General features: G+C 41.9%; 5 protein-coding genes across 12 annotated transcripts in view; 2 read left to right on the top strand and 3 right to left on the bottom strand.

The window, feature by feature from the left end:
• ipmkb (inositol polyphosphate multikinase b) overlaps positions 1-15,456 on the top strand; it is a 22,579-nt gene extending 7,123 nt beyond the window's left edge. The window contains exons 3-6 of the mRNA XM_079182320.1: positions 1,062-1,158; positions 2,095-2,267; positions 7,577-7,658; positions 8,142-15,456. Coding sequence (XP_079038446.1) covers positions 1,062-1,158; positions 2,095-2,267; positions 7,577-7,658; positions 8,142-8,965 — 1,176 coding nt within the window. The 3' untranslated portion in view covers positions 8,966-15,456. The remainder of the gene's footprint in view (positions 1-1,061; positions 1,159-2,094; positions 2,268-7,576; positions 7,659-8,141) is intronic.
• Positions 15,457-29,626: 14,170 nt separating this feature from the next.
• naglu (N-acetylglucosaminidase, alpha) lies at positions 29,627-40,497 on the bottom strand (the record flags this gene model as incomplete). Its single annotated transcript, XM_079182645.1, has 6 exons — positions 29,627-33,014; positions 33,222-33,478; positions 34,928-35,013; positions 35,760-35,906; positions 36,659-36,806; positions 40,085-40,497. 6 exons carry the CDS (start codon positions 40,495-40,497, stop codon positions 31,810-31,812), a joined length of 2,256 nt encoding a protein of 751 aa, XP_079038771.1. The 3' UTR covers positions 29,627-31,809.
• Positions 40,498-42,975: 2,478 nt separating this feature from the next.
• On the bottom strand, positions 42,976-67,892 carry LOC306712711 (signal transducer and activator of transcription 5B-like). The gene is made up of 19 exons (XM_079182107.1): positions 67,770-67,892; positions 64,120-64,254; positions 62,976-63,132; positions 61,634-61,723; positions 61,302-61,479; positions 60,164-60,294; positions 57,387-57,538; positions 56,994-57,149; positions 55,397-55,576; positions 55,048-55,135; positions 54,177-54,299; positions 53,898-53,990; positions 53,019-53,225; positions 52,049-52,143; positions 51,210-51,352; positions 50,954-51,109; positions 49,348-49,399; positions 48,148-48,255; positions 42,976-47,491 (listed from the first exon to the last, which is right to left on the bottom strand). Exons 2-19 carry the CDS (start codon positions 64,245-64,247, stop codon positions 47,368-47,370), a joined length of 2,361 nt encoding a protein of 786 aa, XP_079038233.1. The 5' UTR covers positions 64,248-64,254; positions 67,770-67,892; the 3' UTR covers positions 42,976-47,367.
• Positions 67,893-68,937: 1,045 nt separating this feature from the next.
• LOC306713604 (caveolae-associated protein 1-like) lies at positions 68,938-105,559 on the bottom strand. Its single transcript, XM_079183363.1, has 2 exons — positions 104,768-105,559; positions 68,938-73,392 (listed from the first exon to the last, which is right to left on the bottom strand). Exons 1-2 carry the CDS (start codon positions 105,299-105,301, stop codon positions 72,520-72,522), a joined length of 1,407 nt encoding a protein of 468 aa, XP_079039489.1. The 5' UTR covers positions 105,302-105,559; the 3' UTR covers positions 68,938-72,519.
• A 7,546-nt stretch (positions 105,560-113,105) lies between these two features.
• atp6v0a1b (ATPase H+ transporting V0 subunit a1b) lies at positions 113,106-140,511 on the top strand (the record flags this gene model as incomplete). Of its 8 annotated transcripts, none has more annotated exons than XM_079182111.1 (21): positions 113,106-113,222; positions 113,504-113,582; positions 113,987-114,084; positions 114,659-114,787; positions 114,947-115,029; positions 115,632-115,758; positions 115,933-116,015; positions 117,644-117,737; positions 118,588-118,800; positions 120,327-120,477; positions 121,114-121,253; positions 121,361-121,524; positions 122,339-122,429; positions 122,971-123,089; positions 125,081-125,297; positions 126,957-127,064; positions 128,555-128,662; positions 130,520-130,537; positions 133,080-133,197; positions 133,367-133,538; positions 140,418-140,511. In XM_079182111.1, the coding sequence occupies 21 exons, from the start codon at positions 113,106-113,108 to the stop codon at positions 140,509-140,511; spliced, it is 2,523 nt and encodes an 840-aa protein (XP_079038237.1). The 8 variants fall into 8 exon arrangements, with proteins under 8 accessions (XP_079038237.1, XP_079038235.1, XP_079038236.1 ...); XM_079182109.1 differs by having other exon boundaries at positions 128,462-128,662; XM_079182110.1 differs by lacking the exon at positions 130,520-130,537.
• Between the last annotated feature and the right edge of the window lie 3,668 nt (positions 140,512-144,179).

The raw sequence follows: 144,179 nt of genomic DNA, 5'->3' as shown, positions 1-144,179 counted from the left end.
GTGTGTGTGGGTGTGGGTGTGTGTGTGTGTGGGGTGGGTGTGGGTGTTGGTGTGGGGGGGGGGGGGCTTTGGAGCTTAGTAGCACTGTCAGTCTCAGCAACTCTCAAACAAACAGGAGTGAGTCATGGTTTCATGTCCGACTGTCTCTGAAATGATCCCCACAGGGCTGGGAGTCCACTAACTGTATAACAGGTCACATTTCACTGTGTGTTGTACTGAACTTTCATCATGTTCATGCTGATACATTCAGATGTTTCACTTTCCATCAGAATAGTTTTTATTAGGGTGGAAAAGAATAATTGCATTGGAGTTCTACTGAAGATACCCTGGGTTAGTGAAGATGACTCATTGATGAGTCGATCAGCAGATCTTTGATACCTGATTCATTATTATTATGTCATTATTCTAACTAAAACAGTTCTATAAAAGGTTCTTTCTTCTCCAATGTGAGAGGAACGAAGCCTGTTTCCTCCCTCCCCCTTCATTTGTTCAGTGATTCAACTAAAATATCATGAATGGAATATATTTTTAGTTTAGAACTGCTGGTCAGACAAAACATGCACTAAGGCTTATTGGTGTAAGAAAACGTTCTATTTTCTAAGTTTGTATGTTATGTTTTGTGGTAATGTATCGATTCTAAAAACTGTATTGATTTTAAACAAATAGTTCACACGCAAAGATGAACTCAGTCAAAACTTTCTTTCATTTGCAAAGAGCTGTGTCCTCTCAAAGTGCTGGGATGTTGGATGTTACAGGGACTGAGATAAAGGCAAATGCAGATTCCTCTGGCAGTGTGTTCTTCATACTATGACATTCTTTCTGAACATTTTTTTTTTTTTTAAATCGCAGTATTAAATCGCTTCCAGTGTCGCAATAGATTGTAACTCCTTGTGATGGATATTTTTCAGTAACTTCTGACATTTGAAACAACAATTCATTGAGTGAAGCATACAGTAATGAAAATAATCACTAGTTGTAGCCCTACACTAAATATACACATGTAGGTACTGTATAGTATGGTAATGTGTGTGTGTGTGTGTGTGTGTGTGTGTGTGTGTTAGGTGTATGCAGAGGACTGCTGTGATCCATGCCTTCTGCAGCTCCAGAACAATCTGCCCAAGTACTATGGCACCTGGTCCTCTCCTGACAGCCCCAACGGTAAGAGGTGTGTGTGTGTGTGTGTGTGTGTGTGTGTGTGTGTGTGTGTGTGTGTGTGTGTGTGTGTGTGTGTGTGTGTGTGTGTGTGTGTGTGTGTGTGTGTGTGTGTGCGTGTGCGTGTGTGTCCACCTCTTTCTAGAGTCCAAGTCCAGAATACATGCAGGTCAGCTGAACCGGTTTGTTCTATCGGATACTGGTATATAGTCTGACTGATATGGATTTTTAAAGTCAATACTGATAAATGGGGAAAAAAATCCCAATTTTGTCCAAAACAAACAATGTTGAATTTTGTTCTGTGGGAGCAAATCAGATAACTGTAGCACCAGATTTAATGGAAACACTAAAACGACTTCCTACCCAGTTTGGCGTTACGAAAAGTATTGCACTGTAATTCATATACGACCCACGTCATCGTGAGCCCAGACATGCTGGGCTGCCTCCTAGCAAGTCAGGTCACGTGGTATGAAGAGCGACATAGTCTGTGTTGGAAGAAGTCTGGGTGGATGGCGGGGTCAAACATACACAGGACTTTCACCCAGGAGACCGCTGTTTGTGTCGCTTGTGAACCAACAGTCAACTTATTTGAATAACAAACATACTTATTTGAACCTAAACCGCAATCTTTTCTGCACCACAAGGGCTTGCACAGGGGCTCTGATCGCTCACCTAGCTGGACATTTGTAGAACGCATGAAGAGTGAAAAATAACTTCAAACTCACTCTAAGGAAAGATGGTACTGGTACAATTCCAGCTATGAAAGTCGAATACCATGAGCTGTTAATTCTTCTAAATTCTTCCTCTTCTAATATAATGTCATGCAGTCAACAGTCAAAGAAGTCACATAATAAACATGTCATGAACAACATTCTTTTTTCAAAAGGCCAACATCAGTCTCCTATGAACAAGCTAGCATTGCCTCCATACATCTGTTTTCAGACCTGTACCTGAAGCTGGAGGACGTGACCCGGCGCTTCGTCAAGCCGTGCATCATGGACGTGAAGCTGGGCCAGCGGAGCTACGATCCGTTCGCCTCGCAGGAGAAGCGGGAGCAGCAGATCAGGAAATACCCACTGATGGAGGAGATAGGCTTCCTGGTCCTCGGCATGAGGGTGAGTTTGACCTGCTGGTGTGGGGGATCTCTAATCCATCAATGGAATGGTCTCTGAGTGGGGTTCAAATCGCATCTTTGTTTCCTTTTAGTTTGAAACTGGTGTACTGGCACTCCACTAGAACTGATCCGAACAACAACTAAGAGCTGCTATTGCAGTAATGCAAGTGCAAATGGGATGAAAGGCACACATATGCACTGTTCTTTCCATCTTTGAGAAGTTAAAATGTAATCAAATATTATTATTTTTCACTATTCATGGTAGTTCAATGGAGAACTACCTTGAATGGTGCTTTGGGGTCTCTGTATTAATTATTATTATTTTATATTAATTAATTATTACAACTGAATTTGAAGCTCTGTGTGCATTCTTTAGCAGCCAGAGAATGACAAGAATATATTAATCCAAAACTGGTGACAAAACCCTAGAACTACTGATCAGGGACATCTGTCACACTGCATCCGTGTACGTTGGCTTCTAAAAGGTCGTTTTAAAGTTTAGATGTGTATGTTGCAACCGCTGCCGTCAGGAGGCCTTTACACACTGAAGACGTGACGAATAAACAACATGATAATGCAAAAATTCTGTCCTGCAAATATTTTTCATCACACCGGCAGCGATGCAGATTTGAGACAGTGGCAACACTTTTCTATAAAGGTTTGAATGGACTCATACAGGCACAGGGTCCAGAGCAGCGTCTGGAAGGCTGTCTGAGGTAAACTGTTGCTTTGAGGGAATTTAATAGATAATAGATAATGTCTTTTTATTGTCATGTACATATACACATACACGAAATTTGAGCTCTGCATTTGACCCATCCCTAGGGAGCAGTGGGCTGCTGAGAAGTGCGCGGGTAGCAGTTAGGGGTTCAGTGTCTTGCTCAGGGACACTTGGACACATGAGTTCCCTCTGGTAAAGAGTTATGCAATGTGTATGTCCAAGGCTTTTATTTTGGAAGGTAAGAACAGAAGGAGTAGATCTGGTCTGTTCGCCTTGAAGGTTGAAAGGAGTAATAAAGGTTTCCGTCTTGGTTGGGAGTATGTGTCCGTTCCGCACAACGTGATTGGTCGAATGCCTTTATTTGTTAAGTACTCATGAAAAAAACAGTTTAAAAATAAATAAATAGAAGTATGTGAAAACTAATCACACTAAATAAATGTAAGCTTAATTGTATTAATTTGCTTGTACTCCGATCACTTTTAAGCTCCATACAGTAAATGTCAACACTTGTTGCACAGATGTGCAAAACAATGTACTACTCTACCAGACAGGAAGTAAACAAAATACATTTAACAAACACTGCAGCAGTGTAGATAAATATATATACTAATAACCCAAATCTTTAAATAAAAGCAAAGCTTTCATAGCTTTCTACATATCTAGTAACTGATAACACCTTTCATACGCGGCGTGATGAACAACATAAGGGGCTGTTGAACCTCCTGAAGCAGGTCAATGATTAACTATGTGAAATATGTTGACGTTGTTGACTGAGCGGTACAGCCCATAATACACACACACACACACACACACACACACACACACACACACACACACACACACACACACACACACACACACACACACACACACACACACACACAGTGGACCATGTAAATAGCTGCTATTCATCTGTTTGTTGAATCTCTGTAGACAGTGCAGCAGTAAACACGCCTCATGAAGAGTCGGATAGAGAAACCTTTATCGCTTCCATCAGTTTCCATTACAACTTACTGACAGCATCATCATCATCATCAGGAAGCAAACGAAGCCTCCCACTGAAGGGTTTCTGTCTATATTTAGAATTTCTACGACGTTAATGCTGTGTTCATATTGATGTGGAACACTGGGCGTTGTTTGACATCAGACTGATACTACAGTTTCCATAGATACTTTCTCTTTATGCTGACTATGAACACACGTTTGAACAAAACTATTTCTATCATTTCATAAAATATAGCAAGTCAAACTTCTCATAGGCACAACGTAGCATCCCATAGCCTGCCAGTATAATAAGAGGATCTTTAAAGAGACAGGTGTTAACATTGTAAAGCTCCTTGAGGCAAATGTGTGAGTTGTAATATTTTGCTATTAAGATCAAATTTACTGGACCTACGAATATAAGCTTTAAATAAGAATTTAAAGTTTGGCTGAAGTTGGGCAGAACCCTATTTATGAAAAGTATTGGTTGAACCTTTCACCTCTTTTAAACGTGTTATTATACTTGGCCAGTAAATCATTTCGTGTACTAGTCCTTCATTTGCATTCTGTTCTCCTGCACGTTGCTATTAAAGACTTTTAGACTGACGACATTCAGTTGAAATCACTCAGTCACACTCAGCTTTTATTTGGATGGCAATGCTTATTTCATGTCTGTAATTTCATAAAAATCCCAATATATATATATATATTCACTAATTATTCATTATTGCAAACGGTGTTCTTCCTCTACTTATGTTTGTTTGTTCGGCTTTAACACATTTGACATTTCACTATGTTCAGCTGAGCTGCTGTGCTCCGACCAAGAGACTCCTTTATCTAAACTAATCTGAAGTGCACACAATAAACTCTGTTTTATCTCTAATCAGTACAAAATGACACATATTTTAATATTCAGTGTACACCACAACTTTACCCTGACATATTTATACTGAACATGTTTTCCTTTCATTCTCAGATTGACAATGGGGTACTTGAAAAAGCAAACTGAACTTTTGAATTTCAAAGGCACGGCCGAAAAAAATACATAACAAATAAGTTGTCAAAGTTGTTAATGGAAGCCATTGGGTGGGTCCATAAATAGATATAATAAATATCCACATTTATCACCATGACCTTACATAAGATGGAGGGTAACGGATGAAGGTACGGGTGAGAGTGGCTGGTATTCAGCTAATGAAATGTGTAATTTATTACTAACTGCAACTCTTTGTGTACTTGAGTAAGAACCCGCCTATTGATGGTTTGACCTGATCCTCAGTGTAAACCACGTCAGCGTTATGGCTGTATGTCTCCACCCTTTGTACACCGCAGCGCGCTGACGTTTGCTCATATGATCTCTATGGATTCCTGTACAGGACGTCGACTTCATGTTTGATGAACAATAGATCAGATGATTATTTATGTTTCAAAAAGACGTCTGGTTGTATAGAAGTCTATGAGAAAATGACTCTACTTCTCTCTTGATTCATTACCTCAGTAAACATTGTAAACATGAGTTTATGGTCTCAATCTCTAGTTTCAAGTCTTCTTCAATACAGCAGGATGTTCATTTAGTAAATGATGGTCCATTTAGAGTCAAACAGACCATAAAGCAGGGGATGCTTTAGGGCGGGGCTACACAGTGATTGACAGGTCGCTACCAGAGCTGTATACGCGTCTCTACGTCACTCCTCCTCAGTCCAGAGATGGAATATAACTTCTGTTCACTGGTTTCAAAAAAGCCAAGATGGCGACGGCCAAACCGCCAAACTCAAGGCTTCAAAACGGCAGTCCACAAACCAATGGATGATGTCACCATGACGACGTCCTCTTCTGATAGTCTATGGTATAAACCCACTGTAGACTAGCTGCTCAGCACCAAACAGCAGACCGTTGGATACTTTCGTCATGTTATCATCATGATAACATGTCAGTTTGTTCAGCTTCCCCCCCGGTGCCCAAAAGACAAGCCAGCGCCACTTTAATGAAAACCAGTAACGCCACAAGGTACAAATAGTACAAAGGTACTACATTTAACTTGTTACTTGACTAAAAGTGCAGTAGCACTATGAGGCAAGTGTACTGTTGAAGAAAGATAGAAGTCTTCTTAGAAATGAAAAAGTTGGATTCATAAACCATATTAAATGTGTGCTTTTCAAATCTCTATGAAGTAATTTAAAGTAGAAGTATCTCAAGATTGTACTTTGTATACAAGATTGAACGTTGTATACATTCATCCTGACACACAGTATTAGGTGTCTTTGAAAGGTAGTTTTAATGGATTTAGAAATGTATTTTGTGGGTATGAATGAAGTTGTGTGTTAAAATGGGCTCAGAGGTCCAAGCTGTCATCAGATGGTCAAAGAACAGAGATAAATCAGTAAATTTGGGCTAAACTACGCCCTAGAACAAGGAGTGGTGCTTTGAGTACGTTCCCATACTGTGTGTTTAGAGAGGAGACTAATTGGTGGTAATGACCTCCCTGATGGAGTGATAGTTTGGGAGGAGGAGAGTCAGAGGAAGATTGAATGGAAAAGATAAAAAGAGGTGATTAAGTGTTTACTGCCGAGCGGAGAATCTTCCCGTGAAGCGTTTCCTTCTCTCTCAAGCACGCACCAGAGACGTGCCACCCTGTAATAAAGTTGTGGCTTTTATATTACCCAGCATGCTATTGTCCAACTAAAAGGATCTTGTTCATTCTCATCTAAAGCTAATTTGGCTCTGTGAAGACATTCTGATTTGTTAATCTTGGATGGAGTTATATTGAATGATAGTGCAGACTTGTTTTGAAATAAAGGCAGACTGGTAGTAGTTGAAACCGTGATGAGCATTCATATGACTGGTTGTCATGAACATGTGATTGAACGTACATGTGTGCTGGGAACCCTTCCTCCTGGGACTGGTGAGGTTCTCCTTTATCCACATTGGGATTGGTTCTTTTAGTATACACACTTTTATTTGGTTGTTTATTAGTTCATGGATTGGAATAGGAAAATTATGGTGCAGATCATTTTCAATAATCTGATTGGCGCATGATCCAGCTAACTGACAGGAAGCTGCACTTCTGCAGATTGGTCCTAAAGGACAAAACTAATTCACAGTCTATGGTTCACACGGTTTCTATGCTCCAGCTGTGTTTGGAAGGGTTAGTTCACCAAAGTCACACAATAACACAAACAAGCTCACCTATTGAGGCAGCGGTGGACCAGCAACTCCTGTGTCCTGCGAGGTCAAATTTCAGTTAATTTCAATGGAGTCTGGTGGCTTTGACCAGTGCATAGGTGGATACAAGGTGAACCATTCAAACAATACTCTAAATATAGCTACACTAAGGGTCTAAAACACATTGTCCTGTCAGCGGTGGAGGCAGGTGTGACTGCAGCTATGGACCATTAGATGGAGTCAGTGTTTCCTCAGTTAGAGAGAAGCAGCACTTCAGTGGTGGTCAGCATGCATCTCCACACATCTGTCACTGTGTGTTGTGAGTTGAGAGAATAAGACTGAGCTGTGAGCAATAGGAGCTGTTCCACACAATACGACACACATATGTAAATATAAAAAGCTTCATTAGCATTTTGTGCCATGTTGTTTGTCTTCTTCTATTTCAGGTGTATAAGATGTGCAGTGACACGTTTGACTCCTACGACCAGCACTACGGGAGGGGACTGGTTCAAGACTCCATTAAAGACGGTGTGTGTGTGTGTGTGTGTGTGTGTGTGTGTGTGTGTGTGTGTGTGTGTGTGTGTGTGTGTGTGTGTGTGTGTGTGTGTGTGTGTGTGTGTGTGTGTGTGTGTGTGTGTGTGTGTGTGTGTGTGTGATGAGATTTAATAAGTGATCTATCACCACTGGCAATAAAGTGTAGGAGGAACTTCTCCGAATAATTTAAGTATATGTAACTCTCCTCTCCTCTTACATTTTCTCCTACCACCTCTCCTCTTCCCTTTCATCTTTCCTCCTCTTGTTTCCTTCCCTCTTTTCTCTCCTCTTGTTTCCTTTCCTTTACTCTCCTTTCCTTACATCTCCTTTTTCCTCTCTTGGTCTCTTTCCTCTCCTTTCATCTACCGTTCCTCTCCTCTCCCTAAACTCTTCTCCTGTACTCTTACCTTTCCTCCTCTCCTCTACTCTTCCATTTTCTCTTGTCTCCTCTCCTGTCTCCTTTTTCCTCTCCTCCAGGCCTGGCTAATTTCTTCCATAATGGTGTTAGTCTGAGGAAGGATGCCGTGTCAGCCAGCATCCACAGAGTACAGTGTATCCTCCGCTGGTTTGAGTCGCAGCAGCAGCTGGTCTTCTACGCCAGCTCCCTTCTCTTCGTCTACGAGGGGCTCCCCTCCTCCTCCTCCTCATCCTCCCTTTCGTCCCTTCTCAGCACCCCGTCCATCAGCCCGACTGCAGGAAAAACTGCCACGTTGTCATCGGCGAGCGACATCGGTCGGGGCGGGGAGGGGAAAGCGAGACCAGAAGGGGCGAGGCAGGAAGAGGAAGTGGAAGTGGAGTATAACAACAACAACATTCAGGTGCCGGCGCCCTGGGACTGCAGCCTGGCCACCATTTACACCAACCACAGGAAAGGTGGCCACCACCAATGTGCCAGGGGTCATCTCCGTGGCAACGGTAGAGACGACGATGCTGTGGAGACGAAGGCGAGCCCGGTCCCTGGAGACAACATCTCAGCGCTGTGCGAAGAAGACAACTCTGCGTGGAAACGAACTGTAGAGTCCAGACAACCGCCAAACGGAAACGGAAACAAATCACAACTGGAAGGGAAGGACGAGGACGGAGGGAGGGAGGACAGAGGAGAGAGGAGGAGAGAGGAGGAGGAGGAGCTGAAAGGACGGGGAGGCGATGCAACAGATGGAAGCGGTGGAGACACGGAGGTGGAGGTCAGGATGATCGACTTTGCCCACGTTTTCCCGAGCGAGAGCCACGATCACGGCTACATCTACGGCCTCAAACACCTGCTGACAGTGCTAGAGCAGATCCTCTGTGACGCCGCCTAGAGCCCACCCCCCCTCCTCTAGACCTCGTGACCTGCTCAGTGAACCACTGTCTCCCTTCTGCCAACCTTCCTCTCTCCTCAAAAGACAGACGCCTTCAGAGGAGGGAGGGAAGAATCAAAAGAGTGAATTTTAAAAACAGAGCCATCGTCATCATCATCTCACCTGTTTGTGGCGATCCATCGGTCCTCTGTGTGTTTGTGTTTGTGTCTGTCAGTTGTTGACAGTTTTTCCCCGTGATCAGCAGCACTACATGCACTAATCAATCCATGAAGGCATTGCGACCCTGTACTTAAACACAACGTCTTTACTGATGCTCTAGCAAGCTCTACAATGTCATGTGACTTTGCCTTTAGTGGGCATTCGAAATGCATCCATAGAAAATAGGCTTTGACAAACATATTTTTTTTTATCATAGCTACTGGAAAAAGCTGGTTGTTTTCTGTAAAAAACGCATATCACTACACCTCAAATTAGGTCTGTGGCTGGGCGATATGAACATATCTATGGGGAGCCGGAGGGTGTGTAGCAGCTGTTCCTTAATGTCTCTGGTTGAACAAATCAACACTGCACTGTTATATGGCAATATCCACTGACATGAGTTCTGCATCAATGTGATAAAGTACAGTACTTAGATTTTTCTGTGATGTAATTCCAATAGTTTGTCACTTTCTGGGTAATTTACTATATATAGCAGTAAGATTACAGTAAGAATAAGATCACTTGTACTGTGATTTGATCTATATCACCTTTTTGGCAAAACAATCCCAACTGTAACATTTGACATCATTAGTGGAGTTTGCTTCAGTTGTCACGGTGATTAACTTGACATGCAAAGCTGAGTGTTTGGTGCGTTTGTCCCTGCAGCCACAGGAGCGCTTCGTCAGCATATTAATGAGAACTGGATCGGGCTTTATATGGCTCATACAATCCATCAAAAACACTTGGCTCCTGTGGATCGGCTGCCATTGTCCTGCTCAAAGGGGATTGGTCAGTGGATGGAGTTGTCATGGTGACCTGCTCTGTGTGTTAGGATTGGGTCCACGGGATTCCACAGGAATTCTTTAATGGTTGATCCTTGAATTTTTGTGACGGTGCCAAAGGGTACGAAGACATGACCTGCCCTACTCCGCCTCTGATTGGCTAGTTCTTGATTTGTTGTGTTGATTAGGTTTAATGTCGGGGTAGGGCAGGTCATTCTCTCGCCACACTAGGAAAAAATGATATCACTCACAGGACTACGGTTTTGGGTGATCTGCTGGTTTTGAAAGTGAAGGGCTGAGAACGGGTTTTCCAGCATTAAGATGAGGTGTACTGTTGGATCTGCCGAGAAAACGTTCCACTCTGCTGTAACTTTTAGAACACAGCACTCCAAACATGTTTCTAGCTGGATTTGGTCCATGCTGTAGCACACAGTCAGATTAGAAACACTGCCGGGCTTTCCATTGGTCTCCTCTGGAACCAACAGGCAACGAGGGTTCAGAGCCGGCCCCTCAGAGTCGCTGAGCATCGGGTCGAACAAGAAGTCTGGAGAGCGTTTCTGTTTAAGTCGGGTCCTCATTTAGTGTTTCTGTTTAAACGCTGTCTTCAGGTATCTAACTCAGGTGAATTTACTGTAAGAGAAAATGCGTAATACTACTACTACTACTACTACTACTACTACTACTATCCTCTCAGCGAGACGATCCTCATGCTGTCTGGTGGTTCACTTCTAAATGATTGTTTTATAAAGTCTTTAATCTCATGATTGTCCTTATCTCATCATCATGTTAACCTTACAATCACCTTCCATGGTTTTATTGTTGTACATGTGTTCATGTCCCCCCCCCCCCGTGCTCCTTGCTGTGTTTATTCCGGATATATTTTTTTCGGAATACCATTATACAATGCTGGTGTCAGACCTTGTATCTTTCTTTGTTTTTTATTTTTTGAAAAACTTTACTATCATCAAAAGGTAACATTGCTCGTGGGTTAGTACCCTTACTCTAGCATTAGCCATGAGCTCGTTTTAAGTTATTATAATGTAATGAAGTAGTTATAACTGGGCATGAATAGGAAAATCAACCATAGTACTTTATGATACATGATTTGCTGTGATTGGTCAACATGATCGTATGGCGTGACTTCCCTAAGGATTTTAAGATTGTAGAAAAGAAGAAACGTGCTGCTTTAACGCGAGTCGACCGACTCACCAGAGAGGCAGACAGACAGGGAGAGGGAGAGAGAGAGGGAGAGGGAGAGAGAGACAGCGACTGAATGGTTTCATGTTGAGTTGTTGTTGTTGGGTCTGAAGGGGTCTGAAGGTCAGAGATGTCAGAGTCCTGGTTGTCCCTTTTACACTAATCTCAGCTCGAGACAACAGCTTAACTGAGTTCTGTTGCTTTTTTTGTTTCAAATTCGGTAGAGTCGACTATTTCGGCTGATGCTGTAGATATTCTGCATGCATTTGACCGTTGTAATATTTTCATACCAGATATGTCAAAGGTTTATTGAGACTGTATTTAGACCAAAGCTTTCCATTGAAACCAGTGATCTTCATTTAGCTGAGGTGGACTCATGGTCGCTACAATATTTTTATATTTCCTCCAGTGTTTTCTTGCAATCATGCCTTCGTTGTCTCGTTTTCTCCAGGAAACAAATTGAGCTTATTTGACAAAAAAAACTAATATCAGAAGGTCTGCTCTCCTGGAGCTTTCAGACGCATCTCATGGCCTTCATTAGCTGATTGTTTCATCAGCAGTTGAAGGCCACAAGATACGGCTGAAAGCTCTGGAAAAAGACGAGTAAGCCAACCTGGGGATGAGATTTCTTTATTTTTATTTAATTTTTTTAGAATGGATGTTCAATCTCAAACTCTGTTTAGTTGTACAAATATTGATTGAAGTGCGTATCCTGGGTTCGACCAGAAATGACTCCATGATGAAAAACACCTGGTTCCAGTATGAAAGTTCAGTCTCACTGTCCTCTGTTGATTCATTCCAGGTCAAGTCACCAATGTATTTCTATCCAAAGAGTCCTAACATGGTGATGAGCACCACTAAAACTACTGGACTAATAGTGGAGTCCATGTCTTACATATGGACACCACTAAAGATCCTCAGCCGCAGTCTGTATATTAGTCCACCGCTACTTTCTTTACACACTAAGGTACATAAGACAGACTTTTCAATCATTTGATTACTCACCTTAAAGGGCCAGCACGTAGCATTTCAGTGGATATATTAGCACAGTTGCACTCGGCATTTAGTTCAATCTGCAACCACACTGTTAGACCCACCAAACCCTACAGCCCATCACCTTTCAGAGAGTCCACCATCATCTGCTGCGACTCGTAGTCTCCTGGTCCTCCAGACAGGCTCAGCCGTTGACTCTCTCTGCACTAACACCGGAGCTGCTTTACAATGTCACCGCTCCAGGACGCCACAACCCAGTGAGAGTTTTAACCAATGATATGCACCGGTCTCTTCAGTCCATGTAGCTTGTAATATATGAATCTAATGAACAATATGATAATCCTGATCTTTTATAAATTAACTCTATTAAATTGTATTATGATTTTAATCAGAATCAAAATAGAAATTTTAGTTTCTTTTCTTCATAAAACTGATCTTTTGTTTGGAATAATTAATGTGAAAGTTGAGGTGTTTTTAACAGGATGTTTACAGGAGTTTTTCTTTTTTCTTTTTTTTTTAATCACTGCCTTATTTTTGTCAACGTCTCCATGTCGTCTCCGTGTTTTGAATATTGATTATTGATCATTCCGGCAGCTTTGTGGATCTCTGTGTTACTAGCCTGTTGTGTCATGGCTAACCAACAAAAAAACCATATCATGCATTTATATACAGGGCATTGTTGATGGAATGGGTTTAATGAGTCATGGTGATGCGACCATTGACTTCCATCAGTGCAAAGACCCACGACTGTCACTGAGACAGGTGGGCAGAGCCTCACATTAGACACAATATTCTGTTTAAAGGACCACAGAAGGGTTTTTATTGCATCCTTTACGCTGCAGCTGAAGCAGAACATAGTGTGTTCTGTTGCTCATAATGTTTTTCCATTCCACATTATGTCTGCCTTTTACAGTTGTACAGGCTGTTTTAAATGCAGACTGATTAGAAAAAGCCCAAATCCCTGATTTACCACACAGCAGTAACACCACCAACATACAAGCAGCCCTGTGTTCACCGTGGAGCCTGGAGTGTACCATTAAAGGCTTTTACAGTGTGTAATAAATCTAATATCAACTGAAAATAATATAACAAAACAGATTAATTACATTTGCTTTGAAATGATTCTGAATTCTGCTCCCTTTATTCTGTCTTTAAATGTAATAAAATGACTTTGCAACATTCTTTTTAAAGGATTTTTACATTTGATATGTGTAAAGCCATTTATTTGTTTGTCTGCCCGTCATACTCACTCTCACATGAAGCTCGGAGCACAAGAGCTCTGATTGGTCTGTTTGTTCTGTGTCAGCAGGAATCTGACCAATCGGTGCTCCTGCTTCTGCTCAGTGTTCATCAGTCTGTAAAATACATTAATGACATGAAAACTGGAAATGTGTTATGGTCAGTCCGTCATTCATCTTTTAAAAACGATCATTCCTTTGTTTTCATTGTGATTTTTACAATTTTCAGTTTTATAATCCATCAGTTAAATACAAATCCTTTTTGTGAATGATACATTAGTGAATTGATTATGATGTAGCACTGCAAAGGTTTGTCATCATTTCAGTGGTACAGTCCAAGCTCACTGTGATGGATTGTCAGAGCACAGTGAACAGACACCGTCTGCTTAGAAGGTCAAAGAAAAGAACAAATCATCACGTAGAGTCAGTGGGTTCAAACGTGCATCAACACTTTTAAATGCAACACTTAAAACCAAACGGAAACAAAGTGAAGGGGAGCTCTGCCCACCTCGTCTGCCTCAGAATGTCCCAGCATGCACCTTTACTTTTCCTCAGCGTCACATAGATCAGTTACACTGTGCACTCATTCATTTTCATGTCCACTGTGTTTCAACATCATTTATGTTCTTTGACTAAAGGACTTTTATTTGTCATATTATTTTTCATGCAGACGTGTTTTACAAATGTCTCCCTCCATTAAAGGGCCATAAAGGTGTTTTGCTGTGTTTCACACCTTTAGTCACATGATGCGGTCATGAGGACTGTTCTTTCCTGCCAGACGTTTTCAAAGTACACCTCACGGTGCTCTAGGTTCTTTACAGCAAATGATTGTTCACAAACATTGTCTTTTCCTGCATTTATATTTGCTTTTAAATTCCTCACAAATCCTTTTTGTTGCATCGTTTGGAGAACTTCGGTTGAGTCTCTCCGTACATGTCTTGAGAGATCAAGCTTGGCATTGTGTTACTGATGACAAAATGTGTGTGTGGAAATCATGAGAAACTGCATATTCCAAGTAAGTTAGAGAAAATTAAATTAATTGAAAATTCAAAGTTGCGGCAATGTAAAACTAAATGCTACACAAACTCAAAGAAACCCTGAGACATTGTCTTCCAATTATCTTAAAACTTACTGAACTTTGTTGCCTTGAGAAATAGACTTTTCAATAACTAGATTGACATCCGTGCTTCATTTCAGTATATTTAGAAAATCATCTTGCAGAGACTTGAAACTTACTGTAAATATCTTGCTGCAGCAAATTGAAAGTGACTGTGAGTGCATTTTCATACATGACGCCAGCAGAGCTTTTGTAAGCAGTTAGTATCACTACTTACCGCTGACGGGATGCTTTGAAAACAAATGGACAGCGATATTAAAATCCAAAAGGAAATGCAGTGAAACATGCAAAACCAGCAGTATGCTTCTTTAATGGAGTCGAGGAAGACACAAAGTGAAGAAAAGAGAAGGGGGAGACCAATCAACCATCTGACTTTCCTTCACTTGTGTTCGAGCTCTCGGCTGTCAGTTGGGTTTATAACGCTGCACAGAACCATAAACTCACACAACTATCCATCTCCTCATTTATCAGAGATGTTTTAATGAGCTGCTTTAACCAGTGCAAAGCTGAGATGAACTGCATTTTTGTAAGTGTACATACGTACCGTCTTTCCCTTTTGACACAAACGCAGCATTCGGGGGAGAAAACGCTCTCGTATACATTTGACTTCAAAACATTTTCCAACGCTTTTCACTGAAGTGTCTTGGTGTGATGCCTGGTGGGGAAGGTGAGGTGTGGATGCACAGTTAGAATGCCGTTGATGGGGGCTTGTGGCGTGGTGTCGTTGTGCTGCCATCATTATGAGCTGAACCCAGTCGGCCCCGCGATGGAAAGTGAACTCCTCATTGTGTTTTCTTTGAAGAGTGTTTGAATTTTGATATGCTGGAGTGACCATGTCCTACAAATGAGCCTGAAGCAGAACAGGGAATATCATCAGTGTACATAAGGAGAGGAACTCCACAGTTAAAAGTCCCTCTACAACTACAAACCTGATACTCATTATTTTTTCAACAATAAAGAATATGAATCAAACTGTTTGACGATGAGCTGCCTTATTCCTGGAGTCCTTTGGTAATGTGGATATTTTTGTCTTGTCACTTGTTCAAAAGTCTCCTCTAATCTGCTTTCTTATAGAGCACTTTCTATGTAACATTATATACAGATATATCACTAGTCTTCAGAGTGTGTTGGATGTTAGCACACAAACACACACAACACAATAAGGGACCCTGTGAGGAAACTATGTGGGTATATTTCAGACAAAACATAAAAGCATACAAAGGACACTAAGTATCGTTCCAAGCGTGGCCTTTGAATTTTTGCATCTTGCTATATTGAAACAATTCACCTGAACGCTTCTCTATGATATTCAGAGCATTCACAAAGCAGCAAACCACTAGTATCTATATTAATATGTAGAGGAGTAAATTAAGTCACTCTCCTTCAGTGCGTCCTCGCTTTGTCGAGAGTTAATGATTCCACTTGCCATCACTGGTCATTATTTTGCTAATATTACTGATATATTACAGTTTAAGTTATTACTAATCCATATCATCTTCACGTTATTTCATAAAAATAATATAAAAGGATAAAAGCTCTACTTAAAACAAGCTGTGCTGGAAGCAGAGCAACTGAGGAAGACAGTAGCTGTGCAATGAGAAAATAAGATAATGGGAAAATATTTTTATAAATTATAATACATGTAGTGTATTTATGAAAAATTATTAAATTATAAAATAGCTATAAATGTGTGATTCTGTTTAGGCCAGCAGAGAAGGCTTTGCAGGCCCTGACGGCCCACCACTGGGTGAACACTGGTAACTCTGTCAGCACTGATACCGCTGTTTACAACTTTAGTGCTGTTACCCTGTTAGCACTGTTAGCTACAAGCTACCAGCTCCTGTTGAGAACCCTGTGGAGGACATCCCTCCGTTCTGAATTTCACATTGAGACCCTCTAATATTCTATCATAAGTATTCTACCTGGCTGACCTATGCTGCTTTCACACCAAATGCGATGAACGCGGTGCGAATTGCGCCAGTCGCGCCGGGGACTATTTGTGTTCATTCGCGTGAATCGCGCTGGACACGCCGGAGAGGGGGCGCGGTTTATTGCCCTGAAAGCCGTTCAACTGTCCGCCATCAACCGTGGAAAAAATAACCTGTATTGCTGCCTAGTACGTGTTGTGGAAGTCCCAGATATACCGGGAAACTAAACGCCGTCATGTCTGGTTCATAACATAGTCCGGAGGAGCTCCGTGGATTTCATCGAGCTGTATTCACTGTGTCTAGCGAGCCACACGTCGGCTGTTTACTACAGCTGTATGAACACAAAATAAACTGATTTGGCTGTGATTTAACGGCAATAAACTGACAAAAAGGGACTCCGAAATAACTACGTAATGATGCCGATTTGTACTTGTTTTCTCAATGGAGCTCGGATCGATCGGTGCTAGGCTATGCTAACATTATAGCAGCTCCATCAACACTCACAATAACGTCATCTAGACGTAAATGCGGCAGCGTGTATTTCATTGTTTGCACCATATGGTTTACACACACACATTTATACACATAGTTTGGTCCGTTGATTCAACAACGGCATTCGGCGTTTGGCGCGAATTCGCGTCAATCGCGCCGCGCCATCGCAAATTCGCGTTCATCGCGTCTGTGCATAGACTTTGTATGTAATCTCGCCGCGTTCATCGCGTTTGGTGTGAACACACCTTTATGAGTTTGTGTCCTCTGTCCTCTCCATTTGTGTATAATGATTGTTGTTTATTCATATATTGTGGACATTTATAAGATTCACTAACAAGTTTCTGGCAGATAAATACAGCAGTTGTTCATAAAATGGAATGCGATGAGCTGCAACACTAAATAATTCTGCTTTTCAGAAATACAGATCAGTGGTCTGTTCAGTGGATCGTCATTTAATAACAGTGTAATATCTTCAGCTTCATCGTTATGGATATAAAAAAAGTATAGGTGGGGTGAAGCTTCAGTGAAGTCTTTTGAGAAGATTTCAGTTCATCACCACATAATTACACAAAACATTCATATGATTTGATCAATTTATTAACACACAAAAGATCAACTGCTGTAGATGCTGGAGCAAATTGAAAGTGACTGCTTGTGAATTCCATCCATCCATCCATTTTCCTCCGCTTATCCGGGGTCGGGTCGCGGTGGCAGCAGGCCAAGCAGGCCGACCCAGACTTCCCTCTCGCCCGCAACATTTTCCAGCTCATACTGGGGATCACACTAAAATAACATGAAGTCAGCTGCTGCCTGGAACATTGGCCATCACTTCAAAACCTGATGGGAGGAAACCGAAAGACTGAAGTCCAACACATGGAGCTTAAACTACCCATTTAAAGTCAGAAAAATCTAATTTGTGTAGTAGAACTTTTTTCTTCTTCTTTCCTCTCCCATTAATCATCTCATAGCTCTTCAGATTTATCTGGGGACCTTTTAGGGGTTAAAAGTTGAAAACTAAATAAGGAGTGAATGCTTGTGAGCTCTGTGACAGACTTGTGAGCTGTCTACATTGTAATGAATAGTTGTAAATGTACGGTTGATTTAAAACAGTATCTTACAGTATTTCATAATAACTGTAACATACAGTTAAATGTTCATCTCTCGCATGTAAATTAACAGTAAATGCCGTCAATTAACAATAACAGCAGACTACTGTAATTTATCAGCATAATACAGTATTTTCTGTGAAGTGGTGGAAATACGCTTCTCTATAGAAGTTCAGTCACAAACCAACTACGTACATCGTACTGTCTATTGTAGTTAATGTGTCCGTTATGACGATAGAATATTCTTATTTTTCAAACTGCTCATTGCCTAAAAGTCATTTTTGAGGGACAAGACCTGACCTACTGCTCCTGAACGTGACTTTGGCCACAACAGCTTTAGTTCATCCTGAACACAGCCATGTGGAGATCAACCGCGGTAACGTTACGCTTATCATCTGAAATTCAAAGTCTCCAGTATTGTTTTGTCTTTATGATTATTGAACTGTTAATATCTCAGATAATGTTTCACCTGGTCTGTTTCATTACATCAGGTTGCTAATATTGGAGCTAGCTCTGTGACGTTAGCTAGCTCGAGCTAAAATAGCCTTAGAAAGGTTAGCTAGCTAACAGCATAGCAAGTTAACATAAATAAAGTTAATCACCAATTACAGTGTTAAGATGTAACGTTAGTATCATAACTTGTGTTTACTTGTGCCATTATAGAACCGACTGTAGGACTGCAAATGGGACGATTATCAAAATGGAGACAGGACCAAAAATCACTGATGTGTGTTCAACAGTTGAGGGAACGCTAACAGTAACGTTACGTGTGTGTTATCCCAGGAGCAACATTAAAACCAGACCAAACTCATTTTAGTGTTGAGCGTTAGTCCATTGTGGTCCATTGTCTTAGCTTCATTTCTTCCCCTAATGTAATCAGCTCATCACAAAGGCTAGTCCAGGAGTCGGCAACCTTTACTAGCCAAAGAGCCATTTTGCCCTATATTTTTCACCAAATAAAATGTGTCTGGAGCTGCAAAAGCTATTTGATGTCACAGCTTATAAAGTTTTGTATACAGTTATATTATATATACAAAAACTATAGTTTGTTGTATTTGTGAAATTATAGCGCAAGAATAAAGACAATTCTTGACATTGTATTGCTATTTTACCTGTTATAAGATATCAATATCAGATAACAATATCAAACTCTTATGAAGAGGAAAAATAATCTTGCTCTGTGTGCTGCAGCAGTTGAGAAATCGCTCTTTTTCGCTCATCTCCAGCTTGATACTTTTCAGCAAATGCTGTGTGCTTGTTCTGGAAGTGACATTTAACATTACATTTGGTTGCACATAGCCTATCAAGCATACAGGTAAGCCAGCATCGTTGGCAGTGAAAGTAAATTAATCGCCTGCACTACTCTAACTCCAAACTTTAAAAAATATACTCAAATGTTAAGGATAGCTGCAATAGATGTCACAATTCACCAGCAGATCTTACACACATGTTCTGGTTCTGCCCCCAACTGACAAATTACTGGGATACAATATTCAAAGTCCTATCAGAGTCCCTTAATCTAAATATTTTACAAATGCCTGGATGTGCATCTTTGGTGTTCAGGGGAATTAAGACCACACTTTAACTTTAATGAATAACCAAAAAAACATAATTGCCTTCTCAACCCTCTTGGCACGAAGGAGAATCCTATTGGACTGGAAGTCACCTCGTCCTCCTAACCCCTCCATGTGGTTAAAGGACTTGGTGTTCTTTCTAAAATTGGAGAAAATCAAGTTCTCGCTGCGGGGACACCCTGAGAAATTCAAATCTACTTGGGGTCCGATCATACAATACTTTGAGAAATTGAAGACTCTCTCATTAGTTTCATAACCCATCTCTTTGGCCTTGGACAGTTCTATTTATTTATCTTGTCGCTGTTGTTGCTTTCTCCCATCCCTGACCTTGGGGGGAAGGGGAATTAATAATAATAGCAATAATTTCCAATTCAAAACTCATTACTTGTTTCTGTTTGTCTGTACTATCCTCCTACACCATATGTACTTAATTTGTCTATACTTAAGTTATTAATACTGTAATTTGCTTTCTGACAATTGAGGCAGTGCAATTTGATTTGTTCTGTGTTGGGGGAAATTGGGTGGGGGGGGGGGGGGGAATGAAAAATGACATGTGCAATGTATGACTATGTACTCTGCTTTTGAGAATAAACATAATTTACAAAAAAAAGAGCACTGGTGTGCCTGTCTGACAGTGGACTACCACTTTCAAGCAGAACCTGCCTTCAGCAAACAGTGTGCCGTTGGAAAAGTACTGGCATACCACTCCAGGGATAGGTACCTCACTGAACAACAGTAGCATACCACTTCAGGGGTAGATACTGTCATGGAAATAAATATATGCAGCCAAGCACACAATCACACACGTATATAAGCATATAAACAGGCATTTATTCTATAATGTGGGAAACACTGAGTAGAAGGTTTGAAATTACATCAGGGCAAGTAAGAGCCTCTAAGTTTGAAAGATAGTTTATTAAGTGGCACATAAAGGAGGAAATGTCTGACATACACAAACACACACACACACACACACACATACATTTGCTGTCAGCATACAGCCCTTGTGATCAACGTGTGATCAGGGCAAAGGCCATCACATATCACACTAGAAACAGGAACACATTGTCTAGTAATCATAGCGGAACAGTGCCCTTGCCCTGATTGCATCTACGCACTCGACAACATGCACACACACTGACAGATGACAACAATCAATGGACGTGAGCCGGTGTGGGCGGGACAATGCTCAGTGCTCCAACCAGGCCGCTGCTCTAAACCCAGCTCCGCCTGCATCTATGATTTTGACCTATGAGGCTCCACTAAGGAGAACCTTAAATACGTCAGCGCACTCTGTTACAAGCGCCTTTTTACGAATATCTCAACTCTATGTTGGGTGTTGGTTGTTAGGTCCGTGCACGTATAACTGCCGGAATATAATACTCCGTTTAAGCTTGAAATAAAGCATTTGATTAACTAAACTACAAATTGACTTTCTCCGTTGTCTCTACGAGGGTTTTTTCACAACAAACTTGGCTGAGAATGTGGGCAAATTATAACTAAAAGATCCGAAACAAGGAAAGGTTTCTTAACTTTATTTCCTTGTTTTGCCGACGACGGAGGAATTACCTGAGAGTCCGGCGGACGAAGCAGAGTGATTCTACTCACCTCGGGAAACTGATCAAGCGCGCTGAAAACAAAAGGTAAGCAGAAACCTATTTCAATAAATTCTGCATATTGTCGATAGATAAAACTAAATTTTGATCAGGAGTACTGAGTGTGAGTATGAATAACTTAGTCTAAATTGTTACGAATTGATAAATGACTTGAATTGAAATAAGTTTGAATAATTAACGGAGTATTGTATTTCAATAAATAAATTGCCATAGTATGTACACATGAGTGAATGGGTCTAACAGAATTGACGAATTGTTGCAAACGAAGTTTTAAAGGGTTGTTATGATCGCCGAATCATATTTAAATACGTGAAGTGAGAGATTGTTACGAGGTATTAGAGGGTTGTTATGATCGCCGAATCATATTTAAATACGTGAAGTGAGAGATTGTTATTGTTGCAAGCAGTTGGGATCTCAAAGTGGTATTACGAGGTTTTGGAGGGTTGTTATGATCGCCGAATCATATTTCCGCCCAATAGTCCAAAACAAGCTCGAAATTAGACCACTAATAAATAATTTAGGAGTAACTCTTTCACAACAATTCCTCAGGGACCAAATTGATTGATTGACAATAACGTAAAAACGATCCATAGGTTGTTATTGTGGAATTTATAATTTAGGCAGTGTTTGTTGTAGAATAGAAAGATAAATTGACAATAACGTAAAAACAAGCCGCATAGGTAGTTATTGTAGAATTTATAATTTAGGAATAAATAATTTAGGAGTAACTCTTTCACAACAATTCCTCAGGGACCAAATTGATTGATTGACAATAACGTAAAAACGATCCATAGGTTGTTATTGTGGAATTTATAATTTAGGCAGTGTTTGTTGTAGAATAGAAAGATAAATTTACAATAACGTAAAAACGATCCGCATAGGTTGTAATTGTAGAATTTATAATTTAGGAATAAATAATTTAGGAGTAACTCTTTCACAACAATTCCTCAGGGACCAAATTGATTGATTGACAATAACGTAAAAACGATCCATAGGTTGTTATTGTGGAATATATAATTTAGGCAGTGTTTGTTGTAGAATAGAAAGATAAATTTACAATAACGTAAAAACGATCCGCATAGGTTGTAATTGTAGAATTTATAATTTAGGAATAAATAATTTAGGAGTAACTCTTTCACAACAATTCCTCAGGGACCAAATTGATTGATTGACAATAACGTAAAAACGATCCATAGGTTGTTATTGTGGAATTTATAATTTAGGCAGTGTTTGTTGTAGAATAGAAAGATAAATTTACAATAACGTAAAAACGATCCGCATAGGTTGTAATTGTAGAATTTATAATTTAAAAAGGTACGCAAGACAGACTTGGGAAAAAGACTTTGCCAAATTTGAGCTCCACCTCTTAGACATCGAACAAGCATCAGACACAAGCCTTGCACCCATCACTCCACATGTCATAACCACAAGAATAATAAAATTAGAAAATAGGTCAAAGTTTAGCTGATATACGATATTTATCGCAGTGCTAGGAATTTTGATTTTGTTCGCAGTAGGAATAGTGTGTACTAAAGCAAGTTGTTGGAAGAAAAATGAAAGATAAAGCGAGTTATACAGAAAAGCTGAGGGACAGAGTAAAGGATCAGGAAAAGAAAGAAAAGAGACATAAGAAGGGAGATGGGGAAGTAGTCAGAAGATTGTTAGAAAGATGGGGAGGAAAAGGCTGGATACACCGTGAACGTGCATCAACAAATGAGGAACTGAAACAGATAGTCCGCGATGTACGCCGGAAGCAACAGGAAGCTATAGAGGCTGAAGAAGAGGAAGCCAACACTGTGAAGGGCCCCTTCAAGAAACGTCCTGCGAAGGCAGCGAAAGAAGGAAGAGAGGAAGAAACGAGACTGGCTGACATCATTCTCACTGTTATGCGCTATGACACCGGAAAGCAGAAACAGGAAACAGAAAAAACAACAGGCATATACCCTGCACTGCCACAAGATGGAGACACAGTACCAACAGCACCACCACTATACTCCCCATTCAACCCGTTCACAGCACCTCCTGCACCTGCACCAGCAACGATGGCTCCTATAAGAGAAGTGAAAGGAGGATATCTGGACATCGACTACAGTGCACCGGAACAACCGGTGATACGGCATGCACAGCAACTGCACCAACTAAAACAGAGAATCACCGCATTGGAAGAGGAGCAAGAAGGGTTGGAAACTCGCAGTGAAGCCTTCAGCGAACTAAGTGACGTCCCAGCCCCACCCTCTGCGGACAGTCATACACCTCCAAGGGCCAAGGAAGGACCATACGAGCAACTGAGGCAGGAACTGAACAGGAAATGGGATAAAGAGGAGGGTTTGGCCCACAGCCACACCCACCAACACCTGGACCCGCCCAACAGTCATGGCCTGCTCCTAGCAACCAGGCTTATGCCCAAGACTGGTATGGGGACCAACAGGACCCATCCCAGTATTGACACTCCCCTCCATCGCAAACAGGAACTGCACATTTTGACATCACCAGTGAGCCCCTGCTAACCTTCACTATCAACAGTGTCGCACACGTCATGTTAGCAGACTCAGGTGCAACGTATTCCTGTATAACCACAAGTCAGATGCAATCAGGCAAGACCCTAGCGGTGGTGGGAGTCACGGGTCGCCCTGTCCTACAGAACATGTCTGTTCCACTCGAAGTGTCCTACCAAAACCAGAAGCTACAACATTCTTTCCTGCTTGCCCCCACCTGCCCTGTTAACCTCCTAGGCCGTGACCTGATGTGCAGGTTCGGCCTCACAATTTATATGGACAATGATGGAGTCCATGTGTCAACACGGACTCCCACACCCACTGCTGCTAATCCTGTCCGACTGCTGTCACTGCGACCAGCGCCCCTGATGCAAGATGAGGAGGTCTATTGGCTAAGACTCATACAGTCGGGCCCTCCGACACCAGCCATACAGTATGCTTTCAACATACTCAAGCCACGCATCTTTGCCATTCATCCCTACAAGATGCCACTCGACCATGTCCACTGCACCATGAATGTCGCCCCAGACCCTGATGACCCATACACGGACGATTGGGACGTGAACATGTCACACCTCCGCCCCTCAATCATCTGTAAAGGCATCTATTGTGGAAAAGAGGGGGTAGCAGCGAAGGTGCTGCTCGACCCCTGGCTTGCTCGTTGGTATAATCTGGCACCCAACTCCGTCCCACATGTCACTCTGGCGGTCGGATTTGGTCAAGAGGCTAGAGGACTGGGACCGATGGTCAAGAGAGCAGCCTCCCTCACATGGGAGCCAACGTCCCAGCCTGATCTACTTAAAGCAAAGGAAGAAGAAATGTGGTGCTTCACTGCACCTCACACAACAGAGACTACACTACCTGAACATCTTCCCTTGCCCAGGCACCACGGCCTGCCATGCACTGACCATCCTGGTGCTGCAGCCTGCCTCAGCAATGTCAATCCGGCCATCTGGACCTCATCTGCCTATGATGTTGGCCAGCTGGACACCAGTCCTATCTCTGTCAGCCTCCATGACCCCACAGCTCCTCCCCTGTACAGGCGACAATACCACCTGACTGAGGCACAGCTGGAAGGAATTGCTCCCACAGTAGCTGGTCTACTAGAAGCAGGGGTCATCTACAAGTGTAAATCGAACTGGAACACCCCCATACTACCAGTACCGAAAGCTGGAGGTAAAGGCTGGCGAATGGTCCAAGACTTTCGCCCACTGAACGATATCACAGTGCCGGATGTACATCCGGTGCCTGACCCCCACCTGGCACTCACGAGCCTTAGTCCGGCCATGACTTACTTCACTGTCCTTGACCTTGCAAATGCGTTCTTCAGTATCCCACTAAACGTAGCATCACAGCCACTGTTTGCCTTCACCTTCAATGGTCAACAGTACACCTACAGCAGGCTACCACAGGGATACAGGGACTCTCCAGGCATCTTCAACAGAGCCCTGAAAACTCATCTCCTGGAAATGACATGGCCACCTGGCGTCGTTCTCATCCAATATGTTGATGATTTGCTTCTCGCCGCTGAAACGGCTGCCCTCTGTTTGACTGCCACCGAGCGGCTCCTGGCCCTGCTACACCTGAAAGGTTACAAAATTAAGAAGGAGAAAGTACAGGCGTGCAGAAGAGAAGTTGTTTTCCTAGGCAGACTAGTCTCTGCCTCCGGTCTTGGGGTCTCACCGGCACACAGGGAATCCATCCTACACCATGCCAAACCCCTCACAGTCTCTGACATGCTGTCATTTCTGGGCCTGACTGGGTACAGCCGTTCTCACATCCCAGACTACTCCAACAGAACTCAACCTCTACGCGCAATCATAAGTGAGGTAGGCGCTCGCAACCTCACTGCCGCGTTGCCATGGACAACAGAGGCTGAACAGGCGTTCACAGACATGAAGCAAGTACTCTCCCAAGCAGCAGCACTAATGTCTCCTGACTACACGCTGCCGTTCCACCTGGATGTTTCTGAACAACACTCGCTTCTCAACGCAGTGTTGTATCAGAAAAAAGGGGGAGAGAGGAATGTGCTGCTATACCACTCATCAAAACTTGATTCTGTTGAAACAGGCCAAACAACATGCGCCAGATACATTGCAGCAGTGGCAAAAGCCATACAAAAGACAGCACATGTTGTAATGTGCCACCCGCTCGAGATTCATACAGAACACGGTGTCGCAGCATTCCTGACGAGCAAAGAATTCACCTTCAGCATGGCCAGAAAAACAAAAATGCAACGTGTCTGCACCCAACCACACATCACCTTTGTCACAACAGACAGAGATATGGCAGGAAATTTTGGCAAAGGAACACCACATTCATGTGAAGAACTGGCAGTCAAAGAAAGCAAGCTCCGACCAGATCTGGAAAACATGTCCAACAGGACTGCAGAAATGTGGCTCTACACCGATGGATGTTGCTACAAGGGAGATGATGGAAAAAATCAAGCGTCATTCGCAGTAGTACAGCAGTTCCCAGACGGGACACATCTCACCTTGACGTCAGCAGTAATCCCCCAGCCAGCATCAGCACAAATGGCTGAGGTAAAAGGACTCACAGAAGCACTCAAGCTATCAGCGGGAAAAAGGGTGAACATATTCACTGACTCTGCCTATGCGCACGGAGCACTACACGTAGACGCACCTATGTGGCAGAGAAGAGGTTTCACAACGTCAAACAACACGCCCATCAAACATCAGGCAGCAATCCAAGAACTCGTTGAAGCAGTGCAGCTACCACAGGCAGTAGCAGTAATGAAATGCAAAGGACATGAAAAAACAGCAACCAGAATAAGTGCAGGTAATGACGCTGCAGATCGAGCAGCAAAACAAGCAGGAGGCTACGCACCAAGACAAATGGTGCTCCAAATGGAACCACAATCTGAAACTCTCGACACCAAACACCTGAAAGAACTACAAAACGCAGCAGGATCATATGAATGGTCAGTCTGGACAAGAAAGGGGGCGACGAAAGATAAAGAAGGCATCTGGCGATCCCACGACGGAAGAGTGGTGGCAACAGCCAAACTATGCCAAACATTGCTCCCAGAAGCACATGGAATGACACACGAAGGACAGAAACAGACATTGATCAATATATCAACACTTTGGTGGCATCCACACCTGGACAGCATGGTAAGACTATACTGTGAAGAATGCACCATCTGCGGAAGCCACAACTCCCGAAAGCCATATAAAACTCCAATGGGATCCTACCCTGTTCCCTCAGCCTGTTTCCAAGACATTAGCATCGACTATACAGACATGGGAGCAGATAATGTAGTACAGGGAAAGAGATACTTATTGGTAATGGTAGACAGATTTTCGAAGTGGGTGGAAGCAATTCCCACCAGACAGGAGGATGGAAAGTCAGTGATAAAATGGCTAAGAACAGAACTCATACCTAGGTATGGAGTCCCTAGACACATCAGATCCGACAACGGAACACATTTCAACAATAAAATGTTGCAAGAGGTGGAGGCCAGCTTAGGCATAACTCACAAGTTCGGGTCAGTTTATCATCCACAGTCCCAGGGGCTGGTGGAAAGAGCAAATCAGACGATAAAGGCTAAGATAGCCAAGGTATGCGCCGGAACAAAGATGACATGGGTAGAAGCCCTCCCTCTGGTACTCATGGCAATGAGGACCACTAAAGGGGGTGGGACGCATCTATCCCCGCACGAACTCTTGACCGGTAGGAAAATAACAGGACCACCCAGGGATGGAGGTCATATGCCATCCCTGGATGTCACTCAGATAGAGAAGTCTGAGTATATGCGTGAATTAACATTGTTGGTCTCAGCCCTCTCTACGCAGGTGGCGAAAGCACACGAGCAGCAACCAGCGGAGGAGAAGGAGCAGACCCTAAAAGTAGGGGACTGGGTCAGGGTCAAGGTTCACAAACGCAAGTGGACTGACCCCAGGTGGACTGGACCGTACGAAGTGAGGGAGGTTACCTCACACTCGGTCCAGGTCAGAGGCAAATCAGGTGCGCCCTGGCACCACCTGACACACTGTGCCCCAGCATCCCCGCCGACACGCTCACTGAAAGAAGTGAGAACTGATTTGAAAGATTCTAATTCTAAGATTCTAATTTAACGATTCTGAAATTCAAAATTCAAAACGATTCTGAAATTTAAAAAATTCACACCTAGCAGGTGTGAAAAGGGGGATTTGTCATGGAAATAAATATATGCAGCCAAGCACACAATCACACACGTATATAAGCATATAAACAGGCATTTATTCTATAATGTGGGAAACACTGAGTAGAAGGTTTGAAATTACATCAGGGCAAGTAAGAGCCTCTAAGTTTGAAAGATAGTTTATTAAGTGGCACATAAAGGAGGAAATGTCTGACATACACAAACACACACACACACACACACACATACATTTGCTGTCAGCATACAGCCCTTGTGATCAACGTGTGATCAGGGCAAAGGCCATCACATATCACACTAGAAACAGGAACACATTGTCTAGTAATCATAGCGGAACAGTGCCCTTGCCCTGATTGCATCTACGCACTCGACAACATGCACACACACTGACAGATGACAACAATCAATGGACGTGAGCCAGTGTGGGCGGGACAATGCTCAGTGCTCCAACCAGGCCGCTGCTCTAAACCCAGCTCCGCCTGCATCTATGATTTTGACCTATGAGGCTCCACTAAGGAGAACCTTAAATACATCAGCGCACTCTGTTACAAGCGCCTTTTTACGAATATCTCAACTCTATGTTGGGTGTTGGTTGTTAGGTCCGTGCACGTATAACTGCCGGAATATAATACTCCGTTTAAGCTTGAAATAAAGCATTTGATTAACTAAACTACAAATTGACTTTCTCCGTTGTCTCTACGAGGGTTTTTTCACAACAATACCTACCTCTGAACAGTAGCATACCACTCCAGGGATAGGTACCTACTGCTGAACAACAGTAGCATACCACTCCAGGGATAGGTACTGTTGAAGAAATCATTCAAGTCCAGTTCAGAAGTTGCTGTGGTGTTGTGAGTTTAATAAAGCATACCTCATCGCTGAACAACAGTAGCATACCATCAGCCACTTTTCGATCTCGGCGTTACTAGTTTGAGGTTATCCCCATGAGTTCAGTTAAGTCAATAAAGATTTTATGATTTTATTTGTTTTCTTCTAAACATGCAGTACATTGTAAGTTTTGTGATGTAATACAAATGTCCCTTTATTATTTGTCTTGAGAATATGTAAACTTCAACAATTATTTTATTGAATGTCTATTGTTCTTTTATTTGTTGGGAATTAAATGCAAAAGTATTGGGTTGTATTACCCTTTGTAAATAAACGGTAAAATTCTGGCATATACCATAAAACCCAGTTATCCTACGATCACATCAAATAATCCAGTACACGGTAAAATACCGTAAAAGTAAATTCAGTAGCTTCACCTTAAAAAAAGTTAATTACTGGCATTCCTGCTGCCAGTAAGTTACCGTTTTTTTATGGTGAAATTATAGAGTTATGATTTGATCACTATTAACACACAAAAGAGCAACTGCTGTAGATGCTGGAGCAAATTGAAAGTGACTGCTTGTGAATTGTCACACTGAAATAACATGAAGTCAGCTTCTGCCTGGAACATTGGACATCAGTCCAAAACCTGATGGGAGGAAACCGAAAGACTGAAGTTCAACACATGGAGTTCTTCAGATTTATCTGGGGACCTTTTTTTTGTGTGGGGGGGGGGGGGTCTGACCAACCCCAAGTTTAAAACTCTAAATAAGGAGTGAATGCTTGTGAGCTGTGTGACAGACTCATGAGCTGTCCAGGTGTACCCTGCCCCTCACCCAAAGCATGAGTTAGTCTCCAGCATTATCCTGAACACATGGATGCATAGGTTAATGTGTGTGGAACTATTATCACTGAGCTCACACACAACACAGAGGTGGAGAATGACATCATTGTATTAAGTCACATAGCCTTCAGACTTTTATGAAATGTCTGAGTTAAAGAATCACAACAGTTTAATTCATCGAAATACAAAAATAGCATTTATACAATAAAGAATACTAATATTGTACAACGCAGACTTTGTTGGTACATTAGGAATGTAAGCTGTGCTCATATAGTGACTGTTAAAATACTAAAATAATCATTATTCTCCCAAAAGATTTAGATTGTCCTGAACTAAAAGTACAGCAATCAAAATGAAAAACCTCACCCAAAACAAAACTAATGACTCATAAAAATAGACGATATCTTTTGTGTTGTGCATGTGATATGTGTCAGTTTAACATAAATGCATTTTCATATAGAAATATATTTTTAAAAGAAACCATGAGCCACTTTGTCGTAGTTATTACTCAGCATTAACCAGATCCCTCTGGTCAGAGAACCTCTACAGAAGCTCATTGTGTAATGGGCCAATCTCACTGACCACAGAAGCATGAAATTGTAAATTAGGTAGAAAATTGTTATGCAAGCTCAAAGACACCCACATTATTTGGTAACTATACTATGAGCCCACTTGTTCAGTTTGCTCAGAATAAGGCACAATATTCAAACTGATAGACATGATAGTGTCTGAAAATGGAATCTTATTAATGGTTAAAGGTCCACTGGAGGACCAACATTTAGAGGCCATTAAAGGACTAGTACGACATGTTGGCACAGATCAATATCATGCCCGTGTGTGTTAAAGGAATACGTCACGCTTGTATATCAATAATCACACCAAGTCCCCTTAAATTGTTGAGGAAAACGTAGTGAATGAAGAATCCTGAAATGCAGAAAAGTCTTGAGGAATCGGAGTAAAACAACAACAGCAAAACCTGATCAAAAATCCGTTAAACTCTCACACAACTCGTGCAGTATGATCCAAGTCTTGTTTATCCGGTTGTATGCTCACCACTTCCCAGACACATTGATTTATGTATTTAAAACTACATCTCATGCTTGTAAAGGTCCAGATAAATCTGAAGTGTTTTAAACAGTAAGATTTGAGTGAATTTTGTGAAGTGGTGAGCATATCTCAATGAAACTTGGATTATACTACACGAGTTGTGTGAGAGTTTGTAAATGGATGTTTTTATTAAAAGTTGTTTAATATACTTCAGTTCACAAAGGATTTACTTTGTTATTCTGACACTTTTTTGATTCTTAGTTCACTTAGTTCTTTTCTTCGAGAATTCAAGGGAACACGCGGTGACTAACTGATAAACAAATGGTCATTTTAAGGGTCTAAGCACAGGGCTGGAGTCAGGATATGGTTAGCCTAGCTTAGCATAAAGACTGAAATTGGGGGTACAGCTCACTGTCCTAAGTAATAAAAAAAAAAAAAAACACCTACCAACACTCACCAAGCTCACACTAACTAATAATAGACCTGTACATGAACTGTGGTTTTTTTTGGGGGGGGGGGGGGGGGGGGGGGTAATGCTGAATCTATTTTCTGTGAACAACCGCCTAACACAGCGATTGTGAGCAGCTTCCTGAAGTCTTGTTTTGCCATGTTTGTCTGTGTTATCTGGCAGCCCGGCTATGGAAGAGACACATCACAGCAGTGCTGGGCGGGTGGATAAACTGTTATTTGTCAAGAAATAGTGCCACACAAAATGTCATTTTTACAATTCTCATAGTGAACAGATTAAACAAACAATATACACTGTGAAAAAACGCAGCTTTGGTCTTGTTTTTACTTTGGACAGAGCCAGGCTAACAGTCCCCCCCTTGCTGTCTTTATGCTAAGCTAGGCTAACCAAATCTAGACTCCAGCTCCATACTTCTCACACAGGCATGAGATTCAAATCCAGCTCTTCATCTAACTCTGGAAAAGGTAATATGCACATTTCCAAAAATGCTTTTGTTTTCAGAGCAGTGGAATCAAAAACAGTACCAAGACACTCACATATGAAATTCCATTAGATTGGAAATGTAATTAGTGTGAATGTTAAGTGAAAATTCCTTCACTATCCAAGACTGATTTTACGGCATGTGCAAAACAGTTTGTTCCTGCTTAGATTTTCTACATCAAAATGTTTTGGGACAGCCATGGTAAACTGGAGGTGGAGGAGGACATTCTTCTTTCAGCGACTTGAGTTTTTTTTCTCCAAAATGGTGTCTCTGCTCACTATAGTGTCTTCAAGGCCTGTGGGTAGTACTTGAGGAAGATCCTGCGGGCGATCTCGTACGTGTCTCCCAGAGGCTTGCTCGGGTACCTGCGGCCATTGTAAATGAATCCCTTTTCTACCTGGAAAACCTCCTGGTTGAAGGCGTCCTGCTTGAATGGTCGTCCGCTGTCCAGACACTCTACCAGGGTGTGAACGAAAAGGCCCCATCGCTGGGCGTAGTAGTCCTCCATAAGGCCTCCCCACTCTTTGCTGGCGTAGTCCAGAATCTCACCACTGGGACCCCATAGGGTCAGCTGGTTTCTGGCGTTCATGTCGTAGAGCTGCGCCTCCTTCTCATCTAGGGCTAAGGATTGGGCCCGCTCCAGCCATGTCCCCAACAGGAAGTTGCGGTCGCTGCTCAGCAAACGATTAAGTTCAGGCAAGAGATCATTGACCAGCACCCCGCCTGCAATCAGCAGCTCTGGCAGCTTTTGTTTCTGGAAGGCGTCTACGATATCCTGGTAAAAGGAAGTCGTCAGGACTTGTAGGACCTGCCGAGTCACATCCACGAGGTCGTACCGGAAAGTCTCCTTGGACATGAGAGATGGAGCTGCCTCCATAATCAGTTTCCAGGCTTTGTACAAATCAGATGGGTCATACCAGATGCCAGAATTCATGCGAAAAGAGGGCCGGTGCACCAGTGGGCTATGGTTGTGGTTTCGGTAATGTGGCACTGTGCAGTTGTAGACGCTGGCGAACAGGAGCCTCCATGCAGCGGTCAGGTTCTCCTGTGTGCTGCCATAGCGGCGTATTGCATACAGCGACACCCACTTGGACAAGTTGACGGGCTCCTTGCGCCACGCCAGCTCGCTCATCAACTCGAACATCACAGGATTCTGCTCGATGCCCTCCGGTGTCATGCCTATGCCCACCAGGGTGGAGTTTGGGAAGTGTAAGGCTTTGAAGGGCCCTGAATTGATGCTCTCCACTGTGCCAAATAATCCACTGTTGCCCCCAAAGTTTTGCAGCATGCACCAGATGAAGGGCTGTCCGTAGAAAGACTCGGTGTAAGAGAAAATTGGCTCGGTCTCTGCAAACAGGTCCAGCACGATCATCCTTCCGAGGGGCACTCCGTGTAGCAGGGCCTGAATCTGAGCTGGCTTCCAGAACGCTGAGTCACTGAAGAACAGCCAGCCTTGCATCAGCCAAATTGCCTGAGGATCGACTGGGAAGAAAAAAAATGGAGATTTGGATGAGGGACAATAAGGGCACAGTTCTCAAACATGGCTGGAAACCAGCAGTGAGGGGGGTCACACATGGGTCATAAAACTAGGGCAATTATTGTACTTGTTACCCAAAATACCAGCACTACGACCACTATCGGATTTAAAACTTGCAACGTGAACTGGATATTAGTCACTCGGACACTCACCTGCAGTCATTGAGGCAAAGACAGAGCGACTGACTGCAGACAGGTAGGTGGGGTCAGAGGAGGGTGGCCTCATCTCATTGAAGGTGTCAGTGTTGTAGATGTGATCTGTACCAAACTGCTTGACCACCTGAGACAGATAAAGGGAACCGATCTGGCGGAAAAGTGGGTCGCGAGGGTCTAAGATGTAGGAGCACGAGTAGCTGCAGTTGAAACGAGCCCAAGACCCCAATCTGGTTACATTGGCTCTTGGATACAGCCTGAAATACAAGAAACACTTCAGAGACCCAAAGCTTTTGACCAAACTATTCCCTAGCCATATCCTCACATACGGGCTCTCTTAAAAGAATCAGGAAGTGGGACACAGAAGTGGAGTAAACAGAATGTACAGACTCTGAAAGCAACCGAAGTTGAAGAGAAATGCCCAACTTAATCTTCCTAGATATGTTTCCTCAAGGCTAGATTATAGGGCTGCAACTAACGATTATTTTAATAATCGATTAATCTGTCGATTATTTCTTCGATTAATCGATGAATCGGATGAAAAAACAAAGCATTCATTCCCAACCGAAAAAAATCGTGTGACGGTGTGGCGCGATAGCCTATCAACGTTGAGATGTTTCTCCTGTCATCACTGACGTCCTGCCGTTGTTGAATCAGGAAATTAATACTGTATCCATCTGTGTTCACCCAGAGCTCTACGATCCCTCATATCAATAGAGACCGGACCAAACTATGTGTATAAATGTGTGTGTGTAAACCATATAGTGCAAATAATGAATAGACGCTGCCGTATTTACGTCTAGATGACGTCATTGTGAGTGTTGATGGAGCTGCTACAATGTTAGCATAGAATAGCACCGATCGATCCGAGCTCCATTGAGAAAACAAGTACAAATGGGCATCATTACGTAGTTATTTCGGAGTCCCTTTTTGTCGGTTTATTGCCGTTAAATCACAGCCAAATCAGTTTATTGTGTGTTCATACAGCTGTAGTAAACAGCCGAGTGTGGCTCGCTAGACACAGTGAGCTCAATGAAATCCACGGAGCTCCTCTGGACTATGTTATGAACCAGACATGACGGCGTTTAGTTTCCCGTGATATCTGGGACTTCCACAACACGTACTAAGCAGCAATAGAGGTGATTTTTTTCCACGGTTGATGGCGGACAGTTGAACGGCTTTCAGGCCGATAAGCCGCGCCCCCTGTCCGGCAAGTTGAGCGCGATTCACGCGACAGAACATAAATAGTCCCCGGCGAGACACCAAACGCGATGAACGAGGCGCGAATCGCGTCATTCGCGCCGCGTTCATCGCATTTGGTGTGAACACGGCATTATTGAGTGCCGTAATAATCGCGCGACACAACGAATCGATAATGAAATTCGTTGCCAACTCTTTTCATAATCGATTTTTATTGATTTCATCGATTCGTTGTTGCAGCCCTACTAGAGTATGCATGAAATGAACTAGTTCATACAAAGTGTCTGAAGGCAAAAATGTTTATACCAAATCTGTATGGCCAAACTCAAAGACACGGTGAGAAGCTGATTATAGAGAGGGGCCAATGAGAATAACAGCGCAAGTTCAATCAACATTTAGGTTGATAGGACTTGAACCAGGACTTTAAATATCACCATTAGTATCAGCCTGTATATAATTCTGATATATAATTCTGAAATGTTGGAACATAAACAAGCTTGAGTCACCTGAGGATTCCCTTGGGAATGTTCCCAGAGAAGGCAGGCAGCACAGGAACCATGCCAAAGGATCTCATGCGCTCTAAGATTTTAAACTGCAAAACAAAAAGTCGTGAGAGGATTCAGTCAAAGGCAGCTGGTACGCTGAAATTCATCAGAAAACATTTTGAACATGCACACGATTGTATTCACAAAAATGGATGGCCTTTAAAAGAGATACAAGGCCTTTAAAAGGATAACTGTGGTTAAACGACAACCTGGGCCTCATTTTGGCCATTACTCCTAGTCAGAAAGGGCAAGAAACATCAACAGGCTGGAAACAAAAGCCACAGAGTGTTCATAGTTACTCGGATGTTTACAACTAACAATTTGGATCATAAGTGTAGTTGTGTGTACGCCCTTTTTTCTGTTCAATGAGGGATTATCGGCAACATTTCAGTTGTGTTCACCTTTAATATTACCACCAAATAAAGAGGTTTAGATGATCTGGCCAATCTGGGGGTTTGTTTTCACTATGTCTGAAGATGTCACTATGTATCAAGAGCTCAACTGATGCTTTATACAAAGTAAGTTACCATAAACAATAGGAATGACAACGACAACCCAATTGTCCAAACTGAAGCCACTATATGCAGAAAAGCGATGCGATTACAATTCCTTTACATTTTTCTGAGTGTCTGTAAATTGAAAACTAAGACAATCCATGTAACAGCTGGTGCAGTCTACGTGCTGCTTCCAGTCTCAGGGTTTAATGCTACCACTCAGTGGTGCCAGTCAGAAATGTCCTGATTCTACACATAGTGGCTTCCCACTGCGTTGACAAGCAAGGAGGTTTCAGTACTTGGAGGTAGAGCTGGTTCACATGCCAGGACTGTGGCAGAGGCCCACCGAACCTGAAAAGGTTTCCCATACGGTTCCAGGCCAGAAACGCCGCGCCCGAGAAGAACTCTTCAATCTCCGAATGGTTCAACCCAAGAGATTGGTAAACCTGAAAGGTACACAACAAGTAGATGAGTTGATGTCCGTCCACATGCTGCTGCACACATCAATCAACATGTATCTGCTTCTAAGAGATTAGGTTGTACTGGTCAAATTGAGATATAAATTACCTGCTCGTCTTAAAGGGGATGATAAAGAATTCCAATATGGTTTTTCCATGGCCTAGTAAAATTTAATGTGAACATGAGCTAGTCTCTCTCAAGGCCAGAAACCAGAGAAGTAAGTCAGATCAAGTATAAAGTGTACAATGAACGGGAGACCCACAGAATGTCTGTTTTCTTTTTGTCTTCTATTGTAGTGCTGTCAGCTGTGAAACAGAAAATGTAACATGTAGTCAGAGCATTCCCCTGGTGCTCAAGAACATCTCTCCCAATTCATGGTCTATGGAGCAGCTCCACACTTTGTGGACTGTCTTAGACCATAGGAATAACACGGATGGATTTAGAAAATGGGAGTAGTTCCTCTTTAATGACTCTGTCCTCACATCTCTCAGAATCACTTCCTCTTCTACTGATTTTGCTTATTTCTCTGAGAATAACGCATCTCTGAACTTGCTGCAAAACTTAACTATGCAGCTGCTTAACCCCTGAATCAACATATAAAACGTGATCATTTTAGAAGGCTTAAAAGAAGATGATGGAACATACATAACACTGATACTAAGAGCTGTCTTTACCAGTGTCCTTGTGGTGTAATGTAGATTTTGTAAAGAGCATGATCACTCTCAGTCTCTGCTCTTACCTCTTGCCACAGGGCTTCCTGGCCAGTGAAAGCCAGCGGCAGATTGATTCCATTGAGTGCCATCCAGTCGATCTCTCTCTCCCATCTTGGCCAGTCCCACCACACAGAGGAATAGCTAAAAGTGCAGACGTTCTGGTAATACCGGAATCTAGATACAAACACACAAATATATAGTTTACTATAAAAATGATGTGTTCAAATGAGATAAAATACCCAACAGTATATGCAATAAAAGGAATAATAATCCTAAAGTCCAACCCATTACTAGACTACAAAGCTTAAGTACTTAATGGAACAATGCTGAGTCGCAGTGTTTGGACAGTGAAATGCTCCACATTAGCTAAAAATCAAACGATGACTACGAGGCTTACAGAAAGTCCTGACTTTAAACCGTGGATGTACAATAATAACTGGATACGGGCGCTCAGCCTTGCTTATAATGTTGCCCAGTGGCCACTGGTGGTATTGCAATGTACATTTTCCCCTAAACCAGGGGTGTCCAAACCTTTTTCAAAGAGGGCCAGATTTGATAATGTGAAGATGCCCAAGGGCCAACAGTCCCTGCTGACATTATTTTAAACAATACACGTTGCCTATACATACACACTATTATTTAAGAATTATATTTTCAATGACACAGCAGGGATAATTTTATTTTAAATATGATCTTTAAAATGTAGCATTCTGGTGTACTCTGAGAAGAAAATTAAGTGATAAGACATTTACTTTAAGCAAAAAACTAATTTATTATTCAGTTATTAATCAGTATTTCAGGAGTTCAGTTTTTTTCAATCTATTATTATTATTAACCTTTTATGTAGACAAAATCCATTGAGAACGAGGTCTCATTTTCAAAAGTTTGTCATATAAAAACAAAGATAGCAAGAGTAACGAGAACCATCGCCTGTACAAATAAAGTGATTAGTTTTCATTGAACCCCGTTACTGTATTAACTTCCACTGTTACTGTAAAGCTGTGAGAATTGTGGCCTATCTTCTATTTGCAAATAATATGCATTCAATCCAGTTCAATTATTTAAATTAGAATGAAGAGTAAAGTAATAGCTGTGATCTATACACACCTCTGCATTAGCAACCTGCTGAAATGAAGATACAGGCACCTTAACCCTCTCTATCATTACTTCAGGGCCCTGTTGGGACCGGAAGTACCCTGGCTGTGGTCATCACAGTGAACAGTGTCTGGGAGTGTGATGAGAGGGCACGTGAGCCCTTGTTACTGTAGTTCATCTCCTTGGAGCAGAGGCAGCATTTAGCATACCCTACCGTATCAATATTTCTAAAACACTGCGACAGCAGGAAGCTGTACTCACGTCTGTTTAGAGTAGACCTCCACCTTTATCCAGGCCCACCTCCACCTTTATCCAGGCCCAGCTCCTTCACATCTCAGCCCTGCATCAAGCTGTGCTACACAAACAGCGTCCTCTCCCTGAAGCTCTTTGACCTCATCATCTCATCAGTATCTGGGCCTCATCATCGTGGTCTTAAAAGTTATTGTCACCACAAAATCATCCTCATTCTACTTTGAGTTAAAAAAAACAACCTGCCAGCAGATCCGCCGGTGTTCCGGTTTAACGTTAACGAGTGACCGCGTGAACTGAACCGGGCATGTTTCATCGCGTTACGTTTTTTTTCCTCCTAAATCGCGATAATGACGAATGTTAACAAACAAAGTTCCGCATGCAGTGGACATTATCGTTAACCGAGCAAGTCTGAACTGTAACGGAGGGAAAGACGGTGTAGACATCTTAACGCTGATTGGCCAAGACTCGACACATCAAAGATGTTTTATTGCGGTCCATGGAGGTTTTGTATTTGTAAAACTTCCCTCTACCTGAGAAAAGACATTCAAAAAAAGAAATCAGTGACATCATCACTATGAGATGTCGATGTACAGAGAGACAGAACAATAGAAAATGAACTGAATGTTAAAACCAAGTTGACAGATCCAGTTTCACAGGAAAAGTCACTAGTTTACTCATTACACCTACTCCATAGATGTATGTGTATTTATGATGTGCTTTGCTTGAGATTCTAGTAACTGTCAATTGTTATTGACGTTGTGGTCACATAACATGGCGTATAATTCAAATAACATCAGCACTGTTGTAATCTAAACCTATAGTTTCCTGCAGATGGTAAATGGCTAAAAGTTATAGTCATGGGAAAACTAAAGTGTGCCATGCTTGCCATAGCTTTTCCAATCTAACGACTGTATGACATAACTGGGGTGAGCTGATGCAGCACTAATGCACAACAGATAATTGAAAGGAACGGGTCCTTTAAAGGGCCCGGCTGTGGCACAAGTGTCCATAGTGCCCACAATAAACAATGAAAAGTAATGCGTGACCCCGCTCCATTTGTCATGCAGCCGGGGGTTTTGTTGTGCCGCGCTGCAGAGGAGGGGGCTGGGGTCACTGTACAGAGAATTCAAACACATATGGAATGGCATCCTCTTTCACAAAGGTTGACATCACAAGTTTTCATGATGAATCTACTTTGTGGGTTTTCTTTTTTGCTGGGAAGTATGGAAAGTCAGGTGTTCTTAGCTGCTCTCATTTAAAAAAGGAGCGATCACAGCACTGACTCACATGACTCTCATGGCAGCTGGTTATTCAGTAAGTGGGATTTTAACAGGAACGGCTCCTCCATCAGGTGAGGTCCTGTCGCTGATACTGAGAGGAGGAAGTGTTGGTTGCTGGTGTTTTGCTGATGTCAGCAAATTTACAGTCGGAGCTTACACAGAGTAATTACTGAAATTAGAGGAAGCTAGAGTGTGGCACCTTATGCATTTATAGGACATGCAGCTTATATTTGTAAAGCTCAATAGCTCTCTCTCTCTCTGCCAAAATGGAACAATAATACTGTCATATGAGAACAATCGTGCAACAAGTTTTGCAATCATTAGAGTATCCATCTATCCACCAATCTATGGACAGTCTAAACTAAATACTACATTATTAGTTTACTAGAGACGCATTACTCTATAAGAAGCATTTTAATTTTCTTGATTCAATAATTCATTTTTGATATCTCGTCCAAGTTAAAGTCATCAGAAGTACCTAATAACAACTGGCACAACAGCATCTAATGAAAATAATGTAACGTCAAACGTGTACAGAAGTACAGGACTTGAGTAAGTGTTCACACCCAGTTAGTCTGAGCCATTCAAACAGTAATGAAGCGGAATGGTAAGGTCTTCTGTTAACTTCGACATGAACAAAGTAGTCATGTGGCTGCTAGTAACTGATGTGTAGTAGTTTGCATACTCACTCGTGAGCGGGTGTCCTATTGCTAAACTTTGCTAATGTGAAAAGTCGAACATTTCCACTGAATTTCAAAGAGATGAGCTCTGCTCGGTGTCCTGGAAACGTGCATTAACGTGCTAGCCAGTATACGGGTCACTGACCTATGCGGGGTGTTGATGCGCAGGACTCCGGTGAGCTTTGGCAGAGGACGAGGCATATCCAGCTGGTCACCAGACCAGGAAACATGACAGTTGCAGAAATATTTCAGATAGTTGTAAATGCCGGAAGCCACGGCCACTCCGGTGCTGCCCGTAGCGACTATCGTGTTGTCTTTAGTGGACCTGAGCTCACACACATCCAGGCTGTCGTTGGAAAGGCTCCTGTTGACCGACACGATGAACTCCGTGGACCTGGTCCCGAGCAGGCGCTTCAGCAGCTCCTCCACCGCTCTGCCCTGATCCTCGTCGCTGGCTTTCGGTTTGATGTGGTCCAAAGAAGGGAATTTACAAAAGGCAGTTACAAAAAGACAGAACGCGACGACCAGAACCGGACCACAGCTGCTTCTAGGTGACATGTTGAATCCCCGGTCAAGTGAAGCCGGAGTTTCCCACCGTAGCGCAGGTTTAAATACAACTCTATGTCTTAATTTGCATAGAACCAGGAAGCGCTGCTTCTGCTGGCCAATCAGAGAGAGAGAGTGCAGCCTCGATTCTAACTCGTGGCCGATCAGAGGAGGCAGTTCCCATAAAAAAAATTCTTTTGAGAAGCCACTGTTTGTCATGGGACCAGTCTGTCACGGGATATACAGGACTGTCTCAGAAAATTAGAATATTGTGATAAAGTTCTTTATTTTGTGTAATGCAATTAAAAAAACAAAAATGTCATGCATTCTGGATTCATTACAAATCAACTGAAATATTGCAAGCCTTTTATTCTTTTAATATTGCTGATTATGGCTTACAGCTTAAGAAAACTCAAATATCCTATCTCTAAATATTAGAATATCATGAAAAAGTATACTAGTAGGGTATTCAACTAATCACTTGAATCGTCTAATTAACTCGAAACACCTGCAAGGGTTTCCTGAGCCTTGAAAAACACTCAGCTTGGTTCAGTAAACTAAATCACACGTATGGGGATTATCACAATATTCTAATTTTCTGAGACAGTCCTGTACATATTACAGAAGTGGCCTGATTTGAGGTACAGGCTTGATGTCATGTGATCATGTAAAAGCACAAGGTGAAAACCTTTTGACTTGGTGGATCATTGAATGCTCACTCCTGAAACAAAGTTCAAAAACACCAACGAGGACAAATGGTTAACATGTTAGCTTGTACATTCTAATTTAAGGGCCACTCCTTCATTGTGTTCCAATTGCAAATCCAGGTGAAGGAACAGAGAGAGGACAGAAGCAGGAACAGAAACAGGGTCTTCTGATCACAGCTGACGTAGTTGTGAGGCTATCTACTGTTACTCCCCTATTAGTCCTCACTTCAAATGTGATAATAGCTCGATAGGGTACATGCATAAATGTTTTGCTCATGTAACAGAGTTAATGATTCCACTTGCCATCACTGGTCATTATTTGCTCATTTTACTGTGAATTTAAGTTATTACTAATCCATATCATCTTCACGTTATTTCCTCCTTTATTTCTGTAAATATCATTTACAATGTAGTGTCATTAGTTTCCCACGGAGACAAGTGTGTTGTGTGTCACATGAGTGCCTTCTGCTGGGCCCCTGCAGACTTGAGTGGTTCGCCCCTTTCGGTGACCACTGCTGCTTTACACTGCTAACTTTATTTAGCATTAATGACATGCTAACCAACAGCTAGCTAAAGCATTTGTTTCTTTGCTTTGGCAGTTCCCGGAGCTTGTTACCACGAGGTGGGCTGTGAGAAACCCTAATGTGCTTCTGTTTGTTACCAGATGTGTCTACTATATGCTGTCCAGTGAATAAACGGCTGGTTGGAGCCCAAAAAGATATCAAGTGTGCCTGAATCAAAACACAACGCAAGAGAGAGAGAGAATACACAACTGCTACACTCAGTAAGCAAAAAGCTCTTGCATCAAGTGACATCGCATGTGACAGCTGATAACACAAAAGGAAAACAGCACACAGTGTTATGATTTATTTATAATGTAATCTTAATTTGTAGATTTCATAAGATTGTACATAAAATTATCATATCTTATTTGTGTTACATCTTAGTGACTTCAGTTGAGTAAATGTAGAGAGAACGTTTGAGTACCTCAAAATTGTACTTTACTTCCTGTAAATGTACATCTTTGCTGAAGGTTGCAGACCTATCTTATTATATAATATTGTATTTACAGCATCCACATTATGGTTAATGTGGTAATGGACAATTTTGAAGTACTTGTTCTTTTTTTCCCTTTACATATACAGATTACATTAAATACATTATTATACATAGAAATCTGAGGGTGCCATTCTGCAGAACAAGTACTTTGTATAGTATATTTGGTGATACTACATAAAAATATGAATGCAGTAGTTTTACGTGTATGGGGTATCTTTACTGTTATTTCTAATGTACTTAAGTGAAGGCGCTTAATACTTTCTCCACTCATCGATATCAATCAATACTAACCTTCACCAGGGTTCAGTTATTAAAACCCATGATGTAGCTTAGCATGTGTTAAAGACACACGCAGCAAGTTTCCATCATACATGTATGTTCTCTTCAAACAAGAAAAAAGAAGGCTCTTTTTTTTTCTCAAGCAATGAATGCTAAGAAATCTGTGAATATGCTCATCATGTTTAGAAACTGTACTTATTGAGTTGAGTGAACTCTCAACTCTGCATTCATTCAACTCATCATTACAAGAACGCAGGTTGTTCACAAATTCTGAAATAGTCTAAAACAGAAATTATTCTAAATTAGAATGCAAATGGAGCAAAACCTACGTGCAAAGTGTGGCCAGCTGAAAAAGTATTAAATCAGACTCTGAAGCGACACTCTACAGTACAGTGCTTGGAACAGGGGGACAATACAAAACAATAACAAATAAACCACAGTGGGATACAATTCATTAAAAAATGTTTTATTTTCAAGTCCGAAATCCCAACATCAAACTTCCAGCAAAATGTTGCACATGTGGAAGTAAATACAAAGCTCCCATACAGACCACAGGCTGCACAGAAGCTAAACACACAGCAGCAGTGAGCTAGAAAAGTGAATTACACTGAAGACAAACATACATCATGCCGATTCAAAGACTGCATTAGCATAAACATCCAGCTTACTGCTGGTGTGAGCATCAAAGTGCTTGTTCGCTTTTGCTGAGCAAGTTTGTGTTTCAGCTTTTATTTAACAAAGATATAACAAAAAGCATAAGAGGCAAACGTGAGAGCTAGAAAGGCCTCCCATCTACACTCCAGTCATCAGGTATTATTTGGTTGATTTTGACCATTTATTTCACAGTGAGTTTTCTTGAGGTTTACTGTGTTAACGTTCATCCCGGGCGAGTTGTGTTTTCTGTAAGGGATAAGACATTCCTAGGTTGAGGCTGGTACAGTAGTAGTGCAGCGTGAATCTCGATGGTTTAAAATGTCCCTTAACACAAGGCACAGACAGATCTGCAGAACCTCTATCTCCAAACTAAGGCGTCACAGATACCAAACAATTACTGAAGATCATTACTAAGAATGTAGAAAAAAAGCTTTATACGCAGAGCAGGATTCAGCCTGGTGATGAAATTCATCCAGATCTGACACAACGATTACACTCAGGCACTTTCAGCAGTAATGAACACCTGATCAACACCACTTCTGACTGAAAGTAGTATTACAAAGTATGAGGTATGAGCATTCTCCCAAACGAATCCACTGACTGGGCACATACAAAGAACTTAAAAGTTACTACAAGGAACTTCCCTTTTGTGTTGACTTTGGCGGTCCCTGTGGACAAAAGTGGTAGTGTTTATGAGCACCAGACTCCCTTAAGAAAACCTCTCATTTTACTGAAGCAGGGGTCTGACAGTCTACCACGATCAGTCCTGGTTCGGGTTCTCCCTAGCATCCATTTCCTACAGTGGGCCCTTCAATACGGCCTGGGTCTCCAGCAGCGTGGTGTCGGTTCCCAGTGGGGACCGGTGGAGCAGAGAGGTGAATGACCGTGGCTAAGTGGAAGTGTCAGTGGAGAGCAGGGCTGTCCTTCAATCAGAGGATCGACGGTTCAATCCCCAGCTCCGGCTCCACTAGTCGCATGTCGATGTGTCCTTGAGCAAGATACTTAACCCCAAAAATTGCTGTGCCTACGGTGTGATAGAATCTGAATTGTAAGTCTTTGGATAAAAGCGTCTGCTAAATGACTGTAATGTAATGTGAGGAGGAGCAGACGCTGCTGCTCTCCTCCCCTCTCCGGAGCTGGGACTGCAGGTAAAAGGCTGCAGTGAAGCCCCGCTGGAGTCTGACCTGAAGGAGTTTTTGGTGAACCTGCATGATGAGCATTAAGAATAGCTGTAATCTTCTCTCTAATGGTCTCATGTAGGTCATTTAGAGCAGTGGTTCTCAACTGGTCTGGCTGCGGGACCCACCATCACCTCTTAATGACAATCGAGGAACATTTTCAACTTCTCAAATGTATTTAATGAAAAGATGGTGCAGTTTGAACCTGAGCTAAAAATGTCCTCTGCAGCAAGTAAAACTGCTTTGTTTGTTGCGTCTGTAGATTCGTCCAATTGTAATGCAAAATGACCACTTGCCTAAATTCGAGCTGTGGTCTGTTGTTTGATGTCATCCGACATGTCTTCAATTCCCCTACTTATAGTGTCATTTGACAGAGGGTTAGTTTTCAGTTTATCCTCTGTTGATATTAGCGTTACAAGAAAATGAATGCCAAATATTGTTAAGGAGTGTGAATAGAAGGCACTCCGCTGCATAAAAATCCCCATCAAATTATTATTTTTTTCTTTTTAGGCAAAGACCCACTGAAAACGGGTCTGCGACCCACCAGTTGAGAATCACTTTAGGAGGCATCAGTATCAAATTGAGGCCGTTTCATAACCAGTTGAAAGTTCCTCGCAGTAACTTTAAAGTTCCATTTCACAACATATATATTAGTACATGGCCCATGTTTAAGATCCTCCATGAACATGTCACGGCAACTGTCACAGTCTGACCTCCACAAAGCAATATCAGATATTGGATGTGATTCAATGAATCACTCATGCACATCAGTTTGTCACCCATTGGCTCTGGGTTCAGCTGCTCAGGACTGGATTCAAATATTCTATCAGCCTGTTGTTGAAAATGATTCAAAGTTTACCTTTCGGCTCTCAGGGGTTAAGACAGAAATGTGTCAGGCAGCTAATTCAGTGCATTAGTGGATTGAAACATGCGGCCACTTCAACTCATTCGGTTACATCATGATTAATAACTCCCGGAGAGAGTGCAGTCCTTTAAACACCACTACTGGGTTCAGAAACAAGATCCTCCAAGTAGAAACATGGCTCTAAAACGCACTTCAAAAAGGACAACTGCACTGACTCGAGGCCAACAACTCATCCTGATGAGGTGGAATAAGTAGACAACAGATTGTTACAATGAGTGAGCAGATTCTTGAACTGTCCTCACAAATGGATAAACTATTATGCATTTTAATGTTTATTAATATGTATGGGATAGTTCTGAAATTCTTTATTCGTCCTGAATGTAATGATTGGATGGGTTGCTGTCTGTCTGTCTACCTGCGTTCACTCATTGCTCTTAGCTTACCAGCTGTGAGTACCAACAACAGCCGTGTTCCTTGTTTATTTTCATAATGATCATGATGGCCTGAAGGGACGGCTGTCAGTGTTGATGACTTTACAGCCAGTGCTGCTAGCTGCTTTCATTGGAAAACAGTTGGCAACACTGGGCTGGCTTTTTCAGTTTAAATCTAGCGCCCTCTTGCTGGTTTGTCCATTGTTGCCACCCACAGATTTTATGTGACAATATTTACTTATTTTCAAACTGTAAAATGTTCTAAGTTATAATGGATATTAGGATATTTTGTAAGGTAAAAAACAATGACAGAATATCAGTTCAAATAATCATAATAAACCAACATTTGTATTAAAAATTATATCTGACAATAAAAAACAAAACAAAATCAGACTTGTGAAAGTGTGAAAATCAATAAGCACTCATTGACTTCATGAGACCAAATGATGGCATCTAGAACCATATCACGTCTATGACCATTTGAACATGTTGCTTTAAGGCACTGTAGTACCAGAACATCAGAGAATGGCAGCAATATAAAATATTATAAAATGTACAAAAAGAACCAAACAATAGCGGTAACAGATTTAGAATTCCATTTTTAGTACTTGAAACCAGACTATGTAACCTTTGAAAGAATAAAACAAATCATTCTCTTACGAGAAGTTGAGTTCATGCGGGATACATTCAGCCTTGTTCAGCTCAACACAACGGTTTGTCTGACTTGGTCTAGTATGACCTGTAGCTAATGTTGGCTAATATTGCTGTGAACCTCACATTACTCATGCTACACTGTGTATTAGCATGCTACAGAAAACATCCTGGTGGTTTTACTCAAAGCTGCTGCTGTGTCACCTAGCCTCTGACTAGCTTAGCTGTTAGCACGGGTTCAGCTGAACCAGAACTTGCAGAGTGTTTAAAACACAGCTTTGTGTTCAGCTGAACCAGACTGCTGTGTCGATACCAGGATGATTAAGATAAACTCAGCATAACACTGCTGGATGCTCATTATTATCAGAAAAGAGGAATTAAAGAAATTGGTGTGTGCATACTTGAGACCTAACTAATGTGTTGAATGAATTTCCTCATAAAAACGTGCAGATTTGCCGGCGCATTAGTGCGTTTCAAAGATCAGTTTGAAAGCGCTACAACATTAACAGATCTTTGCATTGTGTTGCCCTTAATGGGGACCCATTCATTAAAACATGAGTGCTACTGGTGGTCAAAAACTGCACAGGATATCTTTAAGGTACATTTCTGTTAAACCTGGTCTACAGCAGGTCAAAGTTAAGCCTCCATAGGACACAGCAGCTGGGTTTAGACCAAACAACAACACAAGTTTAGTCCTGTCTTAAGGTTGAAGTCACAGCTAAGCTAATGACAGAGCAGCAGCTCCACTGTACCACACACAGCTTCTCTAATGAGAACGTCTTTAAGGCGACTGACTCGAGAGAATCTTGTGAAATGAAGGCAAATTGAACTTGCCATCATCCTATAAATACCACTTGTGGTCACAGAGGCTAACAAAAGTTACATAGTCTTACTTTAAGACTTAAAGAATTTTCTGGATTTACTAGATACTAATAAAAATGACTTCCATTAATAGAGAAGAGATTACATTTTTCAGCATTTAAGTTGCAGTTTGTGGGTGTTTCTGTTCGATAAGATGGAGGAGACCTGAAGGTGTTGGGCAGGTTCAGGTTGCGGGTTCAGGACTGCTGACTGCTCCACTGGTTGGCCATAGGCCTGCGGAGCAGCTCCTCCACATGGCGGGCCACGTCCATCGTGTCTTCCAGGTCGAAGTCTCCATCTGGGTCCAGAATGGTGTCACCCCTGACGGGACAACAGCAGAGAAAGGGGCCACACTTTCAAGAAGGAAAATATATATCAGCTAGTACATACAGTATTGTATATAATCTGACACAGTACATTCAAAATAACAAAACAAAACGTATGAACCAGAAACTACTCTCCGTGAGTTCAGATAATGGATGGTGTACTTGTTAACAGATAGTTACGGAGCAACATTATCATTTATCAGGAGCAGTGTTTTTGTTCACATGATGAATGTAAGTTTTGGTCTCTACCAACTCCCCAGCTGGTCTCCATCTGTGTCTGCTTGCTGCTGAGCGGGTAGAGTACAGAGCTTTTACAGCTTTTTCTCTGAAAACCAAACAACGCTGTGAGAGCGGTGAGAGTGAACCGTTTCAGACCCGACAGTTGAACAATGAGCAGCTCATTGTGAAGCTCCGTAAGTCAAGAGGAGCTGCAGCTGATCTTCACGATGTCATTTGATACATGTATTATCATAAAATATACCTTATAGCCACTTTAAGTAGCAGCAGCAATACTATAACAACAAATAAGCAAAAGTACATCAATACTATAATCAAAATGTAAGTATCAAAAGTATTCTTAATGAAGTAAGAGAGACCCCTTTCAGTGTAGCGTCTCCTCTTGAGTAAACGGATGTAAAAGAGAGTGCTCACATAGAAGGGTAGACACCAAAGTTGTTGGGGAGGCTCACAGAGGGAGAAGCTGTTTGGTCCATGAACGTAGGAGTTCCTCCTCTGGGTTCAGGGTTGGGGGTGGTGAATCTACCAGAGACATGTCCACACGTTATTACAGCAACTAAAACGTCTGCACCAGCCGTACTGACTGACCACTTTGGCTGGCAGGCGTCGCTCAAAACTTTGTATTGGGCCGACTACATTTCTTTTAAAACTAAATTCAAAGCTACAGGAAAGTCAAAATCCCAAATGAGTAGCCAGTGTTAACTGTGTTGTTGGTCTCGTCTTGATCTCATAGCATCAATATCAGCTGCTGTTAATTGCCTCCATGCTTTTAACTTTTAACAACATAGGAACTCATTAAAACTGCACATTGTGCAGTTGCAACACAAATTAAAACGGCATGTGTACGGTGCATTCAGGAACTATTCAGACCCCTTCACTTTTTTCACATTTTGTCATTCAGCCTTGTGCTAAATGATTTAAATTCTTTTTTCCTCTCATCAACCTACACTTAATTCCTCATGATGACAAAGCCAGCAGACTACGTTTTTGCACATGTATTAAAAAGGAAAAGAAAAATTCACATTGACATTAGTATTCAGACCCTGAACTCAGTACTTAGTTGAAGCACCCTTGGCAGCAATTATAGCCTCGCACAGCTGGTTTTGGGGGGTTTCTGCCATACTTCTCTGCAGATCCTCTCAAGCTCTGTCAGTTGGACATCCATTTTAAGGTCTGTCCTCAAGGACATTCACAGATTTCTCCCGTGCCTTTCCTGTGTGCTTTGGGTCATTGTCCTGTAGTAAGGTGAACCTTCGGCCAGTTTGTTCAGGACCAGGTTTTCATGCAGGACATCTCAGTACTTTGCTCCGTGCAGCTTTGCCTCAACCTTGATAAGACCCTCGGCTCCTGCTTTTAATAGCATGGCAAACATTGCCAATAGATGAGGTAAAAGCTATTTGAGCATAAAGCTGCAACATGACAGAATGTGAAAAAGGGGAAGGGGTGTGACGACTTCTGAGTGCTCTGCCCTCATTGACTGAGATGGAGGTGTGCTGCGTCGACTTTCTGTGATTCAAATACCTAATCCTCATTAAACTTCAAGAACTTGCTACTTGTTCATTCCCGTCCGTTAGAAATGATGGACAAGAGAAAAAAGAAGAAAAAAAAACTTACTCTGGCACAACTTGTTTGATCTGCGGTTTTACATATCCGTCCACTGCTTTTGCTGCAAGAGAGAGACACCGTCTTAAAAACGACATTGTTGTTGCATAATTTCAACTTTACAGTGCCATCCATGTACTGAGCTTACTCCACCAGCTTACGCTTCTAAAGCCTGCTAAGACTAAATAAATTAAAAGGTGCAATGTGTAAGATCAGAACACAATGTGAAGGTTACAGTGTGCATGTTGTGTCAACACATCTCTATGTGTTGTGTTGCAGAGATATCTACTGTAATTAGCATGCTAGCCCCGGCCCGTCCTGTCTCGTAATACCACTTGAACCTGGAGAGACGATAGTGTCCAGTCTGTCCTCAGTCCAACATGAGAGGACCAAGAAGTAGAGCTGTCCCGAGGGCTTTTCAATAATACAGTTAGTTTGTTTATTGGATTAAAGCCAAAGTTGCAGAAACAAGAAAACGACGCCCGCTCTCGTTTAAACTGACAAATGCAGGAAGGACAGCTGTGTGAATGTGTACATTTATAGATATATAATATCACTGCTTCACCTAGCGTGCGATAGATCGGACTATAAATGTGTGTATTCTGGTAAATTCACGTGTTGCTTGGATGTATTCTTGTGGCGTGTGACAATATTTCAGCCTTGTTCTTTCAGCTGTAACCCCGACAGTGTGAAACGGGCTTGGGGGCAAATAAAAAATAAATATGAAAATATAATTTGCGGTAAGAAGTTTCATTCCATAACTTATAACCAGAGAAAAGTAACGCAAGGCACTACATCCAGTCTGTGACTGTGGGACACGACTGACATGTCGCACTGCAACACGCGGCTTAAGAAGCGGACACACTTAAGTGAATATATGATATGAATATGTGATGGGAGAATATATACTGATTTATTTTTATTTGCTCCCAGTTCTGTTTCACACCACCATGGCTGCAGCTGAAAGAAAAGGCTAAAATATTGTCAGATCTATCTTGCTTTAGATAAAGCAAGATATTAGAAGTCTGTTCATTTAAACACATTCACACATTCAGTGATTGATTGCCAGCTGTCCTCTCTGCATTGGTCAGTTTAAACCGTGTTATTCTTACTCTGGATTATGACTTTAAATTCTTTGTATTTGATCGATCCATAAACCGAGCTTTGATTGGTCAGTAGGCGCTGCTTTTATGAGAGTTAATCTCTTATCTCGAGCATAACCTTCACCACAGCAGATTAGGTGTTCAGCAACAGTTACCACGGCGATCTACCCCTGAAGTTACCTCGCTAACCCCAAATCCTGTTTCACAGTACAGGCATCTGGTTAGTGTCAATGGAAACACACAGATGGCTAATGTAAACTACAGGCCAAAGATGATAAGATAGCAGCATCTCCTTGCCCTGTTGTTAGTTAGTAGTTCTCTTTCTACACAACTGATGACTGTAAATTGATTGTTTGGACTGAGTAGTAGAGGTGAAACGCTGCCCCCTACTTCTCGCAGCAGATGGCTATATGTTATACATTCTACCTTTAATGTCAAAAAAAGCATTCTTCATTTCACTGATCTTATTTGCAGATGTATTTGGCTCAAAGCAGTGATGTGTTGCTGATACTTACAGAGCGGGGGGGTGTAGTACTTGGCAAAGACCTCGTCTTTGGGCCGGTCAGGGTAGAGAAACACAAGGTGGTTCAGGTCACTGATGCGGTCCGCCAGGGAACGAATGGAGAAGTCCTTGGTTGTATAAGGCAACAGATTCCAGACCAGCCGTTCACCTAGCCAAAGACCAAGGGTTACCATGATAATGAAGGATTCATTAATTAGAATGAATCACACTCCATGTCAGAGGGCCTTAAAGGCCCAACAGTTTGCTACCTGGTTTGTTGGGGTTCTCGGCCACCCAGGCGATGGTGATGCCTCCAATCTCAGAGTCGCTGAATCTCAGCAGGAAGGTGCCGTTGGGTTTGGACAGCAGCATGTCCTGTGCTTGCTGCTTGTTAACGAAGCCCAGGATGGCCCTAGAAACACACATATTCACACACAAAGTTGTGCTTTTTATGTTAAGAGCCCATTCTTCAAAGTTGAAGGAAGTATTAGTCGTACTGATATAACAAGAAGCTATTTGTGAACATAGAGAAGGTCTTCAATCTTTTATTTTTAACTCGTAAAATATGGGAGCACAAACAAAAGTATTTATGTTCAGTGTACATTGTGTCACCGGAGAGCCCAAATGCATAAATGCACATTACGATGGATATTTACAAACTAGAAGATAACAGCATATGATTATCATAAATTGGAATTATTTTTGTGTCATGCTGGGAAAACTGGGTTGACTATGTAACGCCCCATTGGACAAATTTTGCCTTTGCAAATCTATGATTATATGGTAAAGAAAAGATCACTCCCTCATTACACATTTTAGTCAGAAATCTTAAAATGGGGCATTTCAGACAAACATAAAGGGATGATGTATGCATACATCGACTCTGCCTGGTGATGTTACAGGTGCAACAAAGCATGCTGATCAAAGCCAAACACAGCCAGCAGCGATGAACCATGAACACTTGGGGAGGACTGCTTTACTCTTTTATTTTGAAGAACCCTCCTCTCTCTTCCTTCCCTTTGTCCTGGGGGGTCGACCACCAAGTACATTTTCTTAAAGTTAGACGTCAACTGTTTCTTGCAAAAAAAAGGTCAGCATGAGTCATTACCCATCATTCCAGTGAGGCTTGAGATGTTTCTTCATGAGCTCCACAACTCCATCAAACCACTGCCAGAAGGTGAAGTTTCGTCCCGGTAAGCTCTCCTGTAAAATAAACATTCTCCATCAGAATGTTTACATGCACATAAGAAGCCAGGCCACTCTGGTTGCTTTTACTGTGTGTGTGTGTGTGTGTGTGTGTGTGTGTGTGTGTGTGTGTGTGTGTGTGTGTGTGTGTGTGTGTGTGTGTGCGTGTGTGTGTGTGTTTGTGTGTGTGTTTGTGTGTGTGTGTGTCACTGAAGTGCTGCAGCTCCTACGCATTTCACACAACCTGCCTGCTACTGTCAGCCCTCATGAGATCATTTTCACTGTCTATTTTTTGCTGAAAAAACAGAGGTAACACACTCGCCCTGCAGATGGTCCATGTGTCTTTTGTACAGTACTAGTTCTTCAGCTTTCGCTTTCTGCAAAGATGTCATTTCTTTTAAGTGTAATGTAAATCACAGTTGGGCTGTAGTAAAAGGTATAGGAAAGGTAATATGAATAGTCTTTATTGCTGAGACTCAGGTTGCTCAGCCACACTGTTCACTCACAACTCTGCGACATTACATCTACCACTCCTCCAAAAGCACATGTAGATCTAAATCACATTTTTATTCTTATTTGGAGTAACACATTCTTTTTTAAGATATGCACATAAGATATGCATTGCCAATAAAGTGAACATTTGTAGAATCATGTTTTGAGTAGAGTATCCCTTTAATGTTGTAATACCGTAATATAATGACATCCCTGAAAAAAAGATTTAAAAAATACAGTGATATCATTTTAGGTCATATCTGCCACCCCTAGTGTGTGTGTCAGATTATTTTGAATGTGCAATGGGAGGACAGGCTCTGTAGTGAAAGCACAGTTCCTTACATTGCAAATTGCAAATTTGACATGCAGTTTGACAAGCTGTGGAAAAGAGCTGGCCTCACCCGGTTGAACTGGGCCCAGGATATGGTCATGTTGCGGGAGTCCTCGGGGTTGTTGCTGCTGCTTGTGAAAGCTTTCTGTGCCAGGAAGACCATGTTGTCCTCTGACAGGCCACGCCCGCTATGCATCTCTGCCTTGTACTTCATATCAAGGGTGTCGCACAGCTGGGGCCACAGCACCTTGTCTGGCACGGTGAACGGCACCCTGCCCTGAGGATAGTAAATGGTAAATGTAGATGGACTGTACTTGTATTGAGCTTTTCTATTCTTCCGACCACTCAAAGCTTTAACACTACATGTCATCATTCACCCACTCACACACTGATGACAGGGGCTACCATGCAAGGTGCCATCAGAACTCTAAATAAACATTCATACACTGGCAGCACAGCCTGCGGGACAAATATGGGGTTAAGTGTCTTGCCCAAGGGCACATCAACATGGACTAGTGGAGCCAGGGATTGAACCGCTGATCCTGTGATTGAAGGACGAAGCTGCTCTACCCCTGAGCCACAATGGAGGGAGAAAAGCAGGGCAGCTCAGATCCTGACTATAGATTTAGTATATTTGTTCAGCCGTCTCTCACCATATACACCACTGATGTTTTAAAAAATATGGGGAAATTACTCTGAATTGTAACAGACTACGATTTAACAAAAACACAAGAAGCAGTCCATTCAGTGTAACAATGTAGAATAATATATAATATGTTCAGTATAGAGTTAAGGAAAACAAAAAGTCAAAATCCAGATATGTGGCATTTCAAGACCTTCATCAGCACCTTTTCAAGATTAAGGGAACTATTACTTGCTGCGGTCACCACCTGACATGGGAAGGTATAAAAAGGTCTTCATGGGAAACATCCATGAGCAGCCAACTCACCGGCTCAGCAAAGGCGTTGTCCCACAGGACAGTGGCTGTGGCGTTGTTGTCCTGACTGCCATGGACGATCACTACCACAGGCAGCGATAAGGTCTGCGGGTTACAGACGAGGGACAGTGACAGATCATTTAATTTAAGTATCTTAAGTCTTCCAAAGGAGATCGAGACAGTGGAGCTGAAATCAGTAGCCGATGGCCAAGGAGTACAGCTGACCATTCAATAACCAAGCAAGATAGCCAGTTTAGATGTATAAAAAGGTCAAATGTCCTTTCTGATTACTTTGACATGGAAGACCAGCTCGTTGCCCCCGACGCTGAACTGGGATTCAAACAGAACTGTGAACTTCTCCTCCGTCACTGACTCTGCACCTCGACGGTCCGACCGCTTGATCCGCTTTAGTGACTGCATGAAGACATGAGAGGAGATTAGACACATTCCTTCATAACAATTAACACAGCCAATGTAGTGCATGCTGCATTTTCTCTGGACAATAGCTGGGCATCCGGCAGACGCCTCTGAAGAGGCTCCAATTTACTAGTCACACACACACGCACACACACACGCACGCGCGCACACGCTTTTTGGGGTTTTTAGTGCCTCCCCTATATTCCCACACCACCACTGTAGACTTATGAGCTTCACTGCTAAAATGTGACAGTATAACCATCACTAACACACACGCACACACAGTGCTGTTCTCATAACTAATCACCAAGTGCGGGGCAGCCAAAACACATTGGGCACGGCCGGAAAGAAATAGCCTTTTAATTGCTACATTGCCTGTCATCAACCGGTCAAAGGGTAACTACGGAGGCAGTTTGGCCTTGTGTGCTCTGATTAATTTGACATGCAGTTAAAACACCAGTCATAATTTAGTTTGAAAGAAAACTCAACTCCTGGCATTTTGCTCTTGGTGTTCTTCACCACTGTTTTTGGAAGAAGGAAATAACGGGCGAACCAACTTTAAAAGTGATGTGTTTTCGTTTAGATAAGTGTGCAGTGGATCGAATGCATGTTATAGTTCATGTGGATTTCGAAAAGTAAGTTATAAATATTTAAAGTAACTTGTGAAATTTCAGAACGGAATTCGGTGTGTTGGTAGATTGTAGAAGGATGTTTAATTCATGTTTATAATATGTATCACTCTTACCATGTTTCTGAAGTGTGCACTGAGGGTGCCAGTGGCCTGCTGATACTCCATGACACAGTTGTTGTTCAGGATTTCTCCACTGCTTTCACTACCAAGGAAAAGAAAGCAGTTAGAAACATTCCTACTGACATAGATGGACAAATCTTCAACAAAAGGATTACACATTTCAACTTTTAATCTCACATGATCACTAAACCATCATGGAACCATTTTTATTTCTTTGGTAACTGCTAATTAATGAATTGTCTTTTCATATCCAACAAAGTACCTGTTTTAAACCCCCATTATTTGAACCCATTATCAGCTAAGAGTCCATAATGTGTATTACCAGAGCATTCATTACTATCACCTGTGTGTGCTCTCATTCTTCAGCAGAGCTTTGGCCTGCTGCTCGCTAACAATGACAGCCTTGACCTGGGGTGGATTCATGTGGACGTTGAGCTTTCCACCCACCAGGAGGCGCACCGTGGCTGCAAACTTGGTCTGGGTCTTCAACACCTGGGGCGGCTGCTTTTCAATGATAAAGGTACTGAAGAGACAATGACAGGATGGGTTAGTCAACATTTTCTCTCATGAGAGGATTTGAGTTGTCAAAGAGCAGAGGTATTAATGCATGGATGGACGGTTTAGGAAAAGAGATTATGTCCATGAGCAGAAGCAGCAGTGATACACGGACAAAAGTTGCTTGTGCTATCGGCACCGGCCCTCTATACTCTTGCAGCAAACCCCACAAGATAGCAAGAATAAGCCGTCTCCATGTCCACAAAGCACATGCAAACCAGAAACTGACCTCTAAAGTGTCCATGCATGAGTAAAAATACGGCTCCACTGCTCAATGGGCAAGATAGAAATTACTCCTCTTTAATCTGAGGGTCAACAACTGGCCAGTTGCCAGCACCCTTGCAAATACGTTCTCCTGGACGATGAGCGGTTTGATACCTCCAGTGTGCGAGCATTGGAAGTGAAACAAAAACTGTATTCAATATTTGTGCAATGTAATTCTGTGGTTAAGTAGCCCTGTAAATATGGAACTACACTGCAAACTGAGTCTCTAATAAAGAGGGAGGTTGAACACAAACTCTTTAGTAGAACACATTCGGTGGATGCAGGGTGCATGAGAAGTAAGTGATCGGATCATAGGATCTGAATGAATAAGACATCAATCAACTACTCATGGTGTCAACTAAATGTAGTGTCACAGTTCTTCAATGAATAAGAAAAGAGTAATATCATAGACTGTATATAATAAGTGGACGTCACCCATTGGCTTGTGGACTACAGTTTTGATGGCTTGAGTTCGGCATTTTAGCCATCGCCATCTTGGTATTTTGCAACCAGTTAACAGAAGTGACCATATTTGGAATGTGGAGTAGCGACGCAGAGACGCTGTATACGGCTCTGGAAGCGACCTGTCAATCACAAGGTAGCCCCGCCCTAAAGCATGCTCCTCTTTATGGTCTGTTTGACTCTAAATGGACCATAATTTACTAAATGAACATCATGCTGTATTGAAGAAGACTTGAAACTAGAGATTGAGACCATAAACTCATGTTTACAATATTTACTGAGGTAATAAATCAAGAGAGAAGTAGAGTCATTTTCTCATAGACTTCTATACAACCAGACGAGTCGCCCCCTGCTGGTCAGTAGAGAGAATGCAGGATGCAGGATTTTCAAGACCAGAGGTTGCTGCCTGAGTAATATGAATGGCACACCTTAGATCATTCACTACAAGCCACTCCAGTGAGGTCACAATCTGACAGAACCAGGTGAAATACATCGTCAAGCAAAAAGTAAAAATGGAATCCTGGGGTCACCACATCAGACACTCAGTGTCAGTTAGATTCTCCTTTTCCAGAACCCTGGCTTTTCAGTGCCGCCTGCCAGTCCACAGACACTGCCCACGACCTCCACACTACATTAAAGAGGCGACGTCTAGCTCTCACCTAGTAACCAGGGCAGAGATGATGTCGGTGATGTCGCCGTTGAGTTTGCTCAGCAGCTCTTCCATGGGGCCCGGCAGAGGAAGCTGCTGGGTGAGATGTTCACAGCGTCGGATCTGCTGCCGGTTCTGCCAGATCAGGTCAGCCAGCTTCTCACACCTGGTGGACAGTAGACACACCGCCACAGAGAAGAAGTAAAAAGGAAGATGAGGAAATGAGGCAGGGTTCCTCTAGGTTAGTGGATATACAACCTGTCTATAGGTTTATGCTTTTCATAGACATTATATTTTATGTTAGAAAATTCAAACTTCCCTCTACATCAGAAAAGAGGAAGGTAAAGCTCTGTCCTAAAATATAATGTGCCAGTTAAAATGATTGTAACAGTTTAGTATATACCAGGACTGCAGGACATCCAGTCCCCCCTCATGAGGACCTCCGTTGCCAGCCAGCTGCTGCCTCCTCTTCCACTGGATGAGTTCCTCATCCAGGATCAGAGTCTGCTGCTTCCTCAGCAGGGCCAGGGTCTTCTGGTGTTGTTCTGACAGGTCCTGCAAATACACCACCATCCACATGCTGAGAAACCCTTGCATTTGTGACATGCTGGAGCAAATTCATAAAGACAGGATTGCAGCCGCTGACAGCACCATGAACTGCTCATCACTTGCAACCGCTATCTGCCCCGTCTCAAGGTCCGATTCACAAAAGATATTGCTCTAATGATAACACAGCGCAAACAGCCATAAAGCTTTGCAGCTAAGTGCATTTTCATATTTGTTGTTCCTGATCTCAATTATCCAAGTCCAAAGTGAAAGGTTTTACTTTGTAGCAGAATTACATCTTCAGACGGCGAGCTACAAGTCCCACGAGCAGCAGAGGCATTTCTCAAAACTTCAGGAAGGACTTTAAAAAGTGACAGAGAGAGAAACCCTATCTGGGATTTAATATCTGTTAGTTACCACCAACTCGCTAATAAATTCACTGTAACTGTGTGTGGCTATTAGCGCTGATCCTTGTGAATTGGACTGTTTTTGCAATGAGACTCATTTGCATAGAATGGGTCAGATTTTGCATATCACCTAATTTAAATATCTGCAAAAAGCACAGAGATGCTTGGCAGCACAGTTAAGGAAAGCAGCAAAAAGTAAAATCTCTCTCTCTCTCTAGTTTGTCTAGAAACGGTATTGCCAAAGCATCACAAAAAAATATTAAACATACGATAAAATTAATACACAATAACATTTATATAACATCTAGATTGATTATTAATATATATATATATATATATATATATATATATATATATATATAAAGTGTGTGTAAAGTTGTGGCATGTTAATACGTATTGGGCAGCAAGGTATGTCCTATCTCCTTCTACGAGGAGTATTTTTAAATTTCACTACATTTTTTAAAATCTGAAATTACAGAGTAAAATTTTTTAAAGTACATGTTTCTAATTGTATTGAATGTTTCGCATTTTAGAAGGATGTGCATCTCTGTCTCAGCCTCACCTGTCCCACAGTGACCGCACATTCTGTTGTCTTTTGGTTGCCATGACTTCTTGTGTCTTCCTTTTTCGATTTCCAGTGTGTGGTCACTGAGCCTGTACTTGGTGAGGATCTGTCTCTGCTTTCTATCTCTGACAGTAGGGAGATATTCTGCCAATTCATAATTTCTTTCTAGGGCCAGATAACATTCTAATCTACTTTGGCTTTTAGTTTCTTCTTTCCAGTGTTCCAGATAGGTTTCTTTACATCGTGTTATCATTTGTTTTACTCGGATTGGTGTTTGGAGAGCAGTGTTGTTGTGAGACTGGTCCCAGTGTGTCTGAGAGGAGGTAGTTAGTCTCAGCACCAGCTGACATAGGGGACTCTTCTCTGGGCTCAGCTCTTGGGTTTGGAGGGCTTTGGAGTGGAGGGTGTCTAGGGGGCTGGATTTAAGGTGATTGAAGAATGTGAGTGCTCTCTTTTGAATGTTAATGATCAGTGGGTATCTGCCTAGTTCTGCTCTACATGCATTTGTTGGTGTGTTTCTGTGTACGTGTAAAATGTATCTGCAAACTTCTGCGTGTAAAGATTCTGTTGGATGTTTGTCCCAGCGGGTATAACTATGATGACTGAGTGGACTCCATACTTCATTACCGTATAGCGCAATGGGCTGGATGACACTGTCAAAGATTTTAAGCCAGATTTTAATTGGGATTTGAAAATTATAAAATATTCTCTTAATTGCATTTAGAGCTCTTTAGAGCACTGCCATGTTGAAACTCCCTGATGCAGTTATGGTTATACCGAGGTAGGTATAACTCATACTATGTTCAATGATGTTATTATTTATGGTAACACTGGTACTCTGTCTCTTACTCAGATACCGAAATTTGGCACCAATTGATTTAACGTGAATAGGTGCTAGGTAGCAACAACGTAACTCGGCCGGTACCCTTACAAGTCCAGCGTTCGGTAACCCAACCCAAATGGATTTGCCTCAAACAGATGGTTTAATGTACGTTTGCTTGTATGCTTGGGCAGCCTGAATCCTCCTCCTGCAGCACAAACTGACAACATCTGCTCCAGCCTTGGACTACAAGGGCCATGGAGTCCGATTAGAGTAAATAATGTTTCACCTTATTCAGAAGTGCCAACGTCTGCTGAATTAACTGCAACATGACGAATTAGTATATTTACTACGATAAAAACATATTAGAAGAAGACTGAAAGGACTGAATGAAGTAGAAACCTTTGGCTTTGCAAATGTTTATGAGGAAGGAAATGAATCCAACACATTTGTGAGACATCAATGATACACACATTGCTTTACACTGAGTTTAAATGGTAAGTTGGTTTACAAGAACACTCCACAAGGGATAAAATGAATCAGAAAATGAGAAGTAGGGTCATTATATCTCCGGTCTGCTTAAATACCACGACGACATCTTTTATCTGGTTGCTACGCCATCGATCCCTGTAGTTTATTTGACATTAAGATTGTTCAAAGACTTCTTTTATTGTATTGACAGGAGTCTCGTTGATACCTTTCCCTCCCCTAGTCATTTGTGTGATTACAGTATGTGTCTATGTTGTATTCACTTGCCAGCCTGTGTTATGGCAGTGTGTGTGTGTGTGTGTGCGTGTGTGTGTGTGTGTGTGCGTGCGTGCGTGCGTGTGGTGTCTTCATACAAGCCTGTATTTCTGTAATGTGCTGGCCTCTCTGGTGAGCCAGGCCTCCACAGTGGTCCTCTTACTCTGTAGGGTTGTCTCCCGCTGGGTGCGCTCAGCTTGAGGCAGTGACGACAGGCTGCTCAGCTGGGCTAACGGAGCAGGAAGCAGGAGACAGGCACACATTACAAACACTACTACACGACTACAGAAAATGTTCACCTTTGGGTGAATAAGGTAACTTTGGTAACTCTTGACCAGTCCCTGGCTGCAGGTTGTAAAAACTGGTGATGTTTAAAATGCGTCCCCAAGGCATTGAAGCAAAACACCCAACTGGAGCTAAGACTTGACTTTGTTGCACTTTGTAATTGGTAAATTCACCCTTCATACATATGAGCCAATGAATGGCCAGTCGGTTCTGTGCTGATTAAAGGGACAGTGTATAACATTTAGGGGGGTTTATTGACAGCATGAACGATCGACCAAAAGCTGTTTTTAGTGAACTTCTCTGAGAGGACAGAAGGAATGACTGATACTGACGGATATTTTTCAATATTTATAAACTATTTATTTGTTTCCAGTGAGATATTAATGACTTTATATAGAGACTTTGTTGTTGGCAACATAACTGTTGCTGCTCTAGAAACAATATTTAGATATACCTAAATTATAAATAAAATCTACATCTGTTCTGAATTGATTTGTTTTTAAAATCTTATACACGTTTTTAAAACAATGATTCAGTCATGTAGAAGAACAGAGTATTGATAAGAGTAGCTCCTAGTCATACTAACATTCTAAAGAAACCTATCCCTACCTGAAGGCCACCGTAGTTCTCCGACACGCTTGGAAAGCGAGGGCTGAGCTGAGGGCTGTTTAGTTGGTGGCAACCCGCCACAAAGCACTAGATACCACTAACACGTACACACTGTCCCTTTAAGGTTACCGGTGTATCTTTAGTATTATGTTGAGCAGAAACTCGTCGTTTTAGATTGGGACCACTTATGTAAAGCACTGAAAGAAATCAAAACAATACAGATTGGGAGTGTAATGGTGTGTGTATTTGTCTGCATCAGTCAGACCAGTATGACTTTCTACATGTGTGTGTGTGTGTGTGTGTGTGTGTGTGTGTGTGTGTGTATGCATCTCTCATCCTCACCCTGGATGCGCAGGTTCTCCTGGTACTGGATAATGAAGTACTCCTGGCTGTGCTGCAGCTTTCTCAGTTCATTCTCTGTCTCCTGTGTGGCCAGGCGGAGCTCTTCAAAGGACTGGTTGATCTGCTGGTGGCGCTGTGACAGGCTGTCCATAGCCTGCACCCCACTCCCACAGCTGGCCTAAACACACATTTAACAAACTTGTCTTGTCAGTTTGCCTCTACCAACATCGGACTCTTAACACGTGTTATTTATTGTTCGTAGATAATGCCTGGGGAATGTTGTGCAAGGAGGTCGCGGGATTCCTGCAAATGACGACACCTTTAACACTTACATTCGTAGCTTCTTGAACCAGCCGTTGCTCTGAGTGCAGGATGTGTTTAATGCAGCGCACCAGCTCCAAAGGACAGCGGTCATAAGTGCTCTGCAGGTATATCACACACACACACACACACACACACACACACACACACACACACACACACACACACACACACACACACACACACACACACACACACACACACACACACACACACACACACACACACACACAAAGAAAGGGGACTATTTAAAATCACTTGGTTCAATCCAATACCATACCAACAATTTGGCCAATCTTCGGTCACGCTCTTAGAAAGTGACGGTGTGAAAATAAACTTCATAGTGGTAATTCCTTAGTGCCCATATATTACCTGAAGCAGAGACTCCTAAACTGTGGGCCAGCACAGAAGAACCAATATTTGACAGAAAGAGACGATTAAAGGCAAGGTTGTTAATCATCTTCAAAAACATTTTTGATATTTTTGCTGAAATTCTCATTATATCCTGACAGCAATCAATGAATTCAAGAGCTCTGACAAAGAAAAGAAAAAGAAAACCATATCTGAGGCTGTCTGTAATAAGCCGGTCCATTCATGACAGCTGTGAGAGCTAACAACAGCCATGTTTGTTGTTTACGTTCATAATGATCACTTTGGCTTTAAGGAGGTCAGAAAGGACGGACTGTCAGTGTTGATGACTTGACAACTTTCTTGCTAGATTCAGTGACTTCTGGAGCTGACGCTGTTAGCTACTTTCATTAGAATAGAGTTGTAACACTGGGCTGGGTTTTTGGGTTGGATAATTTAAAAATTCTAGCTTACTCTTGCTAGTTTCTTATTACCAACCCTGCCTTTAATAACTATATAACTTTATAGACTATTACAGGTTAATAAATACCTTAATATTGGCCCGGTGCATTAAAAGGAGTAAGCTACAAATGACAGCAGATCTGAAAAAATGATTTTACTGAGCATACCAACATAACTTTAATTAGATTGAAAGTTATTCAGAATGTTTCTTTCAGTAAAATGTTCTAGAAAACATGGCACCCAGTATATTCCAATGGAGGTTACCAGTACCTGCCGTTCATAATCTACTGACACAGCTCTTTGTGATATTTGTAATTGTGTGCACCCTTATGGATCCTTTCAAGATGTTTGTGATGCGCTGAGTGCCATATTCCGCGAGTAAGGTAACAGAGGAATCTTACAAGATACGTTTGTTTGAGTTGACAAGAGTATCACTACAGCTGAGAAATGAGACCTGCTTCGGTTACGTGCACTATCATTTCCTAGAGTTCTAGAGAGGTTTCAGGGCAGGCTTGTTCTCCATCATCTTAAGAGGAGCTGTACCTTGAGCTGGTTGGCGTAGTGGCCCAGCTTGATCTTGAGCAGAAAGCCATCCTCTCCTCCTTGGAGCTGGGCTTTCTTCTGCAGCTCAGCCACCAGGTTTTCCAGCAGACGCTTGGCTTTGGCTTCCTCCGCTGGGTTGTCCAACTCCACCGAATCCCTGTGAGAGCACATTTACCAATTTCTAACCAATGTATGTCGAGCTCAGTGCTGCTTCACTAAGACTAGCTGTTGGCAGGACTCACAGGACTAAATCATTAACATAAATATCTCATCAACTTTGACTATCTAATAAGAAATGAAACAAATCAGAAGTTATGATCATCATAAACTTTGCTTGTAAAAAGGTTACAAAAGTGCTTTACAAAAACACAAGGTAAAAAATAGTTGGGTAAAAGAAGTAAAAATAATAATAGAAATGCAAAACGTTACAACATAAAAATAATAAAATATAAGAGCATCATCAGGCAAAGTTGGATAAGTCAGTTAGTAAAGAAGTGAAACAATCAAAACGATATTTTTTCTTTCTTTTTCCTTTGTTCGGCATTTATACAGGCATGTCAGGGCTCCAAATACCAACGCCATGTGCACGGTAGCGTACCAGAAATTTGAGCTGTGCACGCAATTCTTGGCTCTACATGGACTGCTGCACGAAACGTAGACTGCATTAGAGCTGCAGCTACAGATCATTTGAGTAATCAAGTATTTCATCAATTATTCGAGTAATTGAATATGAAATACGTTAGCTTTATTATTAAAGAGCAACAGGAAATACCTATTTAGAAAAGAGAAAATAAGACGTGTCTTAAAATGAACAGCTAGTTTGTTTCCTTAACCCTAACCCTTAAAAAATAAATTAACATTTGTATTGCTTAATTTGCATACAATAACTGAACCCAATTAGTGCATTTAAGTGCCATATTATATTCTATACGTTTAAAATAAAACATTTTCTGAAATGCAAACAAATAATTTTAATTTTAAAAAAGGTACATATCCTGGTGCAATTATAACGGATTATATAATATTCTTTTATGAAGGAATGTATATTACAAAAAAATCCGGCCAAATGTAGCTTCTATCCAAAGGGATTTATATTGCTATTGAAATATCGGAACAAGACTACAGATCAAAGTATTTTGCATACCAGAGCTGGCATTCAATCCACTGGGCCAGGTAGTGTCGCACCTCGATGGGGAAGTGCTGGCCGTACAGCGCCTGCATCTGGTGCAAGGCCTCACCCTGCAGCTGCTGGGCCTGGATCCACATTGCCATGGTGCTCCTGTTGAAGCAGGAGGATGGGAGGAGAAAGGATGAAGGAAGAGAGGAAGGAACAGCAAGCAAGAGTAGTAATAAGGAGGATGACCAGTAAGTAGGGATGCCCCTCGATACCCGGTTCTACATGGGAACAGATGAGACGGTAGTAAATATTAGTATCGAGGTCCGGAGTTAACCGTTCTGCTATCGGTACTGTAGAAGTTTAGTGTCTCAAGTCATCACGCACGCACGCACGCACGCACGCACACACACACACACACACACACACACACACACACACACACACACACACACACACACACACACACACACACACACACACACACACACACACACACACACACACACACACACACACACACACACACACACACACACACACACACACACACACACACACACACTCTTGTTTAATGGACTAGTGCCTGGGAGATTATGGCGATGTTGTTCCTGGTTTGGTTAGACTTAGCTTTTGATGAGGGATGCAAATTGTTTACTTTGATTCCAACACTTTTATTAATCAAGGGTCACATGTACCGACTGTAAAGCCCTCTGAGGCCAATTTGTGATTTGGGTTATACTAAATAAATTGAATTGAATTGTTTCTCTCAATGCCAGGTGTTTAGGAGATTCTCATTCAATGGTAAATGATAGGAAAATGACATATGGTTCTAGTGTGGTTCTGAAAGATCTGCAGATGTTACTATCTTAAAGAATAACTTTATTAATGAAGTTATCTTACGCCCTAATGCTTGTTATATGTTATTCATTCTAAATGTTGTTGATATCATTATCCTTCTTGACAATCTGTATGGATACAACACTTAACCTGAAAAATGACTTTTTGTTGCTGTATTAAAATCCCATTTCTTACATTGGTTGTCTCCAAGTGTATTGTTATTTAGCAAAAAATGGTTCATTAGATAGGTGGCATCCAAGTGCAAAAAATTCTTCAATCTCTAGCCTGATGATTTTCATGCAAACATTTCCTTTGGTATATATATATAGAGGAAAAAACATCTAACTTTATGTATGGAGTAATAAAGCTTGCACCTTTATGTCACGCATAGACTACTGATTAGTTTCTGTTGATATAACAACAACTACACTAACAGACCACAGAGCTGTGTAGCTGTGTGTGCCAACCAAAAGAGAAGGCATATCCGCAAGTAGTTTACGCTAATAGTTTTTGATGCAATCCCTTCTGAATTGACTTTACTACCACTGGAACGGGACGGTACTGGTGTCTGTCAGATCGGTTTCTCCTCTAAAAAGAACAATAATAACTGATCACGTGCTTTGTTTAAAAAAGAAGTAGTCTCTGTTCCAAATGCTGTTTCCTACTGGAATAACCTTACTTTAGTCCTGGGCTGGATGACAATGTAGTGCTTACGTCATTGCTTTTATCCCACCAAGATATTTCTACAAAAGATATAAAAAGGACATTGATATGGAAGTGATTTGAGATTTCTGTCAGTGTAATGATTCCCTGTCATTTTCTGTTTTTGTATTTGTTAGATGTTTATCATACTACTTGTCAATAATAGATCTTAGCAAAAGAAGAACAACCATCTGAAAACAGCTGCTGGCCAGTCGTAACAACATGCCCGCTTCTCTCCCCATAGACTGAAGGTCTTCCCCATAGACTGAAGATTCTCCCCATAGACTGAAGTTCTTCTCCATAGACTGAAGGTCTTCTCCATAGACTGAAGGTCTTCCCCATAGACTGAAGATTCTCCCCATAGACTGAAGTTCTTCTCCATAGACTGAAGTTCTTCTCCATAGACTGAAGTTCTTCTCCATAGACTGAAGTTCTTCTCCATAGACTGAAGGTCTTCCCCATAGACTGAAGTTCTTCTCCATAGACTGAAGGTCTTGTCCATAGACTGAAGTTCTTCCCCATAGACTGAAGATTCTCCCCATAGACTGAAGTTCTTCTCCATAGACTGAAGGTCTTGTCCATAGACTGAAGTTCTTCTCCATAGACTGAAGTTCTTCTCCATAGACTGAAGTTCTTCTCCATAGACTGAAGGTCTTCCCCATAGACTGAAGTTCTTCTCCATAGACTGAAGGTCTTCCCCATAGACTGAAGATTCTCCCCATAGACTGAAGGTTTTCCCATAAACTGGGGGTTTTCCCATAGACTGAAGGTCTTCCCCATAGACTGAAGGTTCTCCCCATAGACTGAAGGTTCTCCCCATAGACTGAAGGTTTTCCCATAGACTGAAGGTTTTCCCCATAGACTGAAGATTCTCCCCATAGACTGAAGGTTTTCCCCATAAACTGGAGGTTTTCCCCATAGACTGAAGGTTTTCCCATAGACTGAAGGTTCTCCCCATAGACTGAAGGTTTTCCCATAAACTGGAGGTTTTCCCATAGACTGATGGTTTTCCCCATAGACTGAAGGTTTCCCCATAGACTGAAGGTTTTCCCCATAGACTGAAGGTTTTCCCATAGACTGAAGGTTTTCCCATAGACTGAAGGTTCTCCCCATAGACTGAAGGTTTTCCCATAAACTGGAGGTTTTCCCATAGACTGATGGTTTTCCCCATAGACTGAAGGTTTCCCCATAGACTGAAGGTTTTCCCATAGACTGAAGGTTTTCCCCATAGACTGAAGGTTTTCCCATAGACTGAAGGTTTTCCCATAGACTGAAGGTTCTCCCCATAGACTGGAGGTTTTCCCCATAGACTGAAGGTTTTCCCATAGACTGAAGGTTTTCTCCATAGACTGAAGGTTTTCTCATAAACTAAAGGTTTTCCCATATACTGGAGGTTTCCCCAGAAGATTTGGCCCCTCCTTAGTTGACAACGAGTCGAGTGGACAGCTTCTCTAATGGAGCCGAGCGAGTGTCGTCCGGACCGCCACGGTCCTGACGGGCTCGCCACTGTCAGTAATCGCGCTCGCTGTCTCTCACGTTTTGGCAGCTGTCACACTTCAAATTAGAAGTATTCTCTAAGATACAGTAAGAATAAATAAGGAATTGCTTGGTAATGTGTGAAATGATATGCTAAATTTGTGATTTAAAAAAACGTGTTTTATTTACAAACGCCTGTCATTTAGTCGAGAAAAATGGTAACGAAAGAAGCACATTTATTACACGGTCCTCTGTGTACGTTTGATATTAGCTGGGGCTACACAAGTGGGCAGAACGCATCGGTCCGCAGCAAAGCTTCCCCTCAAAAAGTTTAAATGATAGCTTAGCTTGCTAATATACCACATTGAGATTGGCTCGTTGGCAACCATTATACGCAGCAAACTTGCAAATGGCGACCTCCGAGTATTGCTAAACAGATGTTTACATGCTGTGTGGGAAGGTGTTGGATTCACGTCACGTTTGTGACTTCGGTGGACAAGACAGCGTTAGCTAGCTAGTGAAGGCAAGCTAGTCTTGGAGCTATCGTAGTGGGGAAAGCTTACCGATGAAGTAACGTAAACGTTAAACGTTGCAGCGCTCGAGCAAAACTTCACTTTCATGCGCCACGAGTAAGTTAGCAGTTAGTAACGTCTTTAACTCACCCTTTCAGACACGGCAGTACTCCTTACAGCAACACCATGGACGAGCAGTGGACACACTCCAACAACTTTCACACCTCACACAGGTTATTTGACGTACATGTCACATCGCCAACTAGCGTTACTTATAGCCTTTTGGTTTCTGGCAAAGCAGCTGTTGTTGACCAGCATGAAGTAAAGAACGAAAATGAAAGACAGCTTCCGATTTGAAATTTCAAAATAAAGAGCTTATTTAACTACTGTGTTATTATCAGTTTATTAGCCGTTCATTAATGTGCATTTTGTTCTTCTGTACCTTGTTTATAAAAGGATACATCAATTAAATATGCTGAATAGGATTTATTGGTGTTATTGCCAAATAATGATGATAATAATAGTTTTCACGTTTGTAATTTAGGTACAGAAAACCTACATTTCCGGTTATATTCATGCTAACTTCAGAAAGCTATTTCCGCCAACAGCCCCACCTCTGGGATGAGGAGTCAGAATGAAAGGAGGCAACAGGTTGAATGAGAAGAGTTAGGAGTGACATAATCATGTTTTTTGGGATTATTAATAGTTTTGATTTAAAAAAAATATATTTTACAGTGTAAATTGCTTTCTTTTAACTTTGGGTTTCATCTGACTCTACATATGATATGATGGATTGCTTTGCCTTCCATTTGTTGTGACCTGTGGCTGATGATTATTAATTTGTCCTTTAAATATGACTACATAATTGCTTTGGGTTATAGACAATTACTTCTAAGACTGGAAACCTGTTGCATACTGATATAATTATAAGATAGCCTCTGTATATAATGTGGTCCTTGCGGAAATAAATACTATTGTGGGAGCAAAAAAAACAACCAGTGAGTGGATTCTATAACGTTTTGCCTTTTCACTTTCTACCTCTGCAACATTGTGACAATGTTTCTATGTGCATCTGGTGACATTGAGCTTGTTGAGTTTAACATGAGCAATACATAAAATCTCCCATGATTGACAAATATGCTGAAATAGAAAACACAATAAAAGAAAGAAAAGAAACAATGACCAAATTAAATGTCACATAGCATAATGTCATATAGACTATCATATTAGATCTTACAGCTGTACTGTAAACTATCAGCAGAGTTATTTGTGTCCAGTCCCTCACTTTTTCTGCTAACATTCAATAAAAACACAGACATTGTGAACCAAATAGCATTTATTAATTAAATCATTAGTGGTTAAGCAATGAAACATACAGGAATCAGTTACCAACAAAACAAAAGCAAGGAAACAGTTAAGTGTGAACTACATTATGTTCCATTGACAAATAGGCCTCAGCACACCTGAATGTTGTCACTGCTCTGACAGACATGGCTTTGTTGATCTATAAAGGGTTTAGCATTCAACACATTCTCTACCACATTGTATAAAGGCGAGAATAGTTTATCTTTGCTTACATATCATTTGTTGCACTGTGAAATCTGTACAAACATCACAATGATTTGGCCCGAGAAGCTGTTTCTAAATGCAGAAGAAGCGCAGGCAGCAGAAGGCAAAAGGCTCTCTGGTAAATAAAATCAAAAACCATTATGATCTGCATTGGCAGTGATTCACATTATGTACAAAAAGAACAAATACACTTTGATGTGTCTGAGCTAGGAACTAAACTTTGACCGTACAAATACTGTGGCAGTGTGGTAAACTTTGGCAACAATTATGTAAAGCTCTATACTTTCTCTTACTTTGGATTCACAGATGCATCTTGTCTGTCTCTGTGTTAGCTCTTTGCCCACCTGTCCAGAGTGTACACTCCTTCAGCTCAAAGTGTGCCGGGTTACGTTCTAGTTCCCACTACCCTGACCAGGATTAGTACATAGGTGGGTGGAAATTTAATTTGAATATGTTTGAAAATGAATTAGTTAATCAATTAATTCTTGACTTAATTTTTGCAAGGCATTCATGAAAATACCACCAGTAGAGGAGTGGAGAATATATAAAACACATTTATAAAAGCCTTATTGCAAATAAGTAAGTGTGGGCCATTGATCAATATCTCAATGAAATGGTCTTTTGTCACGGCGATCTGGTGAAATGCACCTTTAATCTGGAGCAGAGGGAATCATAGTGGGATGACTGGACACTAGGGGTCAGTGTCAGACCGCATTACACTAGTCCTGAAACCTAGTGCCGTGAACGGCCAGGTCCTGAGTGTACACAGCCCTGGTCAGAATCTACACTGGTTCTACCAGAGGTGTGTGAGAACTAGCCCAAAGTATTTGTCCTCATCTCAGTTTATTTATGAAACACATTGTAGAATGACACATAGCAGGTTGGAAGAAGAGAATAATCAAAGTGAATACCATCGGTGAGTGAAATGCACTAGACCTATGGATGAGCTGTCTCTGCACTGTGTTTTGCAGACCTTCATTTTCATGGGCACTGGTTATTCTTTGGCAGTAAAATGTTGCGTAACAGCATTGCATGCAACAAGGTGTGCTAAAACTACAACTATTAGGCTACATTCGGCCAAGGGTAAAATGTGATCACATACAAGTCATATACAAATATGTAACTGTTAGCTCATCATGAACATAGAAATGACAACAGAATCACTAAATAATCAGTAAGTTAGGCAGAGTAAGATAACACTTCAGTATTTAAACAGGTGAACAACAAACAGGGTGGAAGGAATATGTATGCATATGTGGTAAGCAATACAAAAGAAATGTCAGCATTTTAAGCACGCATGTGTATTTAGTGTCTTTTTGAATAATTTGGCCATTGGGAATCTGCTACTCAACAGTCCATGAGCTATTTTTCTTTATGTTCAACAAATGCTACTGACGTTCAGTGGAAAGGAGATGATTCATTCCCATGTGCTCATCCCACTAGTTGTGAATGGTTGGGGCTTTTGATAGAAAGAAAATACTGACAATTTGCACTTTCTTACAATGGAAATGATGGTGTCCCTTCCTAATCATTTATTGATCTTGTCAGCTCTGCGATTGCTCCGCCTCCTTTCCTCAGCCAATAGCGACGTTATTTTTGGTTTCCTCTTCCTATTTTCTTCTTATTTTATTTCTTTTCAAATTTCATCATCATCTACTCCAAACACAAATGGGTTCTAAACAACCCTAAAAGTGCTTTTTCAAATATGGGAAGATTTCCATTAAGCCCTTTAAACTAAGCTCTTTCTGATTTATTTTAGATACACAACCTGTAGTCAAATAAAGGAAACTTAAGTTGTTAAATCGTAATTTTGTTACCACTTGGTCTTTTTTTTTATAGTTTTGGTCGTCATTGCTATTGGTAATAATAACATTGTCTTGACAAATTAACTGCTGAGATCTGGGAATGTCGTAACCCATGGTCAGGTTGACCTGCTGGGTCCAACTCTGTATGCATGTATGCTGGAACCCTACTTGGTCCTGGCTTTGCTCTATGGTAATGTTTTGGCCACTTAAAGGAGCAGTTTGTGAGATTTAGTGACACCTACTGGTCAGGGTGCAGATTGCATCCAATTTAAAACCCCTTCCGCTCCTCCCTGACCAAACGTGTCGGAGAACTGTTGGGGCCTTAAGGTAACGTGAAAATACTTCAAGAAGTATTTCACCGCTGGAAAGATAATCTTTTCATGAAACTAGAAAAGTGGTGCTACTACCCTTGCTAGAGTCAGTGTTTATTTTCTCCGTTCTGTGTAGAAACATGGTGGTAAAACATAGCGGACTCTGTGAAGAGGACCCGCCCCTATGTAGATATGAAGGGCTCATTCTAAGGTAACATTATACACTAATCAAAACATAGTTATGAAAATGATATTCCATTTCTGCCAATGTCTCCTTCTAAATCCTACACACTGTTCCTTTAAGGGAAACACGACAAGCTGACATATTAGCATGTTGGCCAACAGTTGGCTATTTAGTGGTGCTTGGGTCCACCTGGAAAATATATTAGTAAGGAAAATATTCGCTCTCCTTTTAGCTCTGGTTTTGATCTCCACCAACTCCTGAGAAAGAGGGCTGCTACTTTCTTTACCAGCTAGTCTCTAACTCTGTCTGTCTGCTGTCTCTGCTGAGCAGGGAGTGTACATCAGGTGTATCAGAGCCTTTGCACTTAAAACAGCTGGAAACGAAGTTGACGAGATGAGCCTGAACTAAAACAGTTCAGTCTCACCGCAGTCTTGTGGGATGAAACACCCTAAACAATGAGCTGAAAGATGCAAAAAAGGATGCGTAGATCCTCAGGGAACTGCAGAGCGGGGTGATAATTCTCTGTGCATTCATCACTTTCACACTACATGAGATATTTACACAGGGACCGTGTACAAACAGACAGACAATCAGACAGGATGGGAACAAACAAGGAGAAAACAACGGTGAACATTACCAACCTCCTGGTTAAACTTTGTCCTACAATACTGTGCTTGTATGCTGAAGGATTATTACTGACAGTCTGGGTACGCCCTTTAAATTTGACCTTCAAATAAAGTGGTTTAGATAATCTGGACAAAGTTTTGGCTTGTTACCATGTCTGGTCGTCTGACTGACCAGTCAAACTCATAGAAATGACGCCGTGTTCCCAAATCTCAGCAATAACTTGTTACAAAGTTATAGTAACTAATAGTAATAATGGCTAAAATTATTTAAAAAAAAGAGTTAGACCCAAGTTGTTATAAACCGCAATTATTCTTAAGCAATCTTCCCACAATGAATTCCTTTTTTTTCTTTTACAAAAGAACCTCAGGAATTATGTTAGGATCTTGGCTAATTCCTGACTCTATCTAGTCGCTGTCTCTATCCCTGTCTTCATTCTCCTGCAGAGCATCTTGGTTGTCCTCCTCTTCATCCTCATCAGCCTCTTCCTCATCCCCTCCTCCATTCATCATCTCCATCTCAACCTCCACCGCGCCCTCCTCCACCTCCCCATCTATTCCGCCAAAGGGATCCGCCTCCTGGGAGACCTCCACCATCTCGGTGCCTTGGACCACCTCAGTGATGCCCTCGCGGATCTTCTTGACGTGGAAGGTGAAGGGGGGCACCTTGTACACAGCGGTCTGGGACCGGGCGTAAACAACATGGTCTGGCGTGAAGGCCTTCTTCACCTTGTCACGGGATGTCTGCATCTTCTGCTTGCGCTCAGGGTTGACACTCATCTGTGTTCCAAGCTTGCCCATCTTCTTCTCAATGTTGTGACGCGTCTTCTCAAGGTTATCCTTGGTCTTCTGTCTGGTCTTCTCTAAGTTATCCTTGGTTTTTTGCCTGGTTTTTTCCAGGTTGTCCTTGGTCTTCTGCTTTGTCTTCTCCAGGTTGTCTTTGGTCTTTTGTTTGGTCTTTTCCAGTTTCTCTTTGGTCTTTGCTCTGGTCTTATCCATCTTCTCCTTTGAGAATACCGTCTTCAGGGTTTGCACACGCTGCAGACTGCTGCGCTTGATGCGCTCGGCACGGGTCTCCTCAATGGTCTCCTCAATTTCCACATCCTCCTCATCTGACGAGAGGTCTACGTGGGGCTTGTCTGCCTTCTCTCCTTCTCCTCCTTCCTCCTCTTCTACAGTTTCCTTGAGCTCTAGCATGCTGCCTCCTCTGCTTCCTGACACAGACTCAGAAACCTTCAAGGATTTAGAGATGCTGAGTTTTGAGGGAACCTTCACTTCATCCTGTGGAGAAGAGAACACAAGGAATGTTAATGCAGTAAGTGTTAATGAGATTTAGCAAAGCCACCTTGACAAAATTCAAATTTAAACATAACATTGTGGTCCAGAATGACCAGTGAAAATGTAGGCAAAGAAACATCTATTTTGTAAGCCACAAAAGATTAAATATGTTTAGTATAAAAGGTTAAAGTAGGCACAGACGAAATCTTGAGATATGAATATGCAGCAACTCCAACAGTTAGCACATACTATAACAGTTTACAACTAAAACTGAAACTCACTAAAGTCATTTATATCTTACTGGAAACCAATGGCAATAAAATAAATAACATTCCCAAGTGAAGTTTATAAAGAAGGAAGAAGACAGATATCGGTCAGTATCAGTTCCTCCTGTCCTCTGTCCTCTGTCCTCTATCCTCCTCCCTCTGTCCTCTGTCCTCCTCCCTCTGTCCTCCTCCCTCTGTCCTCCTCCCTCTGTCCTCCTCCCTCTGTCCTCTGTCTTCCTGGCTGTCAGCCAGCAGAGAAGTTCACAGGAACAAACTATAATAGGCAGTTAAACTACAGACTCACAACATTTGTTTTAACTTGTTTGTAAAAAATGCGTTTTGCCAATCGTGCGTGCTGTGCTTGTATAAATTTAGTGGCGGTGGATGAGAGACTGAGGACAGAGCATATTAAATTAGGTTCTGCTTTTGTTTACATGTTCATGCTTGTTGAACAGATGTATTGAGTAAGTATTAACTTTTTACTTGCAAATATTCTATTGCAGTAGCAAGCATAGTTGCCACTCGAGTAATCTGTGTGTGTGTGTGTGTAGTTGGAGGAGCTCTAGCTGAAGTGTGATAATAAATTACAACAAAACATTATAAAGTAAAATATACTTCTCATGTTGTGTTGATGAACTTGTATAGTTAATATATTTTAATGTATATATGCATGTATGTTTTTTCCATTCTGTCGATGTGCACAGGTACACACAGGATAACTGGTGAGAATGAGTCACCAGTCTACACAATAGAGGCATGTGTGGCCAAGACCAAGTGGAATCTGTAACAAAACTCCAGGGTTCACTCATTTATGTCAAACCAGAGTGAGACATGACAGAGACAAACGTAACAAAGGAATGGAAACATGGAAATGGAAAAGGTTAGGGGGGGTTTCTGGGAGCTGTTAGCGAAGTGTAGAAGAGTTGCACAAAAAAAGCAGTTTAAGTGCAAGTCTGCGCACACATTGATAAGATATGCATAGTACATACACACACACAAAAACACAAGATTAGGGATAATTGAAGTTTTGTGGTCCAATCGGGTTTCTCTCTGCAGACTGACACATGCTCTGATTCTCCCAAATCTGGTTTTCATCCATAAACACTGTTGTATTACCTGAATACAGAGACACGGACTACTACAACTGGGGGAGATGGGATGACAGTGCAACATTTTTCTAGTTTATGTCTCCTGTAGTTTGTGGTAGGTAACCCAATAACCCAAATATTGGCGGTATGTTAAGTGTGTGTGTGTGTGTGTGTGTTGTCATGCGAGCCTTGAGATGAAGTGTATAAATGTGATATGATCAGTGTACAATGATTTGTGACTCCTTGTTGTTTCCTGTCAACACATTCTCACTCAACTCGTCAAACACTGCAGCTTGGTCAGTGGGCTTACGCTTCAAACTATGACGCTCTACCTGCCGCTCTAGAGTCAGTTTTGGACTCAGGGAAGGCCTGTCACTTTCCACTTGTTAAATGCATAGTGTCTCTTTTGAAAAATAAACTTTAAATGTAGGTTTACTTAGTTTTTAGGTTTACTTACGCAACAAAACTACTTAATTGGGATTGGGAAAAGATCATGATTGGGGTTAAAATAGGTATGTTTGTTACGTTACTGGTGTTTGTGAAGAACACTAGAATCACAGCCTCGCAGTTGTACGCCTCTACCAACAAGTGAAGGTGCAGTTTACATCCATATCTGTCCAAAATGTCATCACTTCAGTCATCAGTCAAATGTTGCAAATTAATTCTTGGGTTATGGCCCAAAAAGTGTCCTGTGACCAAATTCTGATCAGTTTGTCCTCGAGTCCAAGTGGATGTTTGTGCCATATTTGAGCAATTCCCAAACCGCCCAGGAGATCCACTTTCCACACAATATTTCCAGTCAATATGCTCATAGCATGCACAATTTTGATTTCAGGACAAAGTATCCCCGCTACATGCAAGGCTCTGGGTATAGAGTTCCGGGTGTAATGAACCCTGCAGCCTCCAGGGCCCACTAGTTTGGCTTTGGTTGGTGTTTAGTCTTGTTACATAAAAGTCCTCCCACACAGAACACCATACTCAACACAAAAGCAAGCATGACCACCTGAGTCTGGCCCACCCTGATGAAGCATTCCTGCACAACACCACTTTATGCCCGTCTTCTCTTTCTCCCCTCATCTAACCCCTGCTCCCTGGCCCCTTCATCTCCCATTAACATTTGTTTTTCCATGTCCTGTTTACTCGCAGATGAGGGAGCCCTCCCCTTCTATCGGGTGCCTCATTCACCTCGTAAATACAATGCTTGTTAATGAAGGAATGGAAGGAGGGGTAGGGGGGTCTTCCTCTTTCCATCACAGCAAATCCTTGTGCAATTGGGCTCCTGAATGTCTGCACCAGGGCCCATACTTGTACGTATTTTCTTTTCCTCTCCCTCTACACCGCCTCTATGTTCAAAACAGGAACACAGCAGAGCCAGAACAAAGGACAACGCGTGTGTGTGTGTGTGTGTGTGTGTGTGGGGGGGGGGGGGGGGGGGGGGAAGGTGTGGAAAGGGAAGACACTTCTCTGCTGTTGTATAGATCGAGTAATAGCACAAGTGGGATGATGCTTCCGAGTCTTGGAAAACCATCTGCTCAGCAGGAAGATGATAGCATCAAAGTGTGGAGGTATGAGAGCTGGGGGGGAGGGCTGTCCATTGTGTTCTGTTACAGTGTGATGGTGGTTTTATGAAGGTATTGTGCTGCAGTATCTTGGGTAAACTTGACCTCGGATGAGGAATCTTGGCTTTCCTGAACAGCTGTGTTGACAGGCGGGGCTGCTGGAAAATACCTGCCTCGTCGAAATTCATTACATCTTGTTTCGATCTCAGGACAATGCCGTGGGTGTTGCAAATCACTTAAGCAACGTGTGGTCCAAGTCTCTGACATGGCCTCACAGTTTGTCACAATTGCTGTTATTGAAAGCAGATATTAGGGTGGAATGTTTGCGTGCAGCTTTTTCTTGTGGGAATATGTCACTGCTTTCTTGTCATACTTTAAAGGAATAGTTCAACAATATGAACGTCCTAAATGGAAACAGGAAAATTGCCAATTGAATAAGCATCAGCCCATCAGAGTATGAGATATTTTACTTAAAGGCCCAGTTTGTAAGATTTAGTGGCATCTAGTGGTGAGGTTGTAGATTGCAACCAACTATATACCCCTCCCTTTCCAAGGGTGTTGGAGAACTACGAATGCCTAAATACTGATTTTCTACATGACTAAATAATTGCTTTTAAAAACATATATAGAATTTTTTACAACAAATAAACCCAGAACCAAATTCAAATTTATATTTAAAATATACCTAAATATTGTTCATAGATCAGCAACAGTTATGAATATTATATTCCAATGCTGCAATTTAATCCTATTAAATATTACACACTGTTCCTTTAATATGCAAAGTTGACATTTTGTCACAGCCACAGCCGCCACAATCAATAAATAGAGATTGATTTTTATACAATGGAACTGATGCATGTTTCAATCCAAATGTTATGTACACTAAAACTGTATCAAATTCCACTATGGACAACATGTGTTTATTGTTTTTATTTCCTACTGCTAATACCGTTAAAAGTCCAGTCATGAATGACATGGATAAAAGATATGTGGCTGTGTTTTGGTTGTTAAAAATACTTTCATCTTCATAATTATCCATAATATTTTGGATGTATATTTCAAATACATTAAGTTATATTGCCCGGTTCTGCTCTGTGTAACAGACATCTGGTGGAATCACAAGCTGTCTAGGCCGGAACATGGTCAGCTGAGCCCGGTAGAATATCTTCCTCACGTTGTGCTGCTCATCAGCTAATTCATATAAAATATGAAGAACTAGTGTCAATAATTGGCTTCACGGCACTGGCGTATACTGCAGGCAGGCACTGCCAGAACCCGTGCATTGGTAAAATCGCAGATAGCCACAACAGAGCCAAAGCTCAACAGCCCTCTCTATCTAATCACACTTATAGTTAATTATTCTTAACCCTAATATTCATAACTCATTCCACTAGAACCAAAGGCCAACCAGAAACTGGCAACCCTCTGAAAACCAACGTACTTTTCCCTTAACATCCTACAAAAATGAACAAAAATGAACAAAAGTAACCAGTCCAGTCTTTTCAAAATAAACAAAAACACATAGTAATATTTAGGAAAACAGCACGGTTGACGTAAACTTGACTGAGTAACATGTACAAAGCAGTGGTGGGCCGTCAGGGCCTGTTAAGCCTTCTCTGCTGGCCTAAACAGAATCACAAAGTTATAGCTATTTTATAATTTAATAATTTATCCCTTTGCAGTTTAAGTGAATGGGGACAATATTGTTGATTGTCCTAGTCTTCAACCAATCAGATCTTTAGTTTGACATGTTGGGTGTATTCTTTGACGTGCCAGAGCCTTCTAGCTGGCCTACAACTATGTCAGCATTAACGTGCAGCTGGCTCAGCATTAACATGCACCGTGATTGGTCAATGGGCTGGCCTGACTTTTTTTTAAGCTGAAGCAGCTAGCAGAAGTTAGTATTAGTAGTAACAGTTCAAGTTGAAAGATATGTAAGAAGTTATGACATTGACATGACATTTTTAGCATTTTGCTTGGTGTAGATTCTTTTTTTTTTACCGAGCTTTGTTTTTTTAACACTCAATGGCTGAAGGAGGAGAAACGGATTTCTGGAGAAGGACATTTCAGGAAAAGCTGGACAGGGTCGGTCAACCCCACACTAGCAGCCCTGAACCAGCATGGAAAAGGATTTGTACGAACAGTATTTCAACGTCAGAGAAGCGTTGCATATTTTATGGATGGAATGCGTTTTATTTACAACTGAGCGTCTTGGTGTTTGGAGCTGTTTGGAGCTACGCTAACCAAGGCAGCAAAACGACACCATAGCACGACAGGACACTCACAAACTACGGTGCTTTTGAAAACTTTTGGAGAGACCCGAGTGGATCTACAACTCAACGAACACGTTCGCAGGAGGACCTCTGACTGGAACGGAACTGAACCGATCTTCTGTACAACCGCGGTATTAAACTCTTCATTAACAAAGAAAGGAGGATGGACTTTGTCTTTAAGTGAACAGCATCTGTGGTAAGTGAACTGCTTTTGTGTTTTTACATCTGCAGTAGCATTACTACTGTGTTCATTTGTCTATCGTGTCGATTTTATTATACGATTGATGTTGGTCCCTCTGATGTGAATAATATTTGAATGGCTCGTGCTCTTCAGTGTGCGGTGGAATACTGTTTTCCCGCTGCAGTGTTGCTGGATTGATGTGTCATGCTTTGTTGTCATATAAATATATGTGACTGGTTCATGTGCGTTTGTTCTTGTCATTGTGTTAATTACATTGATTCTGACTTGTCCGTTAATGACGAAGCATCTCGTCATCGCGGGGTTATTTCAGACATTTGATTCTCTGTTTGGGCTGCTGTTTTCTTTTACAAAGAAGAATGATGGTCTGGAGAAATGGGGATTGTGTAGCGACTGCTTTAGCCCTGTTTGAATCAGTAGAGAACAGCTAATCGCTGTGGGGAGAGTGTAGCGTGTTTGCTGCTATTCTTTTCCGCTAAGCTAGTTTAACGTCGCGTGTCGAATGTTTTTCTTCCGAGGTCGGAGTGTCAGACAGCTGTCTGTTACGTCATGTGGGTTGACAGTTTGAGCAAAGTCCACTGAAAACATTATATTTCCCACAATTTAAGCTTCTGCATTTTCCAAATGCACTAGAATTCAACATTATTAACATAACATACGTACATACGTTCATTAACGTATTGTTCGGTTTGTAAGCCTTGTACCAAATGGTTTAGTATGAATACGTGTATTATTACTAACCGTAGCTGCGGCGTCATAATGAGATTATTAGGAGATGGAACTGTAGTCGGACAGCACTGAAGGCCCAGGTATAAAATGCACGGCCGGCCACTGGTACAAAGTAACAAACGAGTCACGTGACTAGAGACACATGTGACTAACAGCTGACATGAGAAAATGACATGAGCTTCTCTTAGTGATGCAGGTGGGTTTTACATCGGTATCAGACACCGAGGGGCACTGACCAGGCCTCGGTATGTCGGAGTGAGAACAGGTTGTTATTGTAAGAGGTAGGGATGGGGCTTAGAACAAAAATGTCTTTTAAGATATTTTGGTTCAAGTGGGAAAATGCAATGTTGTGGTCCATGGCGCACACAAAAGCCATTTTGTGGATGGAACAGTGTGAGCTTGGGAAAGCCGAGTCTGTCAGTGTGGGAGTCACAGGCTAATGTGTTTCCATAAGAAGGATTCAACAGGGAATTCTGTGCTGCGTACGTGTGTGTGTGTGTGTGTGTGTGTGTGTGTGTGTGTGTGTCCAAGTGCATGGAAAGAGTGTATGGGGAACCTTAGTGTGTTGACTTCCTGACCCTCCTAATTTAATGGGACATTGTTCTCCATGAGGCTGCCGCACAAAAGACAGGAAGGTACACTCAGAGCCATGGAAAGTAGACGAATGAGGAATGTAGTGGTCCTGTGAGTTACTGTGTGTGTGTGTGACAGTGAGACTACATTTTGTCTTTCGCTCTTGCAAAACATGCAAAGGGAGATAATTTCCATATCTGGTTTGCAATTGAATTACAAAATGACAGTCATGAGGGAAGTTGCAAAACATATTGAACCACAGTGTGTGTGAGTGTGTGAGAGAGACAGAGAGTCCTCGAGCGATGGGAGTAGTCGTCTCATGATTTTTTCAGCACAATATGAGGCAGCGCTCTTTGCTCTTTAGCTCGTTATGCCTTCATGTTGATTTGTGTGTACATGTGTGTGTGCGTTTACAATGCACTGGATTTCTGTGACCTGCTTGTTTTCAGTGTGTGTGTGTGTGTGTGTCAATGTGCTTGTATTTCAATTTTTTTCACCCTAATCAGCCTCCCATAAACCCATGCTGCATTCTACTCTCCCACCACTAATAACACACACACACACATCCACAAGCCACATTATTCCATTGTAGATATTCACTGCAGACCGGGCGGCGGGTCAGGCCGGAGGCCTGGACGAGCCGATCGCCGGCAGCATAGACTAGCTCTAGGGACGTGGAACGTCACCTCGCTAGCGGGGAAAGAGCCGGAGCTGGTGCAGGAGGTGGAGCGATACCAGCTAGATATAGTTGGACTCACCTCCACACACAGTACTGGCTCTGGAACCAAGCTCCTGGAGAGGGGTTGGACTTTGTCCTTTTCTGGAGATGCACAAGGTGAGAGGCGCCGGGCGGGAGTGGGGATACTCACGAGCCCCCGGCTGAGCGCCGCTGTGTTGGAGTTCTCCCCGGAGAACGAGAGGGTCGCCTCCATGCGCCTACGGGTTGCAGGAGCAAGGCTCTGACTGTGGTTTGTGCTTATGCACCAAACAGCAGTTCGGAGTATCCGGCCTTCTTGGAGTCGGCGGGAGGGGTCCTGGAAAGGGCGCCGCCTGCCGACTCCATAGTTCTCCTGGGGGACTTCAATGCTCACTTGGGCAATGACGGAGAAACCTGGCGGGGGGTGATTGGGAGGAACGGCTTGCCCGATCTGAACCCGAGTGGTGTCTCGTTATTGGACTTCTGTGCTAGCCATGGTTTGGCCATAACGAACACCATGTTCGAACATAAGGTGGCTTATAAATGTACCTGGTACCAGAACACCTTAGGCCGGAGATCAATGATCGACTTTGTAATCGTATCATCTGATCTGCAGCCGTATGTCTTGGACACTCGGGTGAAGAGAGGAGCAGAGCTGTCAACTGATCACCACCTGGTGGTGAGTTGAATCAGATGGCGGGGAAACCGGTTGGAAAGACCTGGCAAGCCCAAATGTATAGTAAGGGTGAACTGGCAACGTCTGGCGGAGGACCTTGTCCGGGAGGTCTTCAACTCCCACCTCCGGAAGAACTTCTCACACATCCCGAGGGAGGTTGGGGACATGGAATCCGAATGGACCATGTTCAAAGCCTCTATTGTGGACGCGGCCGCTAGGAGCTGTGGCTGTCGTGGCGGCAACCCGAGAACCCGGTGGTGGACACCGGAGGTGAGGGAAGCCGTCAAGCTGAAGAAGGAGGCCTTCAGAGCCTGGCTGGCCCAGGGGTCTCCTGAAGCAGCTGAGAGGTACCGGCAGGCCAGAAGGGCTGCAGCTGCGGTGGTCGCGGATGTTAAAACTCGGGCAAGGGAGGAGTTCGGGGAGGCCATGGAGAAGGATTTTCGGTTGGCCTCAAGGAGGTTCTGGCAAACCATCCGATGGCTCAGGAAGGGAAAACAGGGCCTACCCCAGGCTGTTCTCAGTGGGGGGGGGGGGGACTGCTGACCCGGACGGGGGACATCGTCGGGCGATGGAAAGAGCACTTTGAGGAACTCCTAAACCCGACCAACATGTCCTCTGCAGAGGAGGCAGCGCCTGAAGACCTGGGGAAGGGCTCACCCATATCCCTGGCAGAGGTCGCTAGGGTAGTCAAAAAGCTCCTTGGTGGCAAGGCGCCGGGGGTGGATGAGATCCGGCGCTGGACACTGTTGGGCTGTCTTGGCTGACACGACTCTTCAGTGTCGCATGTTTGTCGACCGTTTGTCGAACCTCGGATTCAAGAGGAGCAGTGCGGATTCCGTCCCGGCCGTGGAACAGTGGACCAGCTCTTTATCCTCGCAAGACTACTGGAGGGCTTCTGGGAGTTTGCCCAACCAGTCTACATGTGCTTTGTGGACTTGGAGAAGGCTTTCGACCGGGTCCCTCGGGGGTTCTTGTGGGGGGTGCTGCGGGAGTATGGGGTGCCGGACCCGTTACAATGGGCGATCCGGTTTCTGTACGACTGAAGTAGGAGCTGTGTCCACATTCTCGGCAATTAGTCACGTTCCCAGTGGGTGTTGGCCTCCGCCAGGGCTGCCCTTTGTCACCGGTCCTGTTCGTGACTTTCATGGACCGGGGGGGGGAGAACGTCAGGTTCGAGGGTCTCGGGATCACCTCTCTACTGTTAGCAGATGATGTTGTCCTGTTGGCCTCCTCGGATCGTGAACTCCAGCATTCACTGGGGCGGTTTTCAGCCGAGTGTGAAACGGCGGGGATGAGAGTTAGCACCTCCAAATCTGAGGCCATGGTGCTCTGCCGGAAACCGGTGGATTGCTTCCTCCAGGTGGGGACAGAGTGCCTACCTCAAGCGAAGGAGTTCAAGTATCTCGGGGTCTTGTTCACAAGTGAGGGTAAGATGGAGCGGGAGATCGACAGGCAGATCGGTGTGGAGGGATTATATCTCCCAGCTGGCCTGGGATCGCCTCGGGATCCCCCAGTATGAGCTGGAAAATGTTGTGGGTAAGAGGGAAGACTGGGTCTGCCTGATTGGCCTGCTGCCACCGCGACCCAACCCCAGATAAGCAGAGGAAAATGGATGGATGGATGGATGATATTCCCTCTTCCTTCTTTATTTTTCTTTCTTTCTTCCTTGGATGTGATGTATATAGGGGTCTAGCTGAAGCTCATTTGCAGCCTCCATACCTGGTTTACATTTTTCCGGCAAAGCAATTTAAAACTGAAGTGAAGAGGTAACAGAGGTCAATTGCATCTTAAATCTAGGAAGCCAACAATATGAAGCCTATTTTTCTTACAAAAGACTCTCATTGTGTGTGTAGGTGTGTGTGTGTGTGTGAGTGACTTGCTGAGATCAGCTGGCTTATACTCTGTGTTGTCAGCACAACGCAGTGTTTCTCTTTCATGATGAGTGTGCATGGTCTGTCCACTCAGACAGTTGCAGTTTTACATCCATGAAGTTCACATCAGTTCATTCTTGATCCAAATGGATATTTGTGCGAAATTTAAAGAACATAACACACAAATCTGTGAAGAATGCATTTAAAAAGTATTGGTAAAAAGGTAAAGTACAGTGGTTAAGGAACTAATACTAATACCGGTGTGTAGGATTTAGCGGCATCTGCCAGTGAGGTTGCAGATTAGTTTGGTTTGTCCATTCTGGGCCACTGTAGAAACATGGCAGCATTTCTTGTGATAATAAGCCCATTGTGTGAGCAGGACTGCCACGGGGGTGTCCTGATACAGCAGTATTCTTCGATATAATTTCCTGAACATTGTTGCACATTAGCACTCTGAGCCTGTTTCCTGTCTGTGCCTGTTTGTTTCCTGAAACTCTCCTTTTTAAAGATGTTTCACGAGGGCATATTTGGATTTTCTGGGCGTGGCAAGTGGTGAGCCACTGGGTCTATCAACCAGCACATAGAAACCATGGCAGCAACAACAATGCCAGAGCCGTTACCTCAGCCAAATGTGTGCCAAGTGTGTTTCTACATTTTCCTGCCTCAGGCTGAAACATTTTTCAGCTAATTTTGAGCTTGTGTACTTCGTGTCATGGTATTACAGGATGGTATTATAGTCTGCAAATAAAAACCATGCCAGAACGAAACGTTTTTAATTATATTGCCTCCCTTGGCAGGCAAAAACATTGAGTTGTACTTGTGTCTCCATGGTAACTGTGGTGAGCCTGACTGGAACTATAATGTTTCCAGATGAAAGACATGTTTGACTGTGGCGTTTGTGTGTGTGTGTGTGAGTTGATATGCTTAAGTGGGTATGATCAGAATGAACATGTGTGTTTGTGTAACAAAGGGCTTTGTATGTGTGTGTGTGTGCAATCATGCACTTCTGTGACTGTGCCTATGTATGTATGTATGTATGTGTGTGTGTGTGTGTGTGTGTGTGTGTGTGTGTCTGGGGACACGCAGTACGCCATGGAAGCTTTCCACTCTCAGCCCACACTGCAACCACTCATCAGCCTCATGTAGAGCCAGAGAGAGGAATCCCGCTGCAACACACCCCTCTCTGTCTCTTTTTTTCAACAACCCCCCCATGCTGTGAACAGGCCAGATGCATGTGTGTGTGTGTGTGTGTGTGTGTGTGTGTGTGTGTGTGTGTGTGTGTCTGTGTGTATGTGTACAGAATGTGCGTGTTGCTCATACAGGTACAGTACACAGACACACACACACACTGAGGGGATTTTCCAGTCAATCCAGGAAAAATAGGAATCCTCATGACACAACTGCTGATGTAGCGAGGAACTGGGGCAGTCGAAGAAGCAAATGAGGACATTGGACTTCTTTTTCTGGTGCTTTGGAAATACAAATACCAATCTATTAAGAAAACCAATCTCACCACAAGGCCCATAAACCCATTCACATGATGTTCACCAGCCGACGGGGTTTTCCGTGAAAGCGTAGACGTCATTGATCATTTTGATCACACAGATCGTGTGGTGTGATGTTGAGTGAAAGCTCCACTAAATGGACCTTGTGGTGAGATTGGTTTCTCAACTGCTGCTTTCAAGGTCAAGAATAAACTTTGACCCTCTACTCACTTAGCTCATACCCTTTAGCTCATGCTTAACCTCCACCAAGCACACCAACTCCCCCAAAAAAGTAATCCTCCAAATGCTCTGGTACACTTCCAGATTTGAGATAAAAGTCATTTTCTATAAACAGCACATTGTGAAGCCATTTAAAAACAATGGACTACACACAACACAAGCTAACCACAACATCCCGGGAACAGTTCTGGCCTTTCTTAGTTCCTGTTGCATGTCACAGCCCTTTTTCTCTTTCTCCCTATTTCTACACTGTCGTCTGTCAAATCAAGGCAAAAATGACAAAAATCAATCTATAAAAAAATGGACTAGACACCCGGCCTATCCAGCACAAACTGGCACTGGGCCAGCCAGGTTTATGAGCACCCAAACCTCTGAAGTAACATTCAAGTTACAGTACACGGACCAACAGGGTTTGTAGGGAATGTGGTTTTAATTTGCACATGGGTTTAACATCAAAAACTCACTAATTGCATATGCAAGTTAGTTGCTGGAAAGACATTTTTATGACTCATCCACCTGACTGAGAGCAAATGGAATGGTAATAAGTGTTTGTTCGCTTTGTGATTTACTTCTTTTTTTTAAACAACTGACATGTTTATTATGCTAAAACATGGTGTTAAAACAGCACAAATTCAAAAAGTCAGCCAACTCTGTATGTTAGACGTCGGTGCCACGGGTAAAGACCTTGCTGAGATACGTCTGTTATCATGACGACGACCACGGACGTTGACCTAGCTAGATGTGGTTTGACCTGCCAACATATCCTAACAGTTCTAAAGATGCTAGAGTAAACTTTCATGAGGGATTACTTCAAATCAGCTTCAATCATCATTTTTTAATCCAATCACATGTTTACAATATACTCTCGACTGTGACTCAGTGAAGAGCTGGAGGGTCGTCCTTCAGAGGATCGCATCTGCTAGTCCATGTCGATGTGTCCTTGGGCAAGACACTTAACCCCAGAATTGCTGTGTGAATGTTAGATAGTCCCTGATGGGCAGATGGCACCTTGCATGGTAGCTCCTGTCATCAGTGTATGAATGGGTGTGAATGGGTGAATGATGGCATGCAGTGTGAAAACGCTTTGAGTGGTCGGAAAGACTAGAAAAGCTCTAAACAATTACTGTCCATTTACCATTTAAACAGGTCATTTCTTGCTGAAAGAATATTTCAAACCTCATAGGTGTGACTGTCATATGTCACAGCAAGTTCTCCCCCAAAAGGATCATGGGATATCCATAAAATGGGTGAAGCAGCAACACTGAGACCAATGTTGGCTAAATGTGGACTTTGAATTGGGACAGTACTTGGGTAATGACTGACAATTTTATTTTTGTATTTTCTTGGATGGATGTTTTTATTGGCTCTTATATTTTTGTTCTTATATTTATTGCATTATAATATGTCTCTGTATATGTACTATTTATTTTCTTTCTTTTATAGAGCATCCAGGAAAAATCTATTTCACGGGATTGTGCAATCATGACAGTAAATCTTGAATGATGGTTCACAACTCATAAAATGCAGTTTGAAAAAAGTACAACATCTACCAAAGGTAAAGTAGTCAACGGCATAAATTCCTGGTCATACCAGACCAAGTAAGGCTGTAGCTGTAGGCTGTAAAATAAGTTGCGTTTAAGTTAATCATTTAATTAAGTTAAATGACATCCTAAACTCTGTCACAGTGAAACAGATGGTTGACATAGCCATTGTTTTCTAACTAAAGCCAATATCAGCCAGCTGACATACAGAGCAAACCTCTTATAGTGATCACGGTTACAGTGAACAACTGCTCCAATCGATCAAAAAGCTTTGAGACAGAATCATTACAATACAAATGCTGTTTAAATAATTTGCTTATAGTAATCAGAGTGTTCATTTTGGGTCTTTTCATACTTGACAACATATGGAAAAAAGATTGAATTCTATTTTTTTGTATCTACTCAAACAGTTAACTTTAGCCTACTTTGCCTCGTGGTAACGTGCCTGATTCTGGCCGGCTACACTGTAAAAAAACCAACTAGCAATTGTTGACCTCATACATGTTTTCAAATCAACCTGACTCAGAAACAAAGCTTTGCCATATGAAATTAACAAAAACGTGCCAGGCCAGCAAACTCCTGCCTATCGTTGTCCTAATAAGTAATTTCAAAACGGTTTAACAGGCATTTCTGAGTGGAGCCGCAAACTCCTCCCTATCGTTTCCCTAATATGTAATTTCAAAACGGTTTAACAAGCATTTCTGAGTGAAGCCTTATTTTTCGAGTTGGAAACCCCGTAACGACGACGCGCATGCGTGTTGCTGTCATGTACGGGGTTTTCGCGTCTGAGTCGGGGCTGACAGCGATGCGGAGCGTGGTGGTCGGACATCTTGTGGATGGAAAGTTTAACTACCTGGACCGATGTTGGACATTGGACAACTATTTGAAGCTAACCTGAAGTTACCTAGTTAGATAAGTGTGTTTTTTACTAGACAACCAATGTTATCAGTAATGTGCACTGACCTATTTCAACCAACAGATGAATTAAATGAGTTCAACTAGTTAGCTAGCTACCACATGTAGCTTTGTTAGCTACGTTATTAACTGTGTGTAGAATACTATGTAAGCCCCGTTATATAACGGTGATGTTTACGGCTACATGCAGCATTTATTGCTTCGGCAATGCGCCCGCGCTATGCTATAGTGGACACTTGAATTGTATTTGTTGAACACAGGCCAGTCTTTCCCGGTGCCCGGCTAAAACACCGGTCCAGTATGGCGGTTACGTTCACGTTCAAGCCAGTTAGAACGTTTTACACAGCCTCTTTACTGCTGTAATGTATATAAAGTAGTGTATGTTTTGTGTATAACGTGGGGACTTGAGATATGGGGTGATATCATTCCGTTTGGGCGGCAGCTGAGGTAACGTTAGTAACATGTTGAATCAAGGTCTGTTCAAATGGGGGAGCCGCCCACTGTTGGCGCCAACACTGTTGTGTTATAAGTTACTTTGTTCAGAGTAAAAAAGCCGGCATGTGAAGCATTCTTTAACGTCAGTATTGCGGCGGTTTGTGACTGTTGGCGCGTGTGAGCTGGTAAAGCGTTGTTTACACTCGCGCTTGCCGCCGTAGTGCGAGCCTCCGCAGATCGCGTGTGAGCTCCGAACGAGAACGGAGGCATCATTACTGTATGGGCTGTGCTGTGCGTTATTTTCTGAAACACCAGAGTGAGTACAAATATAATGAACTGTGAGGAATCAAAAAGACAGCGAGTGTAACTCATAGATACGCCCATAGACTGTAGGTGTAACCGGCTAAAACCCATAAACCAACCTCCACTATAGAGGAGGGATTGTAATTATCTGTAATATCATATCTCTTATTCATGGACTATATTACCATTGTACAAGCTCTGTATACATACAAATTAAGTATTGCATGCATTATAAAGAAACAAAGGTTTAATATCCCAAACAAATTGATTTGGCTGGCAAAATATATACTCAAATTAAGATTTTTAAGACCTTGTTACTAAAGCATCTATAAAGGAATTGGCCTTCTTTGTATAATCCTTAAACATGTAAATAAAACAAGTTGCGGCAGGTTTTCTCTATCAACACAATGTGCTTACCTTTTCTTTACCTCTTAAAATGATTTGATATAAAATGTCATTAAGAAAATTCACTCACTCGATACTGCAGTGCCATCCTTTCTAGCAGGCATATGTTTTCAGTTGGCTATTTTGCACGTCCTCTTCCCCCTGTATGACAGACCTGGCTATTATTTATTCAGTCACATGGATGGGGTTGTTATGGTTTCCATGGGATACATGTATGTCTCATATTGATAAGATAAAGCTGTATCATAGTAGTTATTATATATTTGCAAATTACAAGGTCTGCAGCTTAAATGCTTTTTGAAAAACTGAATATGTCCTATATGTGTCTTTTGTTTCAGGGGGGGTTTGGATGCAGTGCAAATTCTGCAAATTCGCAAGCTCCAGTCAAGAGATTCTTCTGAAACATTATCGTCTTCGTCACGGAAAAGGTGCACACTGGCCTTGTATTCACAGCAGTACACTGACTATGGAGAAGAACCTCATACAAACACACTTCAAACAGTCCGAAATATCCTTTTAAATATCCCTTTAAAATGGTGCATACTTTGAACAGGAATTTTATGTACACATCGTATTTCATTGTTTTGTTATGTTAAGATATCTGAAGAATTCAACCGGATCACCAGCAAAGACCTCCTGGGGACTTTAAGTGCATCCCTTGAAAAATATGTGCCTCGTCTGCTGAGACTTTACCGGACGAGGAAGGGAGCTTTTGGTGAGAAGATGGAAGATCTCCTGGAAAAGCTTGATGAACAGGTGAGTGAAGTGCCTGAAGCTAAGGTCATGCATAAGTTAACCTGTTGGCCGGTCTTCACTTTGGCCTCAACATTTTTAGCACTTGCTATTTTAAGCAGTCTAAGAAGCCTTGTCCACCAAAGCCTTTCTCCTCAGTTGAAAATAGTATTTCTATTTCGTAAAAGTAGAAAGTAAAACTGCCCGCAGGATTGGATTTTTCATTCTTAAGCATGATACTTGGGTCTGACCTGAGCTTTATCCTCCTCATTACTATAAATAATGTCAGATTTTGTGTAACTTCACTAAGGCACTATACTAATTGTTATGCTTTTGTGTTTTCCACTGAATACTCCTTAGACATCGGACATTGTGTCTCACCGAAAGACAGCAGCACTGAGGGGCCTGCCCTTTTTTGTCCGGGATGACCCAACAAAGTTCTTCCTGGAGTGTTTGGTAAGTAAAATGATGATAATTCATCAAAAACATTTTATTCTACATGTCTCATTTAAAATCTCGCCACAAAAAATCCTTTTGCTTTAACCAGATCCTGTAAAATGCATTAAATTATGCGTTCTTCAGCACAACTCGGAAGCCATGATTGATTTGGCTAAGACCAACAGTCATGTGACAAAAATACCGTGAAATGTCGACTGAATTGCAGGCTGCTGAACACAGTGCATTTGAGGAGAGGACAAGGTTGTAAAAATGTAAATAGTTTCAATACAGCACGTGGAGCCTCCATTTTTCCCAATTTTAGCCATTGTTGGCTGTTCTTTGGCAGAAATACTTCTTAAGAATACTCGTCCAATACAAGGTTGGTGAGCAGGCATGGGACAATATAAAAATGTCATGTCATCATTATTCTGGCCAAAATATTCACGATAATAACTCATACAACGGCACTAAAATATACTGGAATTACATAATCTTACTTTTTGTTACTTTACTGCATAAATAAGAAAAATTACTGAGTCTGTTATTTCTGATGCGATAATTCGTGTATTTCTTTTAAAATCAGGATCTATTTTTCACTCATCCACCGTGATACCAAAAGCTAGACAGCTTTTTCAAATCGCTCATGAGGATATTCATGATCAACTTATTGTGAGTGTTTTAATCGCGATCCACAATAAAATCCTATACTGTCCCACTGGTGGGTGATAGCAACTGTGCTGTTGAGTCACAATTTTAACATTTCTTTTTAAAACTTCCACAAGCCAAATGGCAAGAGCCAGTAGAATGGTACTAAAGTTAGAAAGAGTAGAAATGTATTTTGTCTTTAAACTTTCCTTAGCACTCAATCATGCATGTGTTGCTCTTCCTCAGGACACTGACCATGAGAAGACAGTCCTCAGAGGTGTGTCTGTTGCCATCCTCACCATCATTGAAGATGATGATGCTGCCATATCACCAACTGTGCGCGATGTAGCGGTTTTGTTGGAAGGGACCATCGTACTTCATGACCTACCAGACCTCTCTACTGCCTTTGGATACCTCTTTGGCCTACTGTATGCCATGAACATTGACTATCCAAAGGAGATGAGGTATACCTTCGAATCGATTCAGACGATCTTTTTTGAGCTTGGCTCTCGATGCTCACAGCGCATACGGTCTCTGAAAACAAAGCTTTTGCTTTAAATCTGATGGAGAAGCCAGACAGGACCTAAAGCTATGTTTTGTTCCGTTCTGTTCCTGTTTGAATGCATTGTTTGTTCTCGTTTAACCATTTATGTCATATAATAGAGATATACACATATATCTATATATATATATATATACACACACACGCACACGCATATATTTACATATACATGTGTATATATACAGGGACATGTATGTTGTTTTAAATATTCAAGTTCATTGCATTGACTTTTTGCATAATTGTCTTGCTGAATCCAGTGCCAATCCATTGTTATGTACAAGCTTGCACATAGGACATACATATGTGTGTATGTATATATAAATATGTGTGTATACGTATGTGTGTGTGTGTATATATATATATATATATATATATATATACACACACACACACACACACACACACATATATATACATATATATATACACATATATACATACACACACATATATTTACATATACACACACGCATATATTTAGATATACATGTGTATATATACAGGGACATGTATGTTGTGTTTTAAATATTCAAGTTCATTGCATTGACTGTTTGCATAATTGCCTTGTTGAATCCAGTGCCAATCCATTTACTGAAGGCCAGACTGACCTCATTGAGTACATTTAACTCGTGTTCAAAACCTTTTTACCAAGGTGAAATAAACAAGGTTTTAGCTAACTTTGAGCTGTGTGCCTTTTTATTATATTTATAATGTATTTATTGAGAATTCCTTTCATACAATTACAGCATCATACATTTTCATTGAGTTATCTAGGAACATTTCTATCTCACTGAAGCAAGATTTATATGTTTATTCAACTAGTATATCTGTGTTTGTTGAAGGCAGAAATACACGGCATTGAAACAATGATTTTATTATTAGCCTCACAGAAATATCATAATTCTGTGAACAAGAAAATTGAAGTTGGCAGAACTCGAAATACAATTATATAGCAACATAAATTTGTATTGATTTTTAACGTATATTTTTTGTCTCACTGAAACAAGAATAGTATATTTATTCAACACAAATATCTGTGTTTGTCAAAGGTAGAAATACATGGCACTGAAACAAGAATTTTATTGTTACCCTCACAGGAATTTCATAATTCTGTGAACAAGAAAATTTAAGTTGGCAGAACTTTTGTCCAAACTTAGTTAAGTCAACTACCGTAGTCAAAAGTTGAGAAAACTTGAAAATCGATTGCATCAAGTTGCCTTGATATTTTAAGTTTTGGCAAGGTTTTTTTTTTTACAGTGTACCTGAGGCTGGTGCTGCACATTGAAATCATGATGGGAATACAAAGTAATTTCCTCACAATGAAAAGCTTCTGACTAATTATCAAAAACGAGCCAACGTGGTGCAGCAGTGAAACAGTCATGTCTGATAGTGATGGAGACAGCAAGCAAATGTGCACAGTGAAAGAACCTGTGATCAAAACAGTTGTGTTGTGTCTTGAAACAGTCAATGAAATTGAGTAAATGGTGAAGCTGTCTGTTTCATTACTTTATCTATGAAATAAATGTATATCATGTCAGATTAGGTGGAAAGCTGCTTGAGAAATAAAGAAAAAGAAAACTGAAATTGGTCATAGTATTCTTTTGATGAATTTGAGTGGGACTGAGGGTTCCACTGTATCAGTCTAATCCTAATGGTCAACCTGTCAGACCGGCTCCTTTGGGTGATGGATGTGTAGGAATACATTGCTCTGCAAGTGTGTTTTTCAGTAAATTTCTCATGTGAGTGCCATGAGAAAGACTGTGATGGTCCCACACAGCATAAAACTCTGGGGAGAGAACTCCCTATACTATAGAGAAGTCTCCTCCTGGTTTCCACTCGTCCCCTTTAACCAGAGAGAGAGAGAAAGATTGCTATATAAAGTGATGGCATGCCGCAAGTCCCTGAAGGGGGAGAGAGAGAGGGATGAGTCACAAGGCATGTTGTTGCGCTGGAGCACAGCAGCAACCTTTCTTTTCACTTCCCCTCCGTTCACTCCTTCCGACCTCCTTCTTCGTTTCTCTCTACCTTCCTTGCGGTCGGTGGGTAGGAGAGTAAGCTGAGATTCTCGGATCACTGAGGAATGAGACAGATCAGCGTCACAGCTCCATGGCAACCAAACATAGAGAAACCAAAATATATCCTGTGCCAGACAATCTCGCTTGTTTTTTGATTCAGTTCAGTTCACTTGTTCCAGAAGGTTTTTAGAGTCTGTGACCGATGGCAGAAAACGAGTGGGGTGAGCGGATTGCTCCAGTGGGGTCAGCCACAGCTGCTCTCGCTGGGACCTCCAGAGGGGTTAGATTCCTCTCAGGTGTGAATGTGAGCGTGAACGGTTGTCTGTCTCTATTACTCGGCCCTGTGATAGTCTAGCAACCTGTACAGAGTGCACCCTGCCTTCGCCCATCACTTTCTTTGCTTTAAAGTTATGGGTTTTCTTTTTCTTCAGCAATGTATTCATCATCAATGAGCGAAAGAATCAGCAAAAAACCTTGTTAGCATTTGTCCATGATCACTACCATATAGCTTATTAACAACAAGCAATATCCAGTCTAGCCACCTTTTTATTTACAGAGTATGTGGCTAAACTGTTTCAGGCTAATAAAGAGGAGGCGGTTCATTTTGCTTTCAAGGTCATAAGTATGGGAAATGTGAAAGGTGAATGTTTTTATCATGCAATACATCCTATATTGTTTCATATTATAACCACAAAATATCACAATATTTGTTAGCTACTGTAATTATTTTATTTAAAATGTAAAAGTAAAAAAAGTAACTTTTAAAGCAACAAAATCAGTTGATTTAAATATTTCAACGTTAAGGGAAACACACTAGCTCAGATTAAAACCTCTAAACCTCTAAAGCTCTCCAATTAGAACGCTGTTTGTTTAACCTGTTCAGAGTTTCATGCATGAACGATTTCTTGGTGAACAGCTTCTTTTCGTCACAGTGAGGTTGCCAGGTTTGGTACCATGGTGTCTGTACAGAGACCAAAACGTGCATAAACTGTTGTCCATCAAGATGTAGCTTCTAGGGTTAAGATATCAACCATGAATCACAACATCTCTGATTCATCATCTCTCTATCTACTGAAGGCATAAAATGCTATAACAATAAGCATTTCTGATCTTTATGCTAAGCTAGGCTAACCATGTCATGTCTGTACAGTACTTAACACGCAGAGATGAGATTAATATGTATTCACTCTCAAAAAGAAAGCCAATAAGCATGTCCTGAAATGCTGAACTATTCCTTTAAATCACTTCCATCACCTCCATCCTCTCTTCTGCTGGCCAGATGTGTCTTCTTGTTTTATTTTGTGGCCAACATGTGATGACAACATTTCCTACAGTGCTTAAAGGCATCACATTTTGTTAACCAGCCACAACAGCATGTGTCCATTCCATTTGCTCTCCTGATGATGAATGAAGATGATGAAGATGATGTCTTTATAGCAACTAACTGGCATTTGTTTTTGTGTATTTTAACCACCCACGACAGTGACGCTGGTATTGTTTTCAACTTGTGAGGTGGTGTGTGTGTGTCATCATTGCAAAATGGTCAGGTGTTTATATATCTGATTGTGGACAGATTTTGTCACCACAATAGCATTACAACCGTGCAAGATACAATCACGAAACTTTACTGGTTTGTAGTAGAGATCAAAATGAAGGCATAGTTTGAAGATGAGCATGGTCCGAGTAGAGCTCCTCACAGGTCCAAAAATGTTTGTCCAAACACAAAAAGACTCAGAAGCCGTCTAATATTTGGAACCTGGAACCCGGACCCACGCAGGACAGAGGAATGTCAAGCCTGAGTCCGTCTGGGAGACACAACTTTGTGTCTCACTAAAAGTAACGTTAGTAGCCTGTATAATCCACCGTCCTTGCCCAGGAAGTAGGTCAAATACATCCAGGTATTCTGTTTCAACAATTCAACTTAAAAGTCCACTTGCTATCTCGGTGATAGATCACAAACACAATGTGTGCAGTATTAGCTTTTTACAGTTTTGTTGTACCATGTATAATGAAGATAACATTGACTGCCCTTTTGAACTATAACAATGATTGCTTGTTGCCAGAGTTAGCATTGCTAATTGCTATCATTTGGGCTCGCCGAGTCTGACCTCTGCTCTCTGACCCTTCACCTCTTGGGCAGGTCATGTGGTACCACCTTGTGACCACAGATGCATTCACACACAGGCGCTATATGATCACAGGCAGGTCTCCTCCAATACACTCGGCTATTACAGATACTGTTAAACAGATCCGGGGCCTGTCCCCAGTCTGATTGACCACAAAAAACATGGATCCGAACTTGAACAAGTCTCACAGGGGTCTCGGGCCCAAGGGTTCGGGTGGAACCTTGAAGACCTCTAGGTCTGAGCAAGGGCGCCAGAAGTAAAGGGGTGGGAAGTAAAGCGTTGCCCCCCGCGCTTTACGCCCCTGGTCCAATTGGTGTCGCAGCTGGTGTGATCCTGTTGCAAGATGGTCTCTAGCTCTTTGTGTATTCAGGGGCCACAACAGTTTGCATGAAGCTCTTTTCTACTTCAACAGAGGAGCTTTGTAAGGATGCACACACAAATAAGGATTTCTTGAAGTGTTTCCAAGGCTGCAGACGCGTGTGTGCGAGGCAGCTCACTCTCACCCTTTTCAGCTCTCACTGCAAGACACAGCTTGCCATTGTCTACTATCACTGGAAGATGCTTTTACGACATACTTTGGTTCGTGGGTATTCTGATCATGTACTTTCATGTAGGAGCACAGACACACACAATTCTTTGAGGAGGGTAAACACAGAACCCCATCATTAATAATTCCTTTTGTGAGTGATACCATCCATATGGATACTATGTACCATTCCAACGCCATATCCGAAGACAACTTTACACAAGATGTGCTTATTATTTAGAAATTTGACTGAACACCCTGAGGTTTCATTACAACCTTCCGATGAATTCTACAAAGATCTGATGAAGATGGAACGAGCAGCTGAAGCTTGGTGGCCCTGCCTCCCTCCTCTCTGGCCCTCTCTGGATCTATGTACAGATCAATGCTTGACTTACGGGGACTTGGACAGCGAGGGATGACAGTGGTTGTTCCCATGGCCACCCCTTGTTACTCTTTCCAACAACAATGGAGGAGGTCGGTGTTTATGGAGAGATTTATGGAGCTGCAGAAGAAGTGGTTTCTTCCTCTGCTATTTGCTCCTGTCCTTCTCTGGGATGTAAGGCTAAGGGTCATAGTGATTTTTGTATTGTACTTCCATTCATCAAAACCTGCAATAACACGTTTTTGGCCACTTGGGGGAAAAAGTTGTGAATACAACATTGAGGTATCATCACCTTTAAAGTTAATATGGTGAACTTTTTAGCAGACAGTTTCTTACTTACGTATCCAGCACTTACGGAGGAACATTATCATTCATCACCATAAACTTTAGAAATAATGTAGACACTAAAGTTTGAGGAGGTCATCCTAACATTCAAATCATTATAAAACTAGATGATTTGGTGACTTATCACAAACGTACCTCTGTTCAGGGCCAATAATGTAACTAGCCATGAGAGGATTCAGAGCTTGAATCATATGACAGGGTGAATCACATGAGGAAACAAACTAATGTTTTCAAATACCACAGTTTTGGACTATGAGTCATTAACGTCTGACTCATGTGGAAAAGCTCCTACTTAGAAATAAAAAAGACCAGGATCTGAAAGATAATTTCTCTATTGAAAGTCAAGCGAGCAGCGTTAGAACAGATTTGTCATGCATTTCACCACGGCAGAACAACGATGATGGTGTTTTTGAAAGGAAGAAGAGTTTTAAACGAGCTCTTGAATGTGTGAAGACGTGAAAGTAGTGCAGTGGGACTGAAACCTTGAAGTGTCTGGTAGTGGTGAGACTGGATGAATTATTACAGTGCAGAGGGAATCAGCCTGATGTGTAAACAGACTCAAGAGATGGCCGCACTTAGCTAAAAAGATTCAAACATTTGCTATCCATGTGATCCATCCAAACAAGACTTGAAGGACACACTTTAACCAGAATGGCCTGCTACATTCTGTGGTCTGTCACTCTGTGGATGTCTCTTACAGAGATACTAAGCTCAACCTGCAGTACTGTACTGTATGTGAAATGTTCCTTATATTAAAATATTTTCACCTCTCCAGTTCTAATTGAAATATTTTTCTTTATTTAATTACATTTGGAATTTTATTGGGACACTCATTTTCACACATATACACACATTCGCTGCCCTAGCCTCGTTTCAAAGTTTTTCAAGCTTTCCTAAGCGCTCGGGAAAGTGACTGCCCGACCCATCAGCTTCCTGTGAGGAGCTGCTGACGGCTAGGGGCGTGGTTTAGGTGTGTGTGACACGATGCGGAGAGCCGTCGTTCAACTCAACAATGGCGGCTCCTGAAGAGGTTAGCGTAGATGCTGCAATAGCATCAGTTCTATCAGAACTGGAGAGTATTTCTACATTGTATGAAGAGCAAGTGGGGTCCAGGGAGATGGAGTAAGAAACACCCTTGTAGCAAAATAACAATAAGATGCGTTTTTAAAGGTGACATAAAAATTCAAGTTTGATTAAAGACCACCAAAGCTAAACATGTTAGGCTAGGATACCCGTTAGGCTAGGATACCTGCCTGTCAAGCAAACGTTCCTTTGAGCCAGCAGGATTAAGAGGAACTGCAGCTTAAGACACATGCACTTAAAGAGGAACCTCTCAGATTGTAGGCCATCAAAGTGTGTTAACAGATGATAGGGAGTACTAGCAAATGTGAAACAAGTAGTATAATATCTTTACTCTCTCCAGAGGCAGCTGTGTGAAGTCTGATAAATGTCCACAAGTGATGTCACTCGAGTCAGCACAGTTGAGTCTGAAGACTACAATTTTGAAAAGTAAAAGAACCTGGAGGCGTGCAGTTAGTCCTCTGTAGCCCACTGATCCTCTCTGCTGCAGGCTCTATGTTAACTTCTACTAGCATAACCAACCCAAGTCTCCATGACCGGATGACAAATGTCTGAACGTTATGAATTAACAAACAAGCTAATGTTGGGAACTGAGTGTCACACCACTTGTTCAGGTCCAGTCCCAAGGATCTTCAAGACCAAACAGGAACACACTCTCCTAAAGGCCCTTTCCTTCTCACAATCAAACAAGTATGTGATAGTTGCTATTTTTAGAATGCTCTCTCCCCTTCTCTTTCTCTGTCTCCATAAGCCCTCTGCAACCTCCCTCTCTGTCTCCTTTATCCTCCCTCCCTCTTTCCCTTCCTCCCCATTCTGTCAACAAGCTCCCGTCAGATGGTCAGGACATCTTGCCTGACTTTCACACCAGCCCTACCTACAGTACTGAACTGAAGCCAAACACACCCCACCAAAAAGCACAGCTCCCAGCTGAAACAATGTTACACACAATCTGGCCTGTAAACTGAGAAGGGAACATGTTTGCCTCTTATGTCCATATATGGACCTGGAACGACTGGTGTGAGAAGAATGAGTTCACTCTTGATTCATTTACATGCGATTCATGACTGGGACTCTTATTGCTCCCAGGCTGTTTGATGAAATGTATACTTTATAGTGTTGCAGATCTGGTTCTTTTGAACGATCAGAATACCTCATTTGTAAATCATTTGGATGAAGCTATGATCACTGTTGCATATGAGGGCAGTTTGACACGGTGCTATTGATTGAAATGTAGTGAGTGTGGAGGCAACAGGTGTTTTGGGTGGTGCTGATTGAAAGAACGGCATAAAAGAGAAAGAAAGATGAGCATATTCTGACAGAATGTTTGTGAGATGTTCATTGACGCACTTCAAGATTCCAATTCCTTTGAATATCAGGCGAAGTAAATGAAAGAATGAAGCTGTGGTAAAAAGGTAAAAAAAACAAGATATATATTTGTATTTTAGGCACTTAGCTGATAGAAAATAGGGTTAAAGCTCCGGTCAAACCAGACAGCAGCACTGAAAGTTGCATTCTTTGTGAAATAGGTGGCAGTGGCTTAGTGACTGCTACTTGTGGGGCGTTGTTGGCCTGGGAGATACTTGGTAATTTGCCACATTTGTAAATTATTATCAGTACTTCATGCGTTACTCTGTGATTCAGTCACAAAGCGTCCCCTACACAATGGTTAGGTGGACATCAAAACCTGTTACATAAAAGTAGGTTCTAGTTTCAAAAGGCATTTTTGTGGTTGTGAATTTTGGTCTAAGTTGACCTAAGTTATACCCAACACAGAAAAGTGCAGATTTACTTGGCCTCTGGGACTGGATCTGCTGATTGCAGTGAATTAAAGCACTGTAAGATTTTAACCAGTGAGCACAAAATGTTCATGCCCTCAGCAAGAGGAGCAGTGCTGCTGAGCTATCCTAGCTCTGACCCATGCCCCTTCACAAAGTTGTACTCAACACTTGGGCTCTTTGAGTGGATCTGTTGATTTTGCATTTAATTGTGGCTGTTATAAATGCTGGTATGGCTCTTAATGTGTAGCTGCACAAAAAGTGCAGTGCTGGAATGAGGGCGATTTACCTAGATCAACAAGCGAATAAGAGCTCCTGTAGAAACACAACTTCCTCAGGCCATTGCTTTCTCAAACCGGGGAATTATCAAAATGACTGATACACTCCTTCAAAGAACACAGTGATACTTCCTTGCTATGGTTTTGCTGATTGGACCCATCATATTTCAGATTTTAAACGCATCACATTGAATATATTTTATTCCAGCTCTCATGTATTTTGATCTCAGTTCGATGACCTGTTTAATCAAGAGGATGGAGTTAAACAACTCGGATGACAAAGAATCCAGTGAGAGGAGAAAGAGGAAAATGAAGGAGTAGAAGTGGTGAGGGAGTAGGGATGGTGTGTAGGGCGGGGTGGGGTGAGGAGGACACGATGTGGACTGAATTATCCTGGTGGGTGGAGGAGCGAGGGAGAGGGAGGAACAGGGCGGTTCCCGGGGAGGAGGAGGCACGAGGATAGGGTAGCATGGAGAGCCGGGGATGCCTGTGCTATGAATCAGCTGTCTAAATATGGTCCCTGCTCTTCATCGCAGCACACCCATCCACTCCCTGTGCATCTCTTCTTCGAGTTTATCTTTTGCACTCACTCGCCCACATATATTATTCCGCCCTCCTCAAAGTGATGGAGGAAGGTCCTCGGGTCAATCGGTCATACATTCTCAGCACACAGAAGGTATTGCTCTCAGCCAACAGTCTCTACTAGTAGTGTGCACGCACACATTGAACAGCATTGAAGTATGCTTTAAACCAACCAAGTCACCCAACGGATCGTCAGACCAGGTCTAATGCTGTGCTCACACCAAGCGCGTTCACCTCCATGTAAATACCCACGATGTTTCATCAACCCAACTATTGTTGCTTTGTACATGCTTTGGAAGTCCCAGATCTTAGTTCCAAACATCATCCGGAAGCGCTTTGTGAATTTCACGGAGCCGTATTAACTGTATCTAGCCAGCCACACATCTATGGCATGAACCCAATATAAACAGATTCTGGGTTCATGCAATAACCGGATAAAAGGATATTGAAGTATCTACATAATGATGATGATTTATAAAAGGTCTGAATTCATGCTTTGTCTGGTCTGTCCGCAAGAGGACGAGCTAACTACTTTTAAAATTGTTTTCTGAATGGAGTTTAAATCAATCAGTGCTAGGCTATGCTAACATTGTAGCTGCTCCAGCAACAGTCAAAATAACATAATTTAGGCATTAATACGGCCGCAGCGTTAGTGTTCATACCATAGACGGTCTATGGTTTACACACATACAAGGTTTAAAAAGCCTGCATCATAGAGAGCATGCAATGAACTGTACAATGTCTCTCTTTAAAGACATTCATAGCGCTGCACTCTGTTTGATGATTTAATCCATTGTTCATGTAAAAAAAAAGCATTGATCGACTCATATTTTCATCGCTCTGCTTTGCTGTCTCACATAAGCACACTGTGGGGTAGAGTCGTCACATTCCAGGTTGGATCCTCAGTAAGTGCAGTGAGCTCTGTTCTCTGGCAGCAGGGATGTACATAATGAAGCAACTATGAGGCTTACTGGACATTCAGTAAACCAAAGACACACACACACTCTCACACACACACACACACACTCCCAGGAGGAGGACAGCTGCTCATGCTAACAGGGAGACAGTCACTTCCAACAGCTGTGCTGACAGAGCTGGCACTGACACATCATACAGTAGCCTGAGCTAGTCCAGCATACCAGTGGCATTATGGGATATTGTTTGCATTGTTGGCATTAACCACAGGTGGTTTTGATTTGCGTTAGATATAGTTTTTGACCGATGGCGATGAGTTGTGCCACAATGAAATATGTCATCCGACTCATCTCATGCCAAACATTCCTACAATGGAAAAAGTGATTTAAAACCAGGGAGAAACAGATCCATGCATGCTACAGACTACCAGGAAGCTTTTATAAAATATCTTTTAAATGCATATATACACATTTATTGTGTCTGAGGTTGGTGACATTTGTTTTTCATAATAAAACAAGATGAACAAAGTCATAAATACTGTCAGTCCAAGCCTCGATGAGACCACACTTGTGAAGGGGGCCCCGGAGGGAAGACCGGTGGTTCAAAAGCCGCTAATAAAGCAAAGAATAAACACCCTATGCAAGACTACAAAGCGTTCGCTCTGCGTCCTCCCTGTGTGAGCTGACCCTATGTAACGGTAAACACAGCTCAGTAACAGTATGCTTTTGGAGCACCAGAGCAGGACTTTCCTCAAGGCACGAGAATAAATCAGGGGTGTCTGGATCTAAACTCTTTTTCCACATGAAACAAACTGGAAAGGGAGAAACCATTTTGAATAAATGTCTGGAAAAGATCAGAAAACAGTATGTGTTGCCAAGTGGCATGTGTCACAAACCTGCAAATAGACTCATACTAGCTCATGAACCCCCAGTAAATAGGATTATTACCTATATGGGAATGTTGATGTTGACTTTGTATTGAAATGTCAGCACTGTAAATGAGTAGAGCATAGCAGTAGGAGTGAAAATATATTCAATATCATTCTTAAATAATACCAGTTAAATTAAAACCATGTAACCTTAGACTAACCCTTGTTCTGCTGGTGCCCCCCAAAGCAACATCAAGATCCCCAACGAGCATTATTCTATTGCAGTGTTGGCAGCTGTGAAACAGAAAATGTAGCATATACTCAGAACTGGTTCTCTCAGTGTCATCTAGAACATCTCCCCCAATTCATGGTCTCCACACTTTAAACTTGATGACATCACATATTTTAGCTTTAGCTCTCTAGTTTTTGGTTTTGGGAGAGTTGTTCACATATACTTGTGTTTTTGCACTCAGACCATAGGAATAACATGGATGGATTTAGAAAATGGGAGTAGTTCCCATTTCAGTACACAGCATAGTACTTGTGTTTTTCCATTTGCTTCTAATTGAACTTCTCTATACCTTGCTCATTGTCATGTTTGCCATTTGCCTGATGAAGACCCGGTCGGTATAAAAACGTTTCTCTTTTCAGTACAATAAAACGTTTTATGAAGCAAGAATCACGTGTGCAGACCCGCTGTACTATTACTGCACTATTACTATTACATTTCAATCCACTCTGGTCTTTCACTGATGTTCTTACTATTACTACTACTGTTGATGTATTTGCACTTCCACAGTGTTCTTGTTGTAAGTGGCACTGATGTGATTGTTCATGGTACAAGTCAACAGTACTGATGAGTCCTTACAAAGGCCAAATATTTCTATGTTGACACACTGTGCGAGTAGCCAAATAAACAGTGTTGCAGTTCAGGGGGGTGTTGGTGGAGTCTTTCTCCATCTACTGCTGATCCTGAAAGAATCTGCCCTCATAGAGCAACAGATGAGCACAGAAAATTGAAAACAGAACAACACATTGTGGTTTACTTTTTTTTTAATGAAGATGGATCTGATATTATGTCATAGCTAGCAACCATAAACCGAGCCAGTGTTTTGTGTTCGAGAGGGAGCCAGAGATAGGCATTTCAGGGGGAGTTTCTCTTGCCACAGGGCCCAAGCAGTTGGCTAACGCTAGCATAAATCCCACCGTGTGGTGTTTCAAGTAGATTGCACTGGAAACTTGCAATCCTCGGCTTCAAGTCTTTATTAGATAGTATCTAATAAATTCTTTAAAATTATGATTTATTATCAGATTGAGAAACAGTTCAGTCATCAGATTCCTTCAGATGTGATGATGGAGATTAGGATTTTCTTGCTGAGAGCTGTGACCTGCTCATCTGCACATCATTATGTATAAAATCCTGTGCTGGTATGCCAGGACAAGGAAGCCAAAGTAAGCATGTTAGAATAGCGTTAACTCATGAGCGTTCACAGTCAGACAGCGTGGCCTGCTTAAGATGGAGCTCTCATTTGACATCTGTCCAGCTGCTGGAAAGAGACTGAGAGAAAGAGAGAGAGAGAGTGAGGTCGGTCCAAGCCACGATGTCTGAGTCAAGGGTGGAAACTCTGAATGTTCTCGCGCCACTGTGCAAAAATCTGCAAGCTATTACACATCACACAGCAGCCTCACAGGCTAAAAAAAGAACCAGCTCCCTCTCAAATAATAAAACTTTGTCTCTTCAAATGAAACATCGTCCCTTTAAGCGTGCTTGTGGTATTCCATATTTGTTTTCTTTAAAAAGGGAAAGACTATAATTATTTTACAAATAGATTATGTTGGATTTGGGCAGCCTGCATGCTTGGCTTGTATTCTTTAGTCCTACATTTGGTGTGCTAAGGAAAATATCTGGAAGCCACCTTTAGTGGATACTGAGCACTGAACCAATGTACAGTAGGAGCTTTGGGGTGGGGCAGGGCTGGTGTAGAGCAACATCTGGGGGGTTTTCAGTAAAGACCAACCGTTGCTCGGAGCTTGATGTTATTTGCATTTAGTTACTACTTTCTACTCGGAAAATGTAGCACATGCCAAACTGGAAAATGACTGGAAGCTGTTTTCTGATAAATAAGTGTGAGTAATGCTTCCAGTGATGTTTCCATAGGAGTGGATATGTGTCAATGCATGCACATCTATTGTATGACACATTTGTGTTGCCGCATACGTTTTGAAGGCATGTCATTTCTGCCTGGATTCTGATCCCAGGCAGGAGATCAGGTCAAGTTAGGTTTATACGATACAAACACGTCAGGTTAGGGTTGGCTTTTATGTTAACTACATTAAATATATTGAATATTCTTGTTTACCGAAGTGAGAGGTAAAGAGTACCTTTCTATTGGTTAAATATTAATTGTCCTGGGAAACGCAGTATTTTCTGCGAGTGCCATGTTTTTTTGGTATTGCGGATTCAGTGACGAGATTTAGTACAGCCTGCCACTTGAGCTCTTGCCAGCAATACTTTAAAGGTGACCTTTAACCACTCCCTGAAATCCTCTGCCCCCTCAGTAAATTGAGAAACATGTTCGGCAAACACTTCTTCCCGTTCACTCGTATTAAACCTTGTTTTAAGCCACCACCACCACTTTCAGCAGGGTGGTTTTGCAAAGTGACGAGGCAGTGACATGACTTTCACCCACAGTTATGAGCTCCAACATTTGTTTGGTTCACTGTTGGGCCACACCCATCCCTAAACCACCAATAAGGTGCCATATCATTCACATACAGAGCCTCACACCTCGAACAGACAAGCCAGAACCACACATAGATACGTGTATTCATACACACATGCACTCTCCTACCTGGTAGATCATGACTTTAAAGTTGCGTCTCTTGAGAAGCTCCGCCTCGTTGCTCTCCAGCTTCTTTATCTGGCCTCCTTGCTTCTCCAGGGTTGCCCGCACTGTCTTGACGTTGACGCTCACCTTGCGCACCTTCTCCATCATCTTGTTGACGCTGTTGGATGTGGTGCTGTGGCTCTTGGCCAGTTTGGTGAGCTCGCCCTGAATGCCGTTCACTGAACGCTCCATCTCCTGCTGCCTGGCCTCCAGCCCGCTCTGGGTCTGCTGGATCTGGTCCACTGCCCCGATGATCTTGTCAAGCAAAGTCAGCACCATGACCCCGTTCACCTGTAGGTCTTGCTTTCCCGCCTCGTCCTTGTCTTCGGCGGCGTCGCCCTCTGTGCCCATGGTGGACAGCTCTTTCTTGGCTGCGGCGAGGGCATCGTCTTCGTCGTCTGAGGGTGGGAGGTTGATCTCATCGTCTGAGATCTCAGTGAATGTTTGAGGCTCCAGCTGGGCGCTTGTGGATTCCAGTGCTTCCATGATGGCTGCCATAACAGTGGATTTGTAGAGTACAGTCAGCTAATCAAACTTTCTTTGACACTTTGCTTTCTCACCTGCTTCTCCCTTTTTATTTCTTCTGAGGACCTCTTTTCTTTTCCCCTCCTACTTCAAAACTAACTTATCTCTCTCCAGCATATATGCTCTCTCACTCTCTCTGTCTGTCTTCCCTGTCTACTTGAAATCCCTGGAGTCAGGCCAGTGTGCACGGGAAGCCAAGCGATGCTGGATGTTACCACATGAGCGTTGGGATGTGAATGCTACACCAAGCAGAGAAACCCTCCAGTCAAGCTACAGCTGGCAGGGTTTTTCCTCTCCACCCCCTTATTTTCCATCGGACTCTCCCCCTCTCAAACTCCTCCCCATCTCCTCCCTAAACACACAAACACACACACACACACACACATCAGTGAGACCCCACCTCCAGCTGGTAGGTCCAGCCCCGTGATGATTCAGGAACACACCCCTTTGGTTTAGCCTTGCCCCATCAGCATGGTTTGAATAGTCAGAGCAGAGCTGCACTGATCTGCTTGTATACAAGCTCAGGCACAGCAAAAGGAGGAATGTCAGACAGGATCCGTTTCTGTTTCCACTCCTTTCCCCCGTCTACGCATGCAGCATGCTCAGTTTATGGATTTATAATGGATGAAAGACACCAGGAAGCAGAAAGGACCTAAAGAAGCAACAAGATGATCTTGTGATGGAGTCTAGAAGTGTTGCTGAATAAGATTCACTGTAGCAAACACAAAGATGTATGTGACTACTTTACTGCTAGAAGTGAACTTCTATTTCTTTTCCAGAGTTTTTAAGTGTCACTGCTTTCATCAGCGCATGGTGTAGTGAACCCCAGCCGGACAATGGTGAAGCGTACTGATGTTTCCAGAAGTCTTTACTCATGTTCAACCATCATCCTTATTTTGATGAACACAAATTTACTTTTCTCCTTATGGCCAATCTCAAAACTCCGTAAGAGCTACGGAACAGATAAGATATATATGAGCTCTTACAAGTATCAATATTCATTAAATTACATTTAAATATACATGTGAGCATTAATCAAACATTTTCGCTAATACTTCTCAACAGCATATGTAAAACCGAAATCTAGCATTAGCTTAAAATGACAGTTTAGTCATTAACTATATCTGTTAAGCTAACATTAGCATCCAGTTGAAACAGTAATACATCAAACACACAATAAACACAATAAACACACAACACCTTGTTCCCGTTCCAGCTAGGTGCTTAACCGTTAATTAAGAAACTCTTATTGCAGAGGAATTATATCTTATTACACTTTTCTTTTCGTCTGCACCGTCAATTATGGTACTTTTCTGTATGTGAAGTCAAGTTACAATACTCTGACGAGTTTGGATCTGGTTCCGGTTTTGCAGAAGTACTTCAGAATAAAGGACCCAAACCGTAAAAATGCACCAACAAAATAAAAGCGGGCAGGAAGTGATTAACTTAGGTAACTTGCAAAGAAAAAGCTTTGTAGGAAATATTCACCTTACTAACAGAACCTCTTAAGAGTCATTTACACATGGTGTTGGGCCAGTAGTCCTGGAGAAATCTCCATGACAACGCATTTCACTGATGAAGAAAGCTAGTACCTCAAATTAAAATAATGATGTCTAACTATTATTTCCAATGTCAGCAAAGAACTTACCCTTAGCTCTGGCTTTGTCATCAAGAAAAAGATGCATCTAGGCTTTATAAGATGATATAACATCACAACTATTTTCACAAATTCCTGCTCAGCCAAGATCAGTTCCAGGCAGGTTACTTTCCTGAAGATTTAAATAACCCCAAAACACAATCAAAATATATATTTATATATATATATAAAAGCAGTAAGAATATAACCTTTTGCCTAATCGCCCACCCTGATCCTCTTGGAGTTGAGTCAAGACTAAGACCGTGTTTAGGTTCTAGCTCAAGTCCAGACCAGTTCTAAAGGGGCTGAGATGAAGGCAAGACCAATACAAAGGTAGATTTCAAGAATATTCAAGTGATTTCAAACTGCAAGGCAAGATAATTTAATATGAATAGGACATGTAATACAAGTAACCTAATAAACTAGTAAGTGGGTGGGCAAATACCAATAAAGATGGTAAGGACCCTGCATCCATTACTCTGATATAAAGTTGAGAAAGGACAGGGGTCTTTGAGAGTCCGCTTCCTGTACTTGTGTCTTGTTTCACCACTGCAGTACTGTTGTCCTTTAGGAGACTAGAGGCAGGTCCTGACTCTATCAACTCTGATGGGAGAAGTGAACTTGAACACAGATTATGACCGATTCATTCTCTCCATTCACACAAAAGCAAATATTGGCACCCATTATTTTACACGCCACATATCACAAACATTCTGACACTGTATTGGTATTTTTAAAACACACAAATAGAGAATGTACTTAGTTCGAGACTGTTCGCTGTCTCAGAGCAAGATCACTCTCGCAAGATCTGGCCGCTAACGTTGGCGAGCACCCTTGCTTACAAATTTTCGTAATGCTAAATATGGGCTGTTAGCTTTTGTAAATGTTAGCAACAGATTAGATTAGCCTGTTCTTTTTTTTGTAAATCCTGATCCTGTTTTTTTGGACCCAACCTGTTTATCTTGGATCTAGCCTCAGGTAGCCTGTTTAGGTACCTTTGTTAGCCTGCCTGGATTTTGTATCCTTGTATTTTTTTCAGTTAAGACTGAACTTCTAACTTTGCCTCCTTAGTCGTACATTTGGGTTCTTTTGTGCTTTTTGTGAACTGTGACACAACACTTCCAAACAAGGTGGATGGGGGAGAGGCCAACACGCCATGACCAGGCAACACCTCACTCAAGTCAGGAAATTTGTCAGAATACTCAGATTTGATTGGCTGAGCTGCATCACGTGATGTGTTAATTACGTTAAAAACGCATTGGTCGGTGTGTTTCCTGCACCGCTGAACAAGTAGCAATAAATGCTGGAATAGATCCGCCGGTTAAAATAGAAGTGGTCTGTCAAAATTGAATAATTCTCAATTATCTATCGGTTTTAGGTCCTGGGTCCGGATACAACGGAGTCTGGGTCCGGATCTGGACGCGGTCCGCCAATTGGTGACCCTTGTTCTAGAGTATCCCGCCAGGCTTTACTTTACGCCTCACCACATAAAGAACAAACTGCCTCCTGCATCACCACTGAATTATATCTTTATACATTTCAAGCGTGGATGGTAAAAACTGATTGTCTTCCTAAAAGAAGCTATCAGCATGCACAGCGTTTTTAGAAGCCAAGGGTCAAGGTTCAACAGCTGCAGGAGAGAAATGTCTTCTGAATAAGATTTGAAAGAGTCAAACACTGATTTGGAATCCATGGAAAGCCATTTTTCAAAGAGCACCTTCCATTCATTACCTTGATATTTTACTCCATGCATCTCAGTGGCATGCTCTGCACTCTTACAGCAATCACACACTTCTAGTGCATATATGAAAACCACATGGCATCCCGGAATGGGGCAGTAAGCTATAAAAGCTGTTTCTCAAACAAGTCTGCCGCAGTAATTTATGTACATTATGGGAGTTCCATGCCTCTAAAATTGCTCGCTGGCAGCCAGCCAGTGTCCTGGTTTAAACCCTGCACCATGTGGAACTGAGAGGGGGTGAGACTCTGCTGTGGCTTTTTGCAAGAGGAAAACTTCTACAGGATCTTGTTAGTACTGACTCAACACTTGGCCACTTGTGGACTATTCCACCACATCTGGTAGACCTTATTCTCAGGACGCTGAGAGGAGTGGTTTTGGTAGAACTTATTTGAGGTGGTAGTAATAAGTAATGAGGTGTATTTAGGCACAAATTATTATATAATAATCAGAGTTCAATGTACATGACTTCTTAATAGCTTAAAATAAAGGGTGCTACAGTCGATATTTCTATCACAATGGATCAAAATGATGATGTGAGATGTGAAAGGAGTCACTATTAGTGATGAACTCACAGAGAGACCCTCAAGGGGAGTTTCTCAGCACCCTCATAGCTTTGTGTTTAACAGGTTGTGTTCAGACGGACATGGCCCTTGATGAAACAATGCAGCAATACTACGTCATCAAGCAAGGGCAATCAAATGCATGAGAACACACATTCCTGGTAATGTGAACACCATATTTCTATCCAGCATGACAAAGGCCTCACCGAGGATGTACTTCCTGCGCCAGCTCAAGAAGTTCAACTTGCCTCTGGAGTTGCTGATCCAATTTTACACCGCAATTAAGGAACGGACTGCAACGGACAGTCAGGACTGCAGAGAGAATGATCGATGCCAGTCTGCCCTCCATTCGGGACTTATACATCTCCAGAGTCAGGAAACACACAGGAAACGTCATTGCAGACCCATCACACCCTGTGACCCAACCTCTTGTTGGCGCTACATAGCACTATTGGGCAAAACAACCAGACACAAAAACAGCGTCTCTCCACTCTGTCATGCTGGTGAACAGTTAACATCAGTCATATTGTGTCAGGAACAATCCCTATGGAATAACCCTGTAACACTAAACATCCACTGTACCTGTAAATTATATATTACACCGTTTTTCAAATATCATCACTGTCAAATATATATCCAAGCACACTCTATACTGTCTTACCCAGCTGTCACATGTGACATTAATCATTCCTGCACTATTGTCTAACCATTTGCAAATGTTGTTGTTGCCGTTTACGTTTTACCTTTGACGGGCTGCATGGTTCAGTATGTGAAGTGGTCGACTAGTAATCAAAAGGTCCATGGTTCAATCCCAGGCTCCTCAGTGTCAAAGTGTCCTTGAGCAAGACACCGTTACTAACAGTTACTAACTGTTACTGATGAGCATGTGTGTGTGTGTGTGTGTGTGTGTATGTGAATGGGTAAATGTATTGAAAAGGGCTTTGAGTGGTTAGTAGACTAGAAACGCACTTTTTAAATGAGTGTAATTCCTTGTATTCAATTCAATTTATTTTTGTATAGCCCAAAATCACAAATTACAAATTTGCCTCAGAGGGCTTCTTGTCTGTGTGCATATACTTAGCCAATGACATACTTTGCTGATCCTGATGCTGATATTTCTGCTGTTTACCTGGATGTTGTTCCAATGAAACTTGATAACTTCCAAGAGTTGTAAAATCCTTCTCTAGAATATTACAGACTTCTGTCAGTGTTTTGGTGTGTGATAAACCTTCAGACTCCTTGATCTAGCTGCAGTCGGGGGAAGTTACAAAAGATGCAGCTAACAGCAGCCTTACAGGACTTACGTTGTTGTATGAATACAATCTAATAGTCAAACAGAAAATGAAGATTATGTGAAAAGAAAATCCCATAATAAGGTCCATTTAGTAGCTGTTCAGGAGCTTTCCATCATACCACATGATCTTCATGAGCACATGGAGTGTAAAATGTCAAGAAAATAAAAAAAAGATAAGAGGAAGACTATAAAAATAGATGTTACCTCTGTGTTCTCCTAGTATATATTTCTTATTCGGAGGGCCTCTAATACAGTCTTATGTGTGGTGAGTGGAGCGTGCATCACAAATTCTAATATTTCCTCAATGGCTTTATAAACTTCACAGCATATCACACCCTCTGTCCTTTAAACTAAAAACCTTTAAATGGAGGAAACCCCGAAGAGCAAATGTGAAGGGATCCTCTCCCAGACAGAGACAAATAATAGATGTTGTGTGTGCAACATCCTTTTAATAATAAAATAAAATTAATCATTTTGTATGTTTGTATGTATAAATATGTACAGTTTGGATTGCATGCTCCAGTTAAATCACCATGTCGTTGCTACTGTGATCATCTTTAATTCTGGATCACCTATGTCAAATTCACGGATAAAAAACAAACTTCCGGTTGGGATTTTCGACGTCAAACGACAATAATTCTTCTATCTTGATTTTGAGCAACCAAAGGTACCACCGTGGATGATTAATGGTCTAATGTATTTGAAATACATTGCTTTCGTTGTCATTTTTGGAGGCCAGTAAAAAAAATCCACGTCTGTCGAATAAATACACCATGCCTTTATTTTGAAATTGTCTATTTAGGGGTATGTTTCCGGGCGAGCGCATCTACCTCTGATGCACCGCCCAGGACTTCAGCATCCAACATAGATACAGGCCAGATAGAGAGCGAGCAGCTGCATCCTACACAGGTGAGTAAATATAAATTGTAAAAGTCTTTCATGCAAAATGTAGTCAACGCAGTGTTTCACACTCAGTGAGGGAATTGCTAACCATATTTCTACGAATCATAATATTTCGACGTGTGGGCTGTGAAGACGTTAATTTGTCACCAGCAACTGCTTCTTCAGTAACGTTCGGCGCGTCTCCTGCTCGCAAATGGGATATTTTGACGTAATTAAATGCATGTTTGTCACATGAACCGAGTCGACCCCGTTCAGAAATGTTACTGCAGTGTCCTAATTGTACACTGCAGCCTGTAAATGATTTTACCTAAATCATATTCTAGTTATGGGCCTATAACGGGTGGCCCCATGTTGGTCTCTATTACGGGGGGGGGGGGGGGGGGAATGCATAAATGTAATAGTACATAGTGATATGTCATGAATAGGGTCTTATTTTCAAAAGCGGACGCACCGAGTGTATGAGAGGAGGTGACAGATGCTCACACAGAGCCGCAGGCCGGACTCCAGCAGAGCATCATGGCGTCCTTGAGCAGTGAAGGGCAGAGCTGCAGCAGAGAGGATGCTGCGACATCAGCGCTGCTCCGCTCTCAATGCTAGCTCAGGCTCACAATATGCAGTCATGTTTCATACAATGATGCTATTGACTTGTTTTGCAGCCCTATCTTTAGGCTACGTTACTGCGTTGTGTATGAGCTATTATTATAAAGGGTCGTCCATCCTTGGCAAATAAGCGCAATTCCTTTCCGTATTTAACTTTAGCATCTTCGTGTATACTGTACATTAGCCTACATATGAGTAATGTTTGTATATTATAATGGAACTGATGTGTAATGACAACGGTCTCAATTACTAGTATATAGATTGGTTTATAAATATTTAATATATTATTTTATATTATCTGACCAATGTAAAATGCTCCACATTGAATGTCTACATTGCTTGTGGCAAATATGTTGACATTTTTACTAAAATATTCCAATAATATGTTTACTGATTACATACTCGATCTATCTATCTGTCTGTCTGTCTGTTAGCTGCCTTACTATTTTGTAGGTCTACCCCATCCATGCTGGAATATTTCCCTCCTGAAGCCACAGTAATTGAAGGGCTATTATTTTCATTATTGATTGATCGAGACAATTATTTCCTGATCAATCCTAACATTTGATGAGCTGGAACCAGAGAATGTTTGACTTGTTTCTGATGATAGAAGCAAACAAACACACACTTAGATGGTAAGGTCAGTACAGACTACATGGCTTGAAATAAAATGTCAAGAGCGAGACGATTCATACGCCATTTGGTTAGACCAAACACAATGTAGTGCAGTATAGCGTAGTATGGTAGTGCTGTACACAGTATGTTATTCTGCTCACCCTCACTGCTCTGTTGCGTCTCACTGTACTGTACTATAGTATATAGTAATAGTGTAGTTGTTGTGACACTACAGTATATTATTCTAACTTGTATTAAATAATTACCACAGTTCTTTTCGGAAAAAAACAGGTTGACCTTTTCACTGTGTAAAAAACAAATCGCAAAATCTATTTAAAAAATCTCTTGATCTAACACTTGTACGTCTCTCTCTGTCCTATAGGTGCGGTGTTTCTTCATTCTAGCTGTGGTGGAGTGTGGTTCTCGTCATGGGGGAACTGTTCAGGAGCGAGGAGATGACCCTTGCCCAGCTCTTTCTCCAGTCTGAGGCAGCCTACTGCTGCGTCAGTGAGCTGGGAGAACTGGGCATGGTCCAGTTTAGAGATGTGAGTATGAATGTTCTCGTGCTGCGTCGTTCGTTTGTTTGTGGTAGAGCTCCTCCGATAGGCAGAAATAATCCCATGCATTGGATTGAAACATGAGAGGCCACAGAGGACATGTGGTGCTACCTGTTTGCTGTCTTTCACATGACATCACACATGTATTGGTGACGAATAGTGAATTCATACATTTGAATGTTTCCACCTCATTATTTCAGTCATTATTTCTCCCTTTGAGTCTTAGCCATATATACATAATCCTTGTCTTTTTTTTTCTCCACCCACAGCTGAATCCAGACGTAAACGTGTTCCAGCGCAAGTTTGTGAATGAAGTGAGGAGATGTGAGGAGATGGACAGGAAACTGAGTAAGTAGTGACACAACTTAACAATCAGGCCGAGCCAAAGGCACAATATAGTTCCTACAGTGGTTGGGTTCACATTATTGCACATATGAAGTAGGAAATATGAAGTGTTGATATATTTGTATTGAAGAGTGGTATACGTTGATATTGGTATTGCACATGAATGAATGAGTAATTTGCCAGTTTTTTGGGTATGTGCTGTCTATTGGGAGTAGTGATGATTCACATGATTCAGTCCTGCTTCACTTTCTGAGGAAAGCTGAAGTAAACCTGTAACACATTTCAAAATAACAGAGTTGTCAGTGAGAACATGATGACGTTTTTATTTATTTCATCTGGATAAATATAAAGAACTTGTTGTTTTTCACTGCTAAGCTGTTGAACCGTGGATCCTCTCTGCTGAACAGGGTTTGTGGAGAAGGAGATCAAGAAAGCGAATATCCCAACTGTTGACACTGGAGAGAATCCAGAGGTGCCTTTTCCCAGGGACATGATCGATCTAGAGGTAATCAGCCTGCCATCTGTAATCATGATCACTCATCATCTAATCATTATTATTTTTGATAGATGAGTTGATACACGTCGCATATTCCACAAACACCCCACTCAGCATCACCTGAGGTATGAGTGGTCAGTGGCCCTACGCTTCAAACTATGATGCCATAGGTTCCCCTCTAGCATCAGGGCGGCCTTGTCAGCTTCCACTCGATACGTGCACAGTGTCTCTTTTCAAAATAAGCTTGTGACGTAGGTTTACTTTGTTTTTAGGTTGACTTTAGCAGAACAACTGAAAGTTTGTTACACAAAATAATGACGCTTCTTACATAACGCACTAGTAAAGTAGGGAAGTTATGTAACAAAACTAAGGTAAAATAAATCAACGTTGACACATCCAACCCACTCAGCCTTTAATTCAAAGCTTGGTTCTGATGAATTGTGAGTTTTATGTACTTCAGCTTCATGTGTGCATGTATACATGTCTATACACAATGTGCAGGATTTATATTTGACAGTGATGATGCACACATGATAGAGCAAAGTGTGTATTTTGTATTTATATTGTTGCTTGTGACTGAAAGGCCACCTTTGAGAAGCTGGAGAACGAACTGAAGGAAATCAACACCAACCAGGAGGCCCTGAAGAAGAACTTCCTGGAGCTGACGGAGCTCAAACACATCCTCCGACGCACGCAGCAGTTCTTTGATGAGGTTTGCTGGTTTCACCCTCTCAGATGTACACACCACACACACACACACACACACACACACACACACACACACACACACACACACACACACACACACACACAGGAGCACAATAGATAATTGATGGAAACAAAATATCTGGTCTTCCTAATATCTTTGTAGATGGAGGATCCCAACCTGCTGGAGGAGTCATCGGCCCTGATGGAGGGCAGTGAGGGGGGCCGCGGGGCCCCGCTCAGACTGGGGTAAAGCACAACTGCATCATATTCTCCAACTCACATTATCTATGAATTGCACAAGACACGTTGCACATGAATACATATTTTGGTGGACAGTAGAATGTCCTCAACTAAAGAAATTTGTCGTCCAAAGTTTTCTTTTTTTTAAAAATCTGTTACATTTTTAATTTGTCATGTGCTCACACTAGGGCTGTCTACATATCACATTTTCACTGCATAATTATCTCGGCCAAAAAGATTCACGATAACAGTATAATTAGGATATCTACAGAAAAAGTTTAATCTTTCACTTGTTTATTGTGCGTTTTGTCTCTTTTTTGGCAAATGAATAACACTTAAAATATGAGTGTGGCGAGACGGAGAGAATCTGTAACCATAACTGTATATATAAAATGACATATATATATGTATTATATATACATAATCTAAGTTAGCTAGTTCGCAGGCCTGCTGACCAAAGATCAAATAATGTCAGGTAATGAACATATTACTATTTATACATCAGCCAACTAAAGAACTATTAGTTGTCTTTGCCACTCAAAAGGCTGACTATGTCCATACTGTGGTCCTTTTTCCACTCTGAGCACTTGTCTGTGTGGTCTGTGCAGCTTTGTGGCCGGAGTGATCAGCAGGGAGAGGATCCCGACCTTTGAGAGGATGCTGTGGAGAGTGTGTCGCGGTAACGTCTTCCTAAGGAAGGCAGAGATCGAGGACCCTCTGGAGGACCCCGCCACGGTCAGCACACACAACATACATTGATAGAGACGAGTGAAGAGACAAGAAAAGAACAGAGAAGCATACAAAATACCAGTCATACAGTGTCATAGTGTACATTCTTTTACTTAAATTAGAAACAGACTCATCTGTGAGTTGTGTACATTTTCTAAAAACTTCTTCTCTTTACAACAGGGAGACCAAGTCCACAAATCAGTGTTCATTATCTTCTTCCAAGGTGACCAGCTGAAGAACAGGGTGAAGAAGATCTGTGAGGGGTGAGTGTTACAGAGGAAGATATCTGTTTTTATCTTATCTTATCCAGATGCCACAGTTTATGGACAGAAGTCAATTTGGAAGGTTGGGTTAAGGCTTGTGTGGTTATGGTTAAGTTTAGCTATAATCTTGAATTACATGATACATGTAGGCATAACCGTAGAAATGGAAATGCAAGTTAATGTTAAAGGGGAACACCACCTAGATAAAGAATTCCAATACGTTATTTCCATGGTCTAGGAATATTTAATCAATAATGTGAACATGAGCTAGTCTCTCTCAAGGCCGAAACCAGAGAAGTCAGATCAAGTATAAAGTGTACAATGAACGGGAGACCCACAGAATGTCTGTTTTCTTTTTGTCTTCTATTGTAGTGCTGTCAGCTGTGAAACAGAAAATGTAACATGTAGTCAGAGCATTCCCCTGGTGCTCAAGAACATCTCTCACAATTCATGGTCTATGGAGCAGCTCCACACTTTGTACTTGATGACATCACATATTTCAGTTTTAGCTCTCTAGTTTTTGGATTTGGGAGAGTTGTTAACTAATAACTGTGGACTGTCTTAGACCATAGGAATAACATGGATGGGAGTAGTTCCTCTTTAGAGTGAAATGTTGTTAACACAAGGGGAAGATGGGCAGCACTGTGTCTGTCCACAGCTACAGTTGGGTCCATAAGAGCACTGTTTATCCCGACTAGCAAACAAGGGGACACGGTGCCATCATAGACCATAGAGAGTAATGGACAGGCCTGGTCAACATTGTTACCATTGGTAAATGCCATTGTTTTCTTGGTGCTAACATTTAGTGGCCATTAGAATACTTGCAGCTCATAGTTGCTGCTGTGGTGGTTTTGTCTTAATGACACAACACCATCCAGGATTGTCACATTGGCCTGGGCGTAGAGACTACACATTTATATCAGAAGGTCTGTGTGTTTACCAGGCTGAGAGGGTCTAGGAAAAGTTATATTCTATTTGTTGCATTATGGGAAGTGTAGAATTCAGTGGTTTTGGAACTTGAGTCATATTAGGGAGTAAAACTCAATATTTTACCACCTCGGTTTCGACCTTTCTTTTTATGCTTTCGGGTTGTCCGTTCATCCGCCATCTTTTTGGTGGTCAGAGGTCAAGGTCACTGACCTCTCGTCCGTCTATTTTCGGGAACACAAAATCTGGGGAACACTATGAGGTATCTTTCTCGAGATTTGGCACACAGACTTGGACTCAACTGATTAGAATTTGGTGGTCATTGTGACCTCACAAAACACATTGTTTGGCCATAACTTACAAATTCATATGCTAATTATGACAATTTCCCACAAACCAGTAGCAGGATAAAATGGTGAAGTGAGGACATTTTGGGCAGACGTGGATGTAAACTGCTACCTGACTGGTTGGCGGAGGCACACAACCGTGAGGTGCTAATTCTAGTTTTAAGTGCAAGTCCCCAACTTAACTAAAGTTAAAGCACTAAATCACTGGAGTACCTTTAAAAAATATCCTCTACCTGATATGTGTCAACTCCAGCATGTGCATCATAAACTCGAGTAAGAAAGAAGGAACCACGATGGAGAACGTACAGTATGTGTGACATGCTGTGAGCTGACTCTGCTGGAGTTGTTCCCCAGGTTCCGTGCCTCACTCTACCCCTGTCCAGAGACCCCACAGGAGAGGAAGGAGATGCTGGCTGGAGTCAACAGCCGCATCGACGACCTCCAGATGGTACGTTTGTCACTTGATCTTTACCTCCCATCACACACATAACTACCCCAAAAGGTTAACAAAAATGAAAAATGAGTAAAGTGAGAGTAGAGGTGGTTAACCTTAGAGTAAAGCCTGCTTATTGTTTCGGCCACATTACCATTAGCAGTGCAGTTCTTTTTTGAATTTAATAATTCTTTCAAAGGGTCTTTGTACTCTTTGTTGTACTGCTGCTCACTAAACAAGAAGAAATCAATCAGAAACTTCACACAACAGGATGTCTGTGTTCCGTTTTCCTTTCAAATGTATTTCCAATCAAATCACAAAAGCCCTCGTGGTTTTTTCTTGTGCATTAGTTCTTATCTGTGAAAGACCTTTGTCCTGTCCCATAGTGTTGTGGTTCCCTAAAGTTTGCCCTTATTAAGCCTGGAAAAAAAGGCCTGGTTCTGCTCGAGCGGGCTGCTCTGGTCTCAGCCTGGCAACCAAATACAATGCATGACACGCCGCTACAAAAGAGCGTCTTACTCAGGTTTACACGGAAGATCTGATTCTGTGCATAAACAGGACCTGAGTCTTGGAGCCAGCACAGTAAAATCAATCTCTACCATTTGTCAACATGTTTACTTCACAAATCCTGCACATTCCAAATGTTTAGCTCACATTATGTTCATATCACAAAAACATGACAATACGCAACACACACAGATGGACCATAAACGGAAAGTGAAGAAATAGCTTTCAGTTCAATAAAAAAATTAAATGTATTCAAATAGAAATACTGACCAGACCAGCGGTCTTTGGGCCACATTTCCAGTGTTGCCTGGACCAGGATCTACAGTCTAAAACAAATCTCCCCACACTGCTACTGCAGGTGCTGAACCAAACAGAGGACCACCGTCAGCGAGTGCTGCAGGCCGCCTCCAAGACCATGCGGGTGTGGTTCATCAAGGTGAGGAAGATGAAGGCCATCTACCACACGCTCAACCTGTGCAACATCGACGTCACCCAGAAGTGTCTGATTGCTGAGGTGTGGTGTCCCGTCTCAGACCTGGACTCCATCCAGTTTGCTCTGCGCAGAGGGACGGTGAGTTCGGTTTTCGGTCTGGTTGTGTGTATTAGGAAACTCTGATGATAATACAGCCCGTACTGTGAAGACAATATGCAACCACCGGCTGAAACACTAACAAAATGCCTTTGCTAGCTAAAATCATCAGATTTCATCATTTGTTTTGGCAGCTTATAAAAACGTAGTTGTGGGTACTTTACCCTGTTGGTAGTGTATCCCACTACACAGCAGCTTTCAGGCATTTTCCCATTGTTCGCCAGCAGACAGAAGTGACAAGGAGGCACCTTCAAACAATAGAAGCTCAGTCAAAGGAGACGAATAGTTTTTCCCATCTGGTGAAGGCAGTTCTTAGATGCGCTCTGTCTCAAAATTTTGCTCACATTTCAAAAGAGAAAAAAACTGTTTTCCACTTGAAGAAACATAATTTAAGCCTCAATCCTCAGAGTGTTCATTTCTGGCATCGATAATAGAGACAAACCTTACACAATTAGTGATTGTCCTTCAACATCTTTGAGGACCCATTGTGTTAGGTTCAGAGCATATCTGTTGCCTCCACACGGCTCTAAACATAGAGACTTCTGAGCCGGCAGTTAGCAGCTAACAGTACTAACAGTGCAAACAACAACAACAGTGCTGACAGAGCCAACAGTGTTAGCCTGGGGGGTAACCAGGGACCGGGCGCTACACCTACGCGATGACCCTTGGAAGGGTCACCATGTTTTTTTCCCGACTCTGCCTCTGATTGGCTTACCCTGATATTCTTAACCTAACCAATCTCACTCCTCATACCTAAACCTAACCAACCCAACCAACGAAGGCAACGGGTACTAGCCAATCAGAGGCAGAGTACGACAGGTCGTGCCTTCTCCATAGCAGGATTTGTGATTTAGCATGCACTAACATGCACATGCTATGTAAACAAAGCACAGAGAATCTGGGATTACAACACACACAGAAGGAAAGTAACTTCTTCTCTGAATTATATATATAGAACCTTTACGTTTGTATTAAACTCAGAAAGTGGAAGCCTTGTTCAGCAAGATAATCTGCACATATGAACCACTTTTATGATTTTTGAAGCATAAATGTAATGGCCAGACTGTATTCAAACTACACCCTGGCATGACTTCACCACCACTAAGCTGTGGACTGGTGTTCTAGGGATGATGTTTGTTAGTCTTATAAAACTTATAAATCTGTTTGTGTGAACCACAGACCTTATTTCAGACACTTAACCAAAAACCCATTCAAAAACCATACTGAATCAGAATCGGAGGTGCTGACTCATTTCTGGGTTTTAGGACTTATTCCTGCAGCACTCTTTTGAAGTGCACACTACCAACATTGCCATTCAATACAAATGCGTCTCCATTGGAGAACAATGTTGGGCGGTATCGTTGCAGAAAGATTTGTAAAATCAAATCACAAGTGGCAAAGCCAAAACAAACACCAAGCATACATACATACATGTATAGAGTATTCATTTCAGTTGGACTTTAATACTCTGCAGTATGTGACTGATAAATTGGGGCTTTATTTGACAGGAGAGGAGCGGCTCCACGGTGCCGTCCATTCTCAACAGGATGCAGACAAAGCAAACTCCACCTACCTTCAATAAGACCAACAAATTCACGTCAGGCTTCCAGAACATCGTCGACGCCTACGGCATCGGGAACTACCGGGAGATCAATCCAGGTTACACAGGAATTCCTTTATCTACATTTCAATTCATTGCTCATCTTACTAGTTTAAATTTGATTATTGATCACTGAAACTTGTGGAAGTGCAGCAGCTGCAGCGCAGTGTTAACAGAGTGGGTTAAGCTGCCACAGATATTTCAACTTCAAAGCCTTGCAGAAGCTTTCAAATCCCTCCATTTCCTCCATTTTACACTGAAAATTGCGTATTAAGTTTCATTGACAGTAGTTTAACTGCTATTTATTAAGATAGGACAAACTAGAATTAACGAAACAATGTTACCAACCAGCCTTTTTTTTTTTTGTCCAACATCATAAATTGTGGCCTCATTCCGGAAAAATAAATGTGTTGCATTTTTGCCAAATATTTGCATTCTGTGTGAAAGTATTATCACAAGACAACAGTTTGAAAAAATATATTGAAGATCAAATTAATCGAACGAAGAGGAAAAAAACCACCTCCAGTGTGTAAAGGCCTTTACACACATCATCTAATTGTCTCACTTTCCTTACATAGATTGTGCAGACACAAACAACTGTTTACAATAAACCATAAGTGGTAAATGTATTGTAAATGCATTTCATATTTCAGTCATTTTCTGTGATTAAGATAGTATGATTTTTCCTGTTACAGCTCCGTACACCATCATCACTTTCCCCTTCCTGTTTGCGGTGATGTTTGGCGACATGGGTCACGGCGCACTGATGACCTGTGCTGCTCTCTACCTGGTCATCCGAGAGAGTCGCCTCGTCGCCCAGAAGAGTGACAACGAGGTACAGTGAGACATAAACCAGTAACAGAGTAATGAGAAGCTTTACAGTTCACCCTCGCACTATAGACACATACGATATTTCTGAGTTGTGTGTGTGTGTGTCTGTAGATGTTCAACATGGTGTTTGCTGGTCGCTACATCATCCTGCTGATGGGGCTCTTCTCCATGTACACTGGAATCATTTACAACGACTGCTTCTCCAAGTCACTCAACATGTTCGGCTCTGGGTGGAGCGTCAGGCCCATGTTTGGCCCCAAAGGAGCCAACTGGACGTAAGTCACTAACTCTGCTTGGACTGGTAGTTTCTACTTCCTCTACCACAATTAAAATAGATGTTTTATATTTTTGTAAATATTTTCCAATGAAATTTGTCAAAACATATCAAAGGAATAGTTAAACATTTTGGGAAGTATGCATATTTGATGAGAAGATGAATATCAATTTCATATCTGTGTGTTAAGTACAGGGCTGGAGTCAGGACTTGGTTAGCCTAGCTTAGCATAAAGACCAACACCTCTCAAGCTCACTAATTAATACATTGAATGCCTGTTTCATTTCAAAGCAAACAGAAATGTAAAAATGACAATTTGTGGTTTTGGGGAAGTTGGAGCCATTTGTTGGCGAGCAGCCAGGTGCAGTGACTTTCCTAAGTCTTGCTGTCACAGTGAGGTTGACCTGTTAAGTACTATCGTGCCTCTACACAAACATTACTAAAACCTGTGCTCGCTGATCTGCCCACTAACCTGCGCTATAGCCAGAGAAACAGAAAACTGGGTTAATGGATAAACTGTTGTTCGTCATTAAATAATTCACTGGTTGTTTTTTTTTGCATTTGAAGTTGTTGTACTGTGCTCCGTCTAAAAGACTGTTAAGGCTACGCTAGCAACTAGTTGCTGGTGTAAAACACTAGTTTCCAGGAACCTTATGTATGTTCTGTCATCATATATAACATACCATCGACATTCATGCGTTATCTTACTACTATACTCTATGTGGTTGTTTCATGTTCTAAAATGTATTGCTGGTCGTTGTATATAATCTGCTTCCTGTCAATACATTGATTCATTTCCTGCTGCTCTGTCCTAGGTTTGAGACACTTGATGCAAACGGAGTTCTACAGTTAGACCCAGCTGTACCCGGTGTGTTCAATGGGCCGTATCCACTCGGAATTGACCCGGTAAAATCTGTACACTCACTAGAAAAACAGAAATAGCTAGATCGTAGTTCTTTTCTGTGGTAAGAATCACAGTGCAAACAAAGTGTGTGTATGAAAGCCTGATATATCTTCTTCCTCTGTGTCATAGAGCTCCATTGTTGTCCAAAGTGATTAAAAACACATCAGTGAGCCACACTGTTGCACTGGGTGACATGTTTCTACATGTACACAGTAGCATATTTTGACTAGAGCACCAAATGTGGATTAATCCGCCACTGAAAATAGTCCCCAACGTATGCACTATTTCACTGCTGTCTGAGTAACGTGTTTAAAAAGCTACAGTGCCCAGCTGTTTTAGAAAATGATTGAGCCTTTTTTTAAAACTATAATCAAACTGTATAACTAAGAGGTGTTTTTAAAGATCAGCATCATCTGTAGGCACCAGCAGGCTGAATCACCAAAATAACACAAAGGAGCAAAAAATATAGACTTCCCAATGTATTTGTTTTACGTTAGTACGCCCTAATGCCCTCAAACATTTCACTTTGTGTAATCTCTGCAGATCTGGAATGTTGCCACCAACAAGCTGACCTTCCTCAACTCATTCAAGATGAAGATGTCTGTGATCCTGGGTGTCATTCACATGCTGTTTGGAGTGTCTCTCAGTCTCTTCAACCACCTGTACGTAGGACACTCTGCAACAATGCTGGAATTGAACACCTGAACCATTTGGTGTCCTCAGTTTTCACTCCCGTTCTCTACAGGCTTAAAGCATAGTCACTACAGGCCAAAGGGTTCGTACCGGGTTTGACTGGCCACACTCGAAGATGTGGCATAAGGCCTACGAAAGGGGCCAGATGTAATGAAAAGAGTGGTTTACACTTCTGGAAATTGTTTTGCTCAGTTGTTTGCACAGAAAGTGATGAAAGTAGTTGTGCGAATAATGAAAAAAAGAGCTTGAGAAAGAAGTTTGAACCAAAGGAGGTTGGTTACAAAAAATTGGCCATTTGAGGAAGATCTGACTACCGAGGCCCTAAAACTCCTCAGAACTGACATCAATTGGCAAGCGGCACTATACATGTTCTCCGTTTGAGGCTTTAGCCTGTATGGCCACAGGTTTTTAACATATTGCTAATATCTATGTTGTGTAACGGGTGTGGTAAGGACCCAGAAGCAGTACGACAGACACACTGAATAGTTGGAATCGAAGCTTTATTCTCAACTGAACTCACAACAGGAAACAGTCTAGGATATGCACAGGTATAGGATCCCACTCGGTGGAACGCCAAGCCGTCAGGGGAGAAGGCAGACAGAACCCAGAGGAAGCAGAGGCAGAATCTCGTGGTCGAGGACAGAAGGCTGAGTGGTTCACCGGGGCAGAGGCAAGGCGGAGAAGTCCAAACAGGCAGAGTCGGTAACGGGAAACCAGTCAGAGGGTAAACGCTGGAAGGTCTGGCATAATGCGGAGAACGATCTGGCAGTGAGTGTGTGTGAGACTGGGGTCTAAATAGTAGGTGCAGCAGAGTGAGCAGGTGAGAGTGATGAGCTGATGAGGTGAGTGTGAGTAACAGGTGCACTGAATGAGCTGATGAGGTGAGTGAGAGATGGAGTCACAGGAGAGAAGGGGCAGAGCTGTGACAGGTTGTCAAAGAATGTACCAGTGGTGTAAAACAAGCAGATCAATTATTTTGGAAATATCTGTTAACATTTTGGTGAATCTATACCATCATCCTCCAGTTCCTTATTGCTCTGTGACTGCAGATATTCAGACTGCAATCACCTGGATTACTGCTGATACTGAAGGAACAGTTCAATGTGAGGAGTGGATTCCACTGATCCTCGTAGTATACTTGTACTTAGGATTGCTGTGTGATCAGGTTTGAGTTATGACTCTGGTTTAATAGGTTTACTCACTGGTTTCTGGTGGCCGCCACGGCAAAATCTTTGCCACCACGGCAAAAAAAGAAAAACAAAAGAAAAAAACATTCTGTGATCAATCATCTGATCCACCTCCCTCAATACGTACTCGGTTATTATTGCTGCACAACACGTCTGTTATTCTACCCGCGAAGCCCGACCAGTTCATCCTAGTTAACGGCACCATTTTTAAGAAGATGAGGTCACTCTGATATTTTCCAAGGAGGAGAAAGTCGGGCAGGCATAATATGCATGTGTATTAAATCTAGACGGATGAAATGATGTAACCTGAAATACTTTCTTTGCACAGGCTCATAAAAAACTGTTGTTGTTACTGTCACTGAAAACTTTTGGTAATTCTTAAGATTATTACGTGTTTGTTTCCATTGATAGACAAAGAGGGGACATTAATCAAACTTAGGAACAGAAGAGGACAGGAGGCCTCAGGGAGGGACATGAGAGGAGGCAAGGAGAGAGGAGGCAAGGAGAGGAACGTCTAAGGGCAGGGGAGCAGGAGAGGAGAGGGAAAGAGAAGCTTTAAAACATGGTTTTCACTTTTCTTATGTCCACACAGCCCCCATAGATAACTCAGTTACTACATCCATCTGAATGGATACACTACACTGATGGAGTATGATGAAACAATTATTTTCACTGCAGGCCAACATCAGCAAAGTGATTCTCCATCACCGACATACAGTCGCAGCGCTACTATACAATCTGCTTTGTCTGTGTTGTTGACTGAATTTCTCCAGGTACTTCAAGAAGCCACTGAACATCTTCCTGGGCTTCATCCCCGAGATCGTCTTCATGGCGAGCCTGTTTGGCTACCTCGCCCTGCTGGTCTTCTACAAGTGGACGGCCTATGACGCCTTCACCTCCAAGGACGCGCCCAGCCTGCTCATCCACTTCATCAACATGTGTCTCTTCAACTACAGCGACCCCACCAGCAAGCCCCTCTACAGGGGACAGGTGCTCCCTCTGCCTCTCCCAGCTTCCTGCCCCCCGCTCATGCACTAGTATGGTTGAACCCTGGTAGTGAGGTGTACAGCAGCTCAAAGCAAACTAAAATAATAGTATATTTAATTAATAGTAATTAACAATGCTATATATATCATAAATAGTTGTGCTGATACCAGTACCAGAAATGCCGCTGATACAGCCTGAAGTGCTGGATCAGGTAATAACATGTGTCTCTCGCTAACTGATCCGTGCATCCTGCCCCATCGGTACTGAGCATGTGCAACTTTTAACAGAGATGAGAAAGAAGCGAGATGGCTCATTCTGGGAAAAGAAACGGTTGCTGCATCTGGAATCGATGATGGAATGAGGCGTCTCGCTTCTTTCGCATCTCTGTTTAGAGGAATTTGACAACATTTTAACACTGGAAAATCCCACCAGTAAAACACCGTTGGTATTTTGACGCATTATTATTGGATCGATACTCTGTTGGCCAATACGCAAGTTCAGGTATGGAGAAGTAAAAGTTTAACTTGTCTTATGGTCAGAGGTCAGTTTCTACAGAACAGCAGCCCTGGTGCTGGCAGGGACTTTGTGCCTCGCTCTGGGATACTTCTGGAGGGGTTGTTCTTGCCGTCATGAACTCAGATCATCACTTTCTCAAACTACTTTACTCTGCTAGCCAGACCACCAGTGTAGCCACAAAGTATCAGGACAGTAATATGTTATGTTTCTTTTGGGATTTGAAATGAAGCTAAAAATGGGAGTTTAAACATGTTGCTACATATAGTGCCTGATGGAGATGCTATCAGAGAACTCTTTTGCCCAGAGTTACCAGTCTACCTAGTTTTGTCTAAGTTTTTGGACTACTAAAAACTACTAGACTACTAGGTCTACCAGGTCAAGAGTGGGCTGTTCAGCTAGCTCAACCAGCCCTGCTATGCCTGTTCTGTTATGGGCTGTCTGCTCTTGATATGATTAGTTAGAAATAGTTTTGTTCCTGTAATGGGATTTGCTGTCAACCAATCAACAGTACACCAAAGCTTCTCTGTATCATGCACATTTACAGTTATGGTTTACTTAGTTGTTAAGGTATTGCCCAACCTGTGTCATGAGAAAAGAGAGTAGTCAGCGCCAGTGAGGTTTATTCCAGAGGACCACATCTATTCAGTCCGACTAACACTTTACCAGCAGAGTGTTTATGTCCTGCTCTCGTTGAGGAATCAGAATCAGCTTTATTTACCAAGTATGTGTAGACATACAAGGAATGTGACTCCAAATGGCAAAAAAACACTAAATTGTAAGTGGGTGAAAAAATGGATGCATACATAAACATATATAAAAAGCAACAATTGACAACAACATGCAATGTCTATGTACATATTCCAAGGGTCCAATGTGAAACATTCTGCAGAAAAGTGTACTCACCTTTTAACAGATCAGCATATTACTAGTGTTAGATTAAAACAACAAATAACTGTAACAAGTAGCTGTGTTGCAGGAAAGCAAAGGACAGCTTGTATTTGGTGGAACAGGAGAGGAATAAAGTGCCATCGTTGAGAGGGAGGATGGAGTGAGGCCTCAGCAGGATGTGTTCAGGGAATTAGCATCTTCTGATCATTGCTACACATCACCAACACCCTGTTAACCTCTCTCTGTTTGAATCTGTAGATGGGGATCCAGATTTTGTTGGTGCTGATTGCCCTTGCATGTGTTCCCTGTATGCTGATTGTGAAAACTATGGTGCTTCGGCGTCAGCACCTGTGGAAGATTCACCTGGTATGTGGATCTGATCCCACCTATAACCTTACTGCCACCTTTGATGATTAACATTTATAACCTGTGATATAACCTTTTTTTTCACTCCTATTCTGCCATTCATTTCAATGCACATTGTATTGTGTAATGTGGTTGGTTGTGTTGTCATGAAACATGCTTAAAGCCTGCCTTGGAAACGCTCAAATTTTGGTGTGAAATTTGGTTGAAATACTTGACAGAATGGGGCACCCTAACAGCTGACGATCTACCACTTGTATCCTCTACTCTAGCTGTACATTTGACAACTTCTTACCAAAATTCTTTCTATCTAACGAATGTGAATTACCTGATATATGAGCCTGGTGCTCTCTTTGCTCTCACTGGTTGGCTTAAAGCTCAAAGAAATGCAGTCCCATCAGACCAGAGATCAGTACCAACTTTAAAGAATTACGGTTGTGTTTACCGCGTTCACAGGAAGAGTCCCACATATAAACTTTGTACGTTTTGGCACCAGGTCATTTTTTTTATTGTTTTTTGGAGAATTTCTGCGATTATTTGACAGACATTGTAGGTCCGAAGGTTGGTATTGAGGAGATTTTGTGGTGCAGGATATGATGTGATTCTGCAGATGCATGCAGGTCGTTGAGTAAGATCTTGTTTTAAAACATTTCGAACATCCCATCTTTAACATTACAGTGGCTAAATGTTGTTTTTTGCAAAGGTTGCCTTTCGTTTTGTTTATGTCTCATTCTTATTGTTGAAAAAAGGTTGTCAATTGATATTATTGTGATTTTATAAAATAGTTAGCTCACTCTCTAGGATGACATCGCCCATAGTTACTGTATGAGGGTGAAGTAGCAGTTTGTGTCTTCAGTTGTCTTAATCCTGTGACAGCTATGGATACCAGATATTCTTCTCTTTTTTTGATTGAAGATGATACAAAGAGAATTTCAATAGAATGTCATCAAGAAGGATTTTTGAACAAGGTTACCAACCCTGCCTTTAAGTTATCAAAGAGCATGCAGTTATTAGCTAGCTGACATTCCTTATACAAATTAGCCACCAGAGATAACTAGCCTGCTGTCAAGCACATTAAAGCCATTTTGGACAAGTGACAAAAGCACTGGACTGGATCAGGGTGTTGCTGGTCGCTCGATGAGCCAACAGGAAATGTTGATTTTAGTCATATTTAGAGGTTTTCCAGTTACAAGCTGTACTTTACAAAAATCTTCATTTGTGTTTGTTGAGATTTAACTCGACCAATGAGCAGCGTTGTGTTTCACAAGTGGTTTGGAATGAAAGTCTTAACTCACTGTATGGGGTGCCCTGTTACTTTCAAAAAATGAAGTAAATGAAGAAAGCGTTCAACCTAAGGCTTGCTTTAAGCTAGACACAGCTCTTGTGGCTTTTGTATCTAGTCCCAGAAGAGGGAAGAAACCCCTGCAGAGAATCTAGAGCAGTCTTTAGAACAAACAGGCGTGTCCTCATCATGCACCGGACTCACCCAACAGGGTACGCAGAAGTTTGGAGGGGTGCGGGTGGGCAACGGGCCAACGGAGGACGAGACTGGCATCATGGACCATGACCACCTCTCCCAGCACTCAGAGGAAGGAGATGAGGTGAGCACATGAAATATATCCGCTAACGTCACTGATTACAATTCCATCCTCTCCCAGACCTGCGTTATGATTGGATTTTGATAGAAGCTCTAGTGTCACTTTAAAATTGAAGTGAGAAGGCTTGATATCCGTCTATAATTGAATGGGTTATTTCCATTTTCCATATGCCAATACATATGAAATACAAAGCAAATTTACATCTTTCTCCGCATTGACCTTTTACCTGCTGTGCCTTTTTAGCTGATGTTTTGTGTTTTGTGATTCTGATGGTTCCTGTATTTAATATTGCACCTTTATGTATTTAAAATGCTTGCCATTACAAAATGTTTCCATGCTATCTTTGTTTCTGGTGGGATGGCCATGCGATTCCAAAACCTATATGGTGTTTGTCGTTGCATCACAGTCACTTGTATTTGGCTCACTAACAAATGTGTAGTCTGCTTTATGATCAATCATATTGATCATATACTGAAATGATGACAATAGTTAAATGTGCTCAATAAACAATTCAGAATATTCCCATTGCCTCAACATGCTCTCAACATGGAGACGACTAACAGTGTTAACGTGAGGGTGGGGCTGATACCGTGCATGCGCGGCAGACCGGCTCAGTAAACAAAGCAGAGAAAAGCCTAGATAACAACACACAGAGGGAGAGTGACTTCATTCTCTGCTCAGGTAGACATCTCCACTATCTCTTTACATAGACAATAGTTGTTTGATGATAAATGAATGTTCTGAATATCAAATGTAAGTTCAGCGCTGTGTAGTTCCAGCAGTTCCAGCTTCAGGCTGTCTCAAGCTTACAACCAAAACAATAGTAAATGTAAATCTTCTGTCTCAGCTCCTTCACCAGCGCCATGCTTCACTCCCTGCTCTACCTTCATATCAGAGATATCTCTCCTGAGTAGTCACAAGAGATGAGGTCAATGTGGGCACAGCGTGCAGCGAGAGAGGCAGGGCAGTGATGGACCGCAGCAGATAAGAGATGGACTTTCCATTCCAGAAACATAAACAGAGAGGTGGTGTTCATGAGAACCAGCGGGTGGAATTTCTCAAAATACCAGCCAGATTTGTTTCTATCTGTGAATCAGAGGCTCTCCCAGGTCTCCTGCATAATAAATCTCTGAGTTGTTTATGTAGCGATAACATATTACATAACTCTACTGTTATAAGACTGCAGTCTGTCATCATTATTGCAAGCGTATGATATTCCATGTTGCCATGACTTAACAACAGGCTTATGGAAATTACTATTGCAGAATGTTGAGTTAACTGTTAGAGTGTCAGGTTGGACATCTTACTGAGTACTTGAGAAAATGTTAACATCCAGATAAATTGATTGATGCAGGGCTCCTTCTCTCCTTCAAACACATTCTGAAGGCTTCAACAGTCTGAATTAGTCTCATAAATCATACATATGATGTGAGATTATAGTATGAACAAGAAAATCGGAAGTTATCCTTTAAGATCCAACCCGCCCCGAACCCAAGAGGTGCCAAATTTGAGATATGAGATCCGAAAAAAGTTCTATTTTGCTTTATTTCATCCATTATTGACTGTTAGCTTACCAGGCTAATGCAATGCAATTCATCGGCTGCACGCTGTCTCCGTCCCTCTTCCCCATGAGATGTGCATGTCTAATATAATACATGACACAAATGGATGCTTGTAACAGTCAGAGAGAGAAAGAGATAAAGGTCTCATTGAATTACATTTACATTACAAATAATCAAAAGGAAACCCAACCTTAGCAGTCAGTCTAATGAAATAACCTGCAAAAGTAGGATGGGACCTGATGGATGGATGCGGTTTTTGAATTCTGACACTAACCTTTGACCTTTGCTTACTTTCAAGCACGCAGAGGAAGAGCCGGTAAGAAACTGAGTTTTGGTATCTTCTTAACATGTCTGGATACCGTCTTGCCTGATCTGTTTGTGCCTGTAGCACCAAGTGGTGGTCTTCCTGTGTGAACCTCCTGTACTCCTATAATGCCCATCTACATATGTGTGTGTATGTCTGTCTGTGACAAGCCCCGCTAGAGATCATTTAGTTTCTCATAGGTAGCAAGTTTCCACTTGTGGCAAATGTCATATATTGAAACGAGGCAGAATAAGTTCAATCACTTTCGTAAATAGCTTTGAAATTCTTGAGATTTATTTATTGTACATTAAGATTTTTGGCAGACGCTCTCACAAAAAAACAATATGTTTGCCTTTTAGGAAGGATTATAAAGTGTGATCGAAGACCAATACCCACAAGACAGAGACAAGCCGGAGTTCAAACCTGTAGGACGAGTCAAAGCCACAGACTGTATTATAAGATGTAGATGTAGTCTCCGAGACGTCACTCATTGGACTGTGGACTGTGGTTTTGCGGCCTTGAGTTCGGTGTTTTAGCAATTGCCATCTTGTTTTGTTTTTTTACAAACAGAAGTGGGTGGAGCTAAATACAGCTGAACGATGATGATTTTTTGGGCGACCAAAGAAAGAATGCAAGTCATTTCCACATTGACTGGAGGTTGCCGCCTCACACATCTCTGCTCTTCAAATGTACCCTCATTTTTTGTCTTGGTTTTGAAACATGTTTAACTTTGTCCTGGCAAATCAGTCTGAAAGGAATTTGTGGATGCTAAAAACAATGTTGTTTATACTGAGCCATTCCATCACAAGTCTAAAGTCCTGTACGTTGTGAATGTACATTTTGCAATCACACTCTCATCTGAAATGTTGGTTCACAACAATTGTGATCAGAGCCACTGGCCTCGGTGCATTTTGCCAGTACGGCGTGTTAGCCAGGGTTGTTTTCATTAGCCACTTATGTTGGAGACCCTTTGAATGGAAACAATGAGTGCTGCTTGCATGAACTCTATTTCACGGCTCCAAGGACAAAAGAGAAGCATGGAAAGAGGAAACCGGGCCAGTGCAAAGCCAAACCCAACAAGAGCAAGTCAGAGCAATAGACTTCCATGTCTCCCCCCTCCCTGCCCACTCCATACAGGAAAGGCTAGTCTTGTTCCAGGAAGGAGAGAACGGAGGAACTCTGTTGGCTTTACAACACACAAACAAGTCCCTGCTCTGTGATCACGCTAGGATCAAAAAAAGGAAAGAAACTCAAACGAGCCAGACGTCTTTGCTCCTCGTTTTCGGCCTGATCAGAGCTGAAGGCTCGGGCGGGGGTCAAAGGTCAAAGCAGCCCCTCATTAAGATGATAGCGGAATTTCCATTCCAAATCATTTCCATGGTTCATGCCATGCTGACTGTACAGTTGTTATTACTGGCCACTGTTAGAGCAGCAAAGCTGGGGGATAGTCGTCTGTGAGTGTGAAGTAGAAAGTAAAGTGTTGTGATGACATATGTGTCAGGAATGACTTTCTGGAAAGTCTTTTGTTTAAGTCTCAAAAGAATGTTTACTATTGTAGCAAGCATATTGAAAATTCAACAACTGTTTCATTTGTTCTCACTTTTATGTAAAAGATAATGTGAGGAACTTTTAACTGGTTATGAAACCGTTACTTCAGTTTAATGCTGAAGTCTCTATATGACCATCAGAGAGAAGATATTTCTTTACAGTTATTCTTAATGTTTGTCATTCTGGTGAAATCAGATAAAATCTTGCATGTTCACCAGAACCTCCTTTGGCTCAGATTCCTTCGGGGCCTCCAGCAGAGACCAGCAGCCGTAGTTAATATTCCTTCACAGGGAGATAGTTTAGTCATGTGATCAAAGCTGCAGACAAAAGAATCAATATCCTGGAAGGTGCTCTCCACTGACTTCACATGTCATAGTTGGTGCTACGCTGCCTGTGAAAACGGTTGCATGAGGTTTGCTGTGGCTCTGGAGGGGCTTTGTTAACTCTGAGAAGTGACATGAACCAGATGTTTTGGTTTGAGTTTGGAGACTAGAAACACATTTAATACACACTACCAACTGGGGGTGTAGTTTTTGAAAGATGCGAGTTTGCCAGGCAGGAAGAAGAGAACGGAGGAACTCTGTTGGCTTTACAACACACAAACAAGTCCCTGCTCTGGGTGAGTTGCATTATGGGAAGTGTAGGATCCAGGTTTTTTTTGTGTTCAGCCTCTGCTACACTAATTTTGACCATTCTTTATGTATGTTCTGAGACTTTAGGCCAGTGCAATACTTAATCACTGCACTGCCTCATTACAAATCATGTTTTGGCCTTGAATAATACAGATATACCTACTACTAAACTAGGCTGCAGTGATTAAAGGGCCCTGAGCCCTGCAAGGTGCTGGATTCCCTGCATGTACACGTGGAGTCATAATAACTACTATCAGCTGAATGCCTCTACATGTAAAAGCATATACATATAACATAACATATGTATGTATACACACAAAGATATGTTACTATAACCATTCGGTGTGTGCTAACCATCTTGTCTTTCCCCACAGTTTGACTTTGGTGACGTAGCTGTCCACCAGGCCATCCACACCATAGAGTACTGTCTGGGATGCATCTCCAACACAGCCTCCTACCTGCGTCTCTGGGCCCTCAGCCTGGCTCATGCACGTGAGTAAAAGCCCGCATACACAAACACACACAAGCATGCGCCCTTTTATGATGCACATTCTGTCAAATATTATGTAAAGAGGTTGCAATGTATATTTCAGAATAATATCAGCATATATATTTCGGTGAGAACCTTGCTGTTGCCATAACTGTGTGTGTGTGTGTGCAGAGCTGTCAGAGGTGCTCTGGACCATGGTGATGCATCTGGGTCTGTCCTCCCGGAGCGGCGGCGGGTTCTTCGCCCTGTCTATCATCTTCTCGGCCTTTGCCACCCTCACTGTTGCCATCCTGCTCGTCATGGAGGGGCTGTCCGCCTTCCTGCACGCCCTGCGTCTGCACTGGTTAGACCAACACACACACACACACACACACACATAATATATATATATATATATATATATATATACTGTGTATATATATATAGGAAATACCTACACACACGCCCACTCACATACAGTTCACATGCATGCTATTAAATGCATAATATATGTGTGTATTTGTAAGGTGTGCACATGCAAACACTCACGTGCCTCTCACATGCCTACTAAATGAATTCCATATTAATAGAAAACATACACACAGCAGATTGTCTGTCTGTCATTGCTCACCTCTTGAACCAAGCATCTCTGCCAAAGCTGCACTTCTTCAGCTTTACATGCACACATGAGGAATGCTATCAAAATGAAACATTCCAGACCCAAAGTGGTTTACCAAAGTGAGCGCTCAGGCCTCCAGATAACCTCACACCCTGCAGCTCCATCTCCTCCTGGCACCACCTCCACCCTGCTGATCCAGTGTAAACTACACTGACACGCAGGCAAAGCCAAGTCATGGGATTACCATTATTAGAGCCATGCAGTAATAATATTACATATATATATATATATGAATCCTTTTAATGAACTGGTGAATCCTATTCATATTAATGAGCCCATCTTTTTCTCAGTACCAACATTGTGAGATGTGGACACCATAGCACCGCTGATCACTACATGAGGAGGAGGTGTTGTGAGAGTGATGGATGATAAATGTTCAGTATCCCAAGAGGGAAACATCCCTTTAGTACCAAGCACATTATTGTATAATCCAGTGAATAACAAGCACACTGAGCTTCTCTGTCAGATGTGCGAGAGCTTTCCTCACAGAGCTCATAGACACACAGCCTCAGGAATATAAATCCAGCAGAAGTGTTCAGCTGTCAGATGTGAATTGGAATTATATTCTGCTCTCTTGAACCTTTGTTAGTCTCACTCTGTAAATGTTAATTTGTCCGGCAGTTACATGCTTTATTTAACAACACTTTTTGCCCAAGTTCACATTTTACTAGGTCATCCCAATTTCAATTCCTATACTTTACCAGAATTGGGACGTGTTGGAAGTGCTTTGATTTAGTACCTAGCGTGCTTGTTTGCATAGTGATCAGGGTGGTATGAGTGTACTATGTTGGCCTTTGTAGTTCACATGGGTGAAAATCACAGAATGAAGAAACACCTTAGCAGCCTCTGCAGACATGTGATTTCTAGTGAATCCAAAATGGTGATAGTGATGCAAGTGAAAGGCAGCAAAGGATTAAGAATCATTGTCTGAGGACTATAATGACTATAATCCAGCTAATCCTAATGCACGCAACCCTGACAACAGGAAATGCTTCTGATACTCCCTTTTGTTTATCACTGACATTGGAGCAGTGTTTGGTGCTGGTTTATCACTGCACAAAAAATACCGTTTCATATACTAGGGTTGAATTAAAGGACTGCTGTTATTCAGAGGCCTGGTCTGTTGTCTGTCTGTTCTCAGCCACCGTCCCTTCATCGTGGGCTCATTAGTGGCTGAATCCAGTGTTCCACTGACCGCTGGGTCAGTGAAAGCAACGCGTGTGTTTTCTTGAATCCCTCTGGTCTGTGGGTCTGCTAGCAGCACAGAGCCTCCCGTCATGATTATGAGACGGATAAACAAAGACAAGGAGAGAATATACAGCGTGTTTTGGTTGGACAGAGGTACGGCGTTAATGCTTAGCTGCTGCTCTCAGCGCTGATTGTTGTAAGTAGGTTTAAGTAGACTCTGTCTGTCCGTCTGTTCTTGTAAACTAGTGGAAAGCGATCTAACCACCTTGCACATTATGAGCCCAGCTGTCTTTTAATCCAGACAGCGTTGTTCGTCCAAGAAACCTACAGTGCGTGTTGTGTAACCCCACCTATCTGCCTCACTCATGGGCCGGCTGCATGTTCCAGGCTGGAGGTGTTGTTGTACGAAGCTTTGTTGCGGACCAGACTGTAGTGGAAAGAGCTGAGTTGAACCACAGACAGCATTAATATGAACGGCTTTGATTGAAAAGCCAAGGATTGGCTCGAGGCCAAACAACACACCCATATCTACAAATCAGCAGCTGCAGAAGCTTTGTTTATGACAGATGAAACGAGTGGAGGCAACAACAAGAACTCGTAGTGAAATAGTGGCAGAAGTGGCAGATATTATTAAAGGCCAACCTTTAATAATATCGAAGCATAATAATAATATTTAAGCATAACAATATGTTTAAAGCATAACAAGTTCAACAAAAATGAGCTAACATTATTTACACAGTGTTATTATTTACATTATATTAAATACGTTTATGTATTGTGTAGCAGAGATATCCAGTGAAATGAGCATGCTAACCAGCTAGCTTGTAACACTACCTGTATACCTGGAGAAGCTGTAGTGAGTCAGTGTAGCGTCCAGTCTGTCCTCAGTCCAGCAAGTCTAGCATTAATGCTGCCCTCCATTTCTATGGAGGATGGATTCAGGCATCCCACAATGTTCCTTTCAAAACAAATGACTAAAACACAGTAAAAACAAGTTCATTAAATGGAAGAATAATCAATTCCAGAGGTAACGACTTTAAAAAAGAGTGTTTTTAAGAGAGGTTTGACAGAAGAAACAGAGCCTGATGTCCTCCAGTACAAACCAACGGGCATGTGGCTGACAGACAGGAAGCATTGAGAGAGGGACTAACGCTTACAAAAGAATCACCAGGCTCATCCTTTAAATGCTCAAATAGGATATATTTTTTAATTAATTTCAAAAATGCAGTATTGGGTGTAATACTCATAGACAGGTAACAAATCAGCTGTGAATTAAATGAGAAAGTTCAAATGACATGAACAGAATGGAGCCTTATCACCGTGATTCTACATTATCTAACATTAGTGAATGAATAAGCTTCCAGTGGCCCACAGAGGGGCACTTTGTTAATAAAGCAGCAGTGTGTCGGCTCCACAGCTCTCCGCTAAGGTTAAAAAGGAGTAGTGGAGTATTTTTCACAGAGGCGAGCAAATGGAAAAAGTCATGTTCAAAGTAAACAGCAGTCAACGTGGACGCTTCGCTCTGCTGTCCACTCTTCACACGCACATGCTGATGAGTTACACACACACACACCAACACCACAGTCAGTGGCGTTTAGTGTGTGTAAGCTACAGCTCAGTGCAGATGAGAGGATCTCTCATTTCTTTCCTCGTTTCAAGTGTTGCCCTCTGGCAGGCCAAATATTTGCCACAACTGGGAGACATTCCTGGGCACTCCCCTCGCTCGCACAGGCCAGAAACCAGCAGGGAACTGAACATCCATTCTTAGTTTTTTCCTCTCAGGTGAAGACATCAGACGTTGTCAGGATTTGGGAATTACAATGTCCTAACTGTGGATTGCAGTAAATTTAAATTTTTCAAGTAAAAACATGGTACGAGTATGGCACTCGGTACTCACTTTACTGCAGATGAATCAGAAAATGAAGTGCAGTAGAAAAACATTGAGGTTTGTCTTACGATCTGTAAGTGATTGAACTGAATCATGTTGGACTTGAGCGTCATTAAGTCTCTGGATACGCTCTCATAAAAGATGATTGCTGGTATCACAAAGAATCTTGTGTTGTCTTCAAGCTCTGTGGGATGGATCTTGTATTTTAACCCCTTCATTTAAAACCTCATAATCACATTTGGGGGAAATGGGCAGAAATGAGCAGAAAGTGTGTTTTAATAAGTGCTGTTATTATTGGTTGATCTGAAGCACTGGGATCCCCAGAATGGATTCTTGTTTTTTTTAAAACTGATCTTTGCCACCTATTCACTGAGCGTATCTTTACTGACTGAGCAGGCAGCACAGCAGAGTCTACTTTTGGTGGTAGTGATGTGAGTCTGGCTCTCAGCAGCCATATTTGGTCACACAGCAATCTTGAGCGTGTTGCAGAGCGTACTACTAATAAATGTCTCATCCACTGACTCTCACGGTTCCTCTCCACATCGCTGCCATCTCGCCGTGTGTAAATGTCCGAGATTTGTTATCAAGGATTTGAAAAGGCTCGGCTTCCTGCTAGCTCGGCGCTAAGCATCCGGTCTGCCAGAAATGTGTGTTCCTGCATGTGGGAAGAGTTCCACTTGGATGTCCCCAATGCCACGCTCTGCACTGCAGCTTCAAAGTGTGTCTGGTGATCCAGACTCTGTGTTTTGGAAGAATATTTTGCTACCACTCTCTAATAAGGAACCTTTATAGAGGCCATTAATAACTAAACTCTCATCGACTTGTGTATGTCTGTTCTAAATGTTAGAACTGCGCAAATAAATACTCATGACTTTCTCACTTCCTAATAATCCAGCAAGTTGTAAATGTTAGTAATGCATTCATTAAAGGTTGTTCAGTTATAAATGTCAAAGACTTATTAATAACTTGTTGATAAATGGATTTTGGTCCACTCTGTTCTCATTAATGCTTCTAACCGATCAATTGAGTTTTAGTACATGATTTATGATTCATTAAGCATCCAAAAAGTAATTAGTTACAACTTATAACTCCTTTGAACTTGTGCAGTACAGTATGAGTCTCAAAATATGTTCCAACATCATGAGCAGCATAACAAGCGAGCTCAGAGCCTCAGAGCCCAGACAACCCATGGAAACAACACTCAGGACTCAGTGTACATCCTGTACAGGTCTACGTCTGCTGATGCAGGCACACGAGCTTTGGGTAGAATTACAGCCAGTCCACAGACAAACCAGGCTGATAATGGATTTAATGAAGTCATATATCAGCCAGTCAACGTCAAGTCGGAGACTATTGTTCTTATTATCATCTTTCATTTTTATACACTATCAGCCATTTGGAGTGGGCTGAGCAGATGATAGTTCCACTGCTCTGTGGGAGGGTTTTACTCTGACTTGCTTCATGGAATGTGCTCTGCCTTAAGGACATACTGTAACAGCCAAATCAATTTCTATCATCATCAAGATTACCATTAATATCACTCAAGCTGAACGTCACACATGCCAACATTCCTGGTGTGTTCCTGTCTTCTTTCATCTTTGTTTTGGCCGTAGTAAAAATAATCATGAGCACATCAGAGGTCGTGTTGACAGAAGTGAAGTTGTAATAAAGAGGTTTGAGTCAGCTCACACAGGAAGCCACTGAACGGTAATGATGGTCTGAACAAGAAGGCGGTGGGTATCCAAGATCTACCAAAAAAAAGACTTCTGTTTTGTCGACAGACACTGATTTGTCCTCTTGGAGTCATGCTAACATACGGACTGACAACATTTTAAGCAGCATCATTCTGGGGATTAATGTTCAGAATACAATATCAAACTCTCCGATGCATTCAAATGTGGCTCAGACATCCTTGTTCCCCTCGGGTAGAATGCTAATAACTTTGATGATGCTCTGACTTTTCGTATAGTTCCATCATCAGGTCAAAATGTATATTTGTCCAATACTTTGGTTTACGACCAAAACCAGGCGGCAACCTCTGGTTCTGAGAAGTGAAGCAATGCAGATCTGTCTCAAACTCGGAGACAGAGTCTACTTCTCTACTTCTCTTGATTTATTACCTCAGTAAACATTGTGAACATGAGTTTATGGTCTCAAGTCTTCTTCAATACAGCATGATGTTCATTTACTAAATGATGGTCCATTTAGAGTCAAACAGACCATAAAGCAGGGGATGCTTTAGGGCGGGGCTACTGTGATTGACAGGTCGCTACCAGAGAGTTGTTCGTCCTGAGAGTAGTCTGTTTTCATCTTAGAGCATTAACCCTTTCACAGTGTGTTTTCAGTTCATGAAAGTTAAATGTAACCATTTTCATCACCTAAAAATGTCTTTCTCAGTGTTTAGTTGTACTTAGCTCCACCCTCAAAATGGCGACAGCTAAAATGCCGAGCTCGAAGCTTAAAGATTGTAGAACACAAACCAATGGGTGACGTCATGGTGGCTACATTCACTGATATAGTCTATGCAAAATACCATTCACATAATTCTATGCACATTTTGAAGTATCCCCTTCTAAAAAGCTGTATAAAAAACATTCTCAATTGCGCAAAAAAAGAGTTGATGCCCATGATCAGAATACATTTAACCCACATAATATATGTTCATATTGTCTTTGTCTCTAGACAGCATGAGACATGGCCAATAGCAGCTGACATGAAAGAGCTATTAAAACTAAGTGTCCTATTTATGTAACATCACTTAGAAACTATCTACGATCAAGGTCAAATGGATTTATATTGCACATTTAAAACAACCACAGTTGACCAAAGTGCTGATCCAAATCAATAAAAAAGGATTAAAATACCAAATATAGAAATATACAAGTAAATAAATAGAAATAAAAATAAAAATGATGATAGAATTGCAGCACAAAAGATGATGAAGTCAAGGTGTCAAGCTCAACTCCAACTGAATGTAAACAAGAAGGGGTTCTAAAATGCAGTTTTTTATAAATAACAAAAGTAATAACAAGGGAAAGTTGTAAGGCCATTATTCAACATTTGGCAATATTTGTGTTATGACTACAAAGCAATACGATTCCTCCCAGTATATGATCAGTATATGATCAGTATATGATCAGTATATCCAGAAATCACATCTTTAATTTCACTAGGTAGAATCAATGTATGTATGATTTCTTACATCCTGACCATGAACCAGTGTCGTCCCTCACCAGAATTCGGCTGTTAGACATCCTGACACCTCTAGTGACGCTACCTGGTGGGGTAAGAAGCGTTGAATGTGTTGGCCAATGTGGGAAAAATATCAGATAAATACAGAGACGGCTCTTCCTCGCTTCACCCTGATAACTTTCAACAAGAAACACTTACTTGGCCATCCATTTTCATTGTGTGTTGATATATTAAACCATGCTTATTAAACCCCAGTTCTCACCATCACTTTCTTTCTGATTGTCCTCCTCTCTCAGGGTGGAGTTCCAGAACAAGTTCTACTCTGGCCAGGGCTTCAAGTTTGTCCCCTTCTCATTTGAGAGCATCCTGGAGGGACGATTTGATGAGTGATCAGCCCTCCAGCATGAGACAGTGGAGCCCCTTCTCTCCCCTGTGTATGTGTTTGTGTGTGCATGAGCCCAAGTGCAGCCCTCTGTCACCCTCTAGTGATCATTTGTGAAACTCTTATTGTGTTTGAGCTATAATGTGGTCCTTGTAAAGGGTTTTTCCAGTGCACACGTGCCAAGCTGTACCCATACTGGAGCTCTTATTGCTGTGGCACAGTACCGTCACTGTACTCAGCACTCACCTCACCTCTGTTGTAATAACATCTCCTCTGCCAGCTTTCCTTCAAAGATAGCCTTTACCAAATACATTTGGCACGGTCTGTGTCATGGTAGACCAATCTGGTTTGAAGGCAGAAGTAGACAAACAGCTATTACTACGGTCGCACCTCACTTCTCAACCCAGTTGTCAGAAGAAAATGCTGGCATTGTATGTTTCTGCAGCGTAACGTGACGGCGTAACCTCACAGTGACAGAGACGTTACACAGAAGTTACCTGGTGCGTATGTACAGCTTGATGTACAGCTTGGAACAGGTAGGCAGTGGAAAAACCGTTGAAGATTCATCGTGCACATGAAAACGACTGTAAGAGCAGCCGTCGTCTTGCTCCTGTGTCATCAGAGGATCTTCACATAACCATTGTAGAAGTCCCAGTGTTAACTCAACTGCACCTCTGGAGACAGAAGAACAGTTCTCCAGTAAGAATACATTTCATAGGTAAACACAGTATTAGAGGCCTAGTCATCGGTCTGAAACACCAGCAGTCAGATGGAACGTGTCCTGCTTCAACTTTCACTTATTTTACAGTGTTCCAGATCTCAGTCACTAAAATTAAGAGCAGAGCCGTAATAAACTGGAATCTCTCTTTAATGAGCTGCACATGCAGCGTGTTGACTGCAGTTTTCCATGACATTAAATAATGTGGAGTTGTAAGGCCGTGATTCAACATTGTGCAATAATTGTAATATGACTACAGAGCAAAGTCAGTCCTCCCTTTATTTGATCAGCATATCCAAAAATCACATTTATTTTGACTATAAAGTCCAGTTTATTGAATAAGAGTATACTGATCAAATGTATGTATTGGCTCAGTGTTCTACTGAGGTGTCCTTGATGATCTGTGACGTCCCTGTGCTCACTCTGTGTGAATTGATGTTGTAAACCAGTTGAAGAACTGAAAGGATGTTTTAAGCCTAAAATAACTGAAAGTGAATCATTTGGAATCACCACTTGATTCAAAAATATGAGGAAAGAATTGGGGAAAGAATTGTCACAACTCTGTCCATCTTTTGTGTTAAAAAAAGTACGTTCCCAACATATCTTAGCTTTGATTTAACAATGACACAATGTGCAACGTTTTCAACAAATGACCATCTGGTCACCACACCCAGGAAGGGTTAAATACAGCTCTACTGTTCAAACAGAGGCACAGTTAAGATTTACAAAAGCAATCATGATAGTCTGATAATCAAAGTCATTGAGACTGTATTTGATTTTTGACATGTTTAAGATTTACCTGAAATGTATCGCCTCATAAACAACACATGCAACAGATGTTGGTCAGTGACCGGTGATGTGGAAAGTAATGTGTCCGTGATCAATAATAAAAAAGACCGGGGATTCATCTCGTGTCCTGTTTTCTCTCTCTCTGTCTTTCTCTCTCTTTCTCTCTCTCTCTCTCATACACACTCTCCCTGATAGATTATTAAACTGTTAAAAGCATAATATAACCGAATGGTTGAATCTACATTATTGCACAAAGGAAATATTGATATTGAACAGTGTGATTGATATTGTACACGAATGAATTAAGTTGATTAAGTGTGACAGCAGCAGGAAGGAAGGAGCTCCGGTTTCTCTCCTTCACACCACGAGTGAAGCAGCCTCTCACAGAAGAAGCTGTTTATAAAGCCTGCATGCTGATGAGGAACAGATTTCATGGGGTCATGTTTTAGTTGTGCTTTTTGTAGTCCTTCGTCGTTGTAGTTTTATTGGCAGACCAACGTCAGTGACATCCCAGTGAGCACTAACCCGGATTTCAACGTTGATATTTGGTCTAAATCGCGTTGAAATCGGGTCTGAACGTCTTAGACCTATTTTCACCGTCATTTCACCCGGCTAAATTACGGTTACAATATCAACATGTCACAAAACACCAATTTCTTTTAAAATATTGATGGTTTGTTCAGTTGTAGGTTGAAAGAGACACGATTTTGGTTACTTTAAACATATTTCTCCAAAATGATATTACGCTGTCCGTTGATATGTGGTCTACAGGAAGACGTGATTTCAACGCATTTAATGTTTCATATAAAACGTCATAAATATGGAACTATAGACTCTGTGCTGTCAACAAGAAGCTCCCAGGACATCGTAATGAGAGCAGAGCACATTATGTCTGCATGTTCACGTAAAATACGAGTCTGTGTTTTCGGCTGCAACACGCATGCGCACGGACTCTGTTTATTTTAGTTGGAGACACCCAACGACTTGAGCAGCTCTTACTGAGTTGATGAGTGAAGTGAACGAGCTGACGGAATAAACGATGCTTCACGCTAACAACATACTCTGTAAGTACTTTAACTACTTTATTCCAATATTGTAAACCTAAATATCATTACAATACCAAAAATAAGTTATGCCGACCATGCGGGCGAGGCTGCTAGCTAGCGTTAGCATGTTAGCGAGTAACGTTAGCAACATGTGTTACTAAACGTTGAAGACGATGCTTAACGCTAACGACATACTCGGTAAGTACTTTAACTACTTTATTCCAATATTGTAAACCTAAATATCATTACCATATGATAAATAGCATGTTATGTTGACTGTGGGCGAGGCTGCTAGCTTGTGGCGTTAGCATGTTAGCTTGTAGCGTGGATGAATGGACGAACAGTAAACATGTGTTAGTAAATGTTGGAGACTCTTTATATGGACTGTTGCTGTAGCCCGACGTTATCAAAGAGTTGTAGGACATTTCACATGTAACAGACGACGGACAGCGAGTGGGGCTGTACACAGTCCAAAAGTTAATATGTTTTTCTAATACTTGTTTTATTTACAGATGTCCAAGTTGAAAATATGGCAGACCGTCTGAAACCGGCTCCTGTGCGGCTTTGACAACGACATTTAAATCAGGAAAAGGAGATGATGGTTGTGTGTGTGTGTGTGTGTGTGCGTATATATAAAGAAAGCTATTTATATTGTGCATTATATTGTGTGTATTTATAGGGGGCTCTCGGTGCAATACGTTAATAAATACAAATGAACGGTTGCCTGTCTCACTTGATCTTTTGTCCTGTAAGTAAACTGATGTGTTACTATGTTTAAGTATTTAGTTGCTACATATTGATCTGAGAGCATTTCGAGGTGAAATCATGTTAAAACTGGTTCAAAAGTGAAAGTTTATTCGCTAAATAGTCGTTGTTTAAACGTTCAGGTTTAGACCAGATTTCAACGGGATTTGCAATACTGGCTTTCAACTGATAAATGTGGATGTGGTTTCTTAGTACGCCTCTGCACAATGTAGAGGACGACAAATTGTAGTATTGCAAATCCCGTTGAAATCTGGTCTAAGCATGAACGTTCAATCACTGTCTATGAATAGTCGGAGAAAAAACTTTCACTTTTGAACCAATTCTGAACGTCTTTTCAACGGTGGGCGTAGACGTCTTT

The sequence above is a fragment of the Pholis gunnellus genome (assembly GCF_910591455.1).
Source record: "Pholis gunnellus genome assembly, chromosome: 21".
Classification (NCBI taxonomy): Eukaryota; Metazoa; Chordata; class Actinopteri; order Perciformes; family Pholidae; genus Pholis; species Pholis gunnellus.
The sequence above is the reverse complement of the archived record's forward strand: the minus strand, read 5'-3'. Positions and strand labels throughout refer to the sequence as shown.

Bases quoted from the DNA above. Each gene is read 5' to 3' on its own strand.
- LOC306712711 (XM_079182107.1), bottom strand. From the start codon at position 64,247: ATGGCAATGTGGATCCAGGCCCAGCAGCTGCAGGGTGAGGCCTTGCAC. The intron at 60,295-61,301 runs GTGAGGATGAGA...CTGCTCCGTTAG, and splicing joins GGAGAACCTGCGCATCCAGG to CCCAGCTGAGCAGCCTGTCG. The intron at 55,136-55,396 runs GTGATAGTAATG...TTTCCTTGGTAG, and splicing joins AAGAATGAGAGCACACACAG to TGAAAGCAGTGGAGAAATCC.
- LOC306713604 (XM_079183363.1), bottom strand. From the start codon at position 105,301: ATGGCAGCCATCATGGAAGCACTGGAATCCACAAGCGCCCAGCTGGAG. The intron at 73,393-104,767 runs GTAGGAGAGTGC...TCTTCTCCACAG, and splicing joins TTAAAGTCATGATCTACCAG to GATGAAGTGAAGGTTCCCTC.